The sequence below is a fragment of the Arctopsyche grandis genome, chromosome 1 (genome assembly GCF_051622035.1).
Source record: "Arctopsyche grandis isolate Sample6627 chromosome 1, ASM5162203v2, whole genome shotgun sequence".
Classification (NCBI taxonomy): domain Eukaryota; kingdom Metazoa; phylum Arthropoda; class Insecta; order Trichoptera; family Hydropsychidae; genus Arctopsyche; species Arctopsyche grandis.
Window position 1 is genome coordinate 40,233,740 of NC_135355.1, and position 144,179 is coordinate 40,377,918.

The window sequence follows — 144,179 nt, forward strand, 5'->3', positions numbered from 1 at the left end:
TTAAATTTGCGCAACTCTGCAGTTAACCCTGGATATTGCCGATATATCATACTTATGTAACGCGGAAAATATTAGAATTCATATTGTTGAGATTAAAGATTGTAGGAAAACAAGCGGTTCTTTATCATATTTTTTCTATTTGACAGACCTAGTATGTATGTATGTATATATTATATAATATGAATGTCACAGTGAAATTATAATTTCATTGACCTTTCAGTGAAATCATAACCAGTTAAATCTTCACTGGGTATATTTCAGTGAAATTATAATTTTTGACAGTTGGATGATAGTGCTTCGCCGATACGAATCGCGCCACCCCACATCACAACCCCGCCCTTCTCCATCCCCACTCCGATACCGAGCTCGCGCTCACACGCCCTCATTCCCACTACCTGTTTCTATTTGGCTTTTTTAATGCCGCATGTGTGGGACTGGATGCGAAAGCAAACACATCACATCTTAGCAGGTTAGGTTAAGTTAGGGTTGGTTTTATTTATTAACCAGCAGCATAGACCAGTGGTTAGCATATCTTGCTATGGTCAGTGTGGTTACGAGTCTATGGTCAGTGTGGTCACACTGGTTCGAGTTCGAGTCATGGTGAGTACGCACCAAGCCAACGAACGGCCCACAGGCCAACTTTTAAAACCAGTAGCGTACAAAATATCGAAATAAAAATTAAATTTAAAAATTGAAATTAAATATCAAAATTAAAACTATTATTATAATATTAAAATTAAATTCAAGTATCAAAATAAAATTATAATCATTATATTAAAATTAAAATTAAATATTGAAAGTTAAAGCAGAACATGCACAATTTAAATAAATTTTCGAGATTGACCTAAAATTAGATCATCAACAATCACATACAGGTAATCCTCGACTTTTGTTTGTCGAAGATGTTTTGACTTACGAAGATTCGCACTAAGATCGAAAAAAAATCAAAGAATTATTATTTTTACTTCCCCGTAATTCGCAGTTACTGAGAATATATCATGTGTTAGTATGGGTGACCGAGCGATGGTCCCAACCCGGCACGTTGTCGGTTTATCAAACGAAATTTTTTTAGTCTTCAATTGTTTCTCTCGTCGAAATAAATCAATTAATTAAATCATTTCAGAGGTAAATTTTATCGGATAATGTCTTCAATTGTTTCTCTCGTCGAAATAAATCAAATAATTAAATCCATCTCATAGGTAAAATTTATCGGATAATGTGTGATTATTAATTTTATTTCAACGAAAGAAAAAAAAAACCCTTTGACAAATCACCGACATTTTTTTTGTTAAATATTTCATCGACGGCGAAACACAGTAGTTGTCGTGACGACTTATAAGAAACAATAACAAAGTTTTTTTCGCTCGTAATTATAATATTTCTCTGGTTGTAATGCGTATCGTGGTAATTCAAAACATTGTTGTAATTCAAAACATCAACGATGATCTAATTTTAGCTCAATCTCGCTCTTTAATTTCAATTTTTTAATTTAATTTTTATTTCAATATTTTGTACTGGTTTTATCCTGTTGATTAAAAAAGTTGGCCCAAAATCGTCGTTGGTTTAGTCCGTAAGCACCATCAGACCTTGGTTTGTAACCAGGTTGCTCGTTTCTTATCAGAGTTTGCCAATTTTTCTGATTTTCATTGAAACGATTCCTAGAAAATTGGCTTTCCCTCCCCATTTCTGTCACGAAATCTTGAGTTATTTTGTCATATCTCAGAATTCGCCGGGTTTCTCTCAATATATTAATTGAGAGTTTTAATTGATTAATCCATTTCTATTTCTATGATATATTCTTTATCAAATTATATTATATCACATTATGTTTAATTATGCATTGTCTTATTTAGTCATTTCAGTTTTTATTCTTTTCTTTTTCATTTGTTTGTCTATATGTACTATTTAGATGTATTATGTAAAAATCTATAATTGGGGCTCAGATGTTATTTTGATATATTTATCCTTTATTTTTATGAATTTCTACATCTGAGGCCTGTTGATTTTTCAATAAATAAATATATGTATGTATCTGTGGATTTTTATTGTATAAAATTCGTGTTGTTGTATAAAAATGTTTATTGCGTATTGAATACAATGTTTATTGATCGAATTGTATACGATTTTATGTCTGATGCAATGTCTGACCATAGATGTCATGTATGGTATCGAATTATGTAATAATTATGTATTAAAATATATATAATTTCTTGATGTTTATAGTATGTACACTCGTCGCATTGGAGCGATCTGTAAAGGCGAGTGTACATTAATTGATTCAATAAAAAATTAAGGTTAGGTTTTAATAGGGTTGGTTCTATTTATTTAAAACTAGGTTGTTAGGATTGTTGGTACGTTGTAATTAGAATTACAAATTCACTGCCATTGATAAGTGAATTTTTAATTCTATTGTTATACCCGTACTCACTGCTCGAGTCAGTGAAATTATAATATTACTGACAATAATAGTTTTACTTTAACATATACATACATTGAATTTTATTCAAAGCTCGTATCCAGAGAAATGTTATAATAATAGAAGTGCCTTTACCAATGCTTTGCTTGTGTCAATAATACGTCTCCATAGCTACGTCGCACGGAATATAATCTGGGTCATCACATACTCACTACAGAAATTAAAGTTTTATTTTGATATAGATTTATTTACAATTTGATTGTATGGTGGTGATGGGCGTCGGTGGCCAATCCGCTTCTTTCCTCAGTTGGCGGATTATTTTTATCCACTTTTTTGTATTTGTCTGTCCTTGGGAACTCTTAAATTAACGTGTAATGTATAGTTTCAACATAAATATGTACAATATAAAATGAACGATGTTTATATTAAACTTAAATAATTGCTTATGAATATAATTGAGTATTCGGTGCCACCAAGAGAAATGTTTCTACATTTATTTAAAAATTATTTTACATTTCTCTGGTGCCACCCCTGAAATTTTATGTAGAATGCGGCCGATCGACATGACACTTTTAAAAACTGTCAAACTACGATGTTAATTGAATAGCATGTTACTTAAATGATCAATTTACTTACAAAAATGTATCCCATGTTGTTTATTGTGTTTTTGAATGCATCGTTCAATTTTTATCGATGCACTTGCCCATCTTGCGAGTAATATAAAAAAACAGAGAAGCTTTTATCGGAGATACGTCAAGCACCAAGCATCAAATACGACTGATGCTAAAATTATTTGAAAACGTCTGTGGACATTCCTCATTTGGGTTTGGTGCAAACGATCGACAAGCGCCAGACAGACTGAACCACAGATTAACTGAATGGCTGCTTTAAACTCAATTCTCGACTTCACGAATCATAGATTGCATATCAGATGACGAGTAACCTTTCGATGTGCACAGATGCAATTATTAAAATTTAGTTGGATTCTTCTGGTGAGTTAAATAAGGCAAAATTCGGAACTAAAGTATCAGAAGCACAGAAAATATATACAGGGTAGGTATATCGGGACTTCGGGTAGATTTCGCTTAGTGTAAGTGCGAGCAGTGCGCACGCATAAGGTACACGTACAGTTAATCGGTGGTTCAGTCTGTCTGGCGCTTGTCGATCGTTTGCACCGCATCGTCCTCACTTATGAAAATATAATATGACGCCTAAAGTCACTTCTATGTATTATTATAACATTTCTCTGGTCATATCAGTTAAAATGGGAAAAGATGATTGTAAAAATAATAGACAGAAGTTTTCATATCAAAATATAATTTATTTTTATTTACAATAACGTTTATATAAATAGTTTTTTAGAAAATATTGAAAATAAGCGTATGACTAATATTAAATTACAATTATCTAATATTTTGTACAGTAGAAAATATTGCATACAACAAATGAAATTTCAAAGAATTCCAATGATTTACAATATATCCAAAAAATAAATAATAAATAGAAACAGTCAAGTAGTACATAGTTAAAATAAAAGTCACAAACTTCAATATACAATACTTTAGTAAGCAATCAATAAAAAAAAAGGTAAAGCGACTTAAAACTAATAACCATGTAGATGTCTCAATACTGTTTCAATATCAAACTTAGTATCGATATTGATAGTTTCCGATTTGGACTTCTTGTTGTGCTCCTCTCCACCTTCATCCTCACGTTTGCGCTTTTCCAAATGCGTCTTGGAATCTTTGGTGACTTTCTCCCCATCGATAGTGATCATATGCAACGGCTCAGATCTACCCGCATCAACACACTTACCACTCAAGTCATTTTCATCAACCACTTCCAATTCAACACTCGCTTGTTTCAGATCCAACACATCATTCTGATTCGAGCCTGCCGTAACATTATGAGAATACGACGGTGAATTTTCAGGCAAAATGGCCTTGACTGCATTCAACGTCTCACTATCTGGATAGCAACTGTCAACTTCGTACACTACACTATTCACAGGTTCAAAAGACTTAATAGGAGATAGGGATTCCGTTGTAGAGTTGCTCATTTCGTCTATAAGCAATTGCAGCAAGTTCGATTTGGGTTCGTTACTTACCTTAGTTTGTTTTTTAGTACGTGCCACTTTCACCGTCTCGGATGCCTTCTTCAATTTAGGATTCGGAGCCATGTCCAACAGACACATGTACTTGGATGATTTCAATGAAATCATTCTCATATCATCGATAGCAGTGTCGAAGATCTCGACATTGATCTCTAGATTATCCAAATCAAACTTATCTTGAGACTTTGCAGCTTTTCTTTTACTCTTTTGAGTGGTGTCGTATGTCATGTGTAAGCAGGTGCCATCAGATTTAGACCATTCGATGTCCACACAAGGTTCGTTCAAGTCTGTTGTTGACGTATCGCCAGAAGTTTCGTGAGATGATGGTTTATCAACGTTTTCCAAACTGGGTTCCGTCTTATGTTCTGAAAATGGTACCCTACATTCTTCAGTTTTTTTGATGGAATCTTCAGATTGGACTTTGGTTGAGGACTTTTCAACCATGACGATTGTCTCATTGATGTACAATTCGTTAACGCTTTCAGCGTTACAAAGCGAAACATCAGTAGAGCTAGTATTTTTTTCAATATCCTTTGGTGCTTCTACTATTTCTTTTACAGAATCATTTTTTTTAAGATCTGTTTTAGCATCGAAAGGATGTACAATGTCATTTGCTTGCTCGTCGGGTGAATTTTCACTTTTTTGATGCTCGATTTGGGTACCACTATCATCAGAAACATTTCTACTAGCTGAAACTTCTACTGGATCGGTGGTATTGGTTGTGAAAGCTCTACCGACTTCAGTTTTGGATAAATCAATACAGCTTTTATAAGATTTCAACGACGAGTTCAGCAAATGCGGTGTGGCATCTTCACGAGACATCGTCGTTTCGCATTGCTTAGACTCTAGTTTTCGCGGCGTGAAGGACTTTCTTTTATTGAGTTTATCGTCTGATTTCGGAGGCGGCAATTTGTCTGACACTTTGGGCGAAGGCATGAAAGAAACAGACTGACATTTGGTCACTTTAATCGCATTCAACTTTTTGAGACGGTCTTCATTAGACAGTGAGGCTGAGGTGAACTTGAAAAACGGTTGATTTTTAGCCATCATGCTTTTGACAAATGGTTTTTTCTTAGGAGGGGCAGTTTTCATTTCAGCATTACATTTGGCGAGGACGCGCAGCCTCGTTTCCTCTAAATCGCTTCGTTTAGTCTTGACTTCCAAAACTTTTAATGCAAGCGGATCCTTTTTATCTGTATTTGAAGTCGTCGGAACTTCATTCGACTGTATATTTTCATTTAGTTCAACTGTTTTTGCTTTGCTTTTTGAAGACTTGACAGGCTTCTTGACGGGTGGCTCCTCGATATCTGAAAACTCATCAGAAATAGATAGACTAACGCTAGAATAAGACTGACTTTTTGAATTTTGAGAGGTATCCAAACGTTTCCCTGTTTTATTTTTAGCATTTGACACAACTTTGGGTTTCTTCTTTACAGTTTTAGTCTTATGTAACGGAGATCCTTTCTTAGAAAACACCTTAACTCTATTTGAACGTCTAGGTCGTAATATTCTAGAGCTTTTATTGAGCGGTGACGTATTTTTCGTCTCACTTTTACCATTTGATACTGGTTTCTTTTTACTAACGACAACTACAGGTGGTTCTTTCCATTTATCGACTTCGTCTGGCATATAGTAAGAACTGCCGCTTGAATAGCCTTTTTTAGACGAATCCGGCGTGGATGCTAGTCGTGTCGCTTTGGATGTAGACACTATAGGTGTGTTGCCAAATATCGGAGTAGGCATACCCAACATTTTGACGGCAGATATCGGTTCTGTATTGTGTACCGGACTTAAAAACCTCGGCGTTGCCATAGTTATATCCAAAAGGTCCGTTTTGATAGGCGTCTCCAAGAGGGCATTCAAATTACACTTGATATTGATCGGATTGGAGCGGCACTCCCTCGGCAATTCAGGAGTGATGTGAGAAGAGCCGGGTATTTCCATCTCGGATAATTTTGAATCGTTCAGTACAGACTTGGGAGTGATGCTAGTTTTAGGAAGTGACTCGTTTTTATTGGTTTTGAACGCGGCCGAATTCGAACCGTTTTTCGAATGGCCGTCGACGTTAGCTTTCGATAAAATTTTAACCTTGAAAGTAGACTTGGTTTTAGGAGTCTTTTTATTTTTGCCCATTCCCAATGGAACAGAACTCTCCTTGACTAGATCGACACTCTTATTTTTAGAATTTCTTTCATGCTTGATCGAATCCGAATGGGATGAAGCCTTGCTTATGCCATTATTATCGCCGCCACTCGGCCCTTCGGAAACTTTTTTACAACTCGGATCCGAAGCAAGATGTTTCAAAGTTTGACCATCTTTTCGACCTTCATCGATCGTCGTATTGGTACTCAACTCCAAATCTTCAATTACAGTCGACAACACATAAGATTCGCTCAATTTACAATCATTAGCCTTAACCGCAGGTTTATCTTCTTCATGAATTGCTTTACCATCACCTGAAACGTTCGATTTCGACTCGGCACCCGTTACACTCTCCAAGCTCTTGTCCAACAATGCCTCTTCCAGCATTTTCGCTTGAACTTTGATCGAACCGTTCTTCCGAGCTTTACCGATGCTCTTCTTCACATGCTTCTTTTTATTCACATGAGAAACCTCAACGGGAGGATTGTTGGAAATGGCCGTCGCTCGCAAATCTCTATCCCAAGAAGATACAGACTTCTTAATTTTCGGTTGATTCTTATTTAAATCAACGTTCAACGATACAGTCACATCGCTATTGTCTCGAAGTCCGATATTTTCCTTATTCAAATTGGTCTTACATACTTCGGATATTTCCGAATTTGAAACGCTCACAGTTTCAATCACAATTTTGCTCTCACAAACCGAGTCTTCTTCTACTATCGCATTAAATAAGCAAGTCTTGCTCGACTGTTCGGCCTTCGGATTCGATGAAAATTTCTTTCCGATTCTATTAAACCGCTGTATCCGACTTTTATTCGGAACCATTTGTTTCGGAGACGTTAAAGCCTTTCTTTTGTTATTAACTTCAGATTTTTCAGGCGTACTGAAGTCCAAAACTCTTATATGTGAATTTTTCTTTGTCGGTGTGGAAGAACATAATTTTTTCTTAAAATTATTCACAGCATCTGGCGTTTTCAAATTGCTATTACACGCATCACTATTTGATCCCGATTTCAAATCCAAATTCACAATCTTACTCCTATCGTCGTACACCATCAACTTCCCATAAGTGCGATCGGATTCGGATTCATCTCGTTTTCCATCATCAATGACTAAATTTCCGTGCTCCAACACGTCTATTAACGAGTTGACTTTTACAAATTCAGCCTCCGTTCCGCTGTTGATGTTCATTTCACTCTGAATAATATACGGAACGGTCGCATTTGCTTCGGCCATCGTAGTGCTAGATTCAGAAGGGAATACGTCTAGTCCTTTAGCGTCGAAAATTTTTATATCAATACTCGGCTTTTCAATACTGCTAGTATCTAACAAACTAAACTCGTTCAGCGTTTGTACTTGGGAAACGATATTAATAAAATTAGATTCTTTACTTTTATCGAAAGCTACATCTCCATAAAAATCTTCAGTCAACGTCGCAGGCTTCATATCTAAAAACCATAAAACAATAACATTAACGATTCATATATTAAATATTAAAAACAAAACCATGCCAAATATTTACCAATTTTACTATTCATATCCTTGACCATGATGAGAGTAGGCATTTTCATGATTTCAGCTTCGGTGAAACCTTTCGATGTTTGCAAATTGGCAGTTTGAATCGTGGAAGCAGTACACGATTTTTCCGACATTTTATGTCTGAAAGAACGCAGATTTTTGACTTCTTCGTTGAGATTCTTAAATATTTTCGTCGAAGTATTGGCAGACTCTCGCATTGTATCAATGGAAGGCAATTTCGAAAACTCAAGAAGCTTATGAAAATGGGGATCGGGACTGATGTCTGGAGAGATGATTTTTGCACGTTGAATCGTTACATTCGTAGACTTCTTGAATGTAGCAACTGGCATTGGAGCGTGTTGATTATTAGTAGTATCCTGATGTGTGACTATTTCGGTGCCCAAATTCGGGTTATATACATTTTCCACGGCCAAATTTTGACTTGAACAAGGTGTGTGAAGTGGTTTGATATTTTCATCTGCACTACTTTTTGGATCACGGATGATGATCGATCCGTTGTTCGATAAGATGTTTGTGTGAACTCTTTCGTTCGACAAAATGATGATCTTCTGTTCGGGAGCTGAAGGAAGAGTGTTTATATCATCCACTTGAGGCAGTATCTCCTCGTTAGACGGCACACACAATGATAGGTCTTTCGGATCCAATTCGTTTTCTTCAATGGAAGTCCGTTCATAATTTGCTTTAAGTACGTCCATTTTTTTTCCACCTCTCGGCCTGCGAGGGTATCTCGTCTCGGAATTACTCGGAGTACATTTGGGATCTGATTTCATCATTTTCATAGACGTATTAAGCATGTGCTCGTCTTTGATATAAGATCTATCTTGCTGACATTCTACCTTGGAAGATTTCCAAGAGCGAAGTTTCCGTTTTCCTACATTATCACATGGGAATTTATTATTGCTATCTTCGAAGGAAAATATTGAAGAAGTTGGAGAGCACGCATTACTTCTGCAAAGAATTTGTATAAAGATTTAATTTTTTCATAATAAACCTAGTAATTGAATAAAAATACGAGATTTGTTCTTACAAAGAATTAAAAGACTTCTCCGGAGTACTGGTTTCAGGTCGGCTAAGAACGTCTGATTCAGAGCCAGAAAAGTTTCCTCTAGACGTTGCTAAAATTGAAAATAATATGTTATGTACTTTAATTCAATAAAAATATATTAAATTTCAAACCAGAATACCCTAAAAATAGATACAAACCTAAAACTTCGTTGACTAACTGATCAAACATAGGATCTTTCTCTGTTTTTTCTACGATAGATTTTATGACAGATTCAATCTGTTGCGAATCATCGTCGAAAGCAGTTGAATCATGAACTTTTTTCAAATCTTTAGGCGTCGATACATCTTGCCCGTCTTTAAGGGTAAAATCAATAAACTCCGTTTTGTTCAACGAAGAACTAAACAACTTATTGATATTATCAGCAAGTTTTTCATGCAATTCTGGAAAATCTAAAAAAGCGTTTGCAATAACCTAAAATAAAAAACAATATATTACAAAACATATACCTTCGGCCGGAGTGAATAAATAATTTTTAACAACCTGTTTTAAAGTAAAACATGAAATTTTACATCAAAATAATAGACCATTTTGCCTTATATTTCATAAAATTATATATTCAACGACTTTTATCATCAAAATAATCACAGGAACATAAATGATGATTTTCATAATAAAAAACACTTCTCCCATAGAAACGCCCATATGGGGACTTTAGAACGAAGCAAGAACTTTGAATTATCATTAATCAGTCAAAATTTATCATGATCGACTCAATTAAACAGCAATAGACGAATATTGAGCTTTTATTTGAATACTTTGTAGATATAAATCGATTGATTGGAGGCATAGAACATTGTTTAAAATTACTGAAATACTTTATTTAACCTTCCCTTTATACATTCCAACAAAATAACACATTTATACAAAACAATACTCACAGTCACATCGAAAGGGTCATTTTTTTCAGTATGATTCAACTTTCTAGCGGAAAAGCAACCTCTGGTTTTGATTGATTTTCTTTTGACGGGTGTTTTAGAAGCCTTATCGGGGATGTCTCCGTGCTTCATCAAGCCGAGAGCGTGTCGAAAATCCGTCCCGTTGTCGTCTAAATGAGGCCTAATTGCATCAAGACCGCTATCGAACGATTTGCTCAGTTCCTTTCTTTGATATTTCAACGGGCGACTTTGACTATCAATAGAATTGAGGAAATCGTTAAAGATATGTTCCTTTCCTTTGCTCGGACCCTCCTGTCTGTCGAAATCATCCTTATGACCTGGAAACAAACTGAACATGTAATTCGAGCACATTATAAATCAAATCGGCGAAGAGAAACACTACCATACCGGGTAAGTCGGCTAAATTTGTACCCTCGATAGGATTTTCAACCGAACCAATATGATTATCCTTTCGGCACTCCTTATTGTCTTTTGAATGCAGACAGCATTTGTGCGATTTTTCAGTTCTGATAGTAACGATACTATCACAGCTATTCCGTCTAGAATGTGTTCTTAAATAAGAAGCTTTGGTACTTAGATCTAACACTTTATAACTGAAAATTCAAACAAAAACAATGACGATACAATTTTTCATACAAATAAAAACCTTATCAATTTATTCTACCTATTTGATATGGGTGGTTCATTCACGTGAATGATTGCTTTATTACTATTACTATTCGACTGTTCAGTTCTAAGTGTATCGGCGAATTTTATCAATACTTTGACTTTGTCTTCCAAAGTACTGCATTTATCTATGGCTTTTTTGAAATCGTTTGCACAATTTATGCTCGTCACTGAAAATAAAACAATAAAAAAATCAAAATAATTTATATACACACAATATGATAGGGAAAAGTGGGTCGAACATTACCGAGGAACTGAACTGCGCAATAGTCGTCTAAGATTTGAATAAGTGACATTCCCATAATCTTGGTAAAGAAACCTCTGCCTCGACACTCTTCCAAATGCTTCGATGCATTGAAGAATTCATTGTAAGCTTTTATACAATCTTCATCCAATAGGTAACCTAGAAACAAAAAAATATAATCAAAACAACTTGGACATACGTATGCTCCCGTACTTGAGATACTGTTCATATAATAATTGATTTTTATTGGGAGACGCCTGGTGTTTTTCCAACTTTTTAAAGCCATAATTTTATACCAGGAAGGCCAAACAGCAGTGCCGAATTTAGGGGGGGGCTAGGTCAGGCAAATTAAAATTAGGGCGCCACTCGATGCACCAAAGGCGTTTTAAAATTTTAAATTGGAGCGCCAAAAGCCATACAAAATCTTAGATTAGAGCGCCAAAGGCGAAATTTTTTTCTAAGGGTGTGTAGAAAAAAATTCCCGAGGGCGCCATTGGGTGTAAGGCCGGCACTGCCCGACAGGCAAACCCCAATACGCCTTCCTAGTCACAAACATTGTAAATTTGATACAAGTATTATTATACAAAGTAAATACATATCAATCAACATCCACAAAGACATGTGTAAATGTCAAATGTGTAAATTTGCAGCATTTTATACAATTCAGCGAAATTCGAGACTGCTGAAAATTCGAGATTTGCAAGAAAATGGGTAAAGTTGCCAATTTGTTGGAACCGTTTCAATGAAAATCACAACGAAAGTCACAAATCCAAGGTCTGGCCAGCAGAAACCAGTGGGATTTGAACTCGTAACCACTTTATTCAAAGCATTATATGCTAACTACTAGTCTATTCTGCTGGTTATACTTTTAATAGCCCTCTGGACTCTAATGACTTGCTATTTTGTATATAAATCATCATTAAAAGCCCACTACTGGATGTTAGCCTTTCTAAGCCACGTTCATTCCTATCAATATTGCACAATTTTCAGTGAATTCCCAGTCTAGAGAAGCTGTTCGTCTGCGGAACACTAGATAGAGACAGGACGGTTTCCCATAAGATGGTCAGATGACATTAAAGAGCTGACGGGATCGTTCTTAAGCACTGCTTTCAACTTGATACAGAACTGGGGAGAGAATAGGTGGATCTACCACTGGATTTCAGATGATAGAAATTACGCTCAGCATTGAGCAAACAAGAAGATTTGTTTTGTATTGTCAAAAGATGTCCTCTTACGGAGACAATAAACGATATACTGCCGGCAATCCATGTAGCAACTGCCGTAGAATCGACGAGCATCTACATAGTCCTGCAATTGATGAGGCTATTGTTCACAATACAATTGCTCAGATGACCTGACCAAAAAACTAGTCCATAGCCACACTCTTTTTATATATTTCATTTTATTTTTTAACATATTAGCCCCAGTGACATTACAGAGTACAATCATAGCACAAATAAAGCTATATAAAACAACCGTGCTTGACATTTATAATTGATAAAATCAACCACGGGCGTTGCTCCACAAGCACTCAACCAGTTCAGCACAGCTTACATTAAACAGGTCAATTTCATCAGCAACCCGGTTGAGCAGATATATCGCTCTAGATATTGGAGACGTTGCCAACATATTTGTGCAAGCCACAAGAGGAGAAAACAAATCACAATTCCTCAGGTCCCTGAACTTACTAGGTGTATTCATTAAGAACCTGAGGATTGTGTACCCCATTTAATAGCCTAAAAAAGTGTTTTCCCAGAAACATAACGTTGAAGCCTAACGCCCCTAATAGGAAGTATGTAGTTGTGACCCACAAGTTTTGTTTTGAGCTTGTGACCCACAAGATTTAGATCTATGAACACCTTGTAAGCATTTTATAGAATTACATATGTACGTACACTTTGTGAACATTTTGGAATACACTGTGCAAGATTTAATTGGTGATCATTACATGACTCTGATGTGGCTTGGAACGGCTTGATAGACAGGTCTTTTTAATTACAGCGGTCTAGGTTTTTAATTCGGTGCACCACGACCGGCAAATTTCCCATACTAACCCATTTAATAGCTTACAAAAGTGCTTTTCCAGAAATATAACACGACGAGACTCCAATGAGTTCATATTTATTTATTTATTTAATAAATAGAGAGAAACTTACAGCTAAAACAGAGATAATAAAATAAATAGTTAAACATAAGCCAATTAAAAGTTTCTTCATAAAAAATGAAAAATGGAACTTGCTATGAAGGCCAATAAAAAAGAAAAAAAATAACAATACAAAAATAAAATAATGACAAATTTGTAAATAATAGTAGATTATGGTGATGAACAGTAGAAAATTAAGTAAAAAGGATTAAGGTAAAAAAACAAAACAAAATAGAAAGAACGGGTTAAAAAAAAACAATCTTGCAAATAAGTTCCTAATAGTAATTGAACTCATCTAAGCCATTGTAAAAATTGCACACTCTGACGATATAAGAGTTTCGACGATAATTAGTGGAGGCAATGGAAGCACGCAATATGTATATAGATATGAAGAATCTCAAAAACGAAGCAGGGAAAGCATTGCTCAGTATGATAGTTGCCGTAGCATGCATGTGATCTTCTTCAGTTCAGTTCAGTTCAGTAGCCAGGGTAGTCTACATATATCCCCAATGGTACTGGTTTGCTAAATGAATACACAATGGTATGAAAAATTCTCATAGAAACAAAGCAAGCTGCATTATGCATTAAGCATCATGGAAAAAAGGCATAAATAAACAACAAAAAGGTTGTCAATACGAGTCAGTTTGGCGTGCAATACATCAATGGAAAAGAGTGAGTGTGAGGTTAGGTGAAAGGAAATGGGTGGGAGCGACCGTTGATATGTTCCCGCCAAATTGGCTGGAAGCTATGACAGGTGTTGTGTGGTTGACGTTTGACAGGTGTCAAACGCGGAGGGGGAGGAGGGTGTTGCGGGGGTGGGGGTGTGAGGGGGGGGCGAGTACGAACCGAGTACGAGTCGGGCCACTTCTGATGGCAGAAAAGACGCCCCCATTCCCGCTGAAGAGGATCCCGCTCCAGAGCCGAGGCCCGCATAAACATCGGTCTCCGTCTAAACATAGCCAAACACAGCCAGGAGTATCTCTACTCGTACTGGCACTGTCTTGAACCAAACACAAACAATGTCGGCCACTATCGACGGTTCGGTGATTGCTTGTTCCGCACAAAATGATCTCGTACACCTATGAGGGTGTTTGTAGATGTCAGCATCTGCTTCCACTTATTGAAAGGAGGGATATAGCTGACATCTCAACAGCTTTGAATATTCTGCTACATATCATACTAGCTTCGCTCAGTATCTTCTCTATGGGGGACCATGAAAAAGTCGAAAATATTCGTTTATCATGCATATATATGAAAAACGGTTAGTATATATATATATATATATATATATATATATATATATATATATATATCAGTGGCGTGCGGTAAAAGTCTCTCTCCCCCCGTCGTACATCCTCGCTTAATTTGTGCGAGCAGAATACAACAGGAACAAGAGGATCAAGCTTTTCCTCCCGTTTCCCCGCGCGCACATTAAACAAAACTGTATGACAAAAAGAGAGATAATTTCACCGCATGCCACTGATATATATTATATATACATAGTACCAGTGGCGGACTGGGACTGAAATCAGTGCATGCCAGGAGTCAAAGGGGGCCCCCCCAGGGTTAAAAAAATTTGTCGTCCCCCCCCCCCATATAACAAAATTTTCTTCTTTCCACCACGTCAGGGACGTCATTTCGGCTTTTTCTTGGGGGGGGCAGGCAAAGATTGGTCAAATTGAATTTTTTTTCAAAAAATCTTTTTTTTATCGGAATAAAAATGGAAAATATTCTTTGCATATTATTGAGTTATAAAATATGAAAAAATAAGCTTATTTTTGAAAAAGTAATTGTAAAAAAATATTATGTAAATAGAAAAAAGCGCCGCAGGCGAAAATTTTTTTCCACAAATCTTCACATGGTCAACATTAATCGACCATCAAACTGAGTCATCAAAAAACTATCAATTAACTTAATTTCTACCAACTGTCTTTTCACTTTATCTATGTACATGTACGTAATAACAATAGATAAAGTTTTGTTTTGTTTCTCTTCAAAGCACATAGCAGCGATTATTTTATTAGTTACCCAAAAGTAACATACATAAGAAATAAACGTAGCATTCATAGATCCGTAGTATCTCATTAATCATTAAATTCATAATATTTTCTAAATTCACACTATTCCTTAGTTTAGAGGGGCGAGTGCCCCCTATGCCCCCCCCCCAAATTACGTCCCTGAAAAAAATGCATAATATTTTCAATGAATGTTAATCGAAAATCGGGATTTTGGGGAGGGGGCCCCTATCCTATATTTCTATTTACATGGATGTGTCTAAATTAGGAATAGATTTTATATTCGGAAACTGTTTAAAATTGTGTATTTAAATCTTACTATATCATCGAAGTGTAATCAAATGTTATTTTGAAAGTATGAAGTAAATTTAAATCGCTGGTTGATGATGAATCGTCCTATCAAAATTGTTTTAAGCAATTATGTTTATATTTTTCACGAAAATTTGTTGATTCCCATTTTTATTTCAGTAGTTAGTTGTTACATAGGTATTGGTATATACATAATATTGACGTTGGAAATGGGCCCGGCAAAAGGGCCCACGCAAATGTTGAAACTTAAATTTCGAGCCTAATAAAAAAAGTTAACCGATCCTTGGGCTGTTAAAGCAGGTAGTAGTTGTTTGTGTATATCGTAAGAAATTTGTTTTGTTGAAATACCCAAACTTTAGGTCCCAAAGTTGCAATATCCTATAAATAGTTAAAAAGTTATTTAATTTTACTGAGGGCCCATATTTTCTAACAGATAGTGGGGCCCACATGCCATCGGGCATGTTCGCTTGTATGGCCAGTCCGCCACTGCATAGTACCGTTTACCATGCCCCCTTTTTTGTTATCTTCCGACTTAAGATCTTTCGATTTTCGATCTTTGCCTTACGATATTTTCTATTTCTACATTTTCACTTTCGGCCCGTGAGGTAGACCCTTCTCTATATATGTATATAAAAATGAATGTCTGTGTGTGTGTGCGTCTCGAATAGGCTCCTAAACCACTAAACCGATTACGATGGAACTTTCAGGATTTGTTGTATTCATGTCCGAGAAGATTACTGTGAAAAAAAAACTGGAAAAAACCTCTTCGAAAAAAATCGACTCGTCGTCATAGAAATTTTGACTTGTTTACAAAATTCCCAACCAAAGATACATACATACTAACATACAAAGCCTCTTTCGAAATTATATATTAAGATTACAAAGTGACAAAAGGAAGAGAAAAATGTGGAAAAAAAATTGTAATTATCTCTTTAAAAGTTTAATGAATATGTCAAAGTGTGAATTCGAAGATTTAATTTGTGAAATTGGATCAAGGATTTTAAAAACGTATAAGAGGTTAGTAATAAAATGACACAGTGATGAGAAAAGCTTCATCACAAGAAATTTTATTTCATAGAACATGAACACTCGCCTTTACAGATCGCTCCAAAGCGACAATTGCACTTATACATATACAATAAAATCAATATACATAAGTATTTTATACAATGCGAATTCATATAAACATCCAAAGTGACGGTAATTGGATTGCCTAAATGACAATTTTTGCTATGAAAATCGCGAATACCGAATATTTGGCACTCGAGTTCTTGTTAGTATGATGGACTTTACGGCTGCCAAATGTTCCGTTATAGAGATTTTAGTGACTTTTGAGCGAGCGCTTTGTGAGCAATAATCATTAAACCCACAGTGACATCTATGGAGAAAACTTTGCAGCATTTTATAATCAAATTGGAGAACCTCAAGACGCTGAATAACTTGAAATCAGCAAGATAGATAAGAAAGGAGATGCCAATTTTACAGGAACTATTTCAATGAAAATCATAAAAATCGACTGTCATTAATCAGAAGAAGGCGACTACCATGGCCAGACATTATTGATAGCCCGTGCGAATTCTGCCCTATTTTAGACATACAATTTTTCAAGTCCCATCTATGATCTGATGTTCCGAAGCCAAGAGGGCCTCTTTTTCCCAAGCCACTGTTAGCCCTCTAATTTCCATTCTTGTCTTTAAAACGAATTACGTGGTCAAAATATTCCATTTTTGGCTCTTTACCGTATCAAGAAGCCCTCTATTTTTGTGAAGCAGCTGGAGGACAGTTTTGTTCTTCACATGTTCCTTCCAGGAAATCTTTAGCATCCTCTGGCAGCACCACATTTCAAAGGAGTCTTGTTCAAGTGTACCACTAATAGCGTCCACGTTTTGCATCCATACAACAACACTTACCATACCATAAAAAATAAAAATAAATAAATACGAAATTGGAGTCGGAGACGCCCTATTTTTAACACTCCGACTTCAGTTAAAAAGCAACGACTCCACAACTCCATAGCCCTGATTTCTACATGTGCACTTCTAAATGTACTAAAATAATAGTTTCATCATCTCAGTGTTAAGTGAGATCCATTCTTAGTATTTGGTGAAGATACTGAATTAAAAATATTTAAAATGTACGGTTATCCGGATATTGATTACTTATATTGTGAGATGTATTGAATTTTTATATGTGAGTTAATGATTCTCTATTATTCTTGTAATCCTATGACTTTATTTAACAGTTTCAATTGTTTACATTTTATCCGTTTAGCTGAAAGTATAAATTTGGCTAAAAATCATTCCATTTACTAGTCAGAATCCTTATCAATGTAATTTGAAAAATAATTGGGAGGATGAGAAAACGTATGATTTTATTTTTCGTTATAAAAACACCTTTAATGATGATTCTGCAGAAAAACCACTGTTAAAGGTAAATAAATTAAACGATTCATCGGTGAAAAAACTTCACTCGGATAACTTTCTTGATTTTAATGTTAAAGATTAATGTTTTTTTTTTCATTTTATATTATGAATGTTTTAAATTTAATAAAAAATACGGTTTTGGTCTTCATATGAAATTAATACCTTTTGTTTAGTTGAAATATATAATACAATCAGTGTATGTATGTAGTATACGCCGGCATCTAAAAAGAGATACATATATAAATGATGGTAAATACTAAGACAGAATTTAAACAATATTGTTTTATTGAATCAGTTTGTAATCGTACATGAATATACATTTGTAATTAGATAAGAACATCAATTAAATATGACTTATTTAAGATAATACATGAGATATGTGTTTTAAGCTAGGTTGGAAACAGTTGAAATAAATTGGAAATTCTTAAAATAATGCATTTAATATGTTTGAATTTGTCAAGGCGAGTACATTGTATCGCAAAGGGTTCAATTACATAGATATAAACTTTATATATATAGAAAATTAAAATACACTAATTTAAAATACACATATCACTGAAGAATCTTCAACGAGAATCACAGACTATTATTATTTAAGTATTTCACACTTTTAACTATATACATACAAGTAATTACCTATAAATATATTTTCTCAACAATGATCTTGTCCTACAGATATACATATTTATGTTAGATTTTGTATGTATTTATTAATATTTTATCACTAGTTTACGGTTAACCAACGGTTGTTTACTGGAAAGTTAATAAAAAACAAAAAAGGTATGTAATTTGTAAAATATTATACTAAAACGGCAAATGTTTTAAGTATGTAAATAAGAATTAAAATTTGCAACAGAGCTCTATGTTTTTAGTGTTATGGAATAATTGAAAATATTATTTGATAAAACATTTACATAAATTTTAGGATATATTAATGTTAAAGCTTAAATTTATTTGCTTAGAATACATTTTAATTTGGAAAGACAAATCCAATTAATTGCTTATCATCGTGAAAATACTTATGTATTGCCAAAAGAAGAAAAAAAAAACAATTTTTAAATAAATACTATACGATAATTAAGAAAAAAAGCTAATAATATATATGTATTACATAAACAATATATTTATGTAAAGACAAATTGGCCGGAATTATTTATTGCACATACATTCAACTTCTTAAAATAATAATAATAAAACGAAAAGTGGAAAAAGTTTAAATTATTCAGTCACTTAATATTAAAATCAGTTTTAAAATAAAATTAAAAGTCAACAATATTTACAAATAAGAGATCGTTAATAAAAAAAAAGAATGAAATGATAGAATTTAAGGGAAGGACAATGATTGAATACATTCGAGGGAAGTTATATAAAGAGAATTAAATATTTAAAAGAAGAGGACCTTATATATTATATAATTTAATACTAAGAAATCACGTGGTATTATATTAAAATGTTTTGGTTCACTAAAATAAAATATATCTATATTTAAAGGCATAAATAAAGTAAATGTACAAAATTTGAAAATGGATTAATTGTATGCAGCTCGTGGAATACATGAAAATATAAAATGAAATGTAGCTTGATATTGTAATTTATTCCTATTTAACACGTAATATAGTACTTGAATTTCATATACAGACAAATATATAGGTATATACACTCGGAGTTTTTTTTTTGTACATGATTTTATTGTATATGCAATGTTTGTATGAAAATATGGAGTTCTCTACAAAAACGTAACTGAATATTTTATATTTTCCAAATTAAAAACGTTAGACATCTAATAAAGTATTGAAATACATATATATACGATACACTGTTATATAAAAATAGGAACAATTTTATGAAATTCTACATACATACGTACATAAAAAGTAACATTATACATTCTACATAAGGGAAATTCAGGAAAATCAAAATAAAATGTTTCTTTAATATGAATATTTTGGTTGATTTAACCCTTCGGTTGCTAAATAGCGATGTATCGTTGTTTTTAGGTCAGTCCGAGACTGTCAAACATACTAAAAGGATGAGAACTTTTCACTGGATATGAGTAGTTCGAAAACATCATTCAGGAAATATGTATGTATATTCTTTAGGAATAATTTTTATTTAAATTTTAATAAACCAAGTGTAATTGCGTATTTTTCAGAATACGGGAAAGCACTAAATGTCGTTTTGTGGTTCAAATCACCAATTATATTGATTCATCAGCCCAAGAATGCATTAACTAAGTTCTGAATCCCATCAAGAGATAATTTATAAATGGGTCAAGATATTTTGCCTAGATTAAATGCAATTCCAGTGTGTATAGGGTTACCTAAAAAAAATAAATAGTACTACATGTAACAAATCGACGGTCTCTCTGACAATCCCAGACTTCAAAATGCCTCAGCGAGCGAAAGGTTAATACATAAGGAATGTGTTAAATTATAGCTTCGTATGTTTAACACTATCTGTCCAATAGTTTTGAATTGTCATGGCTTCCAGCGAATTTAAAAAAGAATCGTTGTCCAAGCTGTACATTTCCTCAGAATTTTCCTGTTGACAAAAAAAGAAAAACTTACATAATACACACTTCAATGCAAATCATTTGTAATTATAATAAAGGTTGTGGCTATTTGCAGGTACTATATGTGCGAATTATTGGCTATTTGCAGGTACTATATCTGCGACAGGCGCAAAGCCATCTGCGCATGCGCGTGAACTTATTTTTATTTTATTGTTACAAATCAATATACACTCGTCATTACAGATCGCTCCAATGCGACGGGTGTACGTTAACGAAATACGGAATAGAAATACGGAATAGAAACAATCAGAAATCAGAAATACAGTAATACATATACAATCAGAATATATAGCATATAACAATTAATCAGAAATAATAATCATAGAGACATCTATGGATTATTTTTAGGTTTTTTTTTGTACAATTTTTATACATATAATAAATACGAAATTATAGAGATATCTATAGATTTCAGATTACTGTGCATAATTATTACAAATTATACACAGGCAGATTTTTGTAACAACAGGAATATATCTAACACCAATTTTCAGGAACCATTTCAGCAATGATCAGATAAAATTGGCAAACTCTGATAGAGAAACGATCGATTTGGAGTCACAAAACTCCCAAATCTAACCAGCAGTTTGACGAGGACTCGAACCTTCGACCTCAGTGGTGCTAAATATATGCGCTACCTTTAAGCCAAACTGCTGGCTTTATAATCCGATTATAATTTCTTACATTTAATGTATGCTAGACTTGTTTAATCAATCGTTCATTATACACGAGGCAAATAAATTTCGCACGTTATTATAATAGATTTATATCATTTAGCTAGTTCACGGCTTGTACTTGTACGTAGGTATTATACGTTGTATATGATAATAATTTTCTAACAATTAATAATAATAACTAATTTGGATTATATTTTTTACTCTACGTCACTTTACGATTTTGAACTAAATTTTAAGAGGTTTAAAACAAAATTTTAACAGTAAACACGCTGACAGTGACAGTTCACGCGCATGCGCAGAAAACTTTGCGCCTGTCACAGATATAGTACCTGCAAATAGCCAATAATTTGCAGATATAGTACCTGCAAATAGCCACAACCTATAATAAAATGTCCACTCACTCTAATGGTACTGTCGTCAATGTATCCGCTCGAATCAGGATTAGAGCATTTGTCATTCAGCGTCTGGGGTTTGTTCAGATACCTTCTACGGTAGAGGACGAAGGAAGTAGCACCTCCTAGAGCCAGCACAACCAAAGTTCCGAAACAAATACCAGCCACAGCAGCAGCATCCAATCCAGAATCCGGTTGGGAAGGACCAGGTCCCGAGACTATGGGAATGTCAGCAGCCCGTCGACCCACAGCCGTCTCAAGCGATAGAGCTCTAACCGTAGATATCTCAACTTCATCCACCTCGTCCAAAACAGGCACACTTTCATTCTTGACATCTGTATCGACAGCCTTTATAGTATTCACTTGTACTTCTTCTGTAGCATTTTTACTCGGTGTAGTGTTGTAAGCTTCAACGGTCACCGATTCAACTGGCAGTAGTGGTTCCACCAAAATATGCTCGTCTGTATCATTTTTGACAGGTGTGTCGTTTATCGTTTGGTTGTTCTGTACCGGAGGTGCTGAAGTTGCAGTTGTAATCTCGATTGAAACATCAGGTTTATTGGTTTCGTTTTGAACTGGTGTTTCAGTCGGCATGCTGAGGTCTGCCTTCTGAGGTTCCGCTTTGTCCTTTTTAAGTTTGGGTTGAAGAGGCAGGTCTATTGATGAGGGACCGTCGTCGTCTACATCACTGCTGGTGGCCAACGGGAATATTATTGATGTTTTCAGTTGAGGGATGGGTGTTGAGAACAGAATGGGAGTTTTAGGAGAGTGTCCGATGGCCTTTCCAGTTCGGAAACTGCGAGTTGGTGTTCCAGTTGTTGTGGTGAGGGGATAGGTTGTGTTTTGGAATACATCGCCGCTGTCGAGAGCACTGCTTGAGTTTGAAGATAGTGGGTTGCAGTAACAGGCTGAAAAAGAAAGGAAATCATTTATGAGAAGTGATGATTTTAAGTGTGTGCATAAATAGTGCTTAACGACATTTCATTTCAAGAAAAGTCGATCTATTAGATTTGTTTAATGAATCTGGTAGACAAGACTAGACACCTTTCTCCAAATCATCACATGTTGCAATTTTTTGCTGGGTAGAAATTGGATACGTATTAATCTCATACATTGTGAAAAAGATTCATAAACTGAACACGCAATCTAGACATATATATTTAGAAACTTTGACTTAAAAAAGTTTTGAAATTGATTTTTCAAATACATATGTATGTATATAGGTATATATAATTGCTATTCTGTCTGTCTGTTTGACTGTGTGTGCCTGTATACGCCTGTATAGATAACCCCGCCGTACTATAATAGTCGTTTCGATTCGACATATGTATGTACATATGTAGGTCACAGCTGAAACAATGTCAACAAAACGTGCGAATATAATACACAAAAAAATTTCACAAAAAATTTCGCCTTTAGCACTCTAATCTAAAATTTTGTATGGCTTTTGGCGCTCTCATTTTAAATTTCAGAGCGCCTTTGGCGCATTGTGTGGCGCCCTAACTTATTTGGCGCCCTCGAGCGCCACCCGACCTAGCCCCCCCCCCTAAAACCGGCACTGCGAATATAATAACAAAAGAAAAAAACTTCTATATATACTGTTTGCTATCAATGTTTCTTCTAGGCTAATAGACGGCGCTAAGTTTCTGAGCATTTACTGCCATCTATTGAAAATTAATTAATTGTTTATATGTAGGTAGGTAGATTTTACCATTTTTTTTTCATATTAAACAAATAAATATAAATATTAAATTAAATATATTTAAAAGGTATTTGAAAAAAATTCGACCGCGTGCGGATCGAACACAGGACTGACACATTTATTTTAATATTTTTATTTTATTTAATAATATAATAAGCCAACACCCATACGATAATATTTCATCGGGTATAACACTAGTGTTAAATAAATAAGAATTAGAGTTGAGGAAAAACTATTTAAAATATTGCTTTATTCACAAATTCATCTTAATCTATAATTTGGAAAGAGACTTTGTATGTATGTATGTATCCTTGGTCGTCGTCGTCGTCTTCGTCGTCCGTAGATCGGTGACGTCATCGAACACGTGATTCGATTTTTTTTTTTTCGATCCATGGGCGCCGATTTGTTTTTTTCGTTTCAATGGATTCACCCCCGCGGGGGCGCAAGGCGAGTAGCTTCATGGGGCCCCGCCAGGGGCGCCACAAGGGGCGCAGCCCCGTGGGGCTCAAAAGGGGGCGCCACAAGGGGCGCAGCCCCGTGGGGCCCCGAAGGGGGCCCGGGGGGCCCAGCCTCATGGGGCGCAGCCCCATGGGGCTCAAAAGGGGGTGCCACAAGGGGCGCAGCCCCGTGAAGCCCCGAAGGGGGCGCGGGGGGCCCAGCCTCATGGGGCGCAGCCCCATGGGGCTCAAAAGGGGGCGCCACAAGGGGCGCAGCCCCGTGGGGCCCCGAAGGGGGCCCGGGGGGCCCAGCCTCATGGGGCGCAGCCCCATGGGGCTCAAAAGGGGGCGCCACAAGGGGCGCAGCCCCGTGGGGCTCAAAAGGGGGTGCCACAAGGGGCGCAGCCCCGTGAAGCCCCGAAGGGGGCGCGGGGGGCCCAGCCTCATGGGGCGCAGCCCCATGGGGCTCAAAAGGGGGCGCCACAAGGGGCGCAGCCCCGTGGGGCCCCGAAGGGGGCCCGGGGGGCCCAGCCTCATGGGGCGCAGCCCCATGAGGCTCAAAAGGGGGCGCCACAAGGGGCGCAGCCCCGTGGGGCCCCGAAGGGGCCCGGGGGGCCCAGCCTCATGGGGCGCAGCCCCATGGGGCTCAAAAGGGGGCGCCACAAGGGGCGCAGCCCCGTGGGGCCCCGAAGGGGGCCCGGGGGGCCCAGCCTCATGGGGCGCAGCCCCATGGGGCTCAAAAGGGGGCGCCACAAGGGGCGCAGCCCCGTGGGGCCCCAGCCTCATGGGGCGCAGCCCCATGGGGCTCAAAAGGGGGCGCCACAAGGGGCGCAGCCCCGTGGGGCCCCGAAGGGGGCCCGGGGGGCCCAGCCTCATGGGGCGCAGCCCCATGGGGCTCAAAAGGGGGCGCCACAAGGGGCGCAGCCCCGTGGGGCCCCGAAGGGGGCCCGGGGGGCCCAGCCTCATGGGGCGCAAGCCCTAAAAGGCATTAACTAAGGGGGGCGAAGCCCTAGACGGCAATTAATCTTGGGGGCGCGGGGGGCGAAGCCCTAAAAGGCAACTGATCATGGGGGCGAAGCCTTAGACGGCATTTAATCATGGGGGCGCGGAGGGGCGAAGCCCTAAAAGGCATTAACTAAGGGGGGCGAAGCCCTAAACGGCAATTAATCTTGGGGGCGCGGGGGGCGAAGCCCTAAAAGGCAACTGATCATGGGGGCGAAGCCTTAGACGGCATTTAATCATGGGGGCGCGGAGGGGCGAAGCCCTAAAAGGCATTAACTAAGGGGGCGAAGCCCTAAACGGCAATTAATCTTGGGGGCGCGGGGGGCGAAGCCCTAAAAGGCAACTGATCATGGGGGCGAAGCCTTAGACGGCATTTAATCATGGGGGCGCGGAGGGGCGAAGCCCTAAAAGGCATTAACTAAGGGGGGCGAAGCCCTAAACGGCAATTAATCTTGGGGGCGTGGGGGGCGAAGCCCTAAAAGGCAACTGATCATGGGAGCGAAGCCTTAGACGGCATTTAATCATGGGGGCGCGGAGGGGCGAAGCCCTAAAAGGCATTAACTAAGGGGGGCGAAGCCCTAAACGGCAATTAATCTTGGGGGCGTGGGGGGCGAAGCCCTAAAAGGCAACTGATCATGGGAGCGAAGCCTTAGACGGCATTTAATCATGGGGGCGCGGAGGGGCGAAGCCCTAAAAGGCATTAACTAAGGGGGGCGAAGCCCTAAACGGCAATTAATCTTGGGGGCGCGGAGGGCGAAGCCCTAAAAGGCATTAACTAGGGGGGGCGAAGCCCTAGACGGCATTTAATCATGGGGGTGCGGAGGGGCGAAGCCCTAAAAGGCATTAACTAAGGGGGCGAAGCCCTAAACGGCAATTGCTCATGGGGCGTGGAGGGGCGAAGCCCTAGAAGGCAAAGGCTCAGGGGGGCGCCGAGGGCGAAGCCCTAGAAGGCAAAAAAAAATTTTGATTTTTTTTTTTGATTTTTAAAAAAAATTTTTTTTAATTTTTTTTTTATTTTTTTTTATTTTTTTTTTTAATTTTTAAATTTTTTTTTAATTTTTTTTTTTTTTTAATTAAATTAGCTTAGTCATGTTTAAGCGGTTTATATTATAAACACTGAGCGAAGCCGGGTAATACAGCTAGTACACTATAAATAAGTGGTGGTTATGGGAAATTTTGACAGAAAGTGTTTCATCAGAATAAAAAGAATTTTACGCCAAATATAAATGGTTAGTTAAGTTGACTTTAATGGGGATCGAATTGCAGTCACACCGAATTTAACGCTCTAGTTAAAGATCTTACAATTCATCTTATTGCAAAACTCAATCTCAAAATGTATTATAATACCAGGAAATTGGAGAATAGCAGACATGCGTTCGATTTTAATCTAGAATAGAAATAGTGTTAAGTCACCGAAGATGTACTTTTCACCGCAATATAAGTCACTTGTTCGAAACACGTTCTAAGATGAAAGTAAAACACTGTACAAATATAAAAAGTTGAATGAGCGAAAGTAGCACCAGACATTTGAAATGAAATGGAATGAATAATAAATAATAAAAAACATAACCTTTGAATGAAAACACCAGCACGAGAACAAGTCGAACACTTTTCATAACTCAAATTTAAAAACACACTAAAGAGTCACTCGATTTGGCACAAATATTGACGCAACTGTAAATGTAGAACAGTGGAACAAGACAGTTGGGTCGTAAATGAAAATATGTACAATATAATCTTGAACTGATTGCGAACGGTTACGCAACTATTGTTTAGTAAACAAACCGTACGCTAAATTGCAAATAAATAGCACGTATAAAAATTATATTAAAAAAAAAACCAAGTTTGCATAATATAATCAGCATTGACGTCAAGTGTGGGAAATCGATAGAGAATGGATTGAGAAATAGTTTTTGGAATTTTATTAGGAATGATAAGCCATTGTTGGAATGGGAAACGGCTAATGTGCAGCATTGTCTTTCAATTCTTTTAATCAGATGTATTTTTATGAAATATGTCTATGAAATGACTGTTTGATACTATTTTTTTTAAATTTGACTTCAAATTCAAAACAAAATAAAAAAAAAAATGAAATTTTCTCGGTGATTACAAGCAGGGGCGTCTTTTGGGGAGGCTGAGGGGGGGCTGGCGCCCCCCTAGATTTGAACGCGACTATCCACGTTGTTAAATGTATTATTATGAATTAAAATACTAAAATAATAAAAATAAACCAAATCTCTTAATATATTTTTAAAAAATATTTTATTTTTAATTTTATTGATAAAAATGATTATAAAAGAAATAGTTAAAATTCATATAAACTATTTTTTTTAATATAATACACCCCCCCTCCTAGAAAGTTACTGGTAAAAATCTTGCCCCCCCCCCCTTTGGGAAAATCTGAAATGACGCCCCTGATTTGATTTCAAATTAGAACCAAAACCAAAAAATGTATTAAATTTTCTCGATGATCACGATCAGGGGCGTCATTTGGAGGTTGGCTGGGGTTTTCAACTGTCCCCCCTAGATTTGAATGTGACTATCCACGTTGTTTAATGTATTATAATGAATTTAAATACTAAAATACTAAACCAAAAAAACAAATCTCAAAATAGATTATTTTTTAAATCAATTTTATTGATAAAAAATATAAATAAAAAAATGATTAAAAGAAAAAGTTAAAATTCATACTCATTTTTTTAAAAATATAATACACCCACCCCCCTCTATAAATTAATTCCTTACTGGTCAAAAATTTTGCCCCCCCCCTGGGAAAAGCTGAAATGGCGCCCCCATTTTATAAATGATTATAAAATGTCTCCTGTCAGAGTTTTGATCCGACAATAATTGTTGAAATGGTTCTACACAAAAAAAGCAACGCCAAAATATATATTCAAATCCCACTTTTTATTAAACAACTGAGAAACAACTTCAGATAAAAACCTAGGACAAAGACATGGGAAATAGTACGAATGTTTATATGTAGTACTATATGTGGAATTGAATCTAATATATAATTTCGAAAGAGACTTTGCAAGGTTTAAGGTATGTATGTATGTAAGGTTTGGGCGGTAGAATCCGTGACGTTATCGAAAAAATATATTTTTTTATGATGACGATTCATGTTTTAGTTCCGGATGCCAATTCCTTTTTCATTTTCGGTTCCGGATTCCTTCTTCAGTTCCGGATCAGGATTATTTTTTCAGTTCCGCTTGTGTGTGTGTGTGTGTAATTCATTTCTGATTGGCTGTCGTTAAATATGTTTGTTTTCGATTCAAATAAATTTAATTAAAAAACAAATGAATGTTTACTATTAAATTAGATTAAATGTTTTATTTTAAATACCGAGCGAAGCCGGGTAAAACCACAAGTATGCAATAAAAAATGAAACGTTTGATAATCGCCATAGCAAAATTATCGTTAATGGGTCAAAATACATTTGAACACGGAACATCACGGCCCGGATAGCTCAGTCGGTAGAGCATTGGACTTTTAATCCAAGGGTCCAGGGTTCAAGTCCCTGTTCGGGCGATCCACTTTTTATTATTTTTTTAAATTTTAAATACTTATTAATATAAATTGATTATTATAACGTTGAAAATTCAATTGTGTATACGATATTTTTTTAAATGAAAGTTGTTCGTTGGCGAGAGGTGAACTGGTGACGTTTGAACCGCACTTCAACGACTGAGTTTCGCATGAAACAGACCGCTGAAAGACGTAAACTTTGCACCTGTCCGCTCGATGACACCTGTAAATCCAATTTAGGCTAAACGTGAAGTTCAAAGAGGGCAGGTAAACTAATGGTGACGCAACTCATCCTTCGAAATACATATGTATGTATAATCAATCGGATTCTACCCACGTATATCATATATGTACTCAATTACAAAATTGTGTTGAATTCAAACCTTAAAAAGTCAAAAGTAAATACATATAAAAAAAAATTACACATAAATAATATACTGTGTGTATAATAATAAATAAATGTTTGCATTAAAAAAAATCAATAATAAAAAAAATGTTTCAACCATATATGTACTGTTTATTTTTATGACTCATTTATTTTAATAGCGATATGTTTTATTTTCACGATTAAGTGCATGTTTGTGTTAGAAATTGCCGATATTGAAGGCAAACAATCGAGCGGAAGATGTCAACGCCTTGCAGCCCCAACCCAAACTAGAAAATCTGAAGGTCATTTTTTTTTGTTTTGCGCATACAGAAATTGATTTTAATAATAATAATTAAATGAAAATTACAGAAAAATTGAAATATTTCAATCTTTTATAGGTAGACAATCAAATAAAATGTAAAAAAACGTACACAAAAAGATCAAGGAGGCGTTCAGAGGGAGAGCTTTCTCTATAATTATATTTTTAGCCGATAGTTCTGCAAATTTTTGTCGTGGGGGTGCATAAATCGAATTCACTAAACCGTGCGTAAAGGGGTCTATACTTCAAAATTGTATGCCTGTGTATTAGATAAGATTAAAAATAAGCAACGTACATACATACATATACATACGTATTTCATTTTAGAAGAGAGAAATGAAATATTGATTTTCGTTTTCGCTTATCTTTACGAGCTAAACGGATTATTCCGCACAAAGCGATTTCACGCAAATCACTAAAATCTCGATCATGGAACATTTGGCACTCGAGTTCTCGTTGGTACAATGTGTCGTCTGATTGATGGAGTTTTTGGGGTGCCAGATGTTTCGTGATCGATATTTTAGTGACTTGCACGAGATCGCTTTTGCGGAATAATCACCAAACCCCTTACCATACATTTATAAAATTGAAAAAAAAAATTCATTATAGTATATTCAACGAAGAAAACATTATATGTACATATATTCAACTTAGTAATCTACAATTCACAAGGAGCGCAGGAAGTTGACTGTCATATATCAACTACTCAAGAATAAAACATGACAGGCAACAAACTGTCGTTGGTCAAAATGGTTGCTTGGAATTAAATGAATACAAAATATGTAAATACATACATACATATGTATTATTTTAACATATTTGTCTGATAAGCTGTATATTCAACGAAGAAAACATTATATGTACATATATTCAACTTAGTAATCTACAATTCACAAGGAGCGCAGGAAATTGACTGTCATATATCAACTACTCAAGAATAAAACATGACAGGCAACAAACTGTCGTTGGTCAAAATGGTTGCTTGGAATTAAATGAATACAAAATATGTAAATACATACATACATATGTATTATTTTAACATGTTTGTCTGATAAGCTGTGCTCATAATTATTTTCTTAATTTGAATGTGATGTATGAGTGGAATCTTAATCTACTCTCTTCCATTTGGGCCTCGCTGTGATTTTTTTTTACTTATGTACATTTTATGTACTATTTTTCTTTTATTTTATAGTATTTTTCTGCTTTAACCTTTTATTTCTTTTTAATCTATGAATTATTACTATTATTATTATTATGATTTTTATTTTTCTCCCTTATTTTCTTATGGAGGCATTTGTGACGCATTTGGTTCTTCCTGCAATGCCACAATGGTGCAAACTAATGTTTAAATAAATATTATACTCACTTTATATTCAATGTGAAACTAAGAATAGGATTTGAGGATTTTTCTTTTATTTGATTTTTTTCACCTTATCTTCATTTTTATATATTATTTTTCTTTTGTCTTTTTTCGTTTACAATTTTTTTGGTATCATGTTTCATTGGTATCTTGGTATTTGGTTTTTTTGGTATCATGTTTATCATTCTGCTTTTGATTTTTTTATTACTTTTACTTTTACGTTTCACATGGCTTTCGTGTTAGTGGTCATTTTTATCTCTTATCCGATCGTTTTCATACTTTGCCATATTGCTCATTTTGGTCATCAATATACGTTAATGTATCGTCTGCCATTTCGTTGGAGATAAAATATCGTATACAATGCGTAACAAATATCCATAATCTCGGATACGGTGACGTTTATGACGGTACGCAAGGCTACCATAATCTATCTTCAACCTTTTCGCCTTGATATGCTATTTCAGATTTTAATTGTTTAAACGCCTATAATTCACTCTATATTTAATAAAATTTGCTCTATAGGTTCTCGTTATCTCTAATATTTAAATATTTATAGTTTTAACTCTCATATATATATATAAATGTGAAATTTGGCGTTTGGCCAAATATGTCATTTTGTACTTGTTTATGTACAGTGTGGTTTTTTTTTTATTAGAGCAGTGATGTGCGGTTGTTCTTGTGCGATATTCATGAACAACCGTCTCGTTCTCCGACGAAAGGGTCTCTTAAACTGTATTCGTTGGGGGGGGGGGGGGGGGGGGGGTGGCCTCATGTTGAGAGCTTCAAGGGTCAAATTCCTTGATCTTTAAAGCTAAATGTATATATATAAATTTGAAATTTGGCGTCTAGCTTCATGTAATGCAATACACGATATATATTGATTTTTGGCCAAATATGTCTTTATATTATTATTATATTGTATTGTATTTTATATTTGTGTTCTTCTCTTTTTCAAATGTAGACCATTGTGGCGCATTAGGTCCTTCCTGTAATGCCACAATGGTCCAAACCTACAAATGAACAAATTAATGTACATACATATATGAGAATTATTTTATTCTAAATAAGTAAATTCTACTAGGTATACACGTTCCATTTACGAATTTCATTTCATACATTTTTTTATATATGATTTACTATGCATAAAAACATAAAATAAAACGTACCTATTTCAAATTGTTTTTACTTAGTAATGTTCTTCTTCAACATGTAACTTTAATAAAATTTATTAAAACTAAATTGGCCTAGGGCGCTATACATGTATGTACCTTTGAGCCAAACCTTACCTTTCGAGTTACTTCCCAAGCAAAATATTAAGATTAAAAATATGAATTTGAGACAGACTTTCTCATTGACATGATTCACTCTCGGATATAAAAAATAAAACATTTTTTTTTTAATTTAAAAAATGGAGCGGCACGCTATATATATAAATAATAAAAACCCACTCAGAATAAATATTATATTACACCTAGCTGTTAATTATTCAACACTTTGCACTCAAACGTACCGATCGCGTGTGAAATCAAATATGAAGACGCCACACCACAGCCCGGATAGCTCAGTCGGTAGAGCATTGGACTTTTAATCCAAGGGTCCAGGGTTCAAGTCCCTGTTCGGGCGGACTATTTTTACACTTTTTTTACATCATTTTAAACCAAAATTAATTACTCAAATTAATAAAAAACACAAACCTAACATACATACAGCCGATTAAATTAATATACATATGTATGTATATTGAAATGCTATACGTTAAGTGCGCTCTGGCGCGGAATTCAATACCGTTTTGAACGAAGCCCTCACAATTCGATTTTCATCTCCACTCCCCCTATACCGTGCCGACGAGTAATTGAATTCTGGCGTTTCATCCTATTACCCTTTATCCGGAGGGAACATCCAGGACTGATTCGATTATCCGGCCATTCGTAGATACGTATGCATATGTGCACATAATATATAGCCTTCGCGATGGTTCGGCATTGACCTAGGACAAGTGTTGAAGTTGTTGGCCTTAAGTGCGGACGCTCGCTTTCGGCATATACTGGTTTGTTGACGGCTGATATGGTTCTCAAACTGTCGCGATTGGGTGCAATTAACGCGTGATTATTGCCGTTTAATGATCTTCAGTGCGATGACATCACATATACGGTGATTTTGATACGGTTGTAATGACACATTTGTTTATATAACATAAAGCTATGGCACTACATACGTACATATACATATATCAGTATATAAATATGTATATATAAATATATTATTTGTTTAAGATAAAGGTACATATATAAAAATATATATAAAAAAATGTTTTTTAAAAACTAGCCTCTTCTAGAGGTTGTGATCGAGAAATCTCGAGAAATTTTGATTCTCATTTCTCGAGAATATTTTATTATGAAAATTCGAGATTCTCGTATCTCGAGAAATCGTTTATTCGAATCTCGAAAATATCGAGAATATTCTTAATTTATCACTACATATTTTTGCTCAATAAACTGACTGATTTGTATACTTGTTAACTCGTAAATAATTTTGTGAAGTATTGTAATATGTATAGATGGTCAGTATTTTTATTATTTGTCCGGTAAGTTATTATTCGGTCATCATTTAAGTACATATACACATGTTACAACGAAATCGCACCATTTTTAAGTTACATATACACATGTTACAACGAAATCGCACCATTTTTAAGTTACATATACATATGTATGTGCATGTAGGTACTAGTCACTAGTGCGAAAGTATTCGGTTATGATATCACTAAAACGCTAGTGAAAATATATTTTCACTGACAATATGACCCCACTTAACACACATAAAACAAAGATTTTTGATTTATTATTTATTTATTCGAGTATTTGTTACTTAGATATTAATTAATTTATAGTCAGTATTTTAATATGCATAGAAGGTCAGTATTTTTATTATTTGTCCGGTCACAAAAACACGGGCAAAGCCGGGTAGCAACACTGGGAATTTTATAAAATTCTTTTATACATATTGTTATTTTTACTATTTTAAATTACTTTTGTATATTTTTACTTACCTCCTTTATTACTAATTATTTTCTTTTCATGCCTTCTTTTATAATTTGTATTTTTCATGCCTTCTTTTGTATTTTTAGTTGTTTGTGTATATATATGTTTTGTTTTTGTTATGTCTAATTTATTATTTTGTTTCTTGTCTTTTCTGTTATATTTTTGACCATTGTGGCGCATTAGGAATTCCTGTAATGCTACAACGGTCCAAACTTTAAATAAATAAATAAATAAATAATATATTTTTTATATAATTTTACTTTTTTTTCTTTTCAATGTTCTATTATATCTCTCTATATCTTTCTTTCATCATGTCTTTAATAAATTTGTAAACCCCTGATATAATATACATATGTTGTATGTAGTGTTTGTGTTCTTTTGATTTTTGTATGTTGTCAAGTTTATATGCTAAAAAAATCAATTCACTATATTAAAAAAAAATTAATCTTTCTCGAGAATTCTCGAGAATCTCGAGAAACAAAAAAAGAAAATCTCGAATTCTCGAGATTCAAATATTTCGAGAAAATAAGATTCTCAAATCTCGAGATTCAAATATTCCGAGAAAAGGAGATTCTCGAATCTCGAGAATCAAAAAAAGTCGAGAAATCACAACCTCTAGCCTCTTCTATATTTTGTTGGTTGTGGCTATTTGCAAGTACTATATCTGCGGATTGTTGGCTATTTGCAGGTACTATATCTGCGACAGGCACAAAGCCTTCCGCGCATGCGCGTGAACTGTCACTGTCAGCGGGTTTACTGTTAAAATTTTCTTTTAAACCTCTTAAAATTTAGTTCGAACTCGTAAAGTGACGTAGAGTAAAAAATATAATCCAAATTAGTTAATATTATTAATTGTTAGAAAATAATTATCATATACAACGTATAATACCTACATACAAGGACAAGCCGCGAACTAGCTAAATGATATAAATCTATTATAATATATAACGTGCGAAATTTATTTGCTTCATGTATAATGAACGATTGATTCTAGCTAAAAAGTCTAGCATACATAAAATGTTAGAAATTATAATCGGATTATAAGTTCACGCGCATGCGCAGAAGGCTTTGCGCCTGTCGCAGATATAGTATCTACAAATAGCCAATAATTCGCAGATATAGTACCTGCAAATAGCCACAACCTAATATAAATGATCAGAAAATATTTATTTTTCGATCAGTAATAAATTAAATAAGTGATCAGATAAATAATATACATAAATGATAAGTAAAACCAAATAAATTATTATTTTTGAGTGGTTTTTAATAAAAATTCTTTTTTTATAAATTAATAATTATAAAATCAACATCATTATTAAAATTTTTATTTTTTTTGTATATAAATAATGATAAAATCTACTTAATTAATATTTTTTTTTTCATCTTGTTGTTTAAAATTGTTGTTGAACGAACAATCAGTGTGATGACAGCTGATAGCCTGCGCATGCGCATTGGCTGTGTAATGTATGTATGTATGTACATATGTATGTACGAACAGTATGACAAAATAAGCATTTTACATACTTATATAAACTAGTAACCAGGTGCACGCATTCGTGCACTTGATTAAGAGCGAGTAATTTTTACAGAGCATCATAGGATTATTTTTGACATATTTTGATAAATTTGCATTATTTTGTTATAAATCACCGAATTTCGAGATGCTAAACAACTAGAAAATTGCAAGATTTTTATGGACAAATTTGCAGCATTTTATAAATAGCGAATTTGAGATGCTGTAATATAGAATTTTGCGAGAAATAGGACAGGGAATCAACATAAATAGATTACTTCTGGAGCAAGTTCAATCTATAGAACAAGACCACATTCATTTATTTGATTATACAGGTATACACCCATTTTATTAACACGACATCTATGGTCAACAATGTACATAAGTATTATTCAAGGTCAACAAACATCGATAATCAAACATTACATTCTATGAAAGCAACAAACTATGACAGGTTTTCCAAATCGTAATTGGTAAACCAGATAAATTTGTAAACTCTAATAGGAAACGAACGACCTTGGAGTCATATATCCAAGGTCTGACCAGCAGCACAGCCAGGGATTGAACCCGTGACCACACAATTCAACGCATTGTACGAAAACCATTGATCTATGCTGCTGGTTTATTTAGTTTATTAAAATTTCGCTTCGGTTTATTAAAATAAGATAAAATAAAATATTCAAATTAATATGTATAGATTTGATTTATGTGTTTAAAATTCAGCTCCAAGCACACTAAAAGTAAACGGTATAAATTTAATTTTTTTTTTATAAAAACGTGTTAAACTGTAGATAAAAATCTTAAAATTGAAAGTGAACGTTATTTTTTGTATCAAATACAGCTTCTGAAAATCAGAACGACAAATGTTTATGATGTTTTTATTTTTTTAAAATTTTTAATCGAGCAAATAGTATTTCGTTTGTCAATTAATAAGGCGAGAGAGTCAACGGGAGAGAAAGTGGAGAGATTAAATAGAACGAATGCAGAAAGAAAGAAGAAGAAAAAAAAAGAACATGAAGTTGACATATGTGCGTGCGCGTTTCGTTTTCAATATTGCAATCGAATTTTATATTTATTCCATTGTTACCAACATACGTACATAAAACAAAACGAAACTCGGTCGACTTGCGTCAAATCGGACACGTCTAATTGGTTTATTATTAGTGAAATCTGCTTAGGATTCGCTACATTTTACATTTTTTTTTGCAAACGAAAAATCGAGGATAAGAAGCACTACTAAACGCGACACGGTATTTAAATTTTACAACTTTGGGTAAAAGTGAAGGAGCTCACGAACTTACGTAATTCGATTTGTGCTATGAGTAATATACATATGTAGTACACTTTCAATAATCCGTGCAAAATTCCGGTATTTTTTAAGGCAACCAAATTTTTGGTCTGTTATTTGTTACAGAGATAGATAATTGAATACCTGGGTGAGAATTATGAAAAGGGTAGTTGATACAGTGGAGAGAGTGAAAAGATTCAAAAACCAGCAACGTAGCTCAGTGGTAAGCGTGTAATGCTTTCAACTTTTTTTTTTTGAGGGGTCATGAGTTCGTCCCTGGTCCGGTGTTGCTGGCCAGACCTTGGATTTAAGTGACCATTTCATTCAGATCAGATTTCATTGACGAAACGGTTCCAAGCAAATTGGCAACCTACCCTCATTTTTCACGATGAAATATCATCGCATGGGTGTTGGCATATTAAGTTATTAAATAAATAAAAAATTAAAAGAAATGTGTCGGTCCTGTTTTCGATCCGCACGCGGACGAATTTTTTTCATATGCCTTTTAAATATATTTAATTTAATATTTATTTGTTTAATATGAACAAAAATGGTAAAAACTACCTACCTACCTTCATATAAACAACCTAATATATAATTTCGAAAGAGACTTTGTAAGTATTGTTGGTTGGGAACTTCGAAAACAAGTCAAAATTTCCATGACAACATGGGAAGGGGGGGGGGGGACGCTAGGGCATTCACCGGGGGGGAACTTCGTAAACAAAACAGTTTATATGACGATTCGATTTATATATTTTTCGATTCAAATAAATTTAATAAAAAAACAAATGAATATTTACTATTAGATTCGCCATGTTTAAGCTGTTTATATTACAAAAAGTGAGCGAAGCCGGGTAAAACTTATTTAATTATGAATTAAATAAATTTTCAATAGCTGGCAGTAAATGATCAGAGACTTAGCCTAGAGGAAATATTGGTTGCAAGCAGTATATACAGAAGTTTTCTTTCTTTTTTTATTATATTCGTACGTTTTGTTGGCATTGTTTTAGCTGTGACGTATGTATAATATGTCGAATCGAAACGACTATTGTACATAGTACGGCGAGCGTTAACTCAGATACACAGACAGACATACAGAATGGCGATATTATATACAAATATGATAACTTAAAATTTATGATAATAATGTTATAAATTTATATAAAGTACAAATTTGGCCACAGTTGTCGCCTTGGGGAGAAACCTTTAACTATATTTTATTTTTATTTCATCGAACATGTACATTCGCCTTTACCGATCGCTTCAAAGCGACGAGTGTACTTAACAATAAATCAATACAATCAATATACATAAGCATTTTATACAATGCGAATTCATACAAACAACCACAATGACATCTATTGAGAAAGTTTTGCAGCTTTTTATAATCAAATTGGCGAACCTCAGAATAACTTGAGATTTGCAGGAGAGATTGGAAAGGAAATGCCAATTTCACAGGAACCGCTTCAATGTTCTTTAGTACATTGTATATTTTATTTTATTTCAATAGAACATGTATGTACATTCGGCTTTACGAATCCCTTCAAAGCGACGAGTGTACTAATACAGATACGATAAAATAATATAATTAATAGAAGCATTTTATACAATGCAAATTCATAAAAACATCATCCACAGTGACATTTATGGAGATATTTTTGCAGCATTTTATTATAGAAATTGGCGAACCCCAAGACGTTAAATAACTTGAGATTGGAAAGGAAATGCTAATTAACAAGAAAATTTTCTATGAAAATCAGAAAAATTGACAAATTCTGATAAGAGACGATCGACCTGGAGTCACAAACCAAGGTTTGGCTAGCAGCGGGACACTAGTGGGACTCGAACTCGTGACCACTCTACTCGAAAGCATAATATGCTAACCAGTAGTTTACGTTGCTGGTACATGATCGTATGTAAGACGTGTTTTCTCAATTATCCGTGCATCTCTTTCCTATAACTGGAGTACTTTTATTGTATGAAAATATTTGTTGCAAGTATTACTACATACATACAGCACACTGGCGAAAATCAATTAGTTCGACGTGGCTGGGCATAGATTCGATTTTTCTACTCAATTAATTTCTCGCAATATCGTAACTTAAATAAATTACGATATCAGAAAGAAAAAAAATAGGTAGTACAGACGAGCACCGTTAGGAAATATGTGAACAAATTGAATACAAGTGAATCTGTCAGCGATCGGTATACATTATGTATATGTATATGTATGTATGTATACTTATTCGCTTCATCGAATGTGAAGAATTTCCGCGTTCTCGTTGATAGGAAATTAAATAAAAATGATTGACTGGTAAAATATTCTATTTTTGTATGCTTATGTTTTGGCGGAGAGCGTAAATAGAAGCCGTACGAACGAAAGGGAAATTTCTGCGGATGCTTCGGTAGTTGAATATTGAGTGCCGAGTGAAAGATGATCGATTTGAATGTATTTACATATACACATGTATGTACATATTTACATATACTAAATGTAATAGTCTAAAGTATAATTCTCTGTATTATACAGAGAAACTTTATAATAATAGAAGTGGTTTTAGGCATCATATGGTTGTCAAGTGAGGAATGTCCACAGACCTTTTCAAATAATTTTGGCGTCAGTCGTATTTGATGCTTGGTGTTCGACGTACAGTCCGATAAAAACTACTCTGTTTGTTTATATTACTCGCAAGATGGGCAAGTGCATCGTTAAAAATTGCACGATGCATTCAAAAACACACAATCAACAACATGGGATACATTTTTATAAGAAAATTGATCATTTAAGTAACATATTATTCAATTAACATCGTAGTTTGCCAGCTTTGAAAAGTGTCATGGGGATCGCCCGCATTCTACATAAAATTTCAGGGGTGGCACCGGAGAAATGTAAAAATTATTTTTAAATAAATGTAAAAACATTTCTCTTGGTGGCGCCGAATACTCAATTATATTAATAACCGATTATTTAAGTTTAATTAATATAAACATCGCTCATTTTATATTATAGATATTTTTGTTGAAACTATACATTACAAGTTAATTTAAGAGTTCCCAAGGACAGACAAATCCAAAAAAGTGGATAAAAATAATCCGCCAACTGAGTAAAGAAACGGATTAGCCCAACGCCACCATATACTCAAATTGTGAATAAAATATCTATATCAAAATAAAACTTTAATTTCTGTAGTGAATATGTGATGACCCTGATCGTATTCCGTGCGTTGTACTGTAAAGAGCGGACCCAAAGCGCGCTGTTCATTGTTCACATGTTGTAAATGCATTGTTAAAGGTTTGCCGAAACTTTTTTACAAAGCATTTACAATAATGGAACAATAGACGGCGCGCTTCCGGTCCTACCTTGTAGCGTAGTTATGAAGACGTGCAGTTGCCGATCTGTGCTGTGACAGCATATAATACCTATACTCATATTATACATCAGCATATATACATATATGTCACCGAAACGTATCAAGCAGAACCAGTTTCCTTTGGCCATTGTGTAAATATTTACGCATGACGTAACCTAATAGTGGCGAGTGCACTCGTACTAACGAAAGTGCGCATGCTCATATTAGTATTTTCGAAAACGTCACATTGTGACAATATTGAATCGACGATACTACGCAAACAATATTGCGCCGTATTGTCGCGCTCTGTAATATATAATATAATATGTAAGCCGATTTTGTCCTGCACTCGGCGAAAGCAAATCTGAACGTGCCGAAAACGGGCGGTGATGTATAGTATGAATAGAAATAGTCTTTTCCGTGCAGTGTTGTACCGAAGCGAAATGCTGGATACTATAAGCGGACCTTAATTTGTAAGGAGAGTTGTTCCGAGTGACAAAATTCGATAAAGCAAAGTATTGACAACTAAGATAATGAAAACATAAAGAAAATTTCATAGTAAATTAAATTAAAACTCAATTCCGAGTTTAAAAAATCGCAGAAACAACAATAAAAAGATCGACCGATTCGTACAGCGAAATGTAAGTCACCAGCCAAACGTCACAATGACATTTCAGCCTGGAGTATTTGGTCATAACAAGCATATGAAATCACCATTATAATATAAACATATTACCATTCAATATATGAGTGAAGTAAAAATATATAAGCCATAGCCAGCAGTATGGCGTAATGGTAGCGTGTATGTTTAGCAATCAGTGGGTTTATTCTGTATTTTTTGCATTTTTCTAAATCTTGGCCACTAAACAAACTAAGCACAGTGGGTATGATCATTAATAGTTTTCAGCGTTGACTGGGTGCTTATCAAATAACAATAGACTGTTCCATTAGCTTTGCAAGAGTGAACCATTTTCTGTGCAAAAAGCATCGTCATAGCTTGTCGCATCGCGTCTTACGTTAACATTCTTGTCGCATCGCGTCGTGTCGCTTCACTCTGCACCTAATCTAACCTTCAAGCACAAGCACAACGCTCTTACACTTGACTCATAGTTGTGAAAATGGGAGATTATAAAATGCGCATATATTAACATATTAAATGTGTCTTATCACATCAGCCGACTTACAAAAACAAAACAGTAAATCGCGAATTTTCCATACCGTGACCAAACCGTTGCTAATATCTTGGTTGATGAAGTAAAAAGGCTCTGCGGTTACCGGGTTAGTAGTATGGAATATTTGCGAAAAAAATGCTCACTGCCAAGTAGAGCAAGTTCGCATACTCTCCACACGTCGCATACTACGAAAAAAAGCCCGAGCAAATCACTCGGCTGTTAAAGGTTAACTCGAAATGTAGTTAACAATTCATTTCCTCGGCGGAAAATTGAGCACAAATGACATCAAGATGCGAAGATGATTCACACGGAAAAAAAATACCGACATTATAAACAAATTATGTACAACGACATAACAACGCAAGTGCGCGTTTAAATTTAAATACGATTCGTCGCTTTGTTTCGTTTATATATGTGTATGTATCTCGGAAAAGCCGAAATTTTCCTCTCGAATTCAATTCGGACAGATCTGGAATATCGTTCACATTGAACAGATTTCCGCAAAACCGATACGCCTGAAGTAATTTACAGACTTCAGAAGTGTTAAAACAAATCTCACGAAATGTAATCGACAGCCTTTGATATTCGTAAACGAGACTTTCCATGCCAAGATAAGCTGACGTCAAAGGGAAAACTTGAAGATTTTCCTCGTCGATTTGGTGGGATTGCAATGCCGAGGAATTCATTCTGTTTATATATACATATATGAGATATATAATAAGTTAAACTTAACAGACCCCACAAGAAGCGAATCTCTCTATACTAGAATCATTTGCCGAATATGCTTCACCTGTATGGAATAACGCCTCGAATAACTAGCCTTTCCAAGCTCCAAGTAATACAAAATAAATCCCTAAAAATAATTTATAATACACCCATATATACGAACTTGAAAAAACTACATGCCATAAATAATATTTCGTTTGTAAAAGACATTACTAACAAACTAACCGGTAGGTTCTATGACAGAATCACTAATAACCATACTAACACACTTGAGAAGAGTCTCGGTGATTACAACAAAATGTCTATACCCTTCAGATATAACACACAGATTACCTAAACACAATCTGTTTTAGGTCATTGACTTTTGAGAGTTTTTAATTAATATTATGTATTAGATGTATTATGAGCATTTATAAGAATTGTAAATAGGTTTTTGAGCTCTTTTTCCTATTATGCTGTACATTAACATTAGAATAATATAATACTATGATTACTAACCAAATTAAATTAAAATTGTAAAATAGAAAATAATCAGTAGATCAGTAGCTATTAAAAAATATATAAGATGTATTGTGAAAATTATTTCATAATAATAAAAAGCATTTAAAAATCAAAATTTGCCGAATGATTTTTTTGTCATATGCAATTTGGGGATTAAATTCACGTTCTTGAATGACAACAGCTAGGATCACTCGGTTTATTATTTTTTACAAGCTTTTTATTAGTTTTACTTGATCAATTGGTATGACAAACTTCCCACGATCTTCTGATCGCTTCGAAACTTTGCCATTTTGCGAGGTTTGGCCGCCGATAGAGATTTTTCGTCAGATTTTAATTGTTTAAACGCCTATAACTTTATCTTTTTCACACTACATCTTATAAAATTTGCATTACAGGCTCTCATTATCTCTCATATATATGTATATATTTTTATTAATAGCCTATAATTAGCCGCTTTTGATTTTTTCGTTTGAAAAAATTCGGGTTCTTATCCGATCATTTTCAAACTTTGTCATTTTGCTCGGTTTGGTCATCAATATATGTGGAAATCAAATCGGTTATTACAATGGTGAAAAATAATCGTAATAGACACGTTTGAAAATACTCCATTATCGTTCTCGGTGACGTCTATTAGAAAGTTGCCGTATTTATCCACACTCTTCCGATAGCTTTTTCTCTTTTTGCCCCCTTTCTAGCTTGCTTCTAACAAGCGACAAGATAAAGGGTTGGAGAATAACCTATCCTAACAAAAAAATGAACCTAGCATACAAATTGCTCGTCGCTGAGAAACAACAACGACTGACAAATTGCTAGCGACATGTCTACAGAAAAATCTCAACGTCAGTATCCAACATAAACAGTATCACGACTTTCGATATGACAGTCGTACGATCGTTACAAAGGTTTCGTAGGTCATTTGGGATTCTAGACATGATGTGATGGCCGTGTCCGTGAATATGGCCTTTATCGTAAAAAAACGTACACTTTATTACATATGTAATGGCCGTGGTGCGTGCGTCGAAAAGTAACGCAATGAAACCGTCATTTGTCTCATACGAAATAAACTAAAAAGGCAAATAATAATGTGCCGTGAAAAGAGTGAACATCTGATGAAACTTTTTTTTGTATAAATGACCACTATTTACGGATGATTTGCGTGACGCATGAGAGTTACTTTTGGATTCAATAATAAATTGAGACGAAAACCGCATGTACACATGAACCTGTCTACATACATACATACATGAGGGCACTCATTACAATAGCAATGTACGTATGCAAAATAAATTAAGTATCCAGAAAGGTTAGGCCAAGCAAATGGACCTACTACATATGTACTTAAGTTGGGTGTCCTATTTAAAATTCTCTCAGTAGTATTGGTAGACACAAAATTAAACACCTGAACACTTTGAAGAGACGAATCTTGAATCAGAACCAGGTTCCAAGCATTGAAATCGAGATATCCCAGTATAACACAGTTCTTTTTCGAATGGCTCCTATTCCAAGAGCTATTCGACTTCTCAATGAAATCGTTGCTGCTGTGCTTGAATCATTATTTTATGATATTATTTTAACGTATTTGTCAGGTAAGCTCTGCTCATCATTCATTTCTTAATTTGGGTTCCACGACATAAGGTCCAATGATATAAGATCCAATGGCAGAGGTTCCACGAAAGAAGGTCCACCCGATAGAATGTCCACCTGATAAGTGATCCAGATGATAAAATACCCAGATGATAAAACGTCCGACCGAAAATCGTCCAACCGGTTAAAGGTCCGTCCACAAAAAGTCCGAAAACAAAATATAAAACATAGATAAGACTTAGATCCGAGACATGTCAAAAGTTGGGATCTGATTTTGAACCACTTCCACTCTTCAGGTCACTTTGATATCTTACCGACGAAGTAAGCTAATGTCTATGACATAAAGATAGAAGAGTTTAATCATTATCGAACTCAAAAAAATTACATCGAAATCTTGTTTAAGATCGGAACGATGACAGCTCGATATTTACATATGTATACGCGACTTTCTACCACCCTTTACAATTGATAAACAGTGGTAAAGCTACTTTTTTAACCTAATTTACTCTCATGTTTTGTAAAAATAATATTAGAAGCTTTTATACTTTATCATGTTCCTATTTTAATTCATTCATTACTGTAGTTTTACACTTGAAAAAAAAAGTATTTGAAGAAAGTTTTTTCTAAGATACTAGCGCTAGAAATAGTCATGCTATAATGACAGATTAAACAGATCCAAAATACTTTTAACTGATAGAATCATGACAGGAAACCGCAAATTATTATAGGAACGTTTCGACTATTGAGGTCTGAATCTTGAACTTTTCACGACAGCAAAGCATTACACATTTAAAAATGAACATGATAAAAAAAAGAAAATGGCATTACAGCAACATGAAAACAGAATAATCAGAAAGAAAGCACGACGGTTGTTCAACGATCATCGATGCACAAATGATGCAATAATGACTTGTTCGATCGCGGAATTTCCACGCCAGTCACGTATTACATATATTTGCACATTCCAAAATGACATGTATTTTCTTTATTATGACAACAAACACACCAGCTTCAACCGAGGAGATCAAGCATATCCAATATATTTTATTATTAGGTAATCCGAATCAATTCACAATAAGTAAGTACTGCAGATACAAAAAAAAAGTACGTAATGCGGCAAATTTCGCACAATGCAAATTGTACTAATATGATACAAAATGGCACAAGATTGCGTGACTACAATATTAAAATATATTATAAGTGTTTGTAAACATCGCGTTTTCGGCTGGTTTCGTACGAAGAGGAGTGCCGTCACGCAATCTCGAATAAATTACGAGAAAATTAAAGTCAATGATGATTTTGTGTTACCTGAGAATATCAGGGAGGTGATCCAGAACCAATGCATCCACCAATGCAGCGTCATGACGAATGGACCATTCGAAATGAAGAGTTTCGGCTTCCTGAAAATAAGAAGATTTTCATCAATATATGTATGTAGAAAAAAGAGGCATTGACCTAAATTTGAAAATGATTGTAAATTTAAATTAAACATAAAATCAAAGGCGTGAATGATTCTCGGATAGAGTAACGTTTCCTGTAACAGTCCTTGGATATGATTTCGTAGTAAAATTATTAAGCGAATCATTGACATTGTAGTGTGAATTATTTAAAATGATGTGATGGAACAAATAGCGATTTAGTTCATACATGCGGTAAATCGAAGCCGTCGCGATACTATACAAGCGTATTCAATGATTTGTCAATGTCAAAAACATACGTGTATGTCAGAATCAAACACATGCTGCTGTAACAATGTAGAATCATGGGTGTAGTGCTTGCAATAAATATTCAATGTATAACAGCGGCTATTTGAGTCCGTTTGCATCAGCTGATTTCCGGAAACTCTACGGATCTTTTCAAAACAAGTTATTTAACAAGACATGGGTAAGGTAGTAGAAAAAAAGTCCCATTCAAAAATGAAAGTGGTTCAGTTGAGCAACCATTATGTTAAAGCGTTCACAAATAGAGCGGTAATCTCCCTGATTTATCGATCGTAGTGATCGCTATCTACCATATTTATATCGTAAGTAGCAATCTATATTACGTTGCCGAATTTCGGTTAGCTTAATCATTGAAAAAAAATTCGCTGAATACCGAAAATTTTGAAGAAAAAAGATTTACAATTTACCAAAAATATGTCGATAAAAAGTTTATTACAATATAATATTATAACAATAATACATATACATAAATATAAGAATTGTAAATAGGTTTTTGAGCTCTTTTTCCTATTACGCTGTACTTATTAATATTATAATAATATAATACTATGATTACTAACAAAATTAATTTAAAATTGTAAAATGGAAAATGATCAATAGATCAGTAGCTATTAAAATAGATATAAGATGTATTGTGAATATAATTTAGTAATAACAAAAAGCATTTAAAAATCAAAAATATATATAAATACACGGGTCTTTTTAAGCGATAGATGCGTTCCATGGGATAACACATAAAAATACTTGGCTTTCGTAGAAAAAGTAGGGATGCATTTTAATGTAGTGATCATAAAAGTTTGGAAAGGAGGGTGGATACAATACAATGTTGCTCATCCCGTTTGGTTTGAGCAACATTGTATTGGTCGCAAGTTTGCACAAAACAAGGCCGGTTGGGCTTACCTTCGAGTTGCTCAACACCGATACGGATACGTGACAAAGTCTCTTTGCGACCAAATGCAGAAGACATGGGATTTTGCACTTAGGATATGTAAACAACTAAAACAACGGTTCAACGTTATAAGTCCTAAAGCCCGGATAACCAGCGTGCCGTTCATTGTTCAAATGTTGTAAATGCATTGTTAAAGGTTTGCCGAACCTTTTTTACACAGCATTTACAACAATTGAACAATGAGCGGCGCGCTTTGGGTCCGCACTCTAGTAATAACGTCCGAAATTAATTATTTTTAAGAATTTGCATTAAATATAAGCCGTATAGCTTCAAAGCCACATAAAAAGAGACTTGAGTGTATGCACATACATGGTTAAATTTTTTAATAGTATTTTGAATTATTGAAAAATCTGTTACATACATACATATGTACATATACATACCTACATACTATTATATTTTTTATCGGTTGTATACATCTACGGACGAAAAATCATCCCTAGTATGTAGTCGTAGGAGGGATTGATGAGACAATGGCTTCGGAAACTTAAAATTAAAAATGTTATAAAAACGAAATATAAAACGTGATGACAATTAATATGCATCAAATTTTCCAACAAATCGTTTCGTTTGTTGATATTATAATTTATAATTACTTTAAAATGAACTTACTTATTGCGTGTTCATTCTAAACATACTAGTTTACAGATACAAACGATAAACTGTAAATACAAATTGCCCAATCAGTGCATATTGCGCAGTATCAGTCATAACAAAATAAAAACCATTGAACTTGCGTTCCATTTTGTGTGCTTTTGGATGTTCATTCTAAACTTACTAGTATATAGCTACGAGAATGAATTGTTAAGACAAATAGCCCAATCTGTGCAATTATTTTAAATATAAAATAATAATCAAAAACGATTGAACTTTATTGCGTGTGGATGTTCATTCTAAACCTACTATGTAGTTTATAGTTACGAGCGATAAATTGGCAAGACAAATAGCCTAAAATGTGCCCCTCATTATTATGAAGAGTAATATCTAAGAAACGATTAAACTTGCGTTCCATTTTGTGTGCTGTTGGATGTTCATTCTTAACCTACTAGTATATATGTGGTTACGAGCGGTATATTGTTAAGACAAATCGCCCAATTCGTGCGCTTAATTTTAATATCAATTAATAATGAAAAACGATTGAATTTGTGTGCGTTTGGATGTTCATTATACACCTACTAGGTTATGGTTACGAGCGATAAATTGTCAAGACAAATAGCCTAAGCTGTGCCCTTCTTTATTATATAGAATTATGTATGTATGTATGTATACCTAAAAAAAGATTAAACTTGAATTGCACTTTGTGTGCTTTTGGATGTTCATTCTTAGCCTACTAGTTTATAGCTACGAGCGGTATATTGTTATGCCACGTCACCTAATTCGTGCGCTTAATTTTAATCTAATATATAATTTCGAAAGAGGTTTGTTGGGAGTATCGGAAACAAATAAAAGTTTCTATGATGACGATATCGATATATGGTTGAATATTATTTTTTTTCGATTCAAATAAATTTTATAAAAAACAAATAAATATTTGTTATTAGTAAAGCCCGGACCCAAAGCGCGCCGCTCATTGTTCAATTGTTGTAAATGCTTTACAACATTTGAACAATGAACGGCGCGCTCTGGGTCCGGGCTTTAGTTATTAGTGTCGCCATGTTTAAGCTGTTAATATTACAAATACCGAGCGAAGCCGGTTAAAAACACTAGTATAAAATAATAATCAAAAACGATTGAACTTGCGTTGGATGTGTGCGTGTGGATGTTCATTCTATGTAAGCCTACTAGTTTATTCATAGTTACGAGCGATAAGCTGTCAAGACAAATGGTCCAATTCGTGAGCCCATTACAATATACTCGTAAAATAATTTCCATAGCTTTACGATACGATCGAAAAGCGCATCTACAGACAGAGCATTTCTCATTCGAAAATCACCGCACGCCACTGGTATTTTACACATTTAAAAGAAAAGTCATCAGACGTACGCATCAAACATTCACACGCAACCTATTTAAAGCCAGACGCGAAATTTAATCAGCTGAAGATAAAACTCGAACACGGCGGCAAACAGCTGCATATACACGTGTTTTCACAATTCAGTTCTAGACCGAAACACAATACGAAAATTTTATCACAAAAATGGAAGTTTCGTAACCCCTGAGCGCCGTTAAATAATTTAAAATCGGCGCACACGTATATTATATTAAAATACTGGGAAGCGTCGGAAGCTAATGGGTCGACTTGCAGACTCGGCTTTAACGATCGCCTGGGAAGATTAGGCCGTGGCGAAAATTGGCCGATAAATTAAATACGAATATGCCAAAGTTGGCAAAGACGGGTTATGAAAAACGGAAGTGGATCAGTCGCGAAAGGGTTGGGATTAGGGAGCGTTTAACGGTTAAAGTTTGCTGCTGATGAGATCTGCGCGTGACACGCTCATCTAAGTGACAAATTAAATACACTTTCGACTTTTTAATTAAATTAGATCGATCTACGATAGGAACCGTACGCGAAAAAATCGGATGTGACCAACCCACGACTTTATCTATGTATTTGAGATAAAGTAAAGTAAATTAAAAACCGTACAGACACATTCACACATACCGGCAGCATTATGAAATACTAAATTGAGCGCAAATGTATGGAAACTTGCACAAGACAATAGTTCTACTTGCGGTTGTCGGATTTTGTTAAATTTTTTTTTATTACTTAAAATCACTATCAGTATTATACACAATAAATATCATGAAGATTAAAATAATTTAAAAGGTCAAAATAAAATAATGATATATTTAAAAAAAAAAAAATGCTACTTCCGGTTTACGAATTCTGACCAAAACCTCATCAGCTATAAGTTAGTACATAAAGAATAAAAATATATATTTTCAGCTTGATACGTTCAGGGGTGTGGACAGAATCGTGGTTACAAAATTTTTGACCTTTCTAAGAGGAAAAAATCCTACTTCCGGATTATAAAATTTTGTGATTTTTTTTTTAATTTCATCACATTGATACAAGAATAATACTTGAATTTTTTTGTGAAGAGCACACATGTTTAAAGGGTCGAAAAAAATATTGGAAGAAAAATCAAACATTACTAAACTGCCACTTCCGGTTGACGGATACTTACCAAATTTTAGAAATAACTTGGTATTAAGCTTAAACTTCTAGATATGAAATTTCAGTTCAATAAATTAAACGGTTTCTGAGAAAAACATAAAAAACATCGATTCTATAGAGTAAAAGTACTACTTCTGGTTCAGATAAAAATATTTAAAAAATATAAGGTTATAAAGCTTATTATTTCTATTACATGTAAGAAAATTTCAGTTGGATTCAGTAAGCGGTTTGGGAAATAATTGAATTCAAAAACTTTAAAAAAAGAGGACACCTACATATAAGGGGAGGTACCATTTCCGGTCAACTTAAAAATTTGAAAAAAATTTAAGTTGTGTCGATAAGAATTTCAGTAACCGATACTAAGTTTCAGTTTGATAGGACTAACGGTGTTAAAAAAATCCCCAAAATACACAAACACACATTTTTTCTAGTTTCAAATCAGTCCGAGTTCGAATCAGTCAAAATCTCGAGTTCAGATTTTCGCATGATCACAAAACTTCATCTATTGTTACTACCTACATAGATAAAGTAAAAACCGCATAAAAATATAGATTGAATCAATTTAAAGTGTTCTGGATTGTTGCTAGAGATTTGGCAGTTATAGGAAAATTATTATAGACTTGTTTTCGTATATATGTTTATAAATTGACAGATAACACGGGTAATATGAAAATAATTGACGTAAAACGGAAAAAAAGTCCAAAAAGCTTATTTGACGGATAAAAGTACGTTTTAAAAATGGATTCGAGTCTCTGGATATATTCGCTGATTTTGCTTAACAATTCTGTCAAAAGCAAATAGTCGTCAATGTCACGTTTTGACGCTGTCGCTTTACAGGCTGTCAATTCGAGTCCGAACATTATATTGTACAATATGAATAATAATAATGCATAATTTACAATATCAATGCGCAAATTTTGGAAATTTCTTTTGGGAATGTCAATACAAGGATAAAATATCATCTCTATAAAATAATACTCGAGGGAGTGAGTTTTGGGAAGATCGAAGAGCATAGCATGCCAGCGTTTTTTTGCATGTACAAAGCCAAATGGCATTATTTTTTGTAAATAAATAAACCACACAAAACGAGAGGGTGTCGGAAAGGGAAACATATATAAGTCTACCGACCACTAAAGGGCAAGATGGTCAAAATTTTAGCATTTTAAAACGTGTCTATAACGTTTATTTTACACCATCATATTGGCGGAATTTAAATAAAATAAAAATTTAAATATCTATTGTTGACCAAACTGTGCAAAATGGCAAAGTTTCAAAACGATCGGAAGAATGAAGGATATACATATGTAATATAATATGTTGTCAGACCAAAACCTGGTAAAAAAGACGTGCTATCCCTTTTGCGCGCTTCTGTGAGTACGAGAGCGCGCCAACTCTAAGTAACAGACCTTTACTAGACAATTGTTTTGGAAGGGGTCGGTTCCCGTTGAAGGTTTTGTTCCCGCAACTTTCATTTGTCAAATTTTGTCGGGCAGCACCTGCTAGTTTTACGATAAAAACGGAGTTAATCAAAACTGGTCAAAACGGAGTTAATCATAAATAGTCTGTAAACAGGGGTATTCGGACATGTACCCCCTGGACACATACCCCCGGCCGAAAAACCCCCTGGACATTAACCACCCGTGCAAATAACCCACGCCATGGATAAAAATTGGTTAAAAATAGTAATAAATAATCAATGATTAATAATAAAGTCAAGTAATAAATAAGAATAAATTAAGTATGGTAGAGCATATTGAATTTCAATTTATATACAATATTTATTTTCAATTTATTGTTGTAAATAGAATAAATATCAATTTAAAAGACTTTTAGTCACCAGTCAGCGTTTACGTTCTGTGGTATGGAAAGTAAGTTTTAATGGAAGTATATTTATTTATTTTATTTTTATTTATTTTTTATTTAATTTACACCAAGAAGGCCTAACAGGTAAACCCAATGCGCCTTCCTGGCCAAAAACAATTATATAAACATATATGTACACCATCCATATATACACAAATACTTACACGTATACACAAATACACATACATACATACATAAATATAAAAATACACATATATACATACACACCTACACATATATATATTCACATATACATACATATACATATACACATACACATACATTATATACATCCATAAACATACAAACATTATACATGCATATACACATAAACACATAAATACACATAAATAAAGATAAATTACTCATATATATAAAAATAAAAAATAGCATACATATATAATATAAATAAAGATAAAACCAACATACATACACATTATGCTAAATAATAAAATTACAAAATGAAAACAACATGTGTAAATATGTATGTAGCTAGAAGTCATTATTATTATTATTATTATATTTTAAATATTTTTGGACTATCCATGATGGAATTAGTAATGTAATCATGTTCATAATAATTAAGTAATGTGTTCGGGGGATAAGTGTCCAGGGGGTAAGTGTCCTAGAACCGTAAACAGGATCCATCTTACGATATAAAATTTAGTAATAACAGAAAAAGTTTGCATTTTATAAGTAGCAGACTGTTTTAAGATAATGTATGTAGATTTAAGTCCATAAAATAAATAAAATAATTTATAAAGTTTCCAGCTCGGCTAAGTAGCAATTAAATTAAAATACAATCTGTAACGATCAAGGTCAGTGACAATTGCGCAGTTGTCACACTTCAAAACTAAAGTTGAATATTTAACAATACAACACGTCAAGACCGATGGACGACGGGAGATGAAAATTTAAATGGTGCTAGTTTCGGAACGGAAATTTAAATATCCAATGAAAATATAGTGTCCGGTGACGAAATGGCGGAAGCGACAACTAAACAATGTGAACGTAATTTATTGTCGTCGGATTACCGGAGCGCGGAAAAGACTGACTTGAACCGTTAAAAACATTTTGCGGTAAACAATGGAGTCGTGCATCGACAATAAATCGACACGTGCGTCACGCGCGATGCAGACAATGCACCAGATGCATTCACGACCAGACCTGATATCGACACTTGTTTACCCGAAGACAATTAATTCTGAACGAAAATTTCGCAACGAAGTACATACAAATGTACAAACATATATACGAACCGGAACTGAGTCACCTGAAAAATTGGCTTGGGCGACGCCAGGTATTCATACGATATAGGGCGCGGTTGACGGACTATTGACCGAATGAAAAAAAAAAATATTGTTTAAATTTCTGTCTCGTTTTCGAACAAATACGCCTCTCAGACTGTATTATTTGAGGGAGGGGGGGGGGGGGGGGTGGCCTCATGTTGAGGGCTTTAAGGGTCAAATTTTTCGACCTTTAAAGTTTATACTTTTTCATTAAATTTAAATCTGAATAATGTTAATTTTTGAATGATTTCGATATACAATTATTAATTTTTATCGTTTTATATAAAAAAATATTTTTTTCAAAATCGATGGATCAAAATACAAAATTATTTGAAAATAATATTTGTACTTAGTAAAAGTAGACAATAAAAACGATTTTTAAGGCAGTAAATGGACTGGTGGCACATGACGCAAACAAAAAAATATATATGCGTAATTATTGAATATTGTTTTATTTTCGATTAATTATTACATATTAATTAATTAAAAATAGTATCTATTACATAATTATAAAAATTAAAATCTGCAATGATATTTTCTTTTTATTTTATTTCTCTTTTTTCATCATCATAATCATCAGCTATTTTCCATCTACTGCTGCTAAGAAAGAAATTAAAAATTTCAATCAACCAAACATTCGTTGGCGTAGTACCTGTTTGGACAAATGTCTGTTCGGCCAAGTATCTATTAGGCTAAAAGTCGGCACATGATAGGGCGCAGATACACATAGTGGTACGAGGCGCGTGTTTTTTTTAGATAGTTTTGCACACAGGTTAAAAAAAACGCTAGCACGCCTGATCTATGATATGGCGATCCAGGCCAAAAGTCACCCTCTGGAGAGTTTTCGGTGCTATTTTATCCTTATATTGACAAAAGTTTGACGGTGATCGATAACGGTGATTACCATATTTGAAGATATAGGAATAATAATATCATGAGGATACGCCCATCACAGGAGTCATCCTAGGCATGCCATGCCGTACGATTCAGTGTGTCTATTTTCGCCTATTTTCGAAACCATCTCGGGATAATGACGAATTCATCGAATACACAATATAGTGGATTTGAAGTGAGGTACGTGTGGATTTAGTTTAAGAATGCTAGACCATGAATGCGTGAAGCGCTTGTGAGCGAGTGATGCTTACATAGATAGCCGGCCATTTGAAATGTAATATGATAAATATAATATAAAATGTAGCACTTAATAATATGAAAGCAGCCTCTTACTGAAGCTCGTACAATATGTACGGAGTTCTATACTTACTATGCCAGGTGCAGATCCTAAAAAAATACCAATTCAAATACAGTGTCCTATGTAAATATTTGATTTATAAATAGAAGTGCGGGTCAAAGTGGCGAAAAATTACACAGTAGTACACGGAGTAGATCAAAATCTTGTTTGTTTGGAAATTTAAATGTAGAATTTTATATGTATGTATATACGGTGGAATTAAATTTATTATTGAAGTAAAACTTATGGACGGACTGTATAGTAAATTGCTGTGATTTGACTGAATGCGTCACGAAAATCCACAACGCTGAAATATTGCACACAACTGACTAAAGTGGGAAGATGGGAACTGTAACCAATGGTTCTACTTTTTCCCCTTTCCTCGATAATTGTCTCACAAAAAGTGGTGGCTCACTAGTTTCGAAAAAGACGATAAAAAGGAGTGCAAAATAAAACGCACACTCGAAATGGATCGTTGACGAACCAGACTTGGCGGGAACAATTGTATGTAGATACTATTGCCCTACTACATATATGTTTTATTAGCGTACCATTTTCAACAGTTTCATGTATGTGTGTGTGCTAGTATATTGATATATATTTTTTTAAATTTTAAATGAAGCTTTAGTACAAGCCGTCCCTGTTCATAAACCTAATTTGACTGGTTATCATCTGTCTTTTGATTGAAAGATCATTTGGATTACATTTTCTAAAAGTATTTTGCCCGTTTTAATTTAGTTTTAGAAAATTACTAGAGATAAATTTATTTCTTACGAATGAAGCTATTGCAAGGATAGAAATATTGCAATTGACAAAATTAATCCTGATGTAAAGTGTCATTAGCCATGTACATATGTACGATCTTTTATGCATATGAATGGAAAAACACTCATGCGGAAAGTCAACCTTCAACTTCATTATTTGAATAGCTGTTGCAATTCAGTTCATTGTACCAGATGACAAGAAGAGTTTTAAATGTGAGGGGGGAGGGGGGATAATTTAGCAATTACTGAACTGTGTCAGCGTTGCTAATTAATAACTGTATCGTTTCCACTTCGTCGAGTTGAAATTTGTGCAATTCAAATATGCCCAATTGGATGATAGATATGAAGAGCCTGCCCTGCAAATCCCAGTCATCATATTCATCATCAAAATTGTTGCGGTTTCTTTCATGCTCGAGGTCACATGATAGTTGTTAGAATAGGATGCGATTCATTAATATTTACTTTTACTTATAAATATTCTGTAAGATTTCAATGTGAAATATATACATAGTGATTCAATTTTATTATACAACTTTTTTTTTGTAAATTACATGACTCGTCACGAGAATGTTTTTGAAAAATTAGCATAAAATAGTAAAAAAAGATCAATATTCATGTGAACAGAAAGTTTACATTGGAAATACGTGTTTACGATACATTTTTTTATTGCTCGTTCTATGTTATATATTGGCTATGGAATAAATCCATAAAGCGTTCAGCAACCTTCATAGACACATACATATTTCATAATCTTCTGGGTATGAAAAAAAATTCAATACCTTTTTCATGTTTCTATTATGTCTTTATTTCACAAAAGTGATATGTTCAAAATATTGGAGAAAAATTTTATGTGGTATTTTTATTTTCTGATTGACTCAACAAAATAGTGTGTTGAGGAAATAATCTATTTAAATTATTTAGGATTATTTTTTAAGCACATATTATTATTATTTATGAATTATTTTTATTTATTAATTATTATTATTATTTATTAATTATTATTATTATTTATTAATTATTATTTATTAATTCTTATTATTATTTATTAATTATTATTATTATTATTGATTAATTATTATTATAATTATTTATGAATTATTCATTTTTATTATTATTATTTAGTATTACTATATGTCGCACAAAGAGTAAAGCCACCAGTAAATAGAACTCGAGCTGAGAGTGGTTGATTCTCAAATCATAGGGGGTCGGCCGAAAGTGTACATAGATAAGGACACTATCCGAGTTGGTCAGAGTGCACGTACAAATATTGGATAAAAGTCTCACCAGAATCCATCTTTTCATATTTATCTTGTAAGGTATATTTATATTGTCACAGCGTAGACCGGCAACTGCACGTAAACAGCAGTATGAAAATTATTCTTTGGTAAATTCAATATAGACACATTCATTATTTTCCGTAATGTATACGTGGCGTAGATGTAACAACAGTAACCGACAGTATATATTCATATTATAAAGTCACCAAAACGGTTTTCTTTAGCCACTGTGGAAATATTCACGTGACGTCATAGTGGCGTACTATCGAAAATGCGCATGCGCATATGAATATTTTCGCAAACGCAATATTGCGCCGTATTGTTGCACTATTTAAGATTGCACGATTTTGCCTTGCACTCAGCCAAATCAAATCTGAACGGGCGGGCGGTGCTGTATAGTATGCATAGATAGTCTTATCCGTGTAGTGTTGTGCCGAAATGTTGACGCGCAGTGCTGGATAATATAAACGGACCTTAATTTGTGAAGAGAGTTTTTCCGAGTGAACTGAACATGCGCTGCTGTATAGCATGAATATACTTAGTCTTTTCTTTGACGCACTGTGTTGGATAGTAAGAATAGATCTTCAAAGTGAAAAAAACGCTATACACACAGGTATTTTCGCTTTAATGTATTTTAAAAAAGACAATAAGCTTTTTGAACCGGTTATTGACACATTTTGTAAGAAGCACGGAATAAAATAAAATTTCAAAAAATAGACATTACATATTATGTTGTTTGCATTTTCATCCTGACCGCATGATCTGTTTTAAAACTGCTACTATAAATGTATTTCGGGAGCCACATTAAATATTGAAAATTCATAATAAAGATCGCGGGCGTAAAAATTTAATGAAATGTTTTCGAATTATTTGAAAATTGAAATTCCAACAAACACAAGACGATATTCAGAGGTGTTATTTGCCACCTTTGTATTCTAAGGACACGACATACTCTAATTAAATTTACTAACAAAATTCTGTCAGTAACTGAGTTGAGGTCGAACTACAACATGACACCAACGTGTTAATTTGTAACGCACTCGACTTTAAAAACAAGCATTGATAAAATACATAATCGAATATTTCAAAACGGGTAAAAATAAACCATAGGTTCTATTACAGTAAATCGGTGTTGTAATACAATTTAATAACCGCTTTAGATAATGCGGATATGTATATATAAAAAAAAAACAGATGCTCAATTTATATCGGAATTCTGTAACCGATAATGGCCGAGCAGATGATTTCATAAAAAAAAGAAAGCAATGCAGAAAATATCAATTAAATTTAATACGCGGAATGATGACGTTTGGTCTCAAAATAGCTGGCAACGATGACGTCCATGATTGCACTCAACATTATGTTAAAGCGGCTTATGGTAAGTGTATCAAAAGCGATCAATACTACGTAAAGTTAAGGAGAGTCCTTTGGGAAAGTATCTTATACGAACCTATCGCATTTATATGGTATCATCGCACATTGAAAGTTTTCTAGTCCCTTTGGGAATACTACCATATGCGATGTAGTCTCAAATAGTAGAATTTTCCACGACACAAACTTTACAACTGAACAGTTTTTAATCTACGTATTTATGTATACGTATATTATTATGGTTCGGTGATTACACTGAGCAACAAAAAAATTACCAGAGCGGGGATTAATTAATCTTTACTAAGTTCGACCCACTGAATTCGAATATGATAATGATTTTTGTTGGTTCGCGATCGTTTACGAGATATCAGCGTTTACGAGATATGAAAAATAAAAATCTTAAGCTTGAGTAGGACGCTAGAAGGCATAACCTTGACGTCTTTTACTTGAGAATTACCTCACAAACCTTGTTTTGTGTCTAATGTATAGATTTTGAAAATAAATCATATTTTATATTTTCATAGAAACTTATATTTTAAAATAATTTGCTAGGCTGAAAATATTTTAATGTATTGTGTTTAAATATGTATGTATTAAAAATAGTATCTGTACATTACATTATTTATAATATATTCATTTAAAATACATATAATATGATGCAGTTTTCAAAATTTGTCAATTAGCCTTTTCTTTGAAAAAAGGTTTCCAACTACTGGTTGAATCTTGGGAATTTATTGAATATTTATTTATTTACATATTAGCCACAGTGACATTACAGAATATTCTAACGCGTCACTGTGAGCAGACATATTAGCATAATACAAAAACTATATATAAGAAAATTGGCGAAAGGTCTATTTTAAAGATAATAAATTTTTAAAATCATATTCAAATAGTGGTGACATAGTGGGTATGATGGTTTTTGCCAATTTTATGGAGGAACTGCTTCAATAATGATATCAGATTAATTGGCAAACTCTGCTAGTCAACGATCGACTTGGAGTCACAAATGTCCAAGTCTAACCAGCAGCATTAAAGATTATACTCAGAATAAATTCTTTTATATCGCAGTCAGCTCACGGAATTGAACCCGGCGACTCTCAACTGCTTAGTATCAACGCGACCACCGAGCCATGCTGCTTCTAAATATTTCACATTGTGTAGGTATATAATATTCCCACCGGCACATTTTAATATACAGTCTCAAAGGCAACTGAATTCCAAGTATACACGGCGTTCAAAATTAATTATGAAATTTAACGGGGAACGAAACCACAATAAGTATGCGTAAATCAAATTATTATGCGAAGCCTTTGCCGCAGTAATTAGATATCATTCAGTTGGACTAATTTACATTTATGTACCTAAAATACATACATACTCGAGAGCCACGTGCAAATGGAGTTTACTGTTTGTTACTTGATTATACATTTATGCACATTGTTTATAAGTATGTAAATTTGAATACTGTATTAGTATTGAATATGTAAACAGACTGTTTGTTTTGATCGATGGTGTATAAAGTTGCGTTCAAATTAGGACACACAGAGACACATCCGCGCACATGGAGACACACCGCTGTCTCCACGACGTGTTCCACATGTCATAGAACGTTTTTCAATCTGTGTATTTATTCACTAATCTGGACGTCAGGAAACAAAGAAAAAAATTCGGATGTGACCAACCCATGACTGTATATCTATGTATTTGACGAATATAAGAAGATAACAAAACAAAATTCAATATTGAACCATACAGACACATTCTCACATACCGACAGCATTATGAAATACTAATAGCTATGACAGCATTTTCGATACAAATTGAGCGCAAATGTATGGAAACTTTCAACTTTCTACTAGACAAAAGTTCTACTTCCGGCTGTTGGATATTGTTCGAAATTGCTGATCTAAAGCCGTCCAGACCAAAATTCACCCTCTGAAGTGTTTTCGGTGATATTTTATCCTTGTATTGACATAGGTTTGACAGTGATCGATAATGGTGATTCTCACATTTAAAGAAATGTAGGAGACATTTGTCGAAATAATGAGATCGTACGAATTAACACTCACATGAGGATACGCCCATCACAGCTGGAGTCTACCTAGGCATGGCGTGCCGTAAGATTCACTATTTAAAGTGTGACGCTAGAAAGACAAACTTTGGTTCACAAAGTTAGACAAGACAATAAGACAGACAGGTTTGACAGGGTTCTTGAAAATTACCCCACAAACTTTTCCCCATTTCTTACTTGGTGTCTACATATTTTTATTTTATTTATTTTATTTTATTTTAAAAAATCAATACCACAGAGACTTGACAGGTTGCCCCAAAGCGTCAATGTGATTTTAATACAAATAATAAAAATCATAAAAATTACAAAAAAACATCATAAAAAAAATAATAAAAATCATAAATAAAAAAAAACATAAGAAAATAATAAAAATCATAAATAAAAAAAAAAACATCATAAAAAAATAATATGTAGATTTTGCGTAAGCAAGTTTCACATTTGCAGTGTGTAGTATAAAACAAGCGGCCGATTTCATACTAATAATATTTATTATGTACTTTTTGATGAATTTAATAAAAGCATGTAATATAAAATATTTTGGTTTATTTTTTTGTATTAAAAATGATAAAAAAACACGTATGCATATCAAAGTGCAATGAAAATAAATTGAATTCGTTGACGTTTGGACAAATCCACATCCTAAATTGTTTTCATAAGTGAAAACCGTAGAGTGAATTTTCCACCTACCGGTTTATGTGGTGGAGAGACTCGTACGTGAAAATGGAAAATCGCATGTCTGGAAAATAAATTGGCTATTACTGCAAGAGTGCAAGGTCTCTCTTGGTTGATTTTCCATTATGTTTTCTGCACTCGGAACGGATGATGGGTAAGCATTCAAAAGAACAATTGCGGCAATCTGATGAAAAAATCTCGTTGAATTACAGAAACATACTACAGGCAAAAGTAGCACTTATTTTCACGCACTTAAAGAATATATTTCTGAATGATTTGTATGCAAACGCGTTGTCAAAGTGAACGTGCTTTATAACGTTGGTTGGAAAAAAGCTAACGTTAGCTTTGAGCCACTTAAAATCAGTGCTTTCATTTGCTAGTATGAATTTTGTTCTCAATAAAACTGAAGTTGATTGAAATACGACCGAATTAAATTAATAAGAACACGGCTGTAGCGAGATCTTGACTACTACGAAGAAATAGCGACATTCAATTATCGCAAAGATCGATTATACATATGTGCATACATACACAGATACAACGAGCTCGCTAACTGTTTACCCAAAATTTATTTGACAAGGCGAATTCTCGAAAAAAGGGAAATTTTGATAGAAATAAATATTTAAATGGGCTCTGGAAAAGTACCAGCCCTTTTTTGGAAGGCACGAACAAAATAATTAATCCAAAAATTGTCCTTCTTATATATTTTAAATAAATATTGTGATAAGTGTCAATCGATCCGTAGAGTATTGCAATATTTGAATGTGTTAATGATTCATCTACTTTTTCCAAGGAAGACTATCAATAAATGTTCAAATTTATTTAACACATCAAACATTTTAAAACACACTAGTCTTATGCTCGTTAAAATATCAACTATAGGAAGGAATTGATAGTTGAAAGGAATATTAAGATTGGGTTAAGCTAAAGAATTGATTTCCTTCAATCCACAAGGTATAATTTGTATTCTTAAACGTGTTTATTACGATTATATTTCACCATTAACTTAGCGGACCCAATTGAAATCTCTATCGACGGCCAAACCTTGCAAAATGGCTAAGTTTCAAAGCGAATGGAAGATCTTTAGGAAGGGAAAACTTATCGTTGCACAAGTAAAATTAATAAAAACCTTGTAATAAAAAGTCATCAAAACAGCATGCTAGTTAGTAGAATATGTATATTTAATAATATCGTGTTAAGAGGAAGTTTGGAACTGGCGTTTCCTCTGTATTCTGTTCGCTTATAATCAAAACACGTAGAAGTGTTAATTATAATAAATGACGGTGAAAAATTAATAATAATCAGTCATAAAATGAAAATTTGATTTTATTAATTAAATTCGGTGATTAAAATGGAGAGATTAGCCTTTCGAGTGCATTTTTCATTTTGATATCCAACATTAGGCATTAAATTTAATTAAGATAGTGTTCACATGTATGGGCTGATAAATTGTCTCGGTTGTTGTAAATAATAAGCAGTAAGTCGATGCGAAGTAATAAAAGTGAGAGGTTTTTCAACTAAATCACCACCAGACGAATAATTGAACAAAATAAAGTACGAAGCGAACCGCAACAAAAAATTGCAAAGGCTTCAAACGAACGCGAAAATAAATTGGAAAAGCTCGACCGGGACGTTTGAGCGAGTGAATTGTTTTAGAGCAGCTGAAAAATTACAGAACGTGGCGGAAAAAAATACCAAAGTCTTCGTTGCTCATCGTTGAAGTTTAAGTTTTACAATTTACTCGGAGTGATGAATATTAATGTGTTCATGCGGAAAAATTGCGAGCTTTCGTGGAAATGCGCCCGTTGAAATCATTTTCGGCATTAATTAGCGCGAAAGCCCTTTAAAATTCCAAAAGTGCTTTTAGCACCTTTCACAGCGGCGCACTTTGGAAATTATTTTTGCAGAATGCATCTCGACTCGTGCCTAGTATAATTTACAATGTTACCCAGTGTTAACGACCTTAAAAAGGGCGATTGAGGAGACGACCTTCACAGTAAAAGCACAATACAGGGATTAGGCGGGAACAAAGACTATGTTTCTAATGGAAATTGCCAACCTATTTTCATTCAACATTCAAATATATATGTATGTAAAAACGAAAAACAAAGGGCATATTTGTCAGCAATGTCTAATATAAATACACAAACTTGACAGCAATGTTGGTTCTTAAAGAGACTACTCACAGAGCAACAAGTTGCTCGTGTAGTTCGTGTCTGAGAATCTTTAATCGAATAAATTTTTATTGTAAAATTCAATTTTAGAATCGCATTACAAATTAAAAATTATATAAAATATTATATTATATAAAAATATTATAATATTATATAAAAATAGCCAGAAAATTTATTGTTAAAAAAATGTATCGTGTTTAGCTACGAATGAATCTAAGCCTTTGCATCGATCGCCAGCCGATTGTTTTGTGTTGTAAGTTAGTTAGAATACAAGTTGCACCTCTTTAAAAGTTGCTCAAGCACTTGCTGGTTGAGTTGCTTTCTTTAGTTGTGAGCATATATGGAAAAATCAGATTCCTTTTTGGTTCCAAACGGAAGAGAGAAGATCAAAATGCCACCCATACATCACATTCAATTATGAAAATAGTGATGAGCGCAGGCTACTAGACAAATATGTAAAAAATAATTTCCGATAACGTACGCTTGAGGTGGAAAATATCTCATTCAGGTTCAGCAGCAACGATTTCATTGAGAAGTCGGATAGTTCTTGGAATAGGAGCCATTCGATAAAGAACTGTGCGAGCAACAAGTACAACCATCAAATGATGATGTCTACCACGCACATAATTAATAGGGACATAAAGTCCCAACTGTTTCAGCAACAACGAGCATAAAGCATTATTACGTAGAAGCTGGAGAACAAAACGAATTAATGAGAAGTTTTTCAAAAGTTCAAGGAAATTATACCCATGCATGCCCAAAAGGAGGGGATTTGGGTAGATATATGGGTAACACCCAAACTATTTCCTATATAGGAAACGAAGAAATGCTTTTTGCACTTTATCAATCATAGAGAGTAATTTGCCTCATGCAGATTCCACACAATCGCATTATATTCTAACTTGCTTATCACAAGCGAGTTGAAAAGCAAGCGAGAAGACAAAGGGTTGGAGGACAACCTGGCATATCTCAAGACAAATTCGAGTTGACGAAAGGAAACGTCAGCGACTATCTTGATGTATGTACTTGATGTATAAAGGTTGAGGATCAAAGTGATACCCAAATTTATATAACTGGACGCTTGGAGTCCAGCACAGTGGCTGGCAGATTTTTATAGTACATTAAGGCAAGTGTTAATAAGGTAAAAAAATAATGAAAATTCCATAAGAGTTGGCGCAGACATTAAAAAATCCCCGTTCCAAGCCCATAGATTGGAACTCTGTGTAAAATATTACGAACTTTCGTTTCAAAACAGAATTAAAAAGTAAAAATCTTGTTAGGTTGCTCAACACTATTACTGTGTATGGTCAGCACAAATATTGAAACCGTATTGTTTATAAATAAAAGCATTTCTATGCAGTTTGATGTTTACAGAAATAGGTATTATATGTAGTATAAGTATTTTAACCAATGAGTCTCTCGTCTGCCTGGAAATTCCTCATAGTGTAGCTCAAGTATTCGTGTCCATCTTTGAACAACTTCCAAAATACGAACGGTTTATTCGGTTTGTAAAACACCAACGAGGTGACCCACAAGTTGTTGGAATAGATTAACTCAATCTGTGAACGGTTGAGACTTCAACAGCAGCAAAATATCGCAGGTTTTTCCGAAGAACAATTATTTTAAACGTTGAAACTGCAAACCGATTTTGGTCATTCAACCATTAAAGAAGTTCAAATAGAAGAATCTAAATTATAACTAAAAAAATCACTGGGACTGGTATGGATACCATTTTTTTCTACATATATTTCACTTCTGTGAAGAGCCTTGTAAAAATGACGCTCTGTCTCTTTCGCGCGCTTCTGTGAGTACAAGAGCGCGCCAACTCTCAGTAACAGACTCGTACTGGAGAATCATTTTGGAAGGGGTCGGTTCCCGTTGAAGGTTTTGTTCCTGCAACTGTCATCTGTCAAATTTTGACGGGCAACACCTGCTAGTTTTACGATAAAAGCAGAGTTAATCAAAACCAACTTTGTATATGTACATACATACATAGTTTCAAAGTTTCAAAACGATCGGAAGACTGTAAGAATATATACAGAATCGCAGCTTTAGTGGATTCTTCGATGACACGTCTTGGCGATTTTTACTCTATCGCAAACGAAAAGTAAGGCATATAAGACATGTTCCGGCAGTGCTATAGAACGTACGTGCGCGGAATAAGCAATGGGGCTCAACAATCCAGACAAGGAGGACGAGCTAGAGACTAGATGCCAAACTTATAAACTAACCACGAACGAAAGGGTTAACCAAATCGGAGGATGTGCACCGCGGAAGTACATAGATAGATCACACAATCACTAGTTCGACTTCATAAGGTTAACGAGAGAGCGTGCGCTTAAGTACGTACATCCGAAATATCATGTTACGCATTGCGGTTTTTCAATACAACATCACGTCTGTTCCAAATGCGTAATTTGACCGCAGTTTTTGGAAGAAAAAAAAACCCAACAAAGTAAAATATCCATTGTTCTGTCTGTTTGTCAATCAAACCGTGACCGGAATCGATCCATTCGGTCATAACTTTCTTGAGACGATTACGTAAAAAATGGGAAAATATCGAGGAAAAGAATGGGGAAAGGAATATTGTATGAGGCGATCATCTACGCTGGATATGGTAATGTTGGGATGTAACGACAAGTAGCAAGTGATGTTGAAGATCTACACAGCTGCCGTAATGAAGAAAGTGTTTATGCTGCATTTTTAAAGTAATGGAGAGGCTGGGCTGATTTTTTTGTATCGAGTCATCTCAACAAGTCAAAAACAGAAATGGACAAACTCATATAGAAGACGGTCAATTTGGATTTTATAATCAGTTCGAAGCATTGCCCAACTTTGCATGGGCGGGTGATTCAGATCAATGATGATCCAGCTTGATATATTTTTATTACATATTGTTGCGTAGGGGTGGTTGGAGGATCCAAATAAAAGGTCAAAGTCACCTCACAGCATTTATTGGGTGATTAAGGAGATCCATGCTCGGCCAGTGCTCCGTCCAGAATGCCTTCATATGGTCTAAGTACCTGCTTATAAAGGGCAGGTCGCTCAGTGCATCTTCCTCGACACGTTTGTTTACCTATTATTATAGTCACGTACCAGATAAGCTCGCACTGTCAGTTCTGTCAACTCCAGCGGGTACCACTTACCGACCACTAAGTCAATTCGGGGGTATCCATTGTTAGCCGACTTGCACTTAAGACTGGAGATAGTCCTCAAAACCAATTAAGACGGCGGCTCCTTTTTCGCATACGTTACAATATATACCAGGAAGCTTAACAAGTAAACCGCAATGCGCCTTCCTGGCCAATTACAGACAATGCAGCATTTTTTTATTATACAAGTCGCTGATTACGAGACACTGAAAACTCGAAACTAACGAGACATCTATGAATTGTACATACATTTTATTGTACATTAATCATACTCAAATAGTGGTGATATAGTAGGTAGGAAGGTATTTAGCCAATTTAATCGGGAACTGTTTCAATAATGAAATCAGAAAAATTGGCAAACTGTGATAAGAAACGATCGACCTGGAGTCACAAATATCCAAGTCTGACCAGCAGCACTACATATATACTCAGAAAAATTCTTTTCAATCGAGGTCAGCTCATGGAATCGAACCCGGCGCGTCTAGGTGCTTGGCAGAAGCTTAACGACCGAGCTATGCTGCTGGCTATATATGTATATGAGAAAGTGTGAAAACTTGTTATATTAAGTTTACATGAGAGTAAAAAAAGTAGTTTACCACTGTTTAAATGAGTTGCAAAGGGGTGGTAGAAAGGCGTATATTGATATCTAGCTGTTATCGCTCCGAGCTGACACAATAGTCCGATGTAAATTTTAACGAGTTCGTTAATGATTCCTCTAGCTTACTTCAATTTTAGCTAGCCCCCATATATCGACAAGATATCAAAGTGATCTGAAGAGTTGAAGTGGTTCAGAACCGGATCACGAATTTCTGACGGGCAGTAGTTTCATGGAATTAGCCGAGTGAAACTAATAAAAAGCTTATAATATTAAGTTTATATGAGATGAGAGTGAAAAAAGTAACTTTTACCACTGATCAAGTTTGTAGTGAGTTGTGAAGGTGCGGCAGAAATCCGGATATGACTAGCTAGCTGTCATCGCTTTGATCTATGTAAATTTTAATGAATTCTTCAAATATCCTCTAGCTTCATGTCGGAGACAATAGCTTACTTTAATGTTAGCTAGCCCCCATATATTGGTAAGATATCAAAGCGATCTGAAGAGGGGTTCAAAAATAGATCAAGAATGTCACTGAACTAACAGAGTGAAGATTAAAAGTATAGTAAAATGGAATAGATCTCTTTTATTTAGATATTTAGTGTGGAATGACCATAATTGGTATTGAAACGTTGCGGTTTGTTGACCGGATGACGAAATTCTAAAAAAAAGGTTTACGTGTAAATCCCACTCGATTCCACTGTAGGCTTACGAGGAAAATTTCTCAAACTCGGCTTCAAAACTTGATTATATTCACGTGATTTTCGTTTTAAAACTTGACACGTTGTATAATCTAATTCGCCTCATGAGGCAAATGAAATGGTAGTACATAGTTCAAAATTTCCTTCAGGGATAATATTCGCGCTGAGTTGCCAAGCAAATATTATATAAACAAACTTGGTAAATACAAAAAGCCATTATGTTATAATAATAATATGTAGTCAACTGAAGTTAGTCGACCTTTGAAGTTTTTGCTAGCATATGCGATCTGTAATATTAGTCTTTGACACAACCTTACAATAAAATTCCCAAAGGTCGACTTATTGTAAACCACCGAGATAGAGATTGCAAGGCTTCTTATATAGTTTCACAGTAAAGCTTTGGAGGCCTCAAAAGTACAATATATGTATGTGTGTATACAATTGATTAATTTTTCAATTTCGGAAACAACAAAAGCATCACCAAACAAACATCGTGCACCAAAATCTATAATACATATGTATGTGCATACAAATGCAATTCGTTTTTCACGATTTACGATCACGAAAACAATTGCCAATTCAGAACACATTATAACGACCGTGCGATAAAATCGCATCGAAGAGATCCACATACATATTATACATACATATATATACTTTTGTATATTCAGATTATGTATACAAACCCGTACCGTAAGTAAATAACTGCACAGGTATTTAATTCGACACGAGTTTAGTTTATCTAGTATACTTGGATTCATCTCGCATAATCTCCACGCAACGCGAGATATTCAGGTCGCTCGTTAAATGTATATTATATATATATATATACTACATACATATATTCATAATTCGCATTTTATAATAGTACATATGTATATCGTCGTGATACGTCTTCTGTGAACAGTTATGCAATTATTTAAGCAAAAATACGATTCAGATAACGAAAACGTTCGCACGATTAGCCGATTTGCTAATAACTGACGTTAAACTTTGTATTATATATGGAAATGCATGACAAAATCGCTATATATGAATGTAAGTATGTATTATAGAGCCTTATTTGCCCTTGGAATGAATGCGTAGTGGTGTGGCTGATGATTGTAATCGGGTTTTATATGTATGTAGATGGATAATAGGCTGTAAATCAACTCCCTGTACTCATTATGATTAACTTTTATAATACTAATATGTACATATATATATATATTCTTAAAATTTATATAAAATAATTGTTCTACAGAAGGGAGTTTTGGGCAACTTTCTTCCTATCCGATTCTGGATTCGTGCAATGTTTCAGTGTTGAAAATTTTTGTGATGCGTTCAACAGCGTAAAACCAGTTCACTCTATCGTGCGTTAAGGACTGTTTGGATAAAGTTTTGGATGGTATTAATGGGAAGTTTGCTAAAAAATTAGAACGTAATTAATATCAATTTTATATGGTAGGATTTGCCTAATAAAACTAGTCCACTTATGTAATTAATTTTTGAAAACTCGTGACGTCATGAATTTGCGCAATCATAAAATTTATCAATCTTAAGTTTAGATCGTCGACTTTTAAGGGTCATAGTTATAAATTATAATATAATATATTATGAATAAACCAGCAACATATTTAGCTAAGAAGTCAGCGTGTAATGCTTTCAACTGAGTGGTTATCGGTTCATTCCCTGACCCAGTGCTGTTGGCCAGACTTTGTATATGTGACTCAAGATCGATGGTTTCTTATCAAAATTTGTCAATTTGTTTGATTTTATTTAAACGATTTCAACATATTGGCAACCTTTTCTGTCTCTCGCAAAATACAAGTATATATAGCATCTTAAATTTGCTAATAATGTACGAATATACTGTCAAATGTGTTCACCAATGTTTCTATGATGCTCTGCAAATTGTCTATCGATGTTTGTAATAAGCTAGGAAGGCGCATTGAGTTTTACCCGTTAGGCTTTCCTGGTATATTGTATGTTACAGTTGAAGTGTAATATATCTTATACATTTTTTGAAGTGTAATATATCTTCCAGTTGTAATATATATTGACTAGTTGGAATATACCCATCTTACCTAGTACCAACTACCGATATAATTCGAGTGTATTTTCAGTTGTAATTCGCCATATGAATCAACTTACGTGGATTAGACGGTATATATTACAACTGAAAATACAGTTCAACTATAAGTTAGTACCAGGTGAGATGGAGAGGTAGGGTTTTCGTTAAAACGTCACTCGGCTAGTAAATTGAGTTGAAAAGACACATTTTTGTTTTGAACACATTCTAAGATGCATCGTAATACAGTACTCATTACCTTTATTCGTAAAACCTAGTAAATATAAACGCAATATTGAATTCTAAATCATTTGTAATAACATCAGAGTTGCCAAAATACAACTGGCGCACACTGTTGAAAGTATATTTGCGCTTGGAGAGCTATAATTTAATAGTCAAATTTTATTCGAATAATAATGACCTAAAACACCAGTTGGAATATATTAACCAGCAGTATGGCGTAATGGTAGCGTGTATGTTTAGCACCAAGTGATCAGTAGGTTCGATCCGCAATACTGCTGGTTAGATTTGGGGGTATTTTTTACTCCAAATCCATCGTTTCTTATCAGGGTTTGCCAATTTTATCTGATCATTGTTGAAACGCTTCCTCAAAATTGGCAAAAAATGATCTTTCCTGTTGTCACAAATCTTCTGTATTTATTATGTGTATAATTTGTAAAAATTATGTACAAAATCTAAATCCATATGGATTTAGGTCTCAATGGATTAATTCTGTAATTAATTGTTATTTCGTGTTCTCCAGCTTCTGGAAATACAGTGATTTATGTGATAATAATATGCTGCATTGTTTATAATTAATTTTCCAGGAAGGCGCACTGGGGTCTTCCTGTCAAGCCTTCCTGGTATATGTACATATATCTACATATATTTTCTGTTATAAATGTATATGTACATAGTTTCAACAATTATAAATGTAGATGTTATTATTATTATGTCATTGTAATATTATAATTATATTGTGATGATTGTATGTCTTGCGTTGGAGCTCTATGTAATGTCACTGTGGCTAATATGTAAATAAATATGTAAAAATATTACAACTGAAAATCCACTTCGACTGTAACATATTTAAATACACCGATTGAGAAATTTTGCATTTCATAAATGCATATATCTTGAGATCTCTTCATTACTATGCGCGTTCAGTGAAAACACATCAATACATAATAATCGAGTTTCATAAGCAAGTGACGATGTTCAGACGCGAATATAATAATAATAGCGGCGAACACTTACAGCAGATACGTGTGCGATTATTTCGCAGTCAACCGAGCGGAAAAAGTCAATTTAGAAATGAAAATAAAAAGCGGCAATCGATCGGAAAAAATCCGAGGAAAATGTAGGACACGTCGCAGCGTGCGTAAATATATCAACGTTTTCGCCTCGGAAGAGGTGTTGCTTTGACGTCACAGAGCCCGTTGATTAATCTCGCGGTTTAATCGAGGGTGTTGGGTAACCACGACGAAAGCAGAGAGCTTTTTGTCCGTGTCGAGTTGTGTTTTTCACATGTCGTGACACGACACCTGACCCAATAGCGCACCTCACGTGAACTTTTACTGTCGCTTTTCGCGTGCGACTCACATGTAAGTGAGCCGACACAATGATTCCATTGTTGCATGGTTTTTCGTTTCAAATTCGAGACAGTGTGTGTGTGTGTGTTTTTTCATTGTTTTCCGACGTGGAAATGCGAGGTGAGTCGTCGGAACGGATCATATGCAGTTTGCGTTGAAAATGCAAGGCACATCGTTAACCCTTTGAAGGCTGACGTCATTTCTATTGAAAGCCCGCCACGCTGATAATTTCGCCAACATTTCCAAACTAGAACTATTTAGAAATCTAATAGAAAGCAGGTATAAAAATTGTAGCTAATCCAAATGAGTCCCATATCACTACCGCCGAGGATTTCGAATTTGTAAAGGTGTGTTAGACCAGAGAAATGTTATAATAACACTGTTCAAAATCATATTGGATTAATAACAAAAATTCTATTAATAACTGGTTTAACTCACAAGAATAGTCAAAATATGATTTTTCTAAGTGAAATTTTATTTAATTCTCAAATAAAGACAATTTAATATATTATCCCTATTAATTCAATTCAGATTCGTGTAAATACGAGTAAATACTAGTACGAGCTTTTAGATCGCAGTTTTACCGATTTAAAATTCAGCACACTTTCAACTAACCCTTTTAAACGAAAACAAAAAATAGTGTGGCCAGAATACTATCCCAATAAACATGTTTCAATAGAAAATACTCAATATAAAATAGTAATAACAGTGGGAAAAAATCCCAAGTGAAAATACGTACTTTTTACTTTTGATTTGAACTGGATGACTAATTAGAGAGATTTGAAAGCATTAAAAAAAAATAAAAGTACTACAAATGAAAAATTACATTACATTTACATTAGAAAGTACTACAAATGGAAGATAAAATACCCGACTATAGATTCCAATATTCATTTTGAACAGGAAATTGACAGATTTTGAGACATCGACCGAACAACACCAAGATATAGAAAAATTGCGCGTTTCAAAAAACACACATATCTCCGGATCTCGAGCTAATCAACATTTTCTATTACCAGATTCGTGTTCACTGGGCATAGATCTATAAGAAAAGTCATATCTCGTCTCTGAACCAAAAAAACGAACAGTGTAATAGCAGTAGCTTTAGGCGTCATCTTGTTGTCAAGTGAGGAATGTCCACAGACCTTTTCAAATAATTTTGGCGTCAGTCGTATTTGATGCTTGGTGTTCGACGTATGTCCGATAAAAACTACTCTGTTTGTTTATATTACTCGCAAGATGGGCAAGTGCATCGTTAAAGATTGCAAAATGCATTCAAAAACACAATAAACAACATGGGATACATTTTTATAAGTGAATTGATCATTTAAATAACACATTATTCAATTAAAATCGTAGTTTGATAGTTTTTAAAAGTGTCCATGGCGATCGCCCGCATTCTACATAAAATTTCAGGGGTGGCACCAGAGAAATGTAAATTTTTTTTAAAATAAATGTAAAAACATTTCTCTTGGTGGCGCCGAATACTCAATTATATTAATAACCGATTATTTAAGTTTAATTAATATAAACATCGTTCAGTTTATATTATACATATATGTATGTACATGTTTGTTGAAACTATACATTACACGTTAATTTAAGAGTTCCCAAGGACAGACAAATACCAAAAGGTGGATAAAAATAAGTCGCCAACTGAGAAAAGAAACGGATTGGACTCCAACGCCCAGCACCACCACCATATACTCGAATTGTAAATATATCTATATCAAAATAAAACTTTAATTTCCGTGATTCCGTGTAATGACCCTGATAACATTCCGTGCGTTGTAGCTTAGTTATGGAGACGAACCGCGTAAAGGCACTTCTATTATTATAAAATTTCTCTGGTTTACACTCTCTAATATATCTTGCAACAATATAAAATAAACAAAACAAGTCTATTAATTAATGTATTCTTCCAAAACTAGTTCCATCTTTGTCATTGTTGTTAAAATGTAATTCTCATAATCTAAATGCCAAGCCACAATCTAAAATACTCAGCAGTTAGGGATTTCCATCGAGAAATTCTGCTATGGTTATAAATTCAGAAATTTCGGTGTAAACCTGTGTTTATAAACATTGATACGGATTACACGACCCATGTTCAATGCTACCTGGAAAGGCTTAGTGGGTAGATTCTTGTTTATTTTTTACATACTCAAAATACAACTCCTATCGGCGTATTTCAGACTCATGGAATTGTGGGCAAAACGCCGATCAGCGTTTTTCAGCATTCAAAGGGTTAAGTTAAGGTACTCTCTCACTCGGAGACCTCTCGTAGGGTCTCTGGTTACGAAATTTATCAGATACTACGACAGACATGTCTGGATATAAATCTCTCCACTGCAAACAATTGTGAAAATAATGGCTGGGTATGAACCAATTCATATAAAAAAAAAACCGTCTCGACAGTCGAATTTTATATTAATTTGAAAATTTCATTACTTTCGTTGAAAACTAATCAACCAAAAAACCTCGCCACTGAAGTGTAATTAAAAAAATGCTTATTCCATTATACATAAATTCCGAAAAGATGGATTTTCCGCCAACGGATTTACAATTTTTAGATAATTTTTCAAGCAAAGTGAGCACCACTTAACAAACAGTAAAATATAATCAGAGATAAATTTTCAATTCAAGCTTTTAAATAACAAAGAGGCAAGCAATAAAATATAGCTATATATATGTACATACATACAGATACGATGATTCAAAGGGAAATTTGAATAATAATAAAAAGAGGAAGGAAAGTCCAAATTAAAATACGAATACTAACTTGGATTAAAACGAAAAGATTTCCCTTGATATTATACAATTAGGTTTATTATACATAAATTACGCCGCCTTTATTCGAAGAAAACCCTATATGAGATTAATATTAGCATACAGCGAAAGTTTCCAGTTCTGTTTGTGATGGAAACATCGAATAAGCAACTTTCATGTAAAAAATAAATGAAAATTTGTAATGTTTTTTTGAGTTTGATTTTATACTGCTCGAAAAAATAATCGGGAAGTTGTGAATATATTTATTTTTTTTTCAATTCAATCCGAAACCTACCTTACAAAAATTGTATGTAGTGATCCTTTCAACAGACAAATTGTTTGTATTATACATTTAAAGACTTACATAATAGATAGACTTTGACTACATTAGGAGAAAATTAATTCATCAATTCCAACTTAAAAATTCCAATTATAATTCAATTTTAGAAGACATGATAGTTAATGTATTGTAATATTATGCGATACAGTAATTACTGGCGCTATTATAATCACGAAAATACAATAAATTTATATTATTCTGCACTGCAAGTGAACAGCTCGGCATAACAGTGCACGGAGAAGACTACTTCTATCCATACTGTACAGCAGCATATCTATCCATACTATACTTGTTTTGAATGGGTGCAAGGCAAACTCTACTTAAATATACATTACAGAGCGCGACGATGTGGCGCAATATCACTTGCATTGTATCGTCGAGTGAATATTATCACAATATGACGTTTCAGAAAATAATCTTATGCGCATGCGCACTTTCGTTAGTACGCGTGCACGTCATGTCATGCGTGAATATTTCTAATATGCGTAATATATATGTGGCCAAAGAAAACCGGTTTATATGTACTACCGTATAATATGAATAGATCGTGTCGGTTATTGCTGTTTCGAGTACGCCACGTACATATTACGGAAGATATGAATGATTCCGTATAGAATGTACTAGAGAATATATTTCGTACTGCTGTTTATGTGCAGTAGGCGATTTCAATGCTACAGAGGAAAAGTGTATAAAGAGTTTGAGAAGTACTGAGATGGAGCAATATATGTAATTTGCTGGCAAACATGACCGAAATCATTTGACAAATTAGGAAAACCCATGATCTACGTGAAGCGTGTTAAGCTCACAAACGAAACGAATTAGGTATATTAGATTACACACTAAGCTCCATAACTCGTAATGAAAATGACGATAATTAATCATCCACAAAGAAAAATACTCGACCAAAATACACAACCTTGAATTATTTACGAAATGTAAAGAAACACATACTATATGGCTTCCAATTGACCTGGAAATAGCAGTTCACGGTTTTTCGGAGAATTTTTTGATAATTAATAAAATTGTTGCGTACGGATGGGTCAGGGATCCAAATTACAGGCCAAAGTCGTTTCACAGCATTTATTCTACGATTCACGAGGTTCACACCGTGTGTCCCTCATTTTAAAGGCAAGTAGCCGAGTGTTCAGACACGCAGTAGTCCGAACAGTCCCGGAATTCCCCATAAACGTTATATCCTAAAAATTCGCAACTCGAAATTCTCCACTTTATATTGGTCGGTTTATAGGATCCATTCAGAATATTGTTTCCTTAATTTTTACTATCTTTTCTGATTTTCTTTTTTCTTTTATTGTTAATTTTATATTATAAGATTTCATAAAATGTTTTTATTATGTAATTTACTTAAATGAGTTTTTATCTGTATAAATAAATAAATAATGAATTAATCGTATACGGTATATTTTAAGTTTTAATAATTAAATCAGCTGATAACTAAAAATAAAACTATCACTATTTGATCTGTGTACATATGTATATTAAGCCTGTATTGGTTAGAAAGTTTGTTTTGGAGGAAGAAACAACTGAAATTTGAGGTTATGGGTTAAACGTCACTGCTAGAACTACACTATAAAAATGGGGCCTAGCTGTGTTTATTGGTGGAAAAATCGTAAATCATATTAACAATTAGATACAACATAATTTCTTATTGAATACTCATCTCGCAGATAACGCTCAGTAAAGAGATGTACTTGTAGCAGTGAAATGTCAGATCTGACACATTTGGCCTTAAATCGATATATAGCGGGTATATGCCATTACACGAAGCTATACGCCAAATTTGAAATTTATATATACATCTGAGAGTTAAAACTGTAAATATTTATATATTAGAGATAACGAGAACCTATAAAGCAAATTTTATAAAATATAGAATGAAAAATAGGCGCTTAAACAGTTGAAATCTGACATGGCGAAAAGTGAGAATAGGTTAAACAAACGGTGGATAAACGTCAACGACTATCTCGCCGGGCAGATTTCAAACGCGTCTTACTTGATATTTTTGCACCATCGTAATGACGAAGGATCCATTTACTTATATTGATGACCAAAATGAGCAATATGGCAAAGTATGAAAACGATCGGATAAGAGATAAGAGATATAAAAAAAGTCGTCTTAATGTGAAACGTAAAGGAGGTTTGTAAAAATGTTATCAATTTTAGTTTCGCCGGTTAGACGGTTTCGGTTAAGCCTGTGTTGGGAACCCTAATACATACCGACTCAGCATAATCTAATTGCGCCAATTAGAAATTAAGCACATCGAAGCTGTATAAGGGCGCGGGTTTCACCTCTGGGCATTCGTCCGGGCCAGTTATTTTTAAATGTCATCGGTATTTCTAGCCACAGTCGATAGCATTTGAGTTCTGCCTGTCTCGGGCCATTAATTCTGCTCACAAAAGCAGAACCGCCATTGTCGAGCTGCTTCATTCAGTTTTACGGCCATTGCCGTTCCTTCCACTACTACTACTACTACGAAGCCCATTCACCAAGTAATGAACCCCACTCACAACCCGACTAAGGCTCGGCTACGATTTCCAACGAAAAACTATAATATGTATAATACGGCTTTTCATAGTATTGACTTTTCTTTTCGGGGCTTTTGTTGACTCCCTAGGGGTCAAAAGGTGCGGCGATTGCTGATTGCTGATTTTGCGGTACCATAAATAAATAAAAGCCCGTATTCAAATTTTTAAATGCTTTAGTAAGTTATAATATACATATTACATTATACTAGGAATTTTATTTTTTGTTAGTTTTGACTTCGTTTTTCATATTTTGAAATATTTCCATTAATTGATTTTGATTTTTAAATGCTTTTTATAATTACTAAATTATCTTCTTATATCTATAATATTTTAATAGCTAATGATCTACTGATCATTTTCTATTTTACAACTTTAATTTAATTTTGTTAGTAATCATAGTATTATATTATTATAATGTTAATGTACAGCATGATAGGAAAAAGAGCTCAAAAACCAATTTAAAATTCTTATAAATGCTCATAATATATCCAATACATAATATTAATTAAAGACTCTCTAAATTCGAAGACGTAAAGCAGAATTTAAATTAATAAAATTTTAATATAAAATACGTAAGTTGTTGATGTTATTATTATTTTTTTTGATGAAATACGTATGTATTTTATATTATATGAAATTGAAATTCTTTAGACGATAAAAGAAATTGTCAACGTGATGTTATGGATAGCAAAACTTTGTATTGAATTATATAGTTGATATTTAAACAAATTAATAAGGTCTGTAATATTAAAAATATTCCTAAAGGTAGGAAAGATTTAATTCATAATATTATTAAGCTATTACTACCGATTAAAGTAGTATAATGATAATAATGAGTAATATAATGAATAAAATAAACGGTCAGTATATTCGGCTCAAAAAAAATAATAAGACAAAACCAGTAATCTGTATATTTGGATTGGTCAGTAATAATTATTCAACGGTCAGTTTATTTTAACAGTTGGTTCGCAATTTGATATATGAAGATCTATTTTTTAATTTTATAGAATATATGTACATACATAATTAAGAAATAAAGTATTTACTGAACAAACTGATAACTATAATTACTGTTACTGACCGTTAAATATATCTACTTATTTTACTTGTTCTAGTGCTAGTTTATATAATTATTACAAAAAATATTCGTAAAAGTTACTGAAATTTTGTCGAAAACTATTTAAATTGTATTATACATGTTATAAATTGTATTCTATATTTATTTATTTATTTATAAAATTCGGCATAATATCTCACGATACTCTGATTTAGACCGTAGATTGGGAAAAGTTCAAATTTTTCACTTTTATTTCAAACCATTACTCGTTCGAGCAAAGCCTAGTTACGTATACGTCTCATGATTATAACAAGCATTGTTATTTGATATGAACATATTTCAAAATACAAACTACGTGAAATTTCTTGTATTTTCCTATTCGAGGTTTATTGCAAAGTATCTAGCATTCAAATAAAAAATAATGATCAAAATTAAAATATAAGCGTGATCAGTTATCGATATTTGTAGTATTACTACTATAAATAAAATTCCACGTAAAAAAATCATATTTCGACTATTCGTTTATTTTATCAAGGTAAGCCAGTTGTAAATAGAATTTTTGTTATTAATCCACAAGAATAGTCAAAATATGATTTTTCTAAGTGAAATTTTATTTAATTCTCATATAAAGACAATTTAATGTATTATGCTTATTAATTCAATTCAGATTCGTGTAAATACGAGTAAATACTAGTACGAGCTTTTAGCTCGCAATTTTACCGATTTAAAATTCAGCACACTTCCAATTAACCCTTTTAAACGAAAACAAAAATTATGTGGCCAGAACACTATCCCAATAAACCTGTTTCAATAGAAAATACTCAATATAAAAAAGAATTAACAGTGGGAAAAAATCCCAAGTGAAAATACATACTTTTGTCTTTTGATTTGAACTGGACGACTACTTAGTTAGATTTGAAAGCTGAAAAGTACTACAAATGAAAGATAAAATACCCGACTATAGATTCCAATAATCATTTTGAACAGGAAATTGACAGGTTTTGAGACATCAACCGAACAACACCAAGATATAGAAAAACCGCGCGATTTAAAAAACACATACATATATCTCCGAATTTCGAGCCAATCAACATTTTTTATTACCAGATTCGTATTGACTGGGCATAGATCTATAAGAAAAGTCATATCTCGTCTCTGAACCAAAAAGAAAGTCGTCATTTTCAACTTAATTATAGCCAAAGCAATTTCATATATGTATATTATCAATTTCAGTGTAAATATGCTGTTCATATTAGATCAAGCAATGAAACAATTAGTATGAATCGTTTATATATTTAGATCACATTAAGAAATTGCTTTCTTTAAGAGGCACTCAGCTTAATTGCGCTGACTTTAAGGAGAGTCTTAAATAAAAGAGAGCTTATTTCTGTTTACTAAAAGTCGATAATATATCAAGTTCGATACAAACGAAAAAATTCGACTCATGAATATTCAATATATCTACATACATATATATATATATATATTTTTTTTTTTTATATCACCAGGAAGGCCTTACAGGTAAATCCCAATATTTTTATTTGAAATAAAATATTTCACATTTTGGCGCAAACTAGCGGTATTTTTATATAAAAAAAAAACACATTGAATATTACTTTAATGTGTATAATATAATAGAATATTGCGTCTTGCGTGACGTTACACTACATAAACTTACAATGGTTTTCATAACGACAATATTACAATAATTAACAAGGTTTACGCTCGTGGGAGAAGTGAAAAGCGCAAATGTCACATAATCGGTGACGGATTTGAAATCAAAATTAAAAAACAATAAAAAAGCAACGTAACGCGGAAGTGCGATAAAAAACGAGCATTAGCGCCATTTTGAACTCTCAGGTGTGAAAATGGCGCGAATGATTAACGATGACGTCACAATATGTAAAAACGTATTGTTGAGAAAACTGCGGCCCACCGACCGCATGAGTAGTTAAGTCCATACACCAAAATGAATCAGTTATGTAAATAGTATCTATTGATATATACAAATCCATTTGATACGGCGACTAAAAATCGGCGATACAATATTGGCAATATTTGAAAGTTTTAATGAAAAAAAAATTGCAGCAGAGCATTATTTTTTAAATTTAAATTAAAAAAGATCTTGTTTTTATTATTCAAATGGTCTTTCCATTTTTACAATTACTAGTTTGATGACGTCAACCATTACACATGTAAAAGTTTGAAGCGTGACGACACGATACGAGCGCCGAACTGCCAATAGTACTTATATTATCCAGCACAGGAGTGCACGGAAAAGACTACTTCTATTCATACTATAAAGCAGCGTACGTTTCAGCACCTTCAGATTTGTTTTGGCCGAGTGCAAAGCAAAATCGGCTTATTTATATGTATGTAAAATACGCGACAATACGGCGCAATATTGCTTGCGTCGTATCGTCGGGTTAATATTGTCACAATATGACGTTTTAGAAAATATTCATAATAAATATCGAGAACGAAGTCGAAATTGATATTTTATTTTTTTAATACATTCTGAGCGCTTTTTGCTGGGGCGGTTTTGTCGCCGCGCGGTAATGTCAGCGCGGTTATCTCGGGGCACTTATTGACTGAGCGATTTTTACCTGGATACCATAATATGAATAGATTTCCAATTTTTATGATTTTTATTGAAACGGATCCTGTAAAATGGGCATCTCCTTTCCAATCTATTTTGAAAATCTCAAGTTTCATTTATTTAGTAAGTCGCTGAATTACGAGACACTGAAAAACTCGCAAATTAACGAGACATCTATGAATAGTACAAAAATTTATTGTACACTAATCCATCTTAAATAGTGGTGACATAGTAGGTATAAAGGATATTTAGGAAATTTTACCGGGAACCGTTTTAACAATGAAATCGGAGACAATTGGCAAACTATGATAGGAAACGATCGACCCGGAGTTACAAATATCCAGGTCTGACCAGCAGCACTACAGATATACTCAGAAAAAATATTTTAATTCGAGGTCAACTCATGGGATCGAACTCGGCGCCTCTCGACGCTAAGCAGAAGCTTAACGACCGAGCTATGCTGCTGGCTGTATATATGTCGTATATGATGTTAAAATATATAATAATAATTTTTAGATATATTTTGTAGACTTCGGTTTAAATATTTTTAATCTACTCTTATTCTTCATTTAAAATGGTATCACCCAGTTTGATAATCCCTAAATGTAGCTGAAATATTTAATTATGTTTATATATCAAAAATATGTATGTATGTATATAGAAGATATATTTGAGGGCAGCGATCGAGATGATCGGCAAATTTTATGGTGTCGAGATAATCGCGGCAAGGGCAGATTTTCCCTCGTAATGGCGGCCAATCTGAAATCCATTAGCATGAGCACCCGAAGGCTCGCGAAATCCGTGCTAAACCGAACTTAAAAACGTAAAATAGGAGAAAGGAACCTTTATTCAGCAGAAAATATGCAAGATACCCTCATAAGTAAAGAAAATACGGGAGGGCGGCGAAATCGCGATGAAGCTTACACGCTTTACCGCTTTTCACGCAAATTTCACAGGCGGAGCTTAGCAGATAAAAAGCCTTCGTATTTATATAAATAAAAAAAAGGTCACATAGAATGAATGCTCTTTGGGAGAATTGAAAATGCGAATAAATGCGCAGAGGTCGGCGAATGTGTCAAATATGTGGGTATGCGACAACTGGGCGCATGAAAAGTGGGGGGCGAGACAACTGGGCGAACGAAAAGTGGGCGCGAGACAACTGGGCGAACGAAAGGTGGGCGCGAGATAACTGGGCGCAAGCTAAATGGGCGCGAGTTGAAAGATTTATCAAGACGAGAAGATTCAAAATTCAAAATTCAGACTTCAAAATTCAATATTGCGACTGTATCAACTTCAGCCAGCAGTATGGCTCAGTGGTTGCTTTTATATTTAGTACCAAGAGATTATAGGGTTCGATCCCGGGCTAATCTTTAATACTGCTGGTTAGACTTGAATATGTGTGACTTCAAGTCGATCGTTTCTTATCAGAGTTTGCCAATTTTATCTGATCATTGTTGAAACGGTTCCTCAAATGTTTCAATGGATAAATTCATAGATGTCTCAATAGATTAATTAATTAATTAATCGTTTATTCCGTGTTCTTCAGTTTCTCGAAATACAGCGATTATGTAATAAAAATTCTGCATTGTTTGTAATTAATTATCTAGGCGAGTGAAGAAGTCTTGAACGAGATTGTTGGCGTTTTTACAAGAGGATATTGAAATTTTTACAATATTTTACAATTTGACAAAAAAATGAATACAAAATACTCGAAACTAAATTACAAGAAATTAAATAATTTAATAGATAGATATTTTTTCGAGGTGTTTTTATGAACAGATTACTATAAAGTATACTAAATTAATAATAGTCGGTATTCTCTGGCGAAATTCGCACCAACTTGACAGATCCTGGAAGTTTTGTTTAACTTATTATATTTTATTATAGAACATTAGATATGTGTCTGTGTTCATTGTGTCTAAAAATTTGATTTAATCTAAATCTATCGTTTCTTATCAGAGTTTGCCAATTTTATCTGATCATTATTGAAACGGTTCCTCAAAATTTGCAAAAAACCATCTTTCCTGTTGTCACAAATCTTCTGTATTTATTGTATCTACAATTTGTAAAATTTATGTACAAATCTAAAATCCATAGATGTCTCAATGGATTAATTCTGTAATTAATTAATTGATTAATTGTTATTTCGTGTTCTTCAGCTTCTGGAAATACAGTGATTTATGTAATAATAAAATGCTGCATTGTTTGTAATTAATTGTCCAGGAAGGCGCATTGGGGTCTTCCTGTCAAGCCTTCCTAGTATGTATGTAATAATAAATAAATAAATAATATTTAAAAATAAATAAATACCATTTACGACTGTCAAAAATTGTTCGAGAATCAACAGAATTGTTCGAGAAAGATGCAACAGCTGTCATATGAATGTTGTGCGCATGCGCATTTGTCTTTTGTCCGATTAGAGAGCAATAAAATAAATAAAATAAAAATCCTTGTCGTTTTAAAATATGTAGTGGTATATAAACGTCAGACTTTTAATCATCGTCTTTATAGCAACTCTAAATACCATAGTAACAAGCTGCATAGATCAATGATAAGCCTGTAATGGGTTATATCCCTGGCTATGCTGCTGGCAAGACCTTGGATATGTGACTCCAAGGTCGATTGTTTCCTTTAAGAATTTGACAATTTATGTGGCTTCATTGGAAATGGTTCCAAAAAAATGGCAATCCTGTCATATTTCAATACAATACTTTCACAATGTTCGAAAATAGATGTCGTGTATAGTAAAAGCAAAAATGGGTGTAATCTGTATAAATAAATAATGAAAGATCGTAGCCATAGAAGGTATAAGACATGAGATAAGTATAACAGAAGTCAATTTAGGACAATTTGTCGTTTCGAGCAAACGACCGTGAAGTTCATCGCCATATAGAGGGGTTTATAAATGTAAATGAGGTCATTACTTACAAGGTTTTATGTAATTTTACGGCGGCGATGACATAGTCTTTTCTCAATCTGCCTGTAGTAATGGGTTCAGACGCTCGTCAGGCTGAAAAAGAAAAGCGGGAAAATTTGAATAATCTGAGTAGGCGTAGAGCGGGATTCGTTTTATTAATCGCGTTCGAAAACACAAAAAGGCTTTTATAGCGATGGAATCTAACTGACGTCGAAATAACACACGTTTCGAATAAATTCAACACTGTCACATTAGCAGATACCAAATATGGGTCACTTTCAAAAGCGACGGACGCACTTGGTCGATAGTTATTTTTAGTCCTAGAGCAGATAGATACGTACATATGTACCTACGAAGCGTGGAAGTTCTCACGAATTCTCATAGTGAAACAATGAGAGTTTGAAAAACACGTGTGTGTGTTGTTGGAGTTTGTCGAGATGCCCTCTGTAGGACGTTGAATGAGAGGAAGTGTCAGTGTGCATCTTGCAAGAGCAAAATGCATCGTAACATGTGCTATGCAAATGTTTTCGTTGCGTTCCCACGAACTGTGTGTGTGTGTCTCAAAGTAAAGTTTCATTGAATATTCAAAGGAAAATATAATACGTGTGAAAACTCACAGTTCACAATGTATGTACTAGTATGTATATTGTCATTTTCCATAAGTTTCCAAGAACAACTTTTATACATATAGACACGCAGACGAATCAATATTTTAACTGAACATTTAAACAAAACTAAGTATATTGGTAAATAAAAATACGTACAATAGCATAGAATATTTAGACAAATATGTATGTCCTTGTATGGAGACGGAATTATTTGACGATAGTATTTGTTCAATAAAAAAGATTATGTTTAAAAATAGGAAAAAAAGTTTTAAATCAGAAATATGTATGGCAGATGAAAATGCTGCGAGGATTTCTTAAATACAATGTATGAAGAAAGATTGTCGAAAAGCTTCTTCTTCGAAGTATTAAGAGGTAAAAGGGTTTGGGAATTCAGATAAGGTACGAAGTACAAAGTTTTAGACTTAAACTTCTACGAAGTTTTAGACTTAAACTGTCAACTGAAGACAGGCTTCAGTGGGTGCAGAGTTCTGTATTAACTGAATATAGTTTTATTAAGAAGAATCTGATAAAGATGTTGGGCTTCTGATTCAAAGTTGGATTGAAGAAGATTGGATTGGAAAACAAAGTAGGCTATAGAAGAAATTAAGGATCAATGATTATTGAGCAGATGAATTTAGTGTATGCCAAACCTTGATATTAGATGAACAAATTTTATGGAAAAGTGAAATGAATCTTAAAAGCGAAGGAGTATGAAGAAATATTGTCGGAAAGGTTCTCCTTCACAATATATGTATTATGTATATGTAAAAGGTGAAGGGGTTTGGGATATGAGATAAGGCATTCTGCGATGTTTGAGGATTCAGTGGGTACAGAGTTCTGTATTAACTGAATGTAGTTTTATTAAGAAGAATCTGATAAAGATGTTGGGTTTCTTATTCAAAGTTGGATTGAAAAAGGATGGCAGATTGGAACACAAAGTAGGCAATAGAAGAAATTAAGGATCAATGGTTAATGATTATATGAATTTAGTGTATGCAAAACTTTGATATTAGATGAACAAATTTTAGGAAAAAGATCTTAAAAGTGATGGAGTATGAAGAAATGTTGTTGGAAAGGTTCTTCTTCACAATATATGTATGTCAAAGGTGAAGGGGTTTGGAAAATCAGATAAGGTCAATCTGCGACTTTTGAGGCTTCAGTGGGTGCACAGAAACTGAAGGTAGTTTTACCAGGAAGAATATGGTAAAGATGTTGGTCATATAATTCAAAGTTGCATTGAATAAAGATGACGGATTGGAACATAAAGTACGCTATATAAGGATCAATGGTTAATGAGTATATAAATTTAGTTTATGCAAAACTTTATATTGAATGTATTTAGTTATATCTAATATCTAATGAAAAAACTTTGGGGAACAGTAAGATGTATTTTAAAAGTGATGGAGTAAGAATAACAAAAAAAAAACTCCTTCGCAATATATGTAAGAGGTGGGAGGGTTTAGGAAATTAGATAAGGCTAATTAATCTACGAAGTTTTAGTCTGCAGTATGTTATGTGATAACTGAAGATAGTTTTATCAGGAAGAAGCTGATAAAACTATAAGATATTCAATGTTGGATTGAAGAACAGTGGCAGATAAAAACCCAAAGTACTTTAAAGAACAAACTAAGGAGGAATTAAACAAATTTGTAGCTGATATCATTAAAGTTCAAAAAATGGCAAAAATGGTTTGGGTATTCAACATTGAGCCTACATCAAATTATAGTTTTGGGAATGGACAATACAATGAGAATGAATTAGATACAATGTTCGGCTTTATGGACCGTTGCAAATCAACCAAATTCCAATAATGATAGACTCGAGATGATAAAGTATCAATTTTTTCCATCAAATGTCAAGGGAGCATTGGAACAAGTGTCGAAGAAACAATCCGCTTTCCCTTCACGACTCGCCGAATGCGAATTCGAAATTGTATACAATCCTAAAACGAATTGTTTTATTGTAATATTTTCTGAATACATATGTACATGCAATTTATTGACGTGCACGTCGTACAAAACGAGTTAATTTGCATGGTCCGTGAGCAATTGTCGCTTGAAATACCTATCGCAATGTTTGATTGGCAAGTGGGACACACTTGGTGACCGATTTGAAGGAAATCGATAGTTTTACACGCCAACTGCCTAAGTGGATCTGTTCTATCTATATGTAATATGTACATGTCGTCACACCAGTTTGTCGTTTTAATGTACATATGTGTAGATAATAATGCAAAACGTCGAATGTTGCGTCAAGTTACACCTCACAATGTCAACATGACAAGTAAAATATCACAAATAAAAGTGTCTTAAATTATAAGCGGTTCAAGAGTTTCCATTTCAAATTAATTTTTCTAAACAATCAAACAAAAAAAAAAACAATACATAGAAGTGAAACTTAAGTTAGCTTTGATAAATGATTCTAAGTAGGGTGATGCGGAGTCATGTTTTCATGGATTTTTTCAAGGTTGCAAAGTTTTGTTACACGTCCAGTTACATAAAGCAAATTCTCTTAATAAAATCAGTCTACATACAGTAGAAGTGAAACGTTAAAAATAACTAGGAAAAATAATCAGGACTAGATTAGGTGGTAGTAATACTAGGCGAGAGTGAAGTACAAAAGAAGAAGACAAAAGACGGAGACTTGAGACATTTAGGAATGTGTGACCTAGACAAGAGACGGAGACTCGCGACAGAGTAAGAGATTGTTACGGGAGGTGGAGACAAGAGACGGAGAAAGAAGACGAAGACAGAAGATGGAGACAGGAGACAAGTTGCTTTACGGTATCATTTGGGAACGTGCGATAGACATGAGACGGCGACTCACTTCAGAGACAGGAGACGGGTAGCAGACAGAAACAAGAGACGAGGCTCGCAATAATAAAAGATAGAGACGGGAAACGGAGACAAAAGACGGAAACAGAAAACGGAGAAAGAAGACTAAGACAGAAGACGGAGACAGGAGATGGAGAAAAGTTGATTAAAGGTGGCATTTGGGAACGTGCGACAGAGATAAGAGACGGAGACCCACGACAGAGACAGAAGATGGACAGGAGACAGATACAAGAGACGGAGACAGAAGATGGATAAAGGAGACGGATACAAGTCGCTTTACGGTGGCATTTGGGAACGCGCGACCGATACAAGAGACGGAGACTCGCAACAGAGACAGAAGATGGGCAGGAGACAGATACAAGAGACGGAGATAAAGACAGAGACAGGAGACGGAGACAAGTCGCTTTACGGTGGAATTTAGGAACGCATGACCGAAACAAGAGACGGAGACTCGCGACAGAATAGGAGACGGAAAAATTAGGGCGAAAACACACAGCGGTGCACGTGGTACGTGGTTTTTTTTACATACTTAAAACATGCGAAAAAAACTGGCCGTGCCTTGCACATATTCATGGAACGCCAAGCCCGCCCCGCCCCAAAATGACCCTCTAGGGTATTTTCGGTAAACATTGTATCCTTGCTTGACAGTGATCGATAACGGTGTATTCCATATTTGAAGAAATGTAGGAGACCACCCACAGTGGGGAGCCATGCACACGATGTAACGTTCATCGCTGTGTGTTTTCACCGATAGGAGGAACGGCATACAATTATATAAACTATATGCAATTAGAAGAACATTCGGGAGAGAGACGTGTCGCCGTCACCTGTCTCGATATTTCTCTCCTAAATGCTCTCCTTGTAATTGTATACAAAAGCAAACATAAACCGACCTGCCTCTATCTCCTGTCTATGTCGCAAGTTTTCAACTCGGTCGCGCGTTCCCAAATGCCACCTTAAGAGTGACGTGTCCCTGCTTGAAAGAAACAGCGTATTTCGTTACACCATTTCTGTAACTATTTTTCGATGAGTCGTTCCAAAAATTTGAAAAATGATCTTAAACTCCGATTTCAAAAGATAAATTTGAAAAATTCATATTAAATACAAACAAACCCCTCCTAAAATTTTCACGTCGTTCATCAGTATGTATGTACCAACATAATTTGACCCCTTAGTAATTTTGCATGTAGAAATTAAAAAAGTGGCATTCTTGCATATATGTAAGTACGTCACAACTAAAGCATGCAAAAAATATGTAGAATTATAGAAAAATACCACATTTAAAAAGTCCAAGGTTTCGCGTGCCGCATATGTAAAATGCGCAGCCTCCATGTTTGACATGACTGCATTGGACGTTTGGTTCTACTCATTCAAAAGTTTATGTATGTATATGTATATGTATGTACTTACACATATGTATGTACATACATAATATATTTAGGTTTTAGATAGAAGTAGTGGTATTATAATACATCTATTGATGTCGACTTAACAAATAAAGGATTAACGTGTGGTAAAGCAGTTAACAGAATGTGCTTCGAACAATATCGTAATGTATATATGGGGGAGGGAGGGGGAGGAGACGTTCAAAAAGTTTTCGGAAAATGCAAATAAAAAAATTCGATTTCATTAGAAACATGGAAAAAAATTGACAAATATGCATACGAGGCAATTGATGATGACTAGAGGTAGGATAGTCACAGTGCTATCCATTGTTAATGCTAATCAAACAAAATCTATTAAAATAAATTTCTTGTAGTTCATTCTAGGAATACAATAAATATAGGGTGTATAGCTTTGAAAACCATATAGTTCTTACGAAAAACTTTTTGAACTACCTATGTACATACATATGTGCGTATGAGTTTCAGCAATACAAGAACGTCTAATCGAATTGAATAATAAACGAATTTACAGGTATAATACTCGAGTGCCTTTATCTTTAAACAATACTGAGGTAAGATATCGTTAAATACATCTAATAAATATGTAATGCGTCATTTAGGAATTTTTTCGTTTGAATTGGGTTTTCTGCTCAGTACCGGTTCCTAATTGGGCGTTAGTCACGCCGAAATGATTCATGCGTTTCCGTGCGATATTCATCAGTTTTAGCAAATGGACAGATAAGCCGAAAGCGACAGGTGTAGCATACAATCAGGTATCATACGAGTGTAGTTGGGAGAACTACACGTTTCGCAATGATTCATTATCGGCAATGTAGACGCTCAAAATATGTACATACAATGTCGTGATCATCAGTTGAGCCAACAGTTGTGCACGTGAACTTTGAAAGATTATATAGTAGTTATATAAATCATAAAACCTTTCAATTATTTTACCTGTTTTACAGTTTATTCTACTATTTGTTACTGTTAAAATTAGGACACAATGTGCGCACGGAGACAAAAGACGGGCAACAACGTACATGCACCCACGGAATACGGAGACACAATGTGCGTAACGAGAATGTTACACTAGTGTTGTGGTGGTTTCGGAAAGGAATTAATACACAAATTGAAATAAAGTTATATATTATATATAAAGATAATATAATGTAAGGTAATTTGTAGGCGCGCGCGCGTATTAGAGGTAAAAAGTCGAATGCGCTCATGAGTCATGAGCGCATTCGACTCATGACTAGAGGTAGGATAGTCACAGTGCTATCCATTGTTCGGCAAACCTTTAACAATGCATTTACAACCTTTGAACAATACACGGCCCCCTCAGGCTCCGGTGACTACTCATGACTCATGAGCGCGCTCATGACTAGAGGTAGGATAGTCACAGTGCTATCCATTGTTCGGCAAACCTTTAACAATGCATTTACAACCTTTGAACAATACACGGCCCCCTCAGGCTCCGGTGACTACTCATGACTCATGAGCGCGCTCATGACTAGAGGTAGGATAGTCACAGTGCTATCCATTGTTCGGCAAACCTTTAACAATGCATTTACAACCTTTGAACAATACACGGCCCCCTCAGGCTCCGGTGAGTACTCATGACCAGACTTTAACCCACAAAAAATGGTTCACTAATGTCCTACAAAGCGAGAGCAAAAAAAAGTTGACAGTAGTAATTGACAATAGTGAACCATTTTTTTACATACCTCTTAATTACATACGATTACAATTCGGAAAAAAAATTGCCTCTTATCTGATCGTTTTCATACTTTGCCATATTGCTCATTTTGGTCATCAATATAAGTGAATGTATCCTTCGCCATGGCGATGGTGAAAAAATATCGTATTAGACGCGTTTGAAAATTCTCCTACGAATAAGTGCCTGACTTTATCCAGCGTTTGTTTAGACTTTTCTCACTTTTCGCCATGTCAGATTTCAATTGTTTAAACGCCTATAACTTTTTTTTTTACTGTATATTTTATAATTTGTGGGTTTAACCATTTGAATGCTGACCAACGCCGATCGGCGTTTTGCCAACAAGTCCATGGGCTTGGAAAGCGCCGATAGGCGTTGTATTTTGAGCATGTACAAAGTAAACAAGAATACTACCAGTTAAGCCTTTCCAGGTAGTATTGAAAAAAAAAATGCATTGAACATGGTTCGTGTAATCCGTGTCAATGTTTATAAAGACTGGTTTACAGTGGAATTTCTGAATTTATAACCATAGCAGAATTTCCTGATGAAAATCCCTAACTGCTGAGTATTTTAAAATGTGGCTTGGTATTTATATTGTGAGCATTACATTTTAACAACAATGAAGAAGATGGAACTACATAGTTTTGGAAAAATACATTCATTAATAGACTTCTTTTGTTTATTTTACATTGTTGCAAGATATATTAGTGTCTAAACACAACTTAACAAAACTCGGAATCCCTAGCGGTAGTTACATACTATATAGGGTTTATTTGGATTGGCTACAACTTTTATACCTGCTTTCTATTGGATTTCTAAACAATTCTAGTTGGAAATGTTGGCGAAACTTTCAGCGTGGCGGGCTTTCAACAGAAAAGACGTCAGCACTCAAAGGGTTAAGTATCTTCGCGGCCTAAGTCTGGTCATGACCAAACATAGGCATTCTGATGATGCATTTGGTCCAAAAATTGGTTCACTATTGTCAACCATGCATTTTTGCTCTCTTGCTTTGCATACTGATGGAGCGGTCTATTGTTATTCGACTAGCACCCAGTCAACGCCGAACCCTAGTCATGACGTATATCTTATATATATTCTCCGTCCCTATATAAGTTGACATTTGAGACATTTGAGACATTTCAGATCGCCTTAAAAAATTTAAGCTTCACTTTCAACACGAGTTGACACATTTGAAAAAAAAAATTGATTACATCATCTTTTATTTCAGTTCCAATGAACGACCACCGACACTTGAGGTGATTCGTTTTTCTTATCTCAATTTCTCAATCAAAGGAACATTCGTCTACGAGCCAACAGATGAATTTCAGTAACAATTGTGTTACAGCAATCGATACCGTTTATTCGTTAGTGATATCGACAGTACAACGAGGAAATTATATTTTTCCAAGTAGAAAAAAGCATACAAAAATGTCTACGTTTATTTTCGTATTATTACTGAGGCACGTGCCGGGGGAAATTTCACGATTTTCACAGTGGTCAATTCGAAACGCTTCAATCGAACTCCAAACAGATAAATCTTTAGTACAGGGCAACGGTGAACCCAGACAGAAGTACGTAGGTAAATTTAGACGAATTCCTATTTGTCTCAAGTATTCAAGAACCAATTAAAAATAGTCCATTAAAGTAGCGATTTGCCTGCCAACAAATCGGTCAAACTTCAGAGCAATTTTTTGGTCGTAGACCTTTTCCAGCGACGGACATGTCTGGCAATTGATAAGTCTTATACATACATAACAAGCAGCGTGGACTTGTGGTTAGCATATTATGCTTTCGAGCGGAGTGGTCACGGTTCGATTCCCACTAGTAGCTGTTGGCCAGACCTTTTTTTGTGACTCCAGGTCAATGCCATGCCCCACTTCAAATTTTTAAAAATTTCTATGCCCCTTATCATAATTTTATAATTGAAATCAGATAAATTTGCAAACTCTGATAGGAAACAATCGACCTGAAGTAACATACCTAAAGTCTCGCCAGCAGCATCAGGGTAGAAATTGAACCCGTGACCACTCACTTGAAAGTATTACTCGCTAACCACTGATCTATGCTGTAGTTAACCAGCAGAATAGACTAGTGGTTAGAATATAATGCTTTGAACAGACTAGTCACGCGTTCAAATCCCACTAGTCCCTGTTGGCCAGACCTTGGTTTGTGGCTTCAGGTTGATCGTTTCCTTTCAGAGTTTGCCAATTTTTCTGATTTTAATTGAAACGGTTCCTGTAAATTGGAATATCCTTTCCAATCTCTCTTGTAAATCTTTAAATAATTCAGCGGTTCGTAAATTTCTATAATAAAATTTTGCAAAAATTTCTCCATATACATATGTCACTGTGGATAGTATTTGTATGAATTCGCATTGTATAAAATGCTTGTTTTAATTGTATTGTATCTGTATTAGTACACTTGTCGCTTTGGGGTCATCTGTTAAGACGAATGTACATGTTTGATTGAAATCAAATATATAATTTCGAAAGATACTTTGTATGTATGTAAGGTTTAAAGGTTTGGGAACATCGAAAACAAATCAAAGTTTCTATAACGACGATTATAATCGACGATTTCGATTCAAATAAATTTAATAAAAAAACAAATTAATGTTTACTATAAGATTAACCATGTTTAAACGGTTTATATTATAAATACCGAGCGAAGCCGGATAAAACCAATAGTAAAAAATTAAATAAAAAGTAAATACAGAAGGATATCGTTTAAAAAAATCTTTAGATGACGGAGCGCCACAATGAACGATGACAACTCAATCATTCTTCAACTCAAGCATGCCAACCTAATAATTCATACATTCTTCTAGGCTAGAGAACTATAATAAATCCCATATTACTGTCACTCATACTCAAAGCTATTATCAAACAACAGACCGAATGTTTAAGCATCAAGATTGTCGTCCATCAAAATATTGTCAATACTTATTTTTATAGCTCGCTATGAAAAATTTCATACCAAGAGATTCATTTGTCGATAAATCGCTCTGTGAATCGGCAGATTAGACCCAGACGAAAATCAATCTTAATTACATATAAACAATAGTGTTCCAATACTAATTTACAATCCCAATAGTTCTATAGCTATGTATGTATGTACCATTCCTTGAAAACAATGACGGGATGGGTCGCCGTTCCAGGTCAGTTCCTCCTACGTACAGTATTGCACATCTTCAACATGGAACAATCACAATAGCATCATCAAAAGTGGACTATCTAATTTTGTCTCAGATGTTTGGATTTGGAGTTGTAAAATTCAAATAGAGCGCTTCGTAACTGCACTGAATAAATCCACACTGGCAGTAATCGATATTTTCATGGTTCTATACCTCTCTAGATGTATTACATATGTACGAGTTTGTGGTTTTGGATCACAGCATCCGTGGGATCGCTTCATTTCTGAATGTCATAATATCTATTTAATACTCGTCCCACCAGATGTCCGAACGGCAAAAGTTAATTAGACAGACACGGAGCTCAATTGGATAATGGATATTTTGCACCGGTGGAATTTTGAGAACTTTTAGGTATATGCAGTTAAAAGAAGCAGGTAGATTATAATGCGGTAACCCATCTGCATTAGAATCTCGCTTAACCGTGTTTTTTTGCGGCCACCCGATTCGTATCGGATAACGAATCCGTATCGGAGCGTGAAAACAAAGAGCCTGTGAGCATAGTTGTACAAGCTCTTCGGTTTAAAAATACCGGCTCAAAATAGAAGAAAAGTGCAACAATGAGAGAAAACGGGCAAATTGTAGTAAATGTACCGTCATATCCTGTCATTACAATGAGCTATCAGAGCGAAATAAAACCAGGAGCTTTCAAAGACTGGAAATTTAAAAAAAAAAGAACAAACCCCAAATAGAAGTTTTTTTTATTAAATAAAAAGTTTGGGTCAGAGTTGAATCAATTTAGAATCTTTAAAGTTTCATCCAATTCATATAGTCAACTTCTACTCTTAAGGCACAGACACACTGAATTGTACGGCATGTCATGCCTAGATGGGTGTATCCTCACGTCATTGCTGATTCGTTATTATATCTTACACCGTTATCGATCACCATCAAACCTATGTCAATACAAGGCTAAAATATCACTGAAAACACTCCAAGGAATGAGTTTGGGTTGGGATGGCCATTGGGTTGGGAAGCGTTTTTATTACATGGGCAAAACTATCTAGAAAAACAAGTGCCAAGTACCACTCTGTGTGTCTACGCCTCAAAAGCAGGAATATTCGCAACTATCAGTTGCATGTCCTTGTTCTAATATTATTCTGAATACGATCTTCTAGATTCCTCAATACATCCTTCTTCTTCTTCTGTAGCTGTCTCTTGTCGAAGGAATGATAACTCTAAGGTGACTTTTGTAATATTTTATTGACGCAGCCAGAAGATCATATGTTGAATGAGTAGGAACATGGAGTCTGTAGGAATTTGCAAAGATAGACAGCTACAACTCAAATTATAGTTATCGTAGACCAAGCAGAAGGATGGACTTGAAAATCTTTCAGCTTAGAAAGTGCTTTTTTTTCTTTTTTTTTTACTTTATCCATGTTTTTAATGTGGTATAGTTACTTTCTCCTTCCAGATATATCTTCTGATATACCTACATATGTATATGTATACATATGTTGGCACATTATTTTTGCATTTCAATATAGCATTGAGACATTTTATCTCAATGTCCTTGGTCCCTTTTGCAAAGCCTGCCTCCTTGAGTATATTTAAGTTTCGACATCCGGCGAGCAGGACCTGCCATGAGCAAACACTGACATCCAATTAAAATTAGAAAAGGGGAGATGACAATGCGAAAGGTGAATTAATTTGAAACAAAAACAGCACTCAAGCAAAATTCAAAAAGGTAGGTATGTATGACGTGGGTGTCCCCGATAAGGCCCCGTAATACGGGGTCCTACGTCACGTTATAACAATGAAATGTACCCTCAAATTAATTTACGACGTACAATAATGGGACATTGTGTTTTTGGCGAACGTCCCACCCCGGGGTCTTTGAACGACCTCAAACCCCTCATCGAGTTCCACTTTCAGACCAACAATACGATCGGGCGGCAAGTTTCAACCCCAAAACTCAACCCAGCCTCGGCGAATGTGACGTGGACGAAAAGTAAAGATGGAGATAGGTATAAATGGCTGGAATTTTCCCACCCCCTCACACGCCCCCTCCTTTGCCTTAATGTTTAAGCTCTGCTCCGGAGAGGTGCCAGCCTAGAGGTTTCGAAAAGAAAACGTATAATAAAAAAGACATCCTCTTCTCCTTCGTATAATTTGAAATATTACGCCTCATGAAAATTCAGAGACTGGAGGGATTCTTTCATTTATGCGAGAATTATTAATTTTCGCTTGAGGCTTTTCCGGGAAGAGAAACCCGACCTCTCTCAGCTCGCCGCGTTCAAACACATAATATCATACCCACGCGAATATCTCGTTTATTTTTTTACTTCACTATTAAAACAAATTTTATATATTGTATATACATATATTGCTCGACGATAATATGATAGTTGTAGAATTGAAACGGTCGACGATCCAAAAGCTAGTGGGCGATTGAATTAATCGCACATTATATCGCCGATTCTGTGCAAAAAAGGATCGAGTCCAATTTGAAGATTTCATATATCTAACAGTAGTCGAAAAATAAATAAAAACAGCAACCTTTTTATTAGATGTTGACGGCAGTTCTAGATCATATTTATTAAATACATACATCATATGTGCCATGACAGGAATTATCTCAAGGTTATGGTTACATATGTATATGTTACACCGAATCCGTGAAATTGTCTATTACACGCATTCGGCAAGAGAATTGCCGAATGCGTAAAAAATGCAAGCATGTTGCCCAGTTCACGGATTTGGCAAATTTTTTGGCGAATGCGTGTATTCGGCAAAAATTTGTCTGCTCAAAGCACGGAGTCGGCAAATAGACAGCAGCGCTCCGGTGTTGTTTTTTAGAACTGGACAGCGTGAACAAGTGTCAAAGTGACAGCTGAATGAGGATGTTTAATTTAGTTTAATTTACATATTATTATGTATAATATGACTACATACATATGTTTCGATCATCTCATATGACTTATACATAAATTAATGCCATTTTTATACATTTTGATCAATATTTTAACAGTGAAACATATGTATGTAGTCATATTATACATAATAATATGTAAATTAAACTAAATTAAACATCCTTATTCAGTTGTCACTTTGACACTTGGTTATAATATAACACGCTGTCCAGTTCACGCATTCGGCAAAGAATTTACGGAATCCGTGAACTGGGCAACGTGCTTGCATTTTTCACGCATTCGGCAATTCTCTTGCCGAATGCTTGTAATAGACAATTTCATGGATTCGGTGTAACATATATAATAGTTATTTTTATTATTTTTTGATTATTTTTGTACATGAGTACTAACAATCTTTCAAATATAATACAATAGAGACATAGAGAATCAAAAAAATTTCCAGAAATATATTATGTGGGTAGCATATTTTTATAAAATTCAACAAATTCGAGATGCTAATACCTCGAATTTGCGAGATACTGAGGTGGAGAATACCGATTTATTGAATCACAATAATTAAGTTAGAAAAATCAAAAAATTCTTGCAGGAGACGCTCGATCTGTGTTTAAGTAACCACAAGATCTGGCCAGCAGCGTATTTGGCTGGGACTTGAACCCGGGACTTCTCTACTGGTATGCAATAGTTCAACCAGTGCACTAAGCTGGGGCTAGATAGTCTCAAACTTCCAAAATAAGAACAAGGACAAAAAGCAGTTTATTTTATGATCATTTGAAGAAGATTGGACAAAGTTTTGGGTCGTAGAACCTTTTTTAGAAACTGATGACCAAGGTACATACTTCCTGATCTCAAAGCGTAGTATGTAGTTGAAATTTATATCATTATCATCCTTTTTGGCTTCTTATATTCACATGTACTTCTGGAAAAGGATGTCTTTGATCTTCTACCATTCTTGTTTAATTTGTACAAACTTAATTCACCATTTTCCAAATATATCAGTTAATTAATATTTTTTTTTAATTTCTACCAAGAAATCCAAACAGGTAACCCCAATGCGCCTTCCTGGCCAGAACCATTGTACATTTGATACAAGTATTATTAGTATTATACAAAGTAAATACATATCAATTAACATCCACAGAGACACCTATGGTCAAATTTGGAAATGTGCAGCATTACAATTCAGCGAAATTCGAGATTACTGAAAAGATTTGCGAGAAAATGGGTAAGGTTGCCAATTTGTTGGAACCGCTTCTACGAAAATCAGATAAATTGATAAACTCTGATAGGAAAAGATCGACTTGGAGTCACAAATCCAAGGTCTGGCCAGTAGAATGTGATTTGAGCCCGTCACCACATTGTTCAAAGCATTATATGATAACCACTAGTTCATTCCGCTGGTTATGGGTATACAAATATCTTTGATCAGTTTCTCAATCTATAGGTCTTGAGCAGTTGAGTAGTTTTACTCCCGTGTTATTTGCATCAATTACAGTACTTGCTTTATCTAACTGATAACCACTTACTTATCTCGTCATGCTTCTTTCCCGACCGTTACTCTATTCAAAACTTCTTAAGATTTCATCTTCTACTACGCAAGTTTTTATTCTTCAAATCATGAGAATCAATAGCTTTCGTGTCGACGAAGACTTTCAGAGAAGAATACACCCACTTCAAACGTTATGTAGCATTAATATGTAGAGCCGAGTTTATTATTGGTTCGTCATTGACAGCGAATTTGGCTGTTATTAAATCTTAACATTCTCAAATGCTGGTTAACACTTTGAGTGCTGACGTCTTTTTTGTTGAAAACCCGCCACGATGAAATTTTGCCAACATTTCCAACTAGAATTACAACTAGAAATCCAATAGGAAGCAAGTATAAAAATTGTAGTTAATCCAGAAAAAAACAATAGATAACTACCGCCGAGGATTTCGAGTTTTGTAAAGGTGTTGACTCTCTAATATATCTTGCAACAATATAAGATAAATAAAAAAGTCTATTAATGAATGTATTTTTCCAAAACTAGTTTTATCTTCTTCATTGTTGTTAAAATGTAATGCTCACAATCTAAATGCCAAGCCACAATCTAAAATACTCAGCAGTTAGAGATTTCCATCGGGAAATTCTGCTATGGTTATAAATTCAGAAATTCTGGTGTAAACCAGTCTTTATAAACATTGACACGGATTACACGACCCATGTTCAATGCATTTTTTTTTCAATGCTACCTGGAAAGGCTTAACTGGTAGTATTCTTGTTTACTTTGTACATGCTCAAAATACAACACCTATCGGTGTTTTGCAGGCAATTGTTGGCAAAACGCCGATCGGAGTCGGTCAGAATTTAAAGGAAGAGAAGAACACATAGTAGCATCGGTTTCTTTCATATACCCAACACTTTTTTGCACGTTGGAATGATCGTTATAGACAAGACTTAGCCCACTTATTCCATTACAACTCAGCTATCTATATTACTATTGGATACCTGCGGTGAAACGTTAAAGCGTAATGAATGATGGCTACAAAGTCACATATTTCTCGATTGAAAATCGACACAATTACAATGCTATAAATTGCCAACGGCTAATATAATATAAATACTCCTACTTCCTACTTTTATGACATTGCACGAAACGAACACCTGTTTGTTGCTCGAACACATTGGAGCAAGGAGTTATCTCTCACTTTAAGCCCAGCAAAGGCGCAGTTATTTTCGAAAGGAGATGTTTCAGATAAGAGCCGAGTGTCAGAAGTTTCAAAGTTAGGCCTGAAGATAGCTTGTGGGTGCCTCGAGAGGACTTGAAACCTCCAGTTCGCGTTACAACTTTACGCGGCAGCACTTGAGACCCAAGAGATCTTCCTTTGACCGGCTGGGTTCCCTTTTGAAGATGGCGTGGGTCGTCTTAACGAGAGGCAGAGTCGATGCCCATCCCAGCCGTGTCTTCTGATCTCGTTTATTAAGGCTTTGTGCACCTACGCGGATTTGCTTCGTTGCGGAAATTGCTCTCTGGAAACCATTCGAGATAAAAAAAAATGCGAAGCTAGCGTATAAGTACTGGGTCTATGAAGTGTTTGCCTAGATATGAGATAAGAGCTGGTGCAACGCTAATGAGCTTCGACGCGATACGGTCGTCTAATTGAATTGTACGTTTTTGTATTCGTTAGTGAGGTAAAAATATAAATGTGGTGATGAAATGTATGAATTTACTGAATGAATATTATCTAGTCAAGCATCTACTACACAAAGCTGCTCGAGACAATTGTGAATTAGCGTTCATTATATAATGGCTAACATTACAATTAGTAAACATGGCGTGTGCCTAATATAATAAATACAATGGATAGTGTTTCAATCGTGTGAAAAACCTTGATGGATGCATTTGAATGCGTCGAACAATTGCATTTGATTTAAATTGAATATCGTATTAAATTCAATTCAATTGACTTTTTTTTTCTATTATTTTTCTGATTGACTGCTGTGTGTATACGTGGAGGAAGCATACGACCTAGGGGTTCCAAAAACCGCCCGAAAGAAAAAGCCGGTTTTTGTTTTTTTTTTACAAATAAAAGCCGGTTGACCTGCTTTCACCGGTTTCATAAAATTTTTATATCGAAAAAAAAATTCTAAAAGACTTGTTTAAAATTCCCAACCAAAGATACTTATAAACATACATACATATATATTTACATACAAAGTCTCTTTCGAAATTATACATATATTAGATTATTACAAATAATAAAATTTGTATTATACATAATTAAATGATTTAAATAAGCTAAAAATTATTCAGAAAACCCAATTTGCTGAAATTCTGAAAGGCTTTGTGTAGGTCATTGAAACTTCTTTCAATAATATTTTATTGGTTTATGAACTGGTTACTAAATTGAATCCATTACCAAATCTCAAAGCCACCGCTAAGTGCTGTACTTTTTTTTGTTGTTCAAAGAAATATATGCCTAATCCCTAAGAAAGTTTGTACACATTTTTTTTGATCTTTCATAGAAATTTTAAATTCATAATTGCTAGTTTTGACGCAAAATAAACAAGCACTCGTATTGACAGTGATTGATAGAGGTTATTCTCATATTTGAAGAAATATGAGAAACTTTTCTTAATAATAAAATCGTACGAATTAACAATTACATGAGGATACGCCCATCACAGCTGGAGTCTACAGCAATACAAAAATTAATAAATTAAATAAATTTTCAATAGATGACGGTAAATGCTCAGAGACTTAGCGCCGTCTATTAGCCTAGAAGAAACATTGGTAGCAAACAGTATATATATAGAAGTTTTTTTATATTTTTTATTATATTCGTACGTTCTGTTGGCTTTATTTTAGCTGTGACGTACATACATGTGTATTTAAAATCGAAAAGACTATTATTTACGAGACGAGCGTTATCTCAGATACACATACAGACATACATATATTGATATTATTTAAAATACAGAAATTTGATATTATTTAAAAAAAATTCCACCTAGTAACGTGGGCGGTACTTTGACCTTCCAAAATCAAATTATTTATATGCTTGTCTGATTTTATTTTATATACTTAATTCATAGCAATTAGATTGAATAAAAAGAAAAAACTTTCTTTTAATTATAATATAATCATTATCGCTAAATATAAATCAAGAAAAAAATTCATATAATTAAACATTCTATAATCGAGTGTAATTTTTTATATTATGTATGATGAAAAAAATGTAATTTAGTATGGAGTAAAAAATGTCAATATTAATTACTATAAAATAATCAAAATAATTAATTATTTTATACTCATACATATGTAGATGCTTTCATTGATAGCGTCCGAAGCATTTCCATACAAAAAAGGCACTTATGAAAAATTAAAAACGATAAATCAAACGACCGGACGTGTGAAATGTGAACGTACAAAATTGTGAACGTAAAACATAATACAAAAAAAAAAAAAACAAATCGATAAAATACATACAAAACAGTGTACAAAATTCGATGCAAATTCTTATCTTTGTATATCGCGAATGCATAATGTATTGATCGTTTAATACGGCATACACCTACTAATTAAATATGTAAGACTTGTTTATTATCATCGCTCAGCCCAAGCGGAACCAACTTCAGCACGCTGTTACAAATAATACACCATGTAGGAACAAGCCGCTTAGACCGACATTACAATTACATACCCGGACGGAAAACAAATCATCTAAACGCATCAATCAGGAGCATACGGACCTGGAAAATGAACCGAGCCATCCTCGACACTCAATTCTGATACAAAATACCATATATAATGAGTCTTTCAAACATTTATAAGCTTGTATATAGAGTTATCACATTAAAAAGGCTATAATGTATGTTTAGTGTTAACTTTAGAAGAACTTGTATGACTTGTAATACAAACAAAAGTCAGCATTGTATGGGAAATCTTATTATTTAAGGTGTTATTAAGAAGCAAAGTCAATTTAAAGTCTCAAAATGAGAATGTATTGTAGTTATATCTATTATAGATTGAAAATTCAGTTCAATCTATGGTAATGTAAGCAGTATATGAGCTTCATATTGTGAGCTTTGAGCAAAGAGTGGAAGCACTTCTGTATGCAATACAAAATGTGCATATTTCAACGATCAAACAAAACCTCAGATAGCATCAAAAAGGGGGTGAATTTCTAACGAATTTTACAAGAACTCACCCCAAGTCTGCGTCACGGTTGAGGGTTAGCTTCTATCCGTTGCTATGGTGATGGAATTCTTGCATAAACAAAAACATAAAAGTGTCAAATTTGGATTTATTTATCAAGAGTCAGATATGGTTGGAAACGTCACAGAGGGGTTGTTCGCGTCGAAGCCTTCGGAGCTTTCGAGAACTTTCGCGCGCGAAAGCTCGAGACTGTGCAAGATCTGGAGACGATCAGTGATGGTTTTGATGATTGAATTCGAAGCTGAGTGATGATTTTGATGAGCGATTCGCGGACGACAGTTTCACTCGCGGCGTTCTGACAGCTACTGACAACAAAAGCCATCTTGACAGTGGCTGGTTGTCTAGTTGGCCGCTAGGGGTACTTTCACTGCAGTTCTGGTTTTGTTTACGTCAAACGTTTTTGGCGCGAATCATAGATGACACTAGCAAATATTTATATTCGAAATAATTTTTAAAACGTAGAAATTTTAAACGATGCGTGTAGATGTCTCAACATATTACGCGGTTATTTGCATGGAAATTTTCTAATGATAATTTTTTTTTTTTGATTTTTAAATGCTTTTTATTATTACGAAATTATGTTCACAATACATCTTATATCTATTTTAATAACTACTGATCTACTGATCATTTTCTATTTTACAATTTAATTTAATTTGGTTATTAATCATAGTATTATATTATTCTAATGTTAATCTACAGCATAATAGGAAAAAGAGCTCAAAAACCTATATGATAATTTTTAACTTGTGCGTGTCGTTGGATATTACAAGTTAGTAGATGTTCGGCTATTGTTTGACTTTGGGGACTGTTTTAGTCATTTATTGTTATATTAGTGGGATGAATTTGTCTACGTTTTTTTTAGATAAAGTCAACGGTTTGTTCACTAATTTAGTGGTATATACTCACTTAACCGCATGTGGCTATTTATATAGTTAAATGAGGATCTTTATGTGAAATATATGTATAAAACGATTCTGAAATGTAATTTTGTTTCAGCTTAAGTATATACATATATAAATGGTTTTTTTTTGTGTATATAAGTAAAATTTGTAATAAATTCCATCACTATTTCATATTTTATATATTTTTTCCTAGAATTTAAGTAGTTGGTCTCTTATTATATTCCATATCTATTGAATTTTGAAAGATCTGAAAATCAGGTCAAATTCAATTTGAGCAACTGAGCAAATTGAATGAATTTTTTTACTGAGATGTTTGCAACATTCTAAAATCTAACATTGATTATTTCAACATATTTTTACAAACCTCTGCTTACTTCAGAAACGATTTGGTCGTGTGACGAAGTTTGGGTTCTTATTCGATCGTTTTCAAACTCTGTCATTTTGCTCGGTTTGGTCATCAATATTTTTATTTTTGTTTTGTTTTGTATCAATTAATCATGCACACTCGCCTAACAGATTGATCCAAAGCGACGACTGTTCTAAACAGATTAAGAACAGAAGAAAATAATAAATGTAGGAGTCCTGGGTATAGGGAGGATTGCAGGAGAGATACAATTAAAGGCGATCTTAGTTCAACCTTGTACGTTTATTGTTCAATATAAGAATACACCCCATCTCGTATCGAGTACGATATGCTGACTCGACCCGCTGATACTCCGATACTGCCGACCAATCACCGTTCAGCCGGCATTCAATCGGCCTCTGGGGTACCAACTGTTAATAACTATAGCACTCACGTACAACAACCGTTCAACATCACTCACATTATTATACATCAATTATAATAATTTATATTAATTCCTACATAAATGATATTATAAATTCGGTGCCACTTTATTATGCGGTCTACCTTCACATATCTACTTAAGTATGTGGTCTACCTTCACGTTTTTACTTTAATATGCGGTCTCACTGTCTCAGTTATCGCGTGTGACAGTGAGACTGAATAGAACCGACCCCAACAACCTAATCTTAAATGAATACGGCCAACCCTAACTTAACCTAACCTTACCTGACCCTTAAATAAATAGGTATTGGCTGCTTGGCTGGCTGCTGAAAATATATTTTCACTTGAAATATAATTTCTCTGTGACATATCCACAATTTGTAAAAAATTATGTAAAAGTCTAAATATCCATAGATATCTCAATGGATTAATTAATTAATTGTTAGTTTCATGTTCTTCAGCTTCTCGAAACACAGTGATTTATGTAATAAAAATGCTGCATTGTTTGTAATTAATTGTCCAGGAAAGTGCATTGGGGTGTTCCTGTCGGGTGCACCTCACGGGATCGAATTAGAAATGCATGAAAAACCAAACAACTGAAGGAAATGATCGAAAATCGAAAGATCTTAAGTCAAAAAATCAAAAAAAGGGTGCATGGTAAACGGTACATACTCACTTAATTTGCGCGAGCAGGATACAACAGAAACAAGAGGAACAGGCTTTTCCTCCCGTATTCTGCGAGCGCACATTAATACGGGAGAAAAAGCCTGTTCCTCTTGTTCCTGTTGTATCCTACTCGCTCAAATTAAGTGAGGATGTATGTGAGTATGTACCGTTTACCATGCACCTTTTTTTTGTCTTTCGACTTAAGATCTTTCGATTTTCGATCTTTGCCTTCCGATATTTGGTTTTTCGTGCATTTCTAATTCGATCCCGTGGGGTAGACCCCTTCCTGTCAAACCTATCTGGTATATATCTCAATGGATAAATTAATTAATTGTTAGTTTCATGTTCTTCAGCTTCTCGAAACACAGTGATTTATGTAATAAAAATTAAATTAAATTTATTAAAAATTATTATTAAATTTATTTAAAATGCATTGTTTATAATTAATTGTCCAGGAAAGTGCATTGGGGTCTTCCTGTCAATCTATGTAAAATAAAATATGTATGAGAATATGAAGGGTGTGTTTGAGGTCAACCGATCGGCTTTTTTGATTTTTAAATGCTTTTTATTATTACGAAATTATGTTCACAATACGTCTTATATCTATTTTAATAGCTATTGTTTTACTGATCATTTTCTATTTTACAATTTTAATTTTAATTTTTGCATTGTTTATAATTAATTGTCCAGGAAAGTGCATTGGGGTCTTCCTGTCAATCTATGTAAAATAAAATATGTATGAGAATATGAAGGGTGTGTTTGAGGTAAACCGAACGGCTTTTTTGATTTTTAAATGCTTTTTATTATTACGAAATTATGTTCACAATACGTCTTATATCTATTTTAATAGCTATTGTTTTACTGATTATTTTCTATTTTACAATTTTAATTTAATTTTGTTAGTGATCATAGTATTATCTTATTCTTATGTTAATGTACAGCATAATAGGAAAAAGAGCTCAAAAACCTATTTACAATTCTTATAAATGCTCATAATACATCTAATACATAATATTAATTAAAGAATCTCTAAAGTCGATGACCTAAAGCAGATTGTGTTTAGGTAATCTGTGTATACACCTGAAGGGTGTAGACACTTTGTTGTAATCACCGAGACTCCTCACAAGTGTGTTAGTATGGTTATTAGTGATTCTGTCATATAATCTACTGGTTAGTTTGTTAGTAATGTCTGTAACAAACGGAATATTATATATGGCATGCAGTTTTTTCAGGTTAGTATATATGGGTGTATTATAAATTATTTTTAGGGATTTATTTTGTATAACTTGGAGCTTGGAAAGGTTAGTATTCGAGGCGTTATTCCATACAGGTGAAGCATAGGTTAATAATGGTAATATGAGCGCGCGATATAATTTTATTTTATTTAGCGTTGATAAAGAACTATGGCGATTAAATATTGGATATATTGAGGATATACCCCGCATCGCCTTGCATTTCGCTGCCTCAATATGAGGTGCCCATCTCATTCTTTTATGTCTGTAACAACCGAAATATTATAACTGAACGGCTTTAATTGACATCATACATATTGAAAACGTGCGGATATGTAGAAGAAACTAAAGCCTGGCAGCGGTACGAAGCAACCCCTAAGAAAATGATGTACCGTATCCATGGCTACGCGGAAAACAGTCTCGAAGTGGAAAGTCGGTGTGGTCGGTGCGTGGCCTTCTTCCACACGCGGATTACATAATTTCCATCGGTTCATTTGTCCGTCGAACGTGGAAAATCGTGTAGGACACGACTCGACTGCAACAATCGCATACGTTGCTACGCCGTAGTAGACGTGAGTAATTTTCCGAGCCGTAGAGGCGAGCACGCCACGGCATGCATCGACCCACCGAGCTTTATGACATGCATACATTATGCTCCCCTTAATTAATTCATGGAATTTGTCATTTCCCCTCATACTATGCAATCCATTAGCTTTATAGTGAAAAATTAATCTAAAACTTCAACGCCGATGAAACAATTTCTGACTTGAATTACTTCACTTATCGATTTTTATTTCACCTGTGACTGTTTCGTATAGTGAATGAATTAAATAATAGCAGTAACCAAGCAAAATGACTATTCTGTTGACTCGATTTCATACGCACAGAATTATCAGTATGGAGGTGGTGGGTTCAAATCCCTGAATCGAAAAATTTATTCGATTTTCTCGATGATTTTGTCTGCTGATAGTGTCTGGATGACTATTTATTCAATCCGATCGTGTCCTGTTTGAGTTTTCCAATTCATCTTACTTAATTGTTGTGACGGTTTCAACAAGAAGAATAAACTAGTGGTTTGCATATAATTCTTTGAACAAAAAATGGCCACGGGTTCAAATCCCACTGGTTTCTGCTGGTCAGACCTTGGGTTTGTGACTCCAGGTCGATCGTTTCCTATCAGAGTTTTCCAATTTTTACATTTTCACAAGCCTCTTCTATACTTCACTTGGCTCTTTACAACATTTTGAGTTGCATAGTTTTGAAACTTTGCCATTTTGCTCGGATTGGTCATCAATATTTGTGTAAATCAAATCCGCCAGTACGATGGGGAAAAATACGTTTAAAAACGTATCTAGTTCGCCTAACAGATTGCTCCAAAGCGGCGAGTGTGCGAGACTTGAGAAACTATATATTAAATACATAATTATTACATACATACACATGTAAATCGAAACAACACCTGACATCTATGGTCAGACATTACACACATCATATACAATACGATCAATAACATTTTTCATGTAACAATACTTATTTATTATTTTTACATATTTATTATTTTACCAGGAAAGCCTTACAGGTAACCTCAATGCGCCTTCCTGGCCAATTACAAACATTGCAGCATTTTTTTATTTTTATTATACAAGTCGCTGAATTACGAGAGACTGAAAAACTCTCAAATTAACGAAACATCTATGAATTGTACATACATTTTTATTCTACATTAATTCATCTCAAATAGTGGTGACATAGTAGGTAGGAAGGATATTTAGCCAATTTTACTGGGAACCGTTTCAACAATGAAATCAGAGAAAATTGGCAAACTCTGATGGGAAACGATCGACCTGGAGTCACAAATATCCAGGTCTGACCAGAAGCACTACAGATATAATCAGAATTTTTTTTTTCAATCGAGGTCAGCTCATGGGATCGAACCCGGCGCCTCTCGACGCTAAGCAGAAGCTTATCGACCGAACTATGCTGCTGGCATACGATTTTTTACATTCAATAAACATCCACAGAGAAATCTGTAGATAGAAATCTGGTAAAACCTGAGATATAACTCAACGTTTTCAATCAAAAATTGAAGAGGAAAAGCCAATTTTTACAGGACCCGTTTCAATGAAAATCAGAAAAATTGGCAAATTCTGATATATAGAGGTAGAACTGGAAGCGTGCCGTTCTTTGTTTATTGTTCGCCGTGCTTTGTTCTTTTTTTGCACTCTAGATTTGTAGTTTGCTCTATTTCCTGGAAAATAGACCCAAAATGCCCTGTTTTTCCTTGAAAAAGCACGCTTCCACTCCTACCTCTACTGATAAAAAACGATCGACCTCGAGAAACCAAGGTCTGGCCAACAACGAGACTCTAGTGGGAATCGAACCCGTGAAACCTTGCACGAAAGAATACAACACTCGACCACTAGACCACACTGCTGGTTGTATGTTGTATGAAATACATATAATAAAAATAAATACGATGCATTTTCCTCACTTTGCCTTTTCAATTCATTCTATAACTTTTCTCGTCGTGGGGTTGGTTTGTCGGCAAAAGTCATAGCAGAGAGATCATACAAGAGAAGCAGACAAATCGTCATTAACATTAAATTTTCCGACACAACTTGGCGGTGTATTTAACGCACATCCCCGGCACAATACACACGATGTTAGACGCACATTTAAACGGTATTTCGTCGCCTGTGCGATATTTGCAGTTGGCTGTCGACGACATAGTTGTCGACTGTTGTTGGGGATACTAAACCTCGGCTCGAATTGTGTACCGAATGCCACACCGTAACAAGTTTTGAATATTCATAATTGTCTTGGAAAACTTGGACGACGAATGTGCAGTTACAGTGGAATTATACGAAAAGTTGTGAAAGCCCGTTCGGAGCGTGCCACGCCGTTTTGTTTCGACGAAATTTCACCCCCATCAAAAGCAACGATTGGTACGCTCAGCCACTTCAATACTGAGCTCGCATATAAAGCGTATATCTACAGAGTGGAGCCAGTCGTTTACAACTGCTTTTAAATTTATTAAATAATAAAATAAAATGAAAAATTATGGGGGGGGCAAAGTTTCGACGTGGAATTGAGCACTTAGCGTAAGATTTCATGGGGAATTGAAAATACAGAAAATATATAAAACCGACTGTCGCTAAATATGTTTGTATATTTGTAACGGACGATCAACTAGTATGGAGAACCAATCACCGCCGAGTAATCGAGACGCCGGGAAGCATGGTAGTGGGAAGTGGGGGAGGGGGGGTGACGAACGTCCTCGCATTTGTCGGGCGTCCTCTGTCCGCGGTGGACCTGCCGGAGCGTGGCTCTGGGTGCGAAGACCCAGAGTGCCAGAGGCATCGGGGGGCGCGGGGGGCGAAGCGCTCAGGGCACACACACGCACACATTCATCCATCATTTCCAACGGGTTGGATTGCTAAGTGTATAATATGCCACTTTTATTACAATTAATATTACATACGTGCGCGTGCACCTATTAATTGCCCTTCATTTTTACATTGTACTACATATAAATTTATTTTTATTCGTTTCAATTCTTATATTATATTATTTATTTATTGTGGCATTACAGGAAGAACCTAATGCGCCACAATGGCCTACATTTGAAAAATATATAAAAACAAGTAAACTGTAAATAAAGGAAAAAAGCAAAAGCAGATAACATGGTAAAATAAAATAATAAAAAAAAGTAACAAAAGGAAAATAATACATCATTCAGAGAGAAAAAAAAAACAAACAAAAGTGTAAAAATTAAAAATAAAATCCATAAATCCCATTCTTTGTTTACACTGAACAAAATTAAAATAGTATATAAAAATGTACAAAGGAGAAAGAAAAAGTAAAATAAAATAAAACAAAATATGAATTAAAAATAAAATCACAGCGAGGCCCAAATGGAAGAGAGTAGATTAAGATTCCACTAATTCATCACATTCAAATTAAGAAAGTAATGATGAGCGCAGGTTACCAGATAAATATGTTAAGATAATATCCGATAATCTACGCTTCCCAAGGTGGAAAATATCACATTCAGGGACAGCAGCAACGATTTCATTGAGAAGTCGAATAGCTCTTGGAATAGGAGCCATTCGAAAAAGAACTGTGCGAGCAGCAGGTACAACCATCAAATGATGATGTCTACCACGCACATAATTATATAAGTATAATGTAAGGTAATTTATAGGCGCACGAGCACGTAATACTAATCGTAATAAAAAGTGGCACATTATACACTTGGCAATCTAACCCGTTCGAAATGATGAAATAATGTGTGTGTGAGGGTGCACCTCTAGAATCCAGAATCGAAATCGAAACGGCTGGTTTCGGAAAGAAATTGATGCACGAATTAGAAATTATGAATTACGAATTGATACATTTTGTGCATCACCGACGCCCTGGAGGCATCGCCCCCCCTGCGCCCCTGACACATCCGGCGCAAATGCAAGTGCGCTCGACACCCCCCCCCCCTCCCCCACCTACCCACTACCGCGCTTCCTGGCGTATCGATTATTCGGCGGTGATTGATTCCCCATACTGTTTGATCGTCTGTCACATATTTATATACATACATACATACATATTTACCGACAGTCCGTTTTTATATATATGTAGTATAGCATTTCATATGATATTTAGCAATACTGTGGTTATATGTAAGCTATGAAGCTGATATATTATTATTTTTAAATATTGTTATATCCAAATTTATATTCATTTGAATGCCTCTTGGAAAGGTAAATGGTATGAAGACATTTAACAAGAAGTTTTTGAAAATATTTATTATTGAATAAAAGGGTTTCTGGAAATCCTTGGAAATCCACTGTATGACAGCACTGTATATGGATCTTTAGATATATTTATTTCAGAAACAATCACGAGGGGAATTGTTTGAAAATGAACTTTTGAAATTGAACAAAGAAAAGTATGATATAAGACACACACATACATACATACATATATACTTGTTTAAAGTTTGGAAATTGAGGTTGTTGTCTACCATTAGCTAATGGATTTTTCATGGTTTGAAAATGAGCGTATTGTCGTTTAGAAATTGTCTCCACAGACGAAACGATCTAACGACTTTCCCATACATTTTTGTTTAGTATTAGAACAGTGATTTATTGCCCTGGTGATGGCTTGTACCACACGCGCGTACCACACACGATTTTTATTTCCCATTTCCATTATTTTCATTCGAATTCCAACAAAACCTCCACTAAATCAACCACAATGAACCACAAAAAGCAAAATATAAAATGTCTAAAAAATCTCACTTGAACGTCTCTTTTGCGTGGTGAGATTTTCCAACGAATCAAAGTGAACACTGTCACGCAACTCATTACACATTTCGATCAGGAATTGACGGGTTTGTAAAAGTCAATCAAATGATTGCCTTTACGTTTCGTGTACAGTAGTTTATCAATAATAAATCTGAAAGTACTAAAGCAATAATCCCGAAAGGAAACTTTCTGAAAATTAATTACAAAGTTTTGTGCACGCGCTCGGATAGTTGTTCTTTTGCAATTTTCAGCAAATTCGCTCTGTAAATATATATATGTATATACAATAACGCTTTAATTGACGCATCGCGTGATTAGACGGTGTATTTTTCACGTATTTCACATTTGAGAAAAGTCCATATGTGGCGTATATTTCAAAGAAACTGTCAGACAATAAAGAAAAGTCGGAGACAAACGTAAAAAAAAGTGTTTCTTAAGTTCGGAATTTATTCGTTCGTAGTCGTTCTCGTATTATATTTCACGTTGAAAAAAATGAAATATGCAATGGTTTCGTATAAATAAAATATTAATAAACGATCTACGAGGATGGCGAATATAGAATAATAGAAACATCATAAATAAATGAGGTGAAATATCGATCGAAATAGACAGGATGGTAAACAAATATAGGAAGGAGAAAACACACAGATAGATTTATTCGATGTTATTTACGAGTGTATTTTTACGATTATTCTCAATAAACTTCAGCCTGATAAAATAAAATATCGAACGCGATGTAAAAGTTTCTCGTAATTAACAAATCGTTTCATTCGGATGAACAAAACTCATTAAAATAAATTCAACTCGCTGTATAAAGTGTGCCAGTTTTTGGCACGCTATTAAATGCACTGCAGTCGCCAAACGATTCTAAATAAAACAGTATGTATGTACGTAAAGAGCAAAAAACGATATGAACTAACGGCTCCAGTCTCCGACAGGTTGACTTTTATTAATCTGAAATGCTTTCTAGCAAACTGTTTATGGGAACATTCTAGAAGAAAACATCCGACTATCATTTTTAAGATTATTATATTTGTTATTCAATTGTGTTGAATTTGATTTATTGTCTAAAATATTATGAATGTCCGTATCTCCGTCACCACTGGTACAATTAAATAGTAGCGTGGTCTAGTGGTGAATGTTGAATTATCTCGTACTTGATGTTACGAGTTCGATTCCCGCTAAGACTCGCTATTGGCCAGACCTTGATTTGTCAAGGTCGATCGTTTCTTATCAGAATTTGCCAATTTTTCTGATTTTCATTGAAACGATTCCTGTAAAATTGGCGTTTCCTTCCCAATTATCTGTTGCGAACCTTTAGCTATTGTTATATCTTAGGTTTCGCCATATTGCTCACCATAGATGTCTCTGTGGTTGTTTATCGAATATAAAATTCGTATAGTTACATGAAATTTATTTATCGTATTAATACGATATTTGTAATATCTGACGATAGATGTCAGATATTGTTTAGATTTACATGTATCTATGTAATAATTATGTGGACCAGGAAGGCGCATTTGGGGTTTACCTGTTAAGCCTTCCTGGTATATTTGTATATATGTATGTAAAATAAATAAATAAATAGTCGTCACATAATCGTCCGAGTCTTTGTCACTTGCGTGATTGCTTTAATATACACATTGAATTTGAATTTTATTTTTATTTTCACATAAGCCAGCAGTGTGGCTTAGTGGTAGCGAATATTTTTAACACCAAGTGATCAGTGGGTTCGATCCGCCATACTGCTGGTTAGATTAGGGGGTATTTGTGACTCCAAATCGATCGTTTCTTATCAGACTTTGCCAATTTTATCTGATCATTATTAAAACGGTTCCTAAAAATTTGCAAAAAATCATCTTTCCTGTTGTCACAAATCTTCTGTATTTATTGTATGTACAATTTGTAAAAATTATGTAGAAATCTAAAATTCATAGATGTCTCTGGATTAATTCTGTGATTAATTGTTATTTCGTGTTCTCCAGCTTCTGGAGTGATTTATGTAACAATAAAATGCTGCATTGTTTGTAATTAATTGTACAGGAAGGCGCATTGGGGTCTTCCTGTGAAGCCTGCATTTTCATATTAAACAATTAAATATAAATAAAATATATTTAAAAGATATTTGAACAAAATTCGGCCACCTGCGGATCGAAAAAACAGGCCTGACACATTTCTTTTATTTATTTTTATTTAATAATTTAATATACCAACACCCATTAGATGATATTTCATCGGCTACAACACGAGTTTGTGTATAAAATACGCATTTTTCCGACTTGTTCGAATGATTGATTTGGTCGAACGTTGACAAAGAAATATTCCATCAACATTAATCGAAACCGATTTGATTTTATAATGAGATTGCCCACATGATGAATTCGACAATTTTTCCCCGACTTTGTTTATTTTTTTTGTTTGGTCGTTGAGGCAATTTTCCGGAAAATAATCGCCGATTTGGTGCACGAGAAAAGCAGTTAAAATATGCGATCGGCTATCGTTGAGTTCAAATAAAATATGCATTCGCGAACAATGAAAATTAAAGCGGTACGTTTCGAACACGTTCACAGATGAACGGAATAGAATCGTCCCTTGTAATATTGTATAATAGGATCGGACAGTTGTGATTGATGGTAGTTTAAACGCGAAAATATCGCAAGCACCGACAAACAAAGCCAAATTGAATTAAATTTGATGATGTTGCGGAAATTTGGCAAAAAGGAAGTCGCATCAAAAGAGCGGTTGTTTGTTTGACATGGCGCAGACAAAAACCGCGAAGATATTTTTTCGAACGTAATTTAATATTTCAATTATGAAAATTAGAGTGTTATTTGCGTTGGAAATTTGCGATAATTGTCACCCTTTGATGTATTAACAAAATCTACGAGAATGTTTTATTAAATTACATTTTAAGGCTTTAAACATATTGTATCTACATATACATTGAAATGTTGCTTGTTTGCGATAATAAATAGATAAAGTTTTTCCGAGAATGAATTGTATGAAGGTTAATTAAGAATTCATTTTTTGAAATATTACATACATTAACCTCGAAAGTTGGAGACAAATGACTTATTCCAAGTAAATGTGAACATACAAATTTTCAGTGCAACCTATTTTGAATTTTAAAACATATAATAGAATAGGGTGAGTATTTTTCTGACGAGATTCGATTTTTTTTTGGAAATTGGAATATTTTGCAAGCTTTGTAAAAGAGGTTTCAATGTCTATTTTTTTATTATTATTTTAGGAATGAATTTAAATACATTAATACAATATTTAAATATATACATTAAACCCTTAAAGTCAAAAATATATTTGTCAATTAAATTGTGACCGTATTATACATACATATATGTACATACATACATATGTACATACATATATACATACTAGAAAAAAAGGAGATTATACTTAAATAATATTTTTTTAAATTACATATGCACTAAATTAGTATGCACTGCATGGTTTTAAAAAAAGAGATAAAAAATAAACAAAAAACAGTAAATATATCAAATTTAAAAACCATAAAATATTGACAGTACAAATTTGCCTCCAAATATGAAAAATATTCAAAATATAAGAACAGAAATTAAAAGTGAAGAAGAAGTACCACAAAAACGCAAGTTTTTGAAATGGTTTATTTAAAATTATTTAAGAACACCTGGGAAAGTCGGCAAAGCCGATGGACCCAAGGGGTTGTTGTTTGATAATACATAAAGTAGTACAGAAATACAAATATCAAATACGATAATAAATAAAATACAAACAAAAAAATAAAATGAAATCAAATAAAAAATTAACAACTCAAAATAGAGGAAAATAAAACAAACAAAAAGTAAAATACAAGGGATAAAAGATAAATTTTGAAATGGTTTATTTATTATAATTAATTAATTGATTTGGTTAGCTATTCTAATCTTAATATGCAGCTTATCAAATAAATAATGTGTTCAAAACCTCTTCTTATTAATCAAAATACAGCTTTTCTCAATACAAATGGGTTCAATATATTGTATATTATTAATCATTTTATACATGAACATAAAAAGTTTTAATCGTATAGCATGTTTTTGACTATTTTTGTATTAAAAACTAACGAAAAGTATCGACATGCAAACGCACATAGGTAAGGCCAACAGGCGACTGCATGACTCAATACCACGCACCAAAAGCGACAAAAACACTAGCTTACGAAAATATAGCTGTCTCTTTCTCTCGCATTGATTCATCGATCAACAAGAATTTAGCAAGCGAACAGTCAAAAACATGACTCATCGCTACTGCCGTTAAATCATACTTTAGAACGTAGAAATGTATAAATGTATTTTTTTACGATTTACAATCTATTAAAATAAATTGATTGTAATTCATTCTAGGAATACAAGAAATATAGGATGTATAGCTTTGAAATCCACATAGTTATTACGAAAAACGTAAAAAATTGGGGCACTTTGGTGAGGGAGGGTTAAAAAATATATGAACTACTATTTTTCTGTTTCAATGAGTCTGAAATCAATGAACTATTACCATTACCAAGCTTGCGTTATTGTTAGTGTTTCGAAAAATATTGATAAATCATAAAATTGTCTTTTTATTCTATCATTGATTTGAAATGTCTAAATTTATGTGAGCCCCTATTCATAATGTATCAAACCCACGTGAACCATATATGATTTTTTTTCCTACAACGAACCAACTTATTCGACTGTCTAAGCCATACATATACATATGTATGTATTCTTTTAGTAAGAATAAACTCATTCGACTTTCAAAATACATAAAGTTTTTGTTACAAAAAAAGTTTGTTATAAAGCAAGTAGACGAAGTTAAGCTTAGTTTTGTTTGGACTTTTAGTAAATTTATGTCGAAAAGAACAAACATATGTACACTACATCCAGATTAAAGTAAATGCATTACGAATCCCATTTAAGAATTTCTATTAGCCAGGAGAGTATACGATACGATGCTGTGCCAATATATTACGCTTGGAAGAATCGTCCGATTGCTTTCGATTAAATCTATCGCGTTTCTGCTATCTGAGCTAGTTTAATTGCTGAAAAATCAATAAAGGATTGCACGCTCGCGAAACTTCCATTCGGCCATGATTTAGATTGATGATTAATTTGATTTTGAAGCTACCGGCTTAGCTATTGGTTTTCCAGCAGAGGGGTTGTGAGTTCATATCCTGTGAAAAGTCTGAAAGTTCAAAGTCAAATACGCCTTGCTACCATTTTTTATTATTACATATGTACATATAAATATATACAAACATCAATATGCCAGTATTAGAATAACTTGACATCCCATTATTCAAATATGTTGGTTGTTGCAAGTATACATATGTTTGCAGTTTGTAATTTGAATTGAATTTGCCTCAATTATCTTGTCACCTTTTTATTTATCCCATATTAATTGTATTGAAAAAGTGCAACTAAAATTTATTAAATTCTTACGCTACCGTTTTCCTACCTACGCCTATACTACTGTTCCCGATATTTTTAAAATCCTATCCTTTAACAATATTTATGTCAGGCAACGACTCACATATGCTACATTATTTTTTAAGCTCCTAAATGGTTTCCTTGATTGTTCCGATTTACTGAGTAAGGTTGATTTCAGGATCCCAGTTAGGTATTCTAGACACGTTGCACTCTTTTCACTTAATCCTTTCAAAACCAATTCCCTAAAATATTCCTATCTACAGCGTGTTTATCGAGTACTTAACGGGGAGCTGAATGAGGTTGATCTATTCGGTATTTCCTTACATCAATTCAGGACTGCCATCAGGAGAGTCTTGACTGGTTGATCCATTTCTATTTATATTTCTTTTATATATTGTTTGTGTAATTATATTATATTACTTTATGTTTAATTATGCATTGTCCTATTTAGTCATATTTTAGTTTTTATTCTTCTCTTTTTCATTTATTTATTTATTTATTTTACTTACATATTTTTACATACATATGTATATACAAATATACCAGGAAGGCTTAACAGGTAAGCCCCAAATGCGCCTTCCTGGTGCACATAGTTATTACATAGATACATGTAAATCCAAACAATATCTGACATCTATGGTCAGATATTACAAACATCGTATGAATACGATAAATAACTTTCATGTAACAATACGAATTTTATAGTTGATAAGCAACCACAGACACATCTATGGTTAGCAGTATGGCGAAATATAAGTTATAACAATAACTAAAGGCTTGCAACAGAAAATTGGGAAGGAAATGCAAATTTTTACAGGAACCGTTTCAATGAAAATCAGAAAAATTGGCAAATTCTGATAAGAAACGATCGACCTCGACAAACCAAGGTCTGGCCAACAACGAGACTTAGTGGGACTCGAACCCGTAACATCAAGTACGAAATAATTCAACATTCACCACTAGACCACGCTGCTGGTTATATTTGTTTGTCTATATGTACTAGATATATTATGTATTTTGTAAAAATCTATAATTGGGCTCAGATGTTATTTTGTTATATTTATACTTTGTTTTTATGAATTTCAACATCTGAGGCCTGCCGATTTTTACTTACCTCCTTTACGTTTCACATGGCTTTCGTGTTAGTGGTCATTTTTATCCCTTATCCGATCGTTTTCATACTTTGCCATATTGCTCATTTTGGTCATCAATATACGTTAGTGTATCGTCTGCCATTACGTTGGAGATAAAATATCGTATACAATGCGTATCAAATATCCAGAATCTCGGTTACGGTGACGTCTATGACGGTACGGCAAGCTACCATAATCTTTCTTCAACCTTTTCGCCTTGATATGGCGATATCAGATTTTAATTGTTTAAACGCCTATAATTCAATCTATATTTTATAAAATTTGCTCTATAGGTTCTCGTTATCTCTAATATTTAAATATTTATAGTTTTAACTCTCATATGTATGTTTATATAAATTTCAAATTTGGCGTCTAGCTTCATGTAATGTAATACACGATATATGTATATTGATTTTTGGCCAAATATGTCAAATCTGACATTTCACGGCTAAAAGTATATCTCTTCACGGAGTTTTATCTGCGAGATAAGTATTCAATAAGAAGTTATGTTGTATCTAATTGTTAATATGATTTACAATAAGCTTATATACATTTAGTTTTTTACAATAAGCTTACATACATACATCACATACAATTATTTTTAGTTATCAGCTGATTTATTTTATCTGATGATTGAAAAGTTCATTTCTGTAAATACATAAACTCATTTATGGACAATCATACATTGATAAACTATTCTTAACTGTATGGATTACATTACAATTTCATTGTTAATATGATTATTACTAACCTCTTATACGTTTCACATGGTTTTCGTGTAAGCGGTAATTTTTTATATCCCTTATCTCTTACCCGATCGTTTTCATACTTTGCCATATTGCTAATTTTGGTCATCAATATAAGTTAAGGTATCATCCACAATTACGATGGTGAAAAAATATCGTATTAGACACGTTTGAAAATACTGCATCGTATTACACGGTGACGTTTATCTGTCACATTCATCATTCACATCGGTAGTTTCATTACTTTTCGCCCTGCAAATTTTAATTATTTAAACGCCTATAACTTCTTCTTTTTTCACTCTATATTTTATTCAATAAATAAATAATTGACATTTGTACATTATATGTATGTGTATATTTGAAAAATTGTTGATAAATATATTTGATTTTTCAGAGTGGAAGCTGTTCTGTTAATTCATATAAGCTATCGAAGAACTAGTTCAGCAAAATGGCAGACGGGGCTAAAGTATCACTGAAAGGTGGAGCTATGATAATGAAGAGCGTGTCCCTGTTTTTGGCGAGTGGTAGGCGCGTGTCGGGGGCGCGGAGGCGTGCGGAGGGGTTGTCGGCGGGGGGTGGTTCTGGGGGCGCCGGGGGGGCGGCGGGGAGTCGGGGCAGACGCGTCAGGCGCCCCCAAGCACCCGTCATGGACGGAGGTGGTCGCAACGCCAACAAACTACCCCCAAAGACTCTCGATATCTTGAGAAAGAAGACACACTTCAACAAGTAAAAGACAACCCTTATACTAAACTTTTATTCTTTTAAAAGCTTTTAATTGTGTTTAAGTTTAAAACCAAACACGATGCAATTTATCTCCAGCAATCTAGCAATCCGGCACTAAGCAGATTGCTCGACTGCTGAGTAGTATCACTAGTATCCCAACAGATTAAGTTTTATTTACTCATTGGTTAAGCAATTATTTACCTCATTAATTAACCATTTGAATGCTGACTGACGCCTGTCGGCGTTTTGCCGACAAATCCATAGGCCAGCAAAATACCGATAGGACTTGTAAATTTTCATGTAGAAAGTAAACAAGAATACTATCAGCTAAGCCTTTAAAGGTAGCATTGAAAAAATAATGGGAGAAAAATCTAACAAGAGTAAACTGCCACTTTCGGTTAACGGAAGCTTACTAAATTTTATACATAACTTGGTATTAAGCTTAAACTTATATATATGTATATGAAATTTCAGTTCAATAAACCAAAAGGTTTATGAGAAAAACATAAAAAACCTCGATTCTCTACAGTAAAAGTACTACTTCCGGTTCAGATAAAAATATTCAAAAAATATAAAAATTATAATTTATATTACATGTAAAAAAAATTCAATCCAGTTCAGTTAGTAGCTTGGGAGATAATTAAATTCAAAAGCTTAAAACAAAGAGGACACCTATAAGGGGAGGTACCATTTCCGGTCAACTAAAAAATTTGAAAAAAATTAACATTATGTCGATAAGAATTTTAGTATTTAATACCAAGTTTCAGTTCGATAGGACTAGCGTTGTACAAAAATTCCCAAAATACACAAACACACACACACACACACATACATTTTTCCTAGATCATGAAAACGTGATCAGTGAACGATTCTTCGAGTTCAAATCAGTCAAAATCTCGAGTTCAAATTTTCGCATGATCACAAATCTTCATCTATTGTTACTAGTCTAGAGTACGGACAAACAGCGCGCCGCTCATTGTTTAATTGTTGTAAATGCTTTTTAAAAAAGGTTCGGCAAACCTTTAACAATACATTTACAACATTTGAAGTATGAACGGCGCGCTCTGGGTCCGGGCTTTAAATTTTACTTACTACGTACATATGTAGATAAAGTAATAATATAACAAAGGACCTGGCACCTACCAAACTAGGAGAAATGGGTCTTTTCAAGATGAGCAACTTTTGTGTATAACATTGTTTTTTGTCAATGTGATTCCAAAATTGTTTTCAACGAAATTCACGTTATTCAGAGAAAAGATTTCAGAATCGAAGCCAGGTAATCAGTTGTTTGGTAAATCGCTCGTAGGATTGCCTGTTACGATTATTGTCGTAGCATAGAATTTACTGAGGGACTTATTTATATAACTATGCCTCGCCTGTGGTCTCCTTAATGTCTATTCCAGGGGTTCTTAATCTATGTATGTGTTGTGATTTTTTTTAAACATAAACAGTATGTTTGAAATAATCAGTTATTTCAGACAATCAACACTCCTATAACGCATTGCATTGGTTTAGCAAAAGGCGTAAGAAGGGAAAATAGCTCGTTTTTAGAGTGAAAATATATGAGAGTGTTGTATTCTTACAATTTCTTTTCACTTCTTACTTTTTTCCGTAGTCTTGTGAAACAGATCTAGAACTTTATATGTATGTAGGAGACATTTCATACAGTACATTTAGTTCATATAATCAGTGTCTAATACGAAGTAACTACATACATATATACGAATTGGTCAGATTATTTATCAGCTTGGTCAGTAAATATTTTAATTGGATTCATTCCATTGAATAAGAAAATCACTCACGTGTTTTCGTCTTCAAAAATTCATTTAATTTTGTTAGCAATCAATACAACTTCGTCGTATCACATGTACATACTAGGGTTTCTGATTTCCTGGAATTTTTCAATTCCCGGGACACGGGACGGAGCTCGGGATCGTTACCGGGATTCCCGGGATCCCGGGACACATGTAAAAAAACCATTTATTTTCAATTAAATATATTTTTTATTAATAAAAAAATATTTATTTATAAAATATAAAAAAAAGTAAACAATACATAATTTATCTATTAACTGGAAAATATGTAATTATAAAAGTAAACTTATTTAAAGTAGCTTCATGAGAATACTCAAATATTTAAATGAGAATCCGAAAGCCTATTTCTAGATTTGGTGCAAAAATTTCCAGCAATGGAAAAAACTCCTTCAGTTTCGGTCGAAGTTGGCTTTATTGTTAAAAGGGACGAAAACAATTTTTTTAAACTATCGGTTTTTCTCCTGATAATTCCTTATTTAATTCTTCATTCATCGTCAAACACACAATTGTTTCATCTTCATCCGAATCTAAAAGACTTTCTTCCATTGTGGAATCGTCAATACAAGAAGGATATACTCGCTTCATAATCTTCCATGCTAAACAACAAACCTTTGAGAATATTTACGATTCTTTCTGTATTTGATTTATTATTTCCCTTCGTGCAGTCGTGAAAATGTTGTATATTTTCAAGATTTTTTTTAATTCAATTCCCGGGATTCGAGATAAAAATTCCCGGGATACGGGACAATAAAAAATTTCGTGAATTCCCGGGAACGCCTGTCCCGGGTCGACCCGGGTCAGAAACCCTAGTACATATGTACTGTTATGTACCCCGCTTATCACTCTAGTTCCCACAATATCAAATGCACTTTTCACACGCTTATATACGTGAATAACAAAACCATAAAAATTCCTGTAATAGGATATTCAGATAACACAGGAATGTGCCCAGCCCATAAGATAACAAATCATTTATTTAGATCACGACTCGACCGCATTAATCAGTCATCACCATCAAGACACCGATATAGGTAGTCCTCACCATCGACTCCGCAGATGACAGTCGTTAGTCATCACCATCAAGACACCGATAGAGGTAGTCCTCACCATCGACTCCGCAGATGACAGTCGTCAGTCATCACCATCAAGACTCCGAGAGAGCAGTCATCAACATCGACTCCACAGTGACAGTCAGTCATCACCATCAAGACTCCGAGAGAGCAGTCATCGCCATCGACTCCGAGAGAGTGACAGTCGTCATCATAAATACTCCGAGAACGCGTCCTCAATTAACGATCAGCACAGCAGCAGAATAAAGTGAACGAAAGTTATAGTGAAATAGTTCTACGTGTCTCCTATTATAAAAATCATAGTTCCATTATCTATCGGTTTTCGAATATATCTATAATATAAGATAATTGTAACATTTTAATAACAATAAAGAAACTTGGTTGGTTAACCAAGTAGTAAATAAAAATTAAATAAATATTTCCCTGGAACGTGACAGTACATATAACGATCCGAACTAACTGAAAATTTAATTTAAATACTGGACAATTATCTTATTTATTAAAAGTTTAATATACACAAAAACTGACCAAAATCATAGTCATTTATTAATTAATAACAGGCTATTGTAAAACTGAGATTTTGCATATCATTTAGATATTTTAGCAAACAACGTTGCAATCATTTAGACATTTTAAAAGGTGCCGCCTGTTTAAAATGGCATTAATAAAATTGAATGTTATCATTGATATAAATAATGCATTTCGTTTTATTAAAATTGATTAAATTGTTGTTTGATCGTGCTATTTTAATTGTATTTTTTCGGGTCGTCAAATCTAATGTTCTTATTCTATTCTGGGTAGTGGTATAAAAATATTTAAAAATCCTGATTTATTCATCGTTTCTCTTACATACATATTTAGTATGATATGTAAGAAAAACGTATTATTAAAAAAATATATGAAATTAGTTATTATTATTAGGGTACCATTTATCGGCTCGGCAAAATAGCCCTATTTCCAGACAAATTAAGTATTTATTACGACACTATATGCGAATGTCTTTTTTTTTTTAAATTTCGCCCTGCAAATAACAAGATTGCCCTCTCTAAAATAGCTCGCACGACAGAGTCGGTTTTCGACCGGCAAATCAAACATCAAATGGGTTGCCAGTAACAAAAATAAATATCGACCAACATAATCTTTAATGAATAGGGCCAATCCTAACTTAACCAAACCTAACCTAATCCTTAAATAAATAAGTGTTGGCTGCTAAGATATCACGATGTGTTTGAATGGATATTATGATGTGTGGACCATGAGGAGAGTGGGAATGGACAGGAGCGGGGCGACGCGCTATCATCCAACTGTCAAAAATTATAATTTCACTGATAGGAGCCAGTGAAAATGTAATTGGATATGATTTCACTGAACTGTAATTGGATATGACTTCTATTACATGTGAAAATTCGGGAGATAATTGAATTCAAAAACTTAAAAAAAAGGGGACACCTCTAAGGGGAGGTACCATTTCCGGTCAACCTGAAAATTTGAAAAAAATTTACATCGTCTCGTTAAGATTTTCAGTACCCAATACTAAGTTTCAGTTTGATAGGACTAACGGTGTTCAAAAAATCCCCAAAATACACAGACACACACACAATTTTTTTCTAGATAATGAAAACGTGATCAGTGACCGATTCTGAGTTCGAATCAGTCAAAATCTCGAGTTAGAATTTTCGCATGATCACAAAACTTCATCAATTGTTACTACGTATATTGATAAAGTAAAAATTAATTTTACATATAATACATATATACCTATGCAGCTATTGACATATGTCAAATGTATACTGCCGAGTTTGTAATGCTTTGACAATCTTCGAGCAGAAATGAATTGGATATGCTGTTTCAAATCTACCGAAAATTGATTGCATCTGCTCAACCTGCCAGGAAAGCAATAATGGCCATGAATGCATCTGGTGCAGCCATTGCAAAACCCAATACAAACCTAGAGGTATATTTCATACTTACATTTAATTTTCTCTTGAACGTTTTCTAAAATACTATCCACCGCTTTAGGGAATTGACAGAACGATGTTTCGAGAGATACTGCACACGACTTTCGATCTTGTTGTAGAAGAAACCCTAGCAGAACGAGTGTGGACCGTTTGGGAAGGATCAGGAACCACCACCAGTTCGTCAAATATGCGACTGGAACCATGGTTGATAGGATTGAGCGTGTTTTTAAAAGGAACTTTCAATGAAAGAATTGCATTTTGTTTCAAAGTATACGACCTTAACTCTGACGGATATATTACCAAGGATGAGATGTTTACACTACTCAGGTGAGTTGATACAAATTACACTGTTCGACACGAAAAATGGTTCAGACACGAGATATGACTTTTCTTATAAATCTATGCCCCATAAATACGAATCTGGTAATAAAAAATGTTGATTGGCTCGAGATATATGTGTTTTTTGAATCGCGCGATTTTTCTATAACTTGGTGTTGTTCGGTGGATATCTCAAAATCTGTCAATTTTCTGTTCAAAATGAATATTGGAATCTATAGTCGGGTATTTTATCTTTCATTTTTAGTAATTTTCAGCTTTCAAATCTCTCTAAGTAGTCGTCCAGTTCAAATCAAAAGTCAAAAGTACCTATTTTCACTATGGATTTTTTCCCACTGTTAATACTATTTTATATTAAATATTTTTTATTGAAACATGTTTATTGAGATAGTGTTCTGGCTACAATATTTTTTGTTTTTGTTTAAAATGCTTAAATAGTCGTCCAGTTCAAATCAAATATCTAAAGACATCGACCGAACAACACCAAGATATAGAAAAATCGCGCGATTTAAAAAACACATCCGAATCTCGAGCCAATCAACATTTTTCATTTCCAGATTCATGTTCACTGGGCATAGATCTTTAAGAAAAGTCATATCTCGTCTCTGAACCATAAAAAAGTCGTCATTTGTCGAACAGTGTTATATAATATACATATAATTATATACATATAGTTATATACATATAATTATAACATATAATGTATAATTAGAGTACATGTACAACGTGATAGTTGTTCAGGGGGGCAATTAAAATACTCATAATTTTTTGAATTCACTGCAGTTTTGTTCCTGTTTTCATATTTTATCACTATTGAAATGTTGTATAGGAATTTACAACTGAAATACATACTAGCTATGAATATAAATTTATAATTTTTGTACCTCTATTGTCAACAAATGTGACGCTATTTTGAATATGAAAATAGGAGAAAAACAGCATTAATATTTCAATTTGGCTACATTGTGAAACTACCTATATATTACCTTTGTGCTTTAAGGATGCGATGTGCGTACATATTATTTAAGAGGCTCAATTAATTCTTTATTTTTCATTTTAAATTTATGATAAACTAAGTGGCTCTATTGAATAGCATGTTAAAAAGGATGCTGACTCATTCTTCGACAAATTCATACAAATTAGCCAATACAATGTTAATATAAAACACCGGTAGTACAAAATAGAATTTTGTCTGAAAACCATTAGAACCGATTTCGGTTGTCGGTATTTTAATCATTATACATATGTACCGAGTTTGCTATTACCCAAGTTGAACTGACTTTAATGAACCCAAAAAAAGTATTTACTGACCATTCTAATTACAGAAATTGCACAAATTCATATTATATATTCGTACTTACCATTTCATTTAAAAGTTACTGACCATATACATATATCTAACCAAAATTTTGCTATATATGTGTATGTATGATACTTAATACTAAAATATGATTGTAGGAATAGTTTACTTAAGCAGCCAGGGGATGAAGACCCCGATGAAGGGGTTCGAGAGTTAGTAGAGTTGGCATTAAAGAAATTGGACGTGGACCAAGATGGGAAAGTATCTTATGAAGATTATCGTCAGACTGTTATTACAGAACCGTTGTTATTGGAAGCATTTGGACAGTGTTTGCCTGGAAATGCTGAATGCTTAGCCTTTTTGGATACTCTGCAATGAATTGTATATGTAATATAGCTTAATTGTATTATTATAAGAAATATTTTGAATATTTTATACATTTTTCTGTATTATGTATGCATTTTATTATTATTTTCGAAGGTTTGGTAATTGACTGAGTTTGTTAACTAGCATAGAACTTTTGCTCGCAATCGATAGATGTCTTTTTAATTTTTTGCAAATTTATTATATGTATCTTAGAATATGATGAATCGTCTGTATATACATATGTATGTTTGCGATATGACAAGTCGAAATTATTTATATTTATAATTTAAATAAAATATTTTAAATATATATACAATATGTTTTTAATGTGACGAGTTTTTCCAACAGCTGATAAGGATAATTCCGTAACGAGTACAAGTAATGAAGAAATTTTCAGTTAAGGGAAAAAATTAATCAACGGAAAGTGCGATAAGTTTTCACTTGAAATTGCCCATTAAAAACAGCGTTAATTAGGAATTCGCTTGAATTAAATCCGGAATAAATCTTTTTAAAAGGGGAACGGGACAAGTTTAAGATTAAAATTGTGCCCCCGACGTCACACTTCCTCAAACTTTGACCGGCACAAATTCCATAAAATCGAGCGTACTTAATTGCCACCCCTCTTTTCCACAACTAAAATTGCACAATCCTCCAAAACGGTCAACGAGGAATTCGAAAATGGTCTAGAATTTAGCGATGGTGAACCTTTTCGAGCTATTACAATCTCAAATATATAAAATTTACGTATAAAACTCACAAAATCTACCACATCATTTGACGGTATTCAATATTTACAATAACTCCTGTCCTGTCCTCTTCTCTTTACTTTGAACTATTTAATAAACAAAAAATTACGTCAATATATTAATTTTTATATCAAAGAAAATTTAAAGATACATATAAATATGTAGTACTGATAAAAAAATTATTTGCATTTTTAGATGCGCTCGTCATCTGCACGAATGTGTAGATGCTTATCACTTTCACAAATGGGCATCTACACGCTTGGTGAACGAACAAGCACTACTGGTTTATTTGCTAAAACGGAATATCTGACATTTATTTCTCATTAATATGACAGTTTACGTGGGCAACTCTCGATGGATTGAATTTTTGGGTTCCAGATGTTTAATTCAGATGATCGAGATTTTAGTGACGTGTGTGAGGTCGCCTTGTGCGGAATAATCACCCAAACATGTACATCATATTTTATTTTATTTCATAGAACATAAACTTCAAACATGCCTTTACAGATCGCTCCAAAGCGACGAGTGTATATGTATTAATCAATACAGTCAATATACATAAGCATTTTATACAATGCGAATTCATACAAACATCCACAGTGACATCTATGGAGAAATTTTTGCAGCATTTTATAATCAAATTGGTGAACCTCAAGACGCTGAATAACTTGAGATTAGCAAGAGTTATATGAAAGGAGATGTCAATTTTACAGATACCGTATCAATGAAAATCAGGAATAAATCAGCTGATAACTAAAAATAATTGTATGTGATGTATGTATGTAAGCTTATTGTAAAAAACTAAATGTATGTAAGCTTATTGTAAATCATATTAACAATTAGATACAACATAACTTATTATTGAATACTTATCTTGCAGATAAAACCCAGTGAGATATACTTTTAGTCGTGAAATGTCAAATCTGACATATTTGGCCAAAAATCAATATATATCGTGTATTACCCTACAAGAAGCTACACGCCAAATTTGAAATTTATATATACATATGAGAGTTAAAACTATAAATATTTATATATTAGAGATAACGAGAACCAATAGAGCAAATTTCATAAAATATGGAGTGAATTATAGGCGTTTAAACAATTAAAATCTGATAAGGACGTGTCATGGCGAACAGTTTACGCCTTGTTAAACAACGCTTGTTAAACGTCAGGAAGATTTACTTTCCCCGTTTTTAAAACGCGTTGCATACGATATTTTATCTCCAACGTAATGGCAGACGATACATTAACGTGTATTGATGACTAAAATGAGCAATATGGCAAAGTATGAAAACGATCGGATAAGAGATAAAAATGACCACTAACACGAAAGCCATGTGAAACGTAAAGGAGGTATGTAAAAAATGGCAAACTCTGATAATTAGCAAGAAAGATACCTGGTTCGATCGAACTGGAGTCATAAACCAAGGTCTGACCAGCAGCGGGACTCTAGTGGGACTTGAATCCGTGATCGAGACCATAATATGCTAACCACAGGAATTACCCCAAGGTGATACATGGTTAGATTATTTTTGTACATACATACATAAATACAATTTTTTTTTCAAACATTGCAGTACGTAGAATACAATACATAGGGATATCTATGGAAAATCTATAAATTTTTGATACAAAGCAAATATGTGAGAAATTGATTATGTAGGTAGAATATTTTTACAAGATTCAACAAATTCAAGATGCTAATAACACGAATTTGTGAAAGACTGAGATGGAGGATACCGATTTATTGAATTCATCACAATAATTAAGCTGGACAAATCGGAAAATCATAACAGGAGATGGTCGATGGTCGATCGGTGTACTTTCTAATAATCACAAGATCTCGTCAGCAGCATATTTGGCCAGGACTTGAACTCAAGACCTTTCTGATATGTAATAGCTCTACCAGTGCAATCTATTTATTTATTTTTTACCATTCAATAGGACGATGAAAAAATCTAAAATAAAATCGATACAACTCTCTCGCGTGCCATTAGAATTTTCTTGCGTGCCACAGCTTTGCCACCACTACTCTAGATGAAATTGCGTATCGTAAGTTAGCCAGGGGTTACCTGTGGAAACCAATTAAACGAGATCAATTCAATTAAAATCGTACGAAAGTTACCTTTTCACACGGCACTCTACCTTCTTTCTTTTCTTTCTTCGCAGGCCATAAATTAATGGTACAACATTTTAACCCAATTTCGTCGATTCTTTTGCCCCCCCCCCCCGCCCTCCTTTCGTCTGGTCCGGCAGATACGTCTTTTCCCTTCACAAACTAATTGATTAACGACCTCCACTTCCCCATAGTTCGATTCGATACGAATTTATATGATTCTTCCAGATACACGTAAGCTTATAAAGCACGTACGCTCCAAAGCTCTCTCCCTCTATTTATTTTAAAAGCGTTTAAGGTCAGACGTGAGCGAAAAGCACCTTTCGCGAGATTTCCTCAAAAAGTATTTATTCGTTCAATAATGCCCTGTCTAATACAATTATGCACATCAACATTGATATAACCGAATTTCACGTTTGAATCTGGCGGATTGTTACAATCGCCCATCAAACTTGATTCAATAAGTGAAGAGTATCAAAGTTTTAGAACCGCCAATTCATTGAGTAAGTGCACTTCGTGCTCGCAACTTGTCAATATTGTGGGAAATTGTTGAAAGAATGATCCATCAGTTGCATATTGAGAAAGTTCCATCAATAGCATATTCCTTGATGGATTGTTCCATTAATAATTTGCCACAACATTGGCATGGGAGTATATAGTTTGTAAAAATAAAATAATACACCATTTTAAAATAAGATAATGGTTTTATAATAAAATACAATATACACCGTGATGCAATACATACATAACTCAAATGTTCCCAATCAGACAATTGCGAAGCAACATTTGTTCGATCTCGATAATTACGATTGTGAATTTTATATTTTAAAATAATATATAAAAAAATAATTTTATTAGATGTAAAGCTCTTCGGAGAATAAAATTCAAAATAATTTTTGAATAATTTGAGACACGAAGATTTACTGATTTGCAATGAAGTAAGGTGTTTCAGAAAAAGGAATGTGTTTGTAACATTTTTAATTGAGAAAAAGAATAACAGTGTGACCTATTTTCTAAACAAGAAATATTGGATCAATTTAAGAAGAAGTTGAAATTAATGAACTTTATATAATTTACAGTTTCTAATAATATGAACGTTTAAATAATAATGAAAGTTATAAGTATAGCAAAAACCATTACATTGATTGTTCCGATGGATGTGGGAAATTTAGAATAACAGTTGATTGAGTGCTAAAATGACATCATGTTGATGCAATATTGAAATTCTGAAAAGTACTGATATTTAAAGGAGGTCTATAATATATTTATTAAAAATAATGAAAATATTAAAATTATTTTGATTCGCAGCTATTCAAACAAAATGGTCGATCGCCATGAAAATTTTGATCAAATTTAAAAAAAAGTTTGTGCTTAAAAAATTCTATTAAATAAATTGAAAAGAATATCGATTAACTATGCAAATCAAATTGAATTGTAGTGGCGTCTATGGAAAAAAAGCTTCGTAATTTTATTGTGGCCGTAAAGCTTCTCGAAATGAAAGAATAAGATATCCCGGCATACGTCTTCAATGGCTATTCTGGCAACGGGAAAGCTGCAAGGATAATTTAAAGGATTTATAAGGGAAAGAGAAGATAAAACAAGAGATGCATCTAGATAAGAACCTAATGGCCGCACGCATTTGCTATTTAGTCTTTGTTTTGCGGATAGATCCGAATATATTCGTCCGAATTGTTAATTCCACTTAAAGCCACAGCACAAACATACAAATATATATAGAATACACACACACATATATGTATATATATATATATATATATATATATATATATATATATATATATATATATATATATATATATATATATACATATATGTACATATACATATACGTGTGTTTGTCATAATTTAAATATAGAGTTCTGGGATGAATGATATATGTAAATGTACGATGGAGGCACTCGCGTTTCCTTCTGCGGAAAATGGACCTCGTAACCGGGTGAAATCAAGTTTTTTTCGCAAAACTCATGGACCTCGGGTCTATCCATAACGCAAAAGGTCAAAAACATCCCTCCACGTGATAGAGGAAACAGGCAACATTTTCCTCGTTTTTCCTGTAAACAGGCAACGATTTATGGCGTCAATTAGTGCATTGCTATTGCGAAAAGAAAATTCTCACTGTTGAGTCCGGGTACGTTCGTCGTAGCTGGTAAAACCGTGGAATTTCTTTTGGCACAATATTATATACACTTTGCATTCATACATACATATAATATTTAAGCTACAAACATTTTTAAGGCATTTTTTACACCATTTTTATATTTCCTCTCTACCTTTTCCTTGTTTTTTCATTTGTTCTTTTATAAAAGCCAAGCTAATTATTTATTATTTATTATTTATTATTTATTATTTATTATTTATTATTTATTATTTATTATTTATTATTTATTATTTATTATTTATTATTTATTATTTATTATTTATTATTTATTATTTATTATTTATTATTTATTATTTATTATTTATTATTTATTATTTATTATTTATTATTTATTATTTATTATTTATTATTTATTATTTATTATTTATTATTTATTATTTATTATTTATTATTTATTATTTATTATTTATTATTTATTATTTATTATTTATTATTTATTATTTATTATTTATTATTTATTATTTATTATTTATTATTTATTATTTATTATTTATTATTTATTATTTATTATTTATTATTTATTATTTATTATTTATTATTTATTATTTATTATTTATTATTTATTATTTATTATTTATTATTTATTATTTATTATTTATTATTTATTATTTATTATTTATTATTTATTATTTATTATTTATTATTTATTATTTATTATTTATTATTTATTATTTATTATTTATTATTTATTATTTATTATTTATTATTTATTATTTATTATTTATTATTTATTATTTATTATTTATGTATCTATTGTCTAGGCACGAAAAGGTCTACCGTGGTGAGTCTATTGTTCTGTGAGAACTTCAGCGTATCCTTTGTTCGGGCACTTACTGAGTCCCGTTAGCCTAATCCAGAGTCTCTATTGTTCACCCATGAATGCACTTAAACAGTGGATACACTCTATCATGTTCCCACGTTACAGTACTAAGCAAGCAATCGACCCGTGAAACTTTCAACATGAGGCCAGAACAGGTCTTGACATATCTACATAGACTTTCCTCAAATTGGCAGAACATAACAATGGCCTTGCAATATTTGTTTTATCTTCTCTTTCCCTGCACATAAATGGATCGGGGAAGCTGTGGTGTATTACTGGTCCTTTATAAGATTAGATTATTCTGGAGTAAGCCCACCCATACGCAACAGTACGCATGACTTGGAAAAGGTTGAAAAATACTGATTAATTCAATTGTTGATAAATGATATTAAATAAATACGTCTGCAGTAAAATAACGGCATTTACCTGGTATTTTATAATTAGAAATTTGATAAACTAAAAAAAAAAGATAATAGAGGGTTATAGACTTATACATGGTAGTTTTGAATAAGGTGATTGAAATAAAATTAAATAAAAAATGCATTCGAATTACTGAAATGGAAAATTTATTCGCTTTTCGTCGAGCGGACTAAATTAGATAACATTTCTTATTACGGAACACTATATATATATACATGCATATGTTTAACTTGTACATAGTAGTGAGTTTAGTGAATGGTCTTCTTTAAATAAGGAAATGAGAGAAAGAAGGTGGTCTGCAAAAGAAAATTTGCTTTTGTTGTTTGGGAGCGGAATATTTAATATGATAAAAATAAACGTACACATAGTGTGCTCGGTTTATGTCATAATGTTGAAACAGTGTCATTAAATGTATGCAATTTTTTATCAAGTTGGCCATTTATTTGTACGAAATTTTAATTTAATTTTTTTAAATCAAAGTTTGGAATATTAATCCTGATAATTTTTCCGGGAAATTTGTTTGAAAATGATCCGTCTTTCATCTGTCAAGTGCATGACAAATTTGTACAACTTCAAGGCATTATCAGCTCCGGAACTGACAGCACGCGCCGAGGTTCTTGAATTATTTAAAGATAAGGATTAGTATTCTTTTTTTTTTTTGGGAAAAATACGCTGCGAAATTAAGTTTTATCAAATTATCAATCGGCAAAGAGAGAGATGGTTATGCGAAATTTTCACAAGGCGAATGGGTCCGGCAGGGTTTAGCTAATATAATAAAGAATTCATTTATAAAATTTTACGCTTCCGAGAAGATCTGATCTTTTGACCTTTCAAAGCAAAGACGTATTATATGTTATTCATTCGAAAAATGGCACTCGCCAGCGAGGCAAAAGCTAGTATTTCCAAATATTTTTCACGTTTAATTCTGACGCGAAACTTTCTCATACAAACTACACACGCTAGGAATAACCATAACTTATTACCTAATTTGCAATACCGCACTGCAATCATTCTCTGTTTCATTTTTATAAAACATCACTTTTAAAGTGAGACTAAAGATGAACAGACTGATAACACAGTAACTTACGATGAAAAGATTCACAATACAATGACATTACATTGCTAAGCTAAATGTAACCAATGATTGAGATTTCAAATATAGTCAGAGACAGATATCGTTGAAAATTTTGGCGATTGTATAATTTTCAATCAGCCATCTGGTTTATCTAATTTATAGGAGAAGTTGTTTGTAACCTCCAGCATAGATCAATGGCTTGCAAATGCTTTCAATTGTGTGGTCACGGGTTCTATTCGTGGTGTGATCTGCTGGTTAGACCTCAGATATGTGACACCAAGGTCGATCGTTTCCTATTTATCTGTTTCCGATTTATCTGATTTCATTTGAAACGGTTCCAACAAATTATGGCAATTGAATAATATTCCAATTTTTCCCAAAGATTTTACACAAAATTCTCAATTCGTCATTTAGCATCAGAAATTGATAAAACTACCCCTTTCAGAATTAAAACAGGGATTTAAATAGGTCTCAACTTCAATATAAAACTTGATTGGTTGATCCATCTTCTATTTCTATTATACATATATTCTTTATCCAATATTATATCACTTTAAGATAAGTTATGTACTGTTCTATTAAGTCATGCTTTAGTCATGTTTCAGTTTTTTTTTTTTTTTCATTAGTTTGTTGTCTCATGTACCATTTTATGTAATTTGTAAAAATCTATAATTGGGCTCAGATTTTATGTTTTTTGTTAAATTTATTCTTTATTTTTATGCATTTCCACATATGAATTTTCAATAAATAATTAAATAAATAAAACAAACATTTGGGTGACTCATACTACATATATAAATAAGCTTTATATTATACTTACATATATTGATTAAATCAATTGAACAAAAAACGTAATATATGATGCAGTAATATTCGAGATCAGTTTATTAAACGAAGTCATATATTTTATACAGTTTATATATTTTACTTTTTAAATTAATTTAATATTTGGGAAAGGCAGCATAGCTGATGGACCCAATTTTATATTGTAATTTCGGTTTGCCCCAAGCGACACCTATGGTATTAAACTTGTAAATATATAAATTTATAGAAAATAAATTTTTGAAATCATATTCAAATAGTGGTGACATAGTGCGTAGGATTTTTTTTTGCTAACTTCATGAGGAACCATTTGTAATGAAATCACATAAATCGTCAATTTCTGATAAGAAACGATCGACTTGGAATCAGCAATATCCAAGTCCGATCAGCAGCACTACAGAAATACCCGGAATAAATTATTTTCAACCAAGGTCAACCCAGGGATTGAACCCATCGTTCTATACATGTGGGTAAAATTTGACTTGTTTACCAGAAATCGTGTATACACTATTATCCACGGTCTGCGTTAGGGTAGTATAATTATTAGCCAGCAGCATGGCTCGGTGGTTGCGCTGATACTTCAATCCAGTGAGAGACATCGATTGAAATATATATAAAGATGAGAGTATAATCTTTAATGCTGCTGGTTAGACTTAGATATTTGTGACTCAAGTCGATCGTTTCCTATCAGACTTTGCCAATTTCTCTGATTTCATTGTTGAAGCGGTTCCTCCATAAAATTGGCAAAAAATTATTATCATTTTTAAAAATTTATTGTCACCACTATTTGAATATGATTTCAAAAAATTATTATCTATAACATAGATGTCTCGATATTTTTCATTTGTATTATGTTAATATGTCTGGTCACAGTGACAGACGCGTTAGAGTATTCAGTAATGTCACTGTGGCTAAAAATGTAAATAAATAAAATAAAATTACATCCCAAACGTTCTGGTTCTTAATTGGAAAACTGTAGATTTGCATAGTGGACACAATAGAAAGAGATAAATCAAGTACATATGAATGTATGTACATACATACACATAAAGTCGTATGAGCAGATCACAATTATTTAAATACAGATTTAAAGGCTGGGATGAATATTTTCAGCGTATGTCCCACTTGGAAAAGCGCTGGCATAGGGTCAAGATTTTCTGTGCGTTATTCATGAAAATGTTCGACGATGAAAAAGTGAGATATTCCGTGTAAATCCTGAGGCATCAGCTCGAGCCTTTATTCCGCTCGACCTTCCACAATCGCGCGATTCTATTCGCCTCCTCGGCACACTTCCATTCCAAAACTGGACCCTTTGAGGAGTCCTCAGACCCCGGGGCTCGACCTCTCCATGTTACTCTTGAAACCCACCCCTTTAACCCTTTGGCTGCCAAACGATGATATATCGTTTTTTGCATTCCTGAAGATGAAGATGACAAGCAAACATTTGATGAAGATGACAAGCATAAAAAGATAGATTTTCTAATCACCGGGTAGGAGTCGTCCATCTAGTGTTTCAGAGCAGGTGACAGAATGCATGTTTGTCAGTGCCCGCTTAGTGGGTAAGATGGTTTTTTTTTCAATCCAATGGAGGAACCGCTTCAATAATGAAATCAGATCAATTGGCAAACTTTGCTAGGAAACGATCGACTTGGGGCCAACTAGCAGCGTAAACTAGTGGTTAGCATATAAGCTTTCGGAAATGGTGGTCACGGGTTCATGTCCCACTGGTTGCTGCTGGCCCGACCATGTTTTGTGACTCCAGGTCCATCTTTCCCTATCAGAGTTTACCAATTTATCTGATTTGAATTGAAACGGTTCCAACAAATTGGCAATCTTTACCCATTTCTCGCAAATTTCAAGTTTCTCAGCATCTAGAAATTTGACGTTATATGTACATATATAAAAATGCTCCGAAAATGTAAGTTTATCCATAGATGTCTCTATGGATAATTATGAACCAGATACAAGCGGGAGGCGATGAGGAAGATAAAGGTACAATACAACAACTGCTACTGTGGTCTCTTCGGACTACCTAGGAGCTGCAGCGCGTCAAAAATGTTTGTGGAAGGGCATGTGCCTCATTTTGAAGCCATTCTCAGGATGAGAGCGGCCTCTCTACGTTTTTGCATATATTTATCGCCTAATTGTCTTCTTGCTGCTGCATATTCTCATTTGCATTCTTCATTGTTTGTTCGATGGATGGAACTACTCCACCGACCGCCTTAAATAGACATTAAATTATTATTATTTATTATTATTAGACTTATTATTATTATTATTTATTATTATTATTATTATTATTATTATTATTATTTATTAGCAATATTTATATATTTACTTATGTATTTATTTATTTATTTTTGTTAACTACTTTTAAATACTCTTTTTATTATCTATATATATTATTTATATGGGCGTTGGGGATTGCACTATTCTCCCCATCTTCTGGAATAAAAGCTATTATTATTATTGTGCTTTATTAAAATTATTCTAAAAAAAAAAAACAAATTGTATATCGATGTTTTTAATTGGTCAAGAAGTCACATTGGGGTTCACCTGTTAGGCCTTCCTGGTATATATGTATATAAGAACAAATATTCAAGTCTGACTAGCAGCATTTAAGATTATGCTCGGAAGAAATTATTTTCAATCGAGGTCAGCTCACGGGTTGAACCCGACGGATTGTCTGTGCTTATTATCCTCTTATTATTATGTATTTTGATCCTCAACTCACCTTTCACAACCATATCAAGAAAGTCGCTGACGTTTCCTTTCGTCGACTTGGATTTGTCTTGAGATATGCAAGATTATTCTCCAATCCTTTGTCTTCTCGCTTGCTTTTCAATTCGCTTGTGAGAAGTAAGCTAGAGTATAATGCGATTGTGTGGAATCCGCATGAAGCAAATTACTCTCTGATGATTGAGAAAGTGCAAAAAGCATTTCTTCGTTTCCTATATAGGAAAGAATATGGGTATTACCCATATCTCTACCCTACTCCTTTCTTTTTGGGCATGCTTGGGTATAATTCCCTTGAACTTCGGAGAAACTTCTCATTATGTAATTCGTTTCGTTCTCCAGCTCTTACGTGGTAATCCGTCATGCCCGTTGTTGCTGGAGCAGTTGGGACTTTACATATGTCCCTAATCACTATGTGCGTGGTAGACATCATCATTTGATGGCTGTACCTCCTGCCCGCACAGTGCTTTTTCGAATGGCTCCTATTCCAAGAGCTATTCGACTTCTTAATGAAATCGTTTCTGCCGAGACTGAATGTGATATTTTCCACCTTAGTGAGCGTAAATTGTCGGAAATTACTCTAGCCCATTTATCTGGTAGTCTGCGCTCATCATTGTTTTCATGATTGATTGTGATTTATGAGTGAAATTTTGATTAACTATCTTCCATTTAGGCCTTACAGGGATGTTTTGCATTTGTAGTTGTTTCTTACATATTAATTGGAACTAGCTGTAAGCGCAATGCAATCCTTATGCTATATTTTTTATTTGATATTTTTACTTAATCTGTTATTATTAAATGCTATTTTTTATGTTTATGTATGGATGTATTTATGTTTATGTTCAAATGTATTTTTTTATGTATAATTGATTAGTATATTATTTTCGTTTATGTTTAATTGTTATTTTTTTTTGTGTTGTATTTTTTGACCATTGTGGCACTTTAAGAATTCCTGTTATGCCACAATGGTCTGTTTAGAATAAATAAATAAATAAATAAATTATCAACGTTACCACCAAGCCATGCTGCTGGATGATGTCGCCATTCGTGCTTTGCGTCTTGATTTGTACGTGGCATAAGAGGTTTACACATCGAATAGCAGTACTACATACAACGAAATAACGATCTATCTGGCAATGTATGTAGGAATGGGACGTTCAAAAATGGCTCGGCAACTAAAGGGTTAGAACCCACCCCAGCCTACAGGCTCGACGTCCCCCGTTAGGAGTTTATAGGAGATGCGAGTTTAACATTCAACTTAATTGAAGTTATCGTCGTGGTGGCGTGTTTGATAATTAGCGAGGAGATTCCGGGTAGCTGTGGAAGTTCTGGGCAAATTGGCAACGGACCCGAATTGAAAATTTATACCCCCTGCCTATGGACGAAACCTAGTTGATTAACGGCGTTTTGAACGAGATCGGCGTTGATGGATGCGAGCGTCGAATTATTATCAATGTCCTTTTAAAGCCGACCCGCCGATACGAATCCAATTAAATTTTTGGTCCGTCGACCGCAAACACGGTAGCTTTATCGCGTCTGAACTATACCGCTGCCGATATCTGGATACAATTGTAATTATCAAACTTGAATAGGATGCGAAGTGCCATTAAACAGTTGCCGATATCCTTCGGTGTCTTTGAAATCGAGTTTATGTATTTGTACGCTGCAAAATATATGCCCCATTAATACATTTTATACCAGGAAGGCCTTACAGGTAAACCCCAATGCGCCTTTCTTGCCAATTACAAAAAATACAGCATTTTTATTATACAAGTCGCTGAATTACGAGACACTGAAAACTCACGCAAATTAACGAGACATCTATGAATTGTACATACATTTTTTATTGTACATTAATCATACTCAAATAGTGGTGACATAGTACATACTGCTATGTACCCCGCTTATCACTCTAGTTCCCACAATATCAAATGTACTTTTCACACGCTCATATACGTGAATAACAAAACCATAAAAATTCCCGTAATAGGATATTCAGATAACAAAGGAATGTACCCAGCCCATAAGATAACAAATCATTTATATAGATCACGATTAGACCGCATTAGTCAGTCTTCACCATCGACTCCGAGAGACCAGTCATCGCCATCGACTCCGAGAGAGTGACAGTCATCATCATAAATACTCCGAGAACGCGTCCTCAATTAACGATCAGCACAGCAGCAGAATAAAGTGAACGAAAGTTATAGTGAAATAGTTCTACGTGTCTCCTATTATAAAAATCATAGTTCCATTATCTATCGGTTTTCGAATATATCTATAATATAAGATAATTGTAACATTTTAATAACAATAAAGAAACTTGGTTGGTTAACCAAGTAGTAATAAAAATTAAATAAATATTTCCCTGGAACGTGACAATACATAGGTAGGAAGATTTTTTGAGGCAATTTTTAATCTGGAACCGTTTCAACAATTAAATCAGAGAAAATTGGCAAACTCTGCTTGGAAACGATCGACCCGGAGTCACAAATATCCAGGTCTGACCAGCAGCACTACAGATATACTCGGAAAATTGTTTTTTAATCGAGATCAGCTCATGGGATCGAACCCGCAAGAACCGAACCAGCAGCATAGCTCAATCGTTAAGCTTCTGCCTAACACCGAGAGGCGCCGGGTTCGATCCCATGAGCTGATTGAAAAGATTTTTTTGAGTATATCTATAGTGCTGCTGGTTAGACCTGGATATTTGTGCTCCAGGTCGATCGTTTCCCATAAGAGTTTGCTAATTTTATCTGATTTCATTGTTTAAACGGTTCCCGATTAAAAATTGTCTAAAAACTTCCTACCTACTATGTCACCACTATTTGAGTATGATTAATGAACAATAAAATTTATGTACAATTCATAGATGTCTCGTTAATTTGCATGAGTTTGCAGTGTCAGTTTGCAGCGTAATTCAGCGACTTTGATTTTTAAATGCTTTTTATTATTACGAAATTATGTTCACAATACATCTTATATTTATTTTAATAGCTACTGATCTACTGATCATTTTCTATTTTACAATTTAATTTAATTTGCTTAGTAATCATAGTATTATATTATTCTAACGTTAATCTTCAGCATAATAGGAAAAAGAGCTCAAAAACCTATTTACAATCCTTATAAATGTTCATAATACATCTAATACATAATATTAATTAAAGACTCTCTAAAGTCGATGACCTAAAACAGATTGTGTTTAGGTAATCTGTGTTTATACCTGAAGGGTATAGACATTTTGTTGTAATCACCGAGACTCTTCACAAGTGTGTTAGTATGGTTATTAGTGATTCTATTATAGAATCTACTGGTTAGTTTGTTAGTAATGTCTGTAACAAACGGAATATTATGTATGGCATGCAGTTTTTTCAAGTTAGTATATATGGGTGTATTATAAATTATTTTTAGGGATTTATTTTGTATTACTTGGAGCTTGGAAAGATTAGTATTCGAGGCGTTATTCCATACAGATTAAGCATAGGTTAATAATGGTAATATGAGTGCGCGATATAATTTCATTTTATTTTGGGTTGATAAAGAACTATGGCGATTAAATATTGGATATATTGAGGATATACCCCGCATCGCCTTGCGTTTCGCTGCCTCAATGTGAGGTGCCCATCTCATTCTTTTATCGAACGTTACTCCTAAATATTTTATTACTGACTGCCATGCGACTTGTATAATAAACATGCTGTATTGTTTGTAATTGGCCAGGAAGGTGCATTGTGGTTTACCTGTAAGGCCTTCCTGGTATTAAATGTAAAGGATTATCCTCAGCCCTTAACTCACGCAAGGAAGTTTAACTTCAATAAATGACGTTTTATTTACTAATGCACATATTATATATCTATAAGTTTAAATATTGCTGCAACCTCATTTGCACTTGAAAGCATCAGCAATTTCTCGGGAAAAATCCGAAATATTCCACAATGGCTTCACTCTTGACAATGCAACCCCTGTATATTCAAATCTAAACCCACTCAAGTACATGGAATAGCGTAAGGGGATAGGGTGATACGAAACCGATTTCGAGCGAGGGCATGAGCCGGGTTCGGTGGCCACACTCGTAACAGCTCTTAGGGGTAGACCGCAACAATTTGCTAGTGGCAAAGTCCTAGTGGCCGGTGTTGATGGAGTGGCCACGTGTAATTTACGATGGTGGAGGTTCATCATAAAATTAACGGAACTGGTTCACCATTAGCCGGCCCGGTTGCAATTACGAGCCGCCACTGTGCAACGTTATGCCTAACAAGACACTGTACGCCACTGGAGAGCCACTGACCGCACAACGGAGCATACACCTATGTATGGACATACATTGGGTGCATGTGCAAGTGCACCCAACACCCACTCCATATGCAACGAAAAGCGTGAATTTCTACACCGACGAGTGCACGAGAGTCGCCATTAACTTGAACCGGCTATCGTGATGACAAGTTGCTAGTGTGGACGAGGTAAGATCTCCTCTGGCAACAAGTGGATTATAATATAATATGCATATATTCGTTATATTTATTTATTCATTTATAGTTTTGGACAATTGTGGCATTACAGGAAGAACACATAAATAAAATACAATAACATGCATAAAATGAAAAGAAAAAAGCAATAGCAGAAAAGCATGATAAAAAAATAAGCTTATTGTAAAAAACTAAATGTAAAGCTTATTGTAAAACGTTTTAACAATTAGATACAACATAACTTCTTATTGAATACTTATCTCGCAGATAAAACTCAGTGAAGAGATATACTTTTAGCAGTGAAATGTCATATCTGACATATTTGGCCAAAAATCAATATATATCGTGTATTACATTACATGAAGCTAGACGCCAAATTTGAAATTTATAAATACATATGAGAGTTAAAACTATAAATATTTAAATATTAGAGATAACGAGAACCTATAGAGCAAATTTTATAAAATATAGAGTGAATTATAGGCGTTTAAACAATTAAAATCTGATATTTATTTATTTAACATTTATTTATTTAACATATTAGCCAAAGTGACATTACAGAGATCTCCAACGCGTCACTGTGGCCGGTCATTCAGTAAAAATAACATCATAACAGTAATAATAACTTATAAAAATAACAATATTGACACAACATCATTAAAATCATAAAATCATAAAAAAAAAACATAGATAAAGTAATAACAATCATTCATATTTAATAGGCAAAATCAACCACTGGCATTCCTCAACAACCACTCAACCAGATTAGTATATTTTATATTGAAGAGGTCAATTTCACCAGAAATCCGGTGAGATATATGAGATATATTGAGCAGATATATAGCCCTAGATATAGGAGCCGTTGACAACATATTTGTGCGAGCCACAGGAGGAACAAACAAATCACGATATCTCAAGTCCCTGAATTTGCTAGGTGCATTAAACCTAAATTCATTTAGAACCTGAGGATTGTGAATTATCCCATTCAACAGCTTAAAAAAGTGCCTTCCCAGTAACATATTCCGACGAGACTCCAATGAGTTGAAACCTAACGCCCCTAATAGGAATGCACTAGGATATAGCCAAGGATAATAACCATACTGTTTCAAATAAAGATATCTGAGAAACCGTTTTTGGATTCTCTCAATCTTCAATGAATGAGTTATATGGGTAGGATTCCATATAATAGAAGAAAATTCTAGAATACTACGTACTAAAGATTCATAAAGAATTTTAAGCACCAACGTACTCTGGAAAGGTTTGCTAACTCTTAGTAAGAATCCCAGCATTTTTGTGGCTCGCAAACAAATATTGTCTATGTGTCGTTTAAATTGAAAATTATTCGAGAACAAGACCCCCAAATCACAATATTCATCCACAAACTTTAATTCAACACCACTTAGGCGATATGGATAAATCAAGCGATTTGAAGATCTTGCCACATTGAGAACACCGCATTTTTGAATGCTAAAAAATAATTTATTATCGACAGACCAACTTGACAGCGCATCTAAGTCCAATTGGAGAAGGGCTGCGTCACTATGAGACTTGACTGTCATAAAAATCTTAAGGTCATCGGCGAATAAAAGATAGTCTGAATACTTGATTATTTTTGAGATGTCATTAATGTAAATTAAAAAGAATAATGTCCCTAAGTTGGATCCTTGAGGTACCCCAGAATGTGAAATAAACTCATTTGAGGAATTAGGGTGAAAATAGACAAATTGCCTCCGATTTTCAAAGTAATTTTGTATAAGTTGCATCAAGCCATTTGATAACCCAAAATTTCTTAACTTCACAAACAAAACATTATGGTCTACCATATCAAAGGCCTTCATGAAATCGGTATATACTACATCAACTTGGTTTCCCGCATCAACCGATTTGGTTACATAATTGGAAAAACATAATAAATTAGTAACTGTTGAACGAGAACTTCTAAATCCATGTTGTTGATCGATCAAATATGGTTCACAGTGATTGTAGATATACCGATGTAAAATTGCCTCGAACACCTTGGCAGGAGCAGAAAGTAGCGCAACCGGTCTATAATTTGTAATTGATAAAATGTCACCTTTTTTAAAAATGGGAACAATTTTTGTGATTTTCCAAAAATCAGGAAAAATTCCCGAATTTAATGACAAATTGAAGATAAAGCATAGTGGTTGCGTTAAAGGAGCTTTGCAAGCTTTCAACACATACGCAGGAATGAGATCTGGACCAGCCGACAGTTTTGGTTTCAGTCTGTTAAAACCATAAATTAAGTCATTTTGATTGCAGCAATCTAGGTTTAGAAAAGGGAACCAGCCATTGTCTGATATACTGTTAGACTGACCTTGTACAGATTGACAACTCCGCACAATATTGCTAAAATGTTCACCAAACTTATCAGCAATATTTTGGGAACCATGTACCTCACAGTTTTCATAAATCATAGTGCCAGGCATATTTTTAGTAAAACGTTTAGAATTAATAAGTGACCAGAAAGCAGACGGCTCCTTAGATAGTGCAATTTCACAATTTAAAATATATTTTTTACGGCATTCATCCATAGTTGATTTTACTAATTTACGCAGATATACAAAATCAGCACGTGCTATGCAACATTTCGTTGTTTTCCAAATTTTATGGACGTAAATTTTTCTTTGAATAATCTTAATTAAATCTTTTGAAAACCATTTAGGATACTTATAATCGTTGGATAACTGGGCAAATTTCTTTTTATTAAAAATGCCATTACATTCATTATATACAATATTATAGAAGGTGGAAACAGCTATATTTACATCACAACACTTATACAACTCATTCCAATTACAATTGGCCAGACTATTTCCTAATTTAACCAGCTTATCTCCATATTCAAATTTCCATCCAGGTATCATTTTTCCATCAGAACACAACATATTATTAATATTAACTTTAGCTGAATTAAAAATAATATCAACATCAAGTGCTGGATGATAAATATCCTCTGTAACTAAAGGATTAGACGCTCTTGATACAGATATATTAACACAATCAATATTAGTGAAGATTAAATCTAAAATAGAACCATTATAATTGTTTTTAATAAAATTGATTTGACTTAAATCTAACAAAGATAAAACAAAATTAAGATCCTCACTCGAACAGTTCGAGGAGATTAAATTAAAATCCCCAATCAAAATTACACGCCCCTTGGATAAATCTAAAACATTTGAGACAATCAAATTAAAAAAATCCCTATAAGATTCAGGCGTTTATCTAGGCGGAAAGTAAACAACACATATATATAATAAGAATGGAATACAATACAGTTTCAACTTAAGCCACACACATTCACTTCCTTTCTCTAAACGATCAAGTCTCTCTATTGTAACATACTTGTTGCGTTTCACTGCTAACAAAACTCCTCCACCTCTCGTAGGTCTGTCCTTGCGGAAGATTGAGTAAGTTCCGTCCAGCAATTCCGCATTATGCACAGAGTCGTCAAGCCAGGTTTCCGTTAGTACCAGGATATCAGCACATTGTATAGCCGAGTTAGAACCTAATTCCTCCAGTTTAGACTTAAGGCCTCGTACATTTTGATAAAAAATGGATGTGCTTATATTATTGCCGATCAATTGAGACTTTCTCGGAAGAGGACGTGGGCATCTTTGTACTTCTCCGAAAAAACCACTCCCTTATACCGGTTCCCTCTGGCCAAAATTCGGACACATTAATTAATTTAAAATTATCCACATCCACTGTAATTTTAAAAGATGTACTAAAAGAAGTCTTTCGTAATTGATCTACTGAAACGTTATCATGGCCCAGTTTTTTTGATACATATTCCTTAACTGCTTCCACAGTACAATCGTTCGTTAGGTGGAAAATATGTAGGTATTTTCTAATTTTCGTCACCTGAAGATTGGCATGTGGTGCTCCTGAACCACGCATAAACGGTCTAGTAGAACGAGGTAGCGAGGGCCGCAAGGGTTGAGATGTCGCCAAAGGATCAGTAGAAGGCTGGTCGACATCGTGAGTGGATGGCACTGAAGCAGGAACAGACACAGGTTCTGAGCGTGGTAGCGAGGGCTGCGAGGGTCGTAACGGCGCCAAAGAACCAACTGTATCACCAGTGATAGCTGCAGTAGAGACGGAAGCAGAGGCAACAGCCGAAACAATGGCCGAGTCCGAACGGGTCGATGAAGCAGCGTTTGACAGCTGATATCGTTGTTTACTACGTCTTGGCCGGCTATTGGTTGACGAAGTATTGCGCTGATTGGATGCAAGAGGCAATGCAGGTGTAGAAGGGGGCGGAGAGAGTGCAGAGACAGATGGTGGTATTGTTGCAATCTTTCCAGCCTCAATTTGAGCAGCCAGAGAACTGAAAGAATCAGCAATGAACAGCTTTAGTTCACGGGAATCCT

The 144,179-nt window shown here is 34.1% G+C and overlaps 3 protein-coding genes and 2 non-coding genes across 6 annotated transcripts; 3 read left to right on the top strand and 2 right to left on the bottom strand.

The window, feature by feature from the left end:
• Positions 1-3,720: 3,720 nt before the first annotated feature.
• On the bottom strand, positions 3,721-14,223 carry LOC143917428 (uncharacterized). Its single transcript, XM_077438993.1, has 9 exons — positions 14,072-14,223; positions 11,086-11,241; positions 10,837-11,008; positions 10,560-10,765; positions 10,155-10,489; positions 9,414-9,687; positions 9,238-9,325; positions 8,194-9,158; positions 3,721-8,119 (listed from the first exon to the last, which is right to left on the bottom strand). The coding sequence occupies exons 1-9, from the start codon at positions 14,115-14,117 to the stop codon at positions 4,020-4,022; spliced, it is 6,342 nt and encodes a 2,113-aa protein (XP_077295119.1). The 5' UTR covers positions 14,118-14,223; the 3' UTR covers positions 3,721-4,019.
• A 4,019-nt stretch (positions 14,224-18,242) lies between these two features.
• Positions 18,243-100,950, bottom strand: LOC143914242 (uncharacterized). 2 transcript variants are annotated; one of them, XM_077434421.1, is made up of 5 exons: positions 100,612-100,950; positions 82,331-82,412; positions 44,812-44,903; positions 21,623-22,521; positions 18,243-20,513 (listed from the first exon to the last, which is right to left on the bottom strand). In XM_077434421.1, exons 3-5 carry the CDS (start codon positions 44,864-44,866, stop codon positions 20,403-20,405), a joined length of 1,065 nt encoding a protein of 354 aa, XP_077290547.1. In that variant the 5' UTR covers positions 44,867-44,903; positions 82,331-82,412; positions 100,612-100,950; the 3' UTR covers positions 18,243-20,402. The 2 variants fall into 2 exon arrangements, with proteins under 2 accessions (XP_077290547.1, XP_077290627.1); XM_077434501.1 differs by lacking the exons at positions 44,812-44,903; positions 82,331-82,412; positions 100,612-100,950 and adding an exon at positions 26,325-26,467.
• Positions 28,213-28,285, top strand: TRNAK-UUU (transfer RNA lysine (anticodon UUU)). The gene has a single exon. It is a non-coding gene; the product is annotated as a tRNA-Lys (tRNA).
• TRNAK-UUU (transfer RNA lysine (anticodon UUU)) lies at positions 31,879-31,951 on the top strand. Its single transcript has one exon. It is a non-coding gene; the product is annotated as a tRNA-Lys (tRNA).
• A 16,330-nt stretch (positions 100,951-117,280) lies between the features above and the next one.
• On the top strand, positions 117,281-124,411 carry LOC143917916 (calaxin). The gene is made up of 4 exons (XM_077439545.1): positions 117,281-117,558; positions 122,267-122,393; positions 122,459-122,724; positions 124,192-124,411. Exons 1-4 carry the CDS (start codon positions 117,281-117,283, stop codon positions 124,409-124,411), a joined length of 891 nt encoding a protein of 296 aa, XP_077295671.1.
• Positions 124,412-144,179: the final 19,768 nt, after the last annotated feature.

Bases quoted from the DNA above. Each gene is read 5' to 3' on its own strand.
- LOC143917428 (XM_077438993.1), bottom strand. From the start codon at position 14,117: ATGGGGGCGTCTTTTCTGCCATCAGAAGTGGCCCGACTCGTACTCG. The intron at 11,009-11,085 runs GTAATGTTCGAC...TTTTATTTTCAG, and splicing joins TTGCGCAGTTCAGTTCCTCG to TGACGAGCATAAATTGTGCA. The intron at 8,120-8,193 runs GTAAATATTTGG...TATGGTTTTTAG, and splicing joins GGATATGAATAGTAAAATTG to ATATGAAGCCTGCGACGTTG.
- LOC143914242 (XM_077434421.1), bottom strand. From the start codon at position 44,866: ATGACGCTGCATTGGTGGATGCATTGGTTCTGGATCACCTCCCTGATA. The intron at 22,522-44,811 runs GTAACACAAAAT...TTTCTTTTTCAG, and splicing joins CACCTCCCTGATATTCTCAG to CCTGTTACTGCAACCCACTA. The intron at 20,514-21,622 runs GTGAGTGGACAT...TTTTGTCAACAG, and splicing joins TTGACGACAGTACCATTAGA to GAAAATTCTGAGGAAATGTA.
- LOC143917916 (XM_077439545.1), top strand. From the start codon at position 117,281: ATGGCAGACGGGGCTAAAGTATCACTGAAAGGTGGAGCTATGATAATG. The intron at 117,559-122,266 runs GTAAAAGACAAC...ATCTTCGAGCAG, and splicing joins AAGAAGACACACTTCAACAA to AAATGAATTGGATATGCTGT. The intron at 122,394-122,458 runs GTATATTTCATA...CCACCGCTTTAG, and splicing joins AACCCAATACAAACCTAGAG to GGAATTGACAGAACGATGTT.